General features: G+C 38.0%; 2 protein-coding genes across 12 annotated transcripts; one reads left to right on the top strand and one right to left on the bottom strand.

The window, feature by feature from the left end:
* Window positions 1-12,841: 12,841 nt before the first annotated feature.
* On the bottom strand, window positions 12,842-92,684 carry LOC148408871 (unconventional myosin-XVIIIa-like). Of its 10 annotated transcripts, XM_088440922.1 has the most exons (47): window positions 92,284-92,461; window positions 89,920-90,963; window positions 83,869-83,892; window positions 81,289-82,023; window positions 79,498-79,566; window positions 79,323-79,394; window positions 77,018-77,074; window positions 76,365-76,452; window positions 76,140-76,246; window positions 75,883-76,059; window positions 75,391-75,601; window positions 75,165-75,307; window positions 74,953-75,053; window positions 74,050-74,113; window positions 73,430-73,574; window positions 69,133-69,303; window positions 68,293-68,383; window positions 67,259-67,451; window positions 61,135-61,221; window positions 58,471-58,609; window positions 56,436-56,595; window positions 56,181-56,367; window positions 54,583-54,808; window positions 54,331-54,440; window positions 52,417-52,482; window positions 50,657-50,785; window positions 43,100-43,243; window positions 42,914-43,003; window positions 41,897-42,016; window positions 41,707-41,821; window positions 39,589-39,716; window positions 39,336-39,490; window positions 36,378-36,501; window positions 36,081-36,281; window positions 35,578-35,688; window positions 32,599-32,703; window positions 32,270-32,416; window positions 32,043-32,156; window positions 30,207-30,323; window positions 30,044-30,127; window positions 27,603-27,740; window positions 27,001-27,186; window positions 26,789-26,928; window positions 26,244-26,288; window positions 20,357-20,479; window positions 16,727-18,131; window positions 14,299-14,430 (listed from the first exon to the last, which is right to left on the bottom strand). In XM_088440922.1, exons 2-46 carry the CDS (start codon window positions 90,865-90,867, stop codon window positions 16,742-16,744), a joined length of 8,277 nt encoding a protein of 2,758 aa, XP_088297048.1. In that variant the 5' UTR covers window positions 90,868-90,963; window positions 92,284-92,461; the 3' UTR covers window positions 14,299-14,430; window positions 16,727-16,741. The 10 variants fall into 10 exon arrangements, with proteins under 10 accessions (XP_088297044.1, XP_088297045.1, XP_088297046.1 ...); XM_088440917.1 differs by lacking the exons at window positions 83,869-83,892; window positions 89,920-90,963; window positions 92,284-92,461 and having other exon boundaries at window positions 68,293-68,386; window positions 81,289-81,381; XM_088440913.1 differs by lacking the exons at window positions 79,323-79,394; window positions 79,498-79,566; window positions 81,289-82,023; window positions 83,869-83,892; window positions 92,284-92,461 and adding an exon at window positions 92,625-92,684 and having other exon boundaries at window positions 68,293-68,386.
* A 1,344-nt stretch (window positions 92,685-94,028) lies between these two features.
* LOC148408870 (vascular endothelial zinc finger 1-like) lies at window positions 94,029-109,975 on the top strand. 2 transcript variants are annotated; one of them, XM_088441824.1, is made up of 5 exons: window positions 94,029-94,125; window positions 101,383-102,137; window positions 104,267-104,336; window positions 105,634-105,796; window positions 106,952-109,975. In XM_088441824.1, exons 1-5 carry the CDS (start codon window positions 94,093-94,095, stop codon window positions 107,314-107,316), a joined length of 1,386 nt encoding a protein of 461 aa, XP_088297950.1. In that variant the 5' UTR covers window positions 94,029-94,092; the 3' UTR covers window positions 107,317-109,975. The 2 variants fall into 2 exon arrangements, with proteins under 2 accessions (XP_088297950.1, XP_088297951.1); XM_088441825.1 differs by having other exon boundaries at window positions 94,072-94,125; window positions 101,386-102,137.
* Window positions 109,976-115,047: the final 5,072 nt, after the last annotated feature.

Below are 115,047 nucleotides of genomic sequence, written 5' to 3'. Positions count from 1 at the left end.
ACGTAAGTAACACATTATTCAGATAATTATGCCACCGCAAGATATATTGTATTGTATTCTTCATGATTGAACACAATCAAATGACGAGCGCATTAGATGATCTGCCTCGGTTAAAAATTGTTGACAAAATGGTGAAAATTTGGAATGTTCATCCATCTGAAAACCTTGTAAGTAATGTTTTCCCCTGCGCTCAAAACAAAACTCTTCATCAGAAGCCAATCTGAATCCGATGGTTTCCACACAGTGCAATTACTTGTCAGCACTCATTTCTTACCAAGAGAAGAAGCTGAAGGTCATCCATCAATCAAGCTGAAGTGGATAAATGGAGACCTTTTGTAAAGTGGAATCCAGCGAGAGTGACGCGAGTGAGTGTAAGTGATTGGTGTCTGAACCGAGAAGGAAAGTGCTCCACAACAGTATGATAGGCCTTCATCAGTCATTGCACACGCTCCAGTATGAAACATTATTAGACAAATTAAACAAGTGCGCGGTAAGAGTAAAGACTGGAAACAGAAATCCAGACTTTCATGACAAATGCGGCAATGACTTGCTGATCATATCCACTGTGTAAATCCGTGTGTCATTCTTCAATTTTCAGGTTCACTAGGTTTCCTCTGTCAAGACAAATCAGATTTATATGGTTTCCCTTTCCTCCAGCTTTTGAAGGGGCAGCTTGCATGGACTCGATGTCAACGCAGGTTGAGGTCAAGAAAATGGCACAATCATGTTTATGCATTGAATCACAGAAGAACTTTTTTTTAGTATATCTGTTCAGTGCAAATGGAAATGAACGCAAATTGCCCTAACACGAGAAAATGACAATGAATGGACTAAATAGCAAAGATGATCACGTTTCTCGCTGACTTGTCGTTTATGGGATGAAGCTCATATAAAATATAAGACAACGAGCCCTCAATTAATTAGTAACACCCCACCCCCCCCTCCCCCCACACACACACACCAGATACTCACCTATTCTATTAATGTACTCTGAATAAAAATAATAAAATAAATATGTCAATCGGAGAAACAATTGTTAGGAAACAGGGTGTGAAGGCCAATTTCAAAATAAACCTTGGTTTCCCAAATAAAATATGCACATGAATGCCTTGCTGCACTTAGATTTTGAAGTTGTAAGCGGAAGTTGTAGTCTTTCTAATGCAACTGCTTCTCTTGACTCCCGATTCAAGCAAAATCAAAATCACATTCAATCACCAATTCAGGGAGTAAAGATGACTTGATTATGCTGGCGCCTATTGCCAATATTTACTGTTTTCTCAGGCTCTGTTATAGTTGAATTTAGCATAACTTACCCACTAGCTAGTAGCACTCTGGGGCTTCATGTAAACTGGGCTGAAATTTGTAAATGACTGCACATTTGGATGCTGACATGGTTGCCGTTCCTTCTGATCACTTTTCAACAAACCATAATTATTCAAGTCAACTGTTTCAGACAGCAAAAATTGTCTCACAGACCAAAATATATGCGGAGATGTTTTTAATCTCTATGTTTTGACTTATTGCACTACCTAGTCATAGTATGAACACGCTGGCGTTTAGTTAATTAATTTTCCTGTATTGTTGAAATAATGTATGGATAATAATGGACATAACAGTGGGCAGAAATAAATAGGCGGGGTCCCAGAAGGATATCAACCATATGGCTGTCTATTACATTTTATAAATGCTCACGTCTCGAATGTAAAATTATTGCACATACTGCATACAGTATATCTGTGTATAAGAATAGCAAGCATTTTACCTATTTGATGATGAAGCCATTCTTCTACGTACTCCACTTAGGCTCATTCAGCACTCGAAATTTCAAGTGCAAATCACTTGAGCACCACCTATGCATGAAGAGTTGCAGGAGTTCAATGATGACCTGCTTCAGTCCGCCATTGGCTGCTGGAAAAGATGTAGTGGACATACATGAATAATATGGAAGTGCTGTGAACTAAAGATTATCCTTCAACAACGCCATCTGATCAGGGTAATAAACTTGGGAAAAAAAAGCCCCCCAAAAAAGTAATTCCCAAAAGTATATGAGCTTTCGAATATTGAGTTTAGAGAGGCGCACTAGTGCATTGTTGGCGCAGTGAAAAAGTATATATATTGTTTCAACGCTCCAATTCAGATGCCACCCTGCATGACTTTTTGATTAGTGAATAGTTGTTTTCCCTGTCATCGCTTGAAAAGGTTTAGGAGAATTGCAATGCTCCGCACCGCTACACTTTACTGTAAATGAACTGTTTATTTTGAGCAAAAAATAAATAAATAAATGCAATCACGCTGTCCCAAAAGTTGCAGATTCCCCAAGGGTGGAACTGAATGACCTGCCAAATCTAATTTCTCAGTGTGTCTATTTACCAGAGTAGCTCTCATGGAGAGGGAAATGTATTGTGTCAGCGTCTGGTGGCTGGCTCGGTTATGGAGGTTCAGTGACCCATTGTTTAGTGGAGTGATTTGCACAGCATAGGAGGGGAGAAATAGCAGAAAACATAAAATTACATGACGGGATACTAAGAAATTAGATATTTGACTGCAGGATTGAACCAACTTCCTCTGCAGTTTGTAACCGATAAAAGGTAATGAGGTGTGCTGATGGAACTCCAGAACTCTGAGCTATAAAGTGGACACACAAGCTCGAGTATCTCCTCAAGTCTTATGCAAATGATTCCGAGTTTCTGGTGAGGAGGATTCCAGTCAATCTACGATATATCTCCACCTCGGGTTCTGGTGGCTTGCAAGTATTGCACATGCTTGGAAGCCACCAGAACCTGAGGTATTATTTAAAGACTGGATCAGTTAAGGTTAAAATGACTGAACTAATCATATCAATTTGTTTCCGTGTGAGCAGGATTATTAAAAGGAAAGGTAATTAGATACAGTATTTCTATGCCAAATATACTTTATCATCCTTTCAAGGTACATTGGTAATAATGTAAATACTGTTGTCATTTTTTCCAAAAAATATGTTGGATATGCACTAGTATAAACAAGACATTCTGATATTGTGCTTTTGGAATGTGAATTCAGCAACAAAATTTACTTTATGCATCTGAGGGGCGACCCTTTTCCTACTTGCCGTGGAAATTATAATTGCTCAGCACACAACCAATAATGGCTCAACAATTTTCTAAGTTCGGTCATGTGACATTTGCAAACCAGCTGTGATTTGTCTTTACCTGAACCTTGAGCAACTCTGATGTCATCAACAGTCGACAGCAATTGGCATAATATTTCGCAAACGCAACAATAATTAGAATGTCATGTTTGGACTAAAGAGTTTACATAGAATATATTGTAAATATTTTGTGTTTGACATACGTTGTGTACCAAAAATAAACCATGTTCCGGGAGTGATACTCTCAGTCGGTGAATACTCAAGTGAATCAAATATTTTTGGGATGCTAACAATCCAGCTAGCAATGACTGAATACATCTCAACAATGCATTTGCTTTTCTGCTGGTGCACATCTGAAGGAAAAAATAGGATTGGGTGAATCACATAGTGTACACATAGCCTTGAAGACATGCGTGTCACACATTTTCTTTGTCCTTCCTGCGGTCAGGAAAATAAAGCAATACCCTTTGTCGCTTTGGATATTGTCTCAGCGATCACGTCATCATCTTTATTGCTGTAATGCCCAACCCAAAGTATTCAGAGGATGATCCTTATTCAGTACTAGATTTTTGGGTGTGGTGTCACCCTGTTTGGGTGCCGATGGTCTATGGATTGCCTATAAGAATGAATACAACAATGTCTTGGTTGGTGAATGGCAAAAAAGTCAAAGACTGATTCATATGCTGGACCGTCCTTTAACAACAGCCTATTATCACCACCAACGAACACTCTCTAAGGCAGTGCTCCTCAACCTTTCGTCAGTGATGTAACTCCTGTGAAATATTTTCTCTGCCAAGTACCCCCAAACCAGCACAGAGAAAAATAAAGACTCAAAAATAGTGCAGTGCTATCTGTGTCTGAGTTATGAATATTTCGAACGACATTTGTAGAGGTATCGGTGGTGTATTTTATTCAGCAACTCTAGAGGATCCATAATGAGGATCCTGTTTGGAGTTTACATGTTCTCCCCATGCCTGTGAGTGTGTTTTTTGTTGTTGTTTTTTTTTTTTTTTTTTTACTTGAGGTGAACTGGAGCCTCCGAAAAGCGACGTGTCTCTGATGAAGGTGTGAACTGATTAGTAGTAATGAAAATGATTTGAAAATGTGCGGTTTAAGCTCAGATATAGTATAAAAGAACATTTATAAACCGACATTTGACCAAATATTTTTCGTTTTCTTTGGATTTTCAAAAACATGTTTATGTTTATGAGATGACAAAACTTGTCTTGGTGTATTGTGACTATTTTCTTTGCTGGAAAATGTTAATGTAAAATGGCGTATGCTTGATAAGCTGGCTTCTAATGTATTTGTTCAATTGGCTGTGTTACTCTGAAGCTGATCAAATCATTAAGAAGAATAAAATGAATGATCATGTAATAGTTATTTGATTTCTGGCTTGTCTACTGGAAAAATTGCATCAATAATCTACAAAAGAGAGGCATACATCTCGGAAAGAAGTCAATAAAACAGAAGTTAACAGTAAATTGCTTCATGTTACAATTAATTTAGTCTTAACTTGAAAAGAAAATCTCATCTTCCATTCATGGCATTAGAAAAGCATTCATTTAGATTTTCTGAAGAAACCATGTTAAAATCTCCAGTGGTACCTTGAAAGCATAATAGGGAGAAGACCTGACACCAAAATTTCAGAAATGAAGAAAGCTTTTGGCGTATATTACATTTGTCATTTACTCAACAATATTCCAGAGTATTTGTCATCAATGGTTGGAACAAATTTGTTAGATTTACTCAGCCTTGTTCCAAACCTCAGATTCGACCTCGCTTGTGCAATGGATCATATTTACACTCGGACAGCAGATTAGGACTTGGGGAATGAACAAGAGGCTGAGGTCACTTGACCAAACACAACCTGTAAAGACCTGTGGGAAGAAGCCAGGAGCCATATATCATGTCAGGGGCCATTCATCAGCCGCGTTGCTCAATTTTGTGGCAGCCACTTTGAGCCAGTCCCTTGAGGGACAAGCTCGAGACAGAGCTTCCCTCGGATCCACTTTACTTCTTGTAAGCTGGACACGTGGGTCCTCACATGGACAACAGCAATTTTGATTGTAAAATGTTCCAGATGTAAATTTTAATTGCATATTGGTTTCAATCTAATCAAATTTGCAATGTGGCACTGGCAACAATCCAGTGGATGCTGAGCCCAGTATTTGAAAAAATCATTTTATGGTGCAATCAAAAGGTATCTGGCAGTCTGACATTGTAAAAATGTAGCTATAACGAGGCTATCCCAGGTGACTTTCAGTGAGGGGCAGGGTTCACCCTGAACTGGTTGCCAGCCAATAGCGAGGCACTGTTCAGCAAAACCTAGATTATTTAGAGTTTAAACAGAAACAAGTGAGTGATCAAAGATCAGCGTGGCCACTTCAATGTTTTTACATCTACTTGTTTAACTGTTTTTTTTTTAAACCACAACAATTTTAAGAAACTGTTTTCTTTTTCTGAAGTATAAATCAGCAACACATCATAAATTATAGTCAAAATGCAGTACTTTTCTGTCATATCTTTTGGCTTGAGTGTAATTAGGGGTGTTAATTAGTCTTAGTTAAAGCGTGATTGTTTTAATTGCATTATTAATTTATTTATTTTTTTCATTTCTAACTGCTTTCTGTAGGCAGATTAAGTCCATTTTTATGCTTTTTGAGCTTGGGCTATTGGGGTTGGAAAACAAAGGTCACTCACACTCTAAAGAGGACACTGATTGGCTGTCATATCCTAATAGGCTCCTGTTGTGGGTGGGAAGATAGAAAATAGACATGAAAATGGAAGTGCATGTGAGAGTTGTTGGTCCAAAAAATGATACATGTAAGTTTAAAAACCACCCTGATGGTGCCATGATGTTAGTGATTTGATCTGTAAGGAGTTTTCTTACCAATAGAGCAGCTCAAGGTTAGCCTCCCACATCAATCTAAAGCACGCAGCTGTTACTGCAGCCACAGCTAATGCCAGCAACACAGATGCTTACGGTATGTAGCAAGTAATAGCAAAGCTGTTTGCCAAAGTAAACTTGAGAACACCTGCATTTGAGCATGTCTGTAATGAATAAGTTGGATGGTTGAATTTTAATGTCATTTTTACCACTGACAAAATAAAACAACACCATTCCTCCTGTTGGTTGAAACTAAAGGTTACAGTTACAGCCAGTGCTTTGAACAAGTCTCAAATATGGCAGAAGGTTAATGGTAAAGACTGTATCTGTGAAAGAAAATAATTGACTGAAGCCATAATTCAAAGTACCGTATTTTCCGCACTATAAAGCGCACCGGATTATAAGGCGCACCCTCAATTAATTACATATTTTAAAACTTTTTTCATATATAAGGCACACCGGATTATAAGGCGCACCCTCAATTAATGACATATTTTAAAACCTTTTCAATCACAATATAGTAATACTCAAAGTAATAACAATAATAACTCAAATAATAACTCTAAACTCTCAGTAGCATAATAACTCAAAGTCAATATGACAAACCTTGTTCAACTGTAAACACACAAAAGAAACAGGTAAAGCTTACTTTATCAGTTCATTTCCCATCTACGAATCCCAATCTCAATATTGATCCATATATAAGGTGCACCTGATTATAAGGCACACGATCATTTTTTAAAAAAAATTAAGGCTTTTAGGTGCAGAAATTACAGTAAGTAAACAAAAATAAAACTAAAATTAAAAAGATTAGATCAATTCAATCAATATGTTCAGCACTAATTACAAAAAAGCAAGAGTAGCTTTGTGTAACCTGGTTGCGAGACCAGATGTGTTCTGCCCCAATTTCCGCCCATCTTTCTGTGTTATTATTCTTTCAGTCTAAAATGTGGCACACATTTACAGATTTTTGCTAACTGATGGTTTTAACAGATGGTTACTGCTCATAAGCAGAACAACACTATGATGCCTCCATCTTCATGCCGCGAAGTCCATCATATGTTGTGCACGGACTGACCTGTGAGAGACAAAATGATGCTACTAGGCATCCGCATGGACAAAAAATACAAAGAAAAAAAAACAATATTAAGAGAAGAATAGAAGACTGTTACGGTATTTGGTAAATTAGTACATTCTTCTGATACTGACTGTGGTGAACAACTTTGAAGCCACTCAACACAGCCACCAATAACTATTCCAGAATATATTCTCTGAACATAAAGAGCGGCGTGCTTGTGTGAATAAAAAGAGAGATGATAACGGCAAAATAAAAGACACTTACTCCAATACAAAACTCACCGTGTGATGACTAAGACTTTCCGCCGTGGCTACATTTTGTCACTGCCATGCTTGGTCACACTTCAATGCTAAGAGATTGTAAATGTCACTATCTCGTCACTCAGACTTGCATGCACACTGAGATGGAAACTCCAAAAAGAAACAGTGAATGTCAGCATACTCACCCGTACCTTGTCTGGCTCCTTCAATGTCCAATTGTCAATCTCTTGCCCACTGTACTTTAACACTTCATGCATTTTTGGATTCGCACTCAGCAGTTGATCGGCTCCGTTGGATACCTTGCTGCTGGGCGGTGATTGGACATTTGGTCAGGAATTTTGGATCTCGGATGTAAATTGCGAATTGGGAAATCAGGATGTAGTGTATTATACTAGTGTTTGGAGTATCTCCAAACATGCCATCTGCTCTGTCAGACATGCCTGTAAATTCTGCAGTAAAACGCGTTGTTAACTCCTGCTATCTTTTCATTTACAGCTATGATACTTGCTAGCTTAGGAATTTTGGTGACAAAGACCACGAAGTTGCCAAGAACATGATTGCAACTCAGCAACATACCTCAAATGCCAACACTTTTTGACAATGATGAAATGATTTCACCATGGGCTGAAAAAAATAAAGTAACAGAGTCAATCCGAAAACCCGGCCTTCTTTATGTTTTCTTTATGTTTCAATCTCAGAAACCTATTTATTTTTTCAAGTTTTTGGCTAAAGGAGGGTCGAAATATGACAGGTATGAAATGAATTACTGTAAGTTCTAAAGTAATCAATTCACCTGATTTGATGAAACATTCAAGTAAATGATTAATCTAAGCATTTAAGTTCTAAAGTGATTGATTACTTTAGGTCACTAAGTGCTCTAGTGATTACTTTGAGGACTGAGGCAATCAAGCAGTAATGAAAGTAATAAAGTAATCAATGAATTTTGATGAGTAACTGCTTAATTTTAGTGCTTTAGTACTTAATTACTTTAGGCACTTAAGTAATCCATTATATTTGTACTTCAGTACATATAATAATTACTGTAGTACATGATTGTCTAAAATAATAAATGAGTGTTTAATTATCTAAAGTACCAAGGGTAATCTATTGCATTAGTGTTTAATTGTTTAAGTATGCCATTTTTTGACCTTCATTTAGCCAAACTTGGGAAAAAAAGAATATTAATAAGTGCCTGGGATTTAATGTGGGGATTCTAAAAAACATATGCCATATGTTGACTTTGGGATCGAATGAGTTACCATACCGCTAAAGAAAATGAGGTGTTCAAATTTGACTACAAAAAGCTGTTTGTAAGGGTCATCTTATAGCATCTCTGGGACCATGTGCCGAACATGCAGAATTAAGCACACTGGATGTTTGGCAACAGCTTTCAGCAACAGCATGACTCCAGAATTGGAATTGGGATCTGGAGATTCAAGGATCATTAGAAATACAGCTAGACTGCAGCAGTGGAGTGCAGGAAATAATGAATGTCAGTGAACACAAAGTCAAATGAAACTCAGATTTTAGAACATGGCATCTAACAAATAGATAGTTAAAACTCATACAAGTGTGTTTTTGGTATAATAAAACGTGGATTTCTGCACTATATTTAGTATAATCACTAACTGCCTTCATACAATAGCAAAATGGAACTGAGGTGTGGAGAAGTATGCTACAAAAATTTAATATTTTATATATTACAGAGTACCTGTATTTTCACAGAGTCCAATGTTTTTGGTGAATCATTTCCCGGGTGGTGAAGTGCAGACCATTCTTTTATTACTTTATGAAGCAGATAAAAATCTAATGTTGACCACAGGCGTTGAGCTATTGGAACTAACCACATAGACTTTGGAAATCTCCATGCTGGTTGAGGCAATCATTAGGCTGATAAAACATTAGTGTGGAACTATAGGCTGATTGTTTGGACAGTTTAATTGAATATCCACAAGGAAAACACTTGAGTCAAATATGAAGTTGGCAGTCTTAATGGTAACTGGTATCATCTTGTAACAATTACATCGTATACCTGAATGTTGTTCAAAAACCATTCTCATAAGTTTGGTCTGGTAATAACTTTGAACATCTCCAAAGCCAGTTAGAAAAGGATATTTCAACCAAATCAGAGAACTTGGAGTTTGAAGAGTTTGAGGAAGAGAAGATAGTTGGCATGACGTATGTTGGCGCATACATGTACAAGCCAATTGCTCAGGACACTGGAAAAATATGTTGTGCCCAAACATGGCGTAGAGACGAGACCCATCAAGATAAGAATGTTAAGCTACGGTATATTGAATGCAGTTATTAGCCTAGCATTATTATTTGAAATTCAACGCTGTGGCATGCTGTAAATTAAGAACGATAAGAGGACCTACTGGTACATTTATTCTGCTATCACTAGCAGAATCAGGACATCATAATGCAGTCATGCTCATTGCATGCATGCAGCTCATCGAGCTTGAGTGGCAACTTTGAACTTCTGTATTTTCCACACTATAAGGCGCACTGGATTATAAGGCGCACCATCATTGAATGGTTAATCAAAAACATAAATAAAATGTTTTTCTAAAAATTGTATATAAGGCACACCGGATTATAAGGCACATGGAATCAGTTTCAGTGGTGGCTGCATTTGCATTCTGTTATGTATCCACAAAATGGAGCTGCGCTTAAGGGAATGTCAACTCAATGATCAGAGAAGTCAGCAGTTTATGCAGTAAACTCATGATATGATTGATATATAAGGCGCACTGGATTATAAGACGCACCATCAGCTTTTAATAAAATGTAACGCTTTTAGGTGTGCCTAATAATGCGGAAAATACGGAATATCAAAAGACGGTCAATACCAGTGCTGGGCAAAACCGTTTTTACATCAGCCCAGTGTTGACAGATTCCATAGGCCGTTCTGCACCAACTGAAGCGGTTTTCTTGAAGAAAATTTTACCTGGAAAAAATCCATGATGACACATTTTACCATTTGATGTGTCACATCTTAAATCTTGCCAGACATCCATCATGACATAATTTAAAAATAAAAACTAAAGGGGCATAGAAATTGATGTCATATTTAACATTGTCAAAGTCTAAAGTGTGTTTCTAAAAACCAGCTAAGGTTTTGAAATATTTGAGCATTACTGAGACTACTTTTTGTGAAGTGACTAATCTACAATTCCCCCGATTGTGCACCACTCTATTACATCTAATTCTTTACTTGAAACCAAAACATGAAGCAGTGACAAAAACTCTTTTTGCAGCAGCCAACACGAAGGATAACCTGGAGTGTTTTGCAACCTGGGCTCATTGTGACGCTAAAGCAATGATTTCACCACAGAAATTTTCACCTATTTGTTTGCAAGATTCACACTGCGCTTAGAGTGTGAGTAGGCGCAGAAAACAAAATATATCAAAGATTTGCCACGACTGAAGGTGTGATTTACTTTTATGGGAGCCTCTACATGGAGGGAGGAAAATGATTGTATTGTTCCCCAGGCTCTGCGGAGGCCTATGCGAAATGTAAACAATGTTTGAGGCTAGCTTTTTGAGCCTCGTTACAAGGGCTTGCTACTGTGCAGTGTTCATTAGAGTGGAAATGATATGTGCAAACAAAGAGAGGCGCCCAAGCAGCGCGCTCGGCAGTGGTTTTTTTTCATCTCAGAATTGCAAATGAATACAGCCTCCTCACCTGTTCCCCGCACAGCATCCCGGCGCCGCCGATCTTCGCATTATTGAAGGCAGGTATCCATCAAAACACGACCCGCCCTGATATTAAAGGGCAATGAGTGTTTAAACACATTTCCCGGTTTTACAGTACCCCGCCTCCAACCAAGGTCAGAATATGGAGATGCTTGGCAAATAGAGTTGTTTTGCAACATATGAAATGCTGTTACGCTTGAAAATCGGGACTTGTTTTGGCCGCTCTCCAGCTTCTTTGTAATTCTAAAAGGTGCATATTTGTCCAGAGTGGTGCAGGGTCTTATTGGAGGAGACAAGTCATTTCTATTCATGTCAGGGAAGGACGCAGCAGTATGTAAATAACGTGTGACATGTAAAGCATGTGCGCAAGCCCCACACTCCAATGTTCTACTTCAAAGCAGATGATGTATTATGTAAAATAATGCTTGTGTTCATGCAGTGGAAGAGTGGTCATAGCTCTATCGAAAAGCAGTGGAGATTTTATGATGAGCAGTTTTGTGTATGCAACAAACACCATTTGAAATGTAAAAAATATAGATCAAACTTGGTTTCCATTGACTTCAATTTATGTCAACCATTTTTTTTTTTTTTTTTAAAGCAGCACTGGTTTGGTCATTATGCTGGGAAATATAAAATCAGTCAGAATCCTGAAATTTGAATGGCTGGCCCGTTTTTTTAATGGATGGTATTAAAAGCCTTAACAATGTTCCTTGGTATATTTAATGCCTTGGAAATATTTTTGTATCCTTCTGACTGACACCTTTGAACGAGTTCTCTTCTGATGCTGCAGAAGCCCTCCTGCTAGAACATCTCATTATTTGGAGTCAATCAAAGGTATTTTAAATAGTGCCAGTTGTTTGAATGTGATTTCATAAGTCCGAATACAGCCACATTATATTATACATACACAGTTTCCGCCTTGATTTTACTGAAATTTTGTCAGAGTTTTTTCTCCCTTCTCATTTGCATAGTCAGTTATATGTCACATATTTTTCCATTTTATAAAAAAACGGACATTTGAGCAGAAATGTGTAGACTTGTTAAACTATAAGGGGAAGGGTTTGTTCCATAAACACAGACTTGCTCAGCTTTGCCAAGCTAATGACTTCCTGCTCCAGCGATTTGGGAAAGTGTTAGAGAGCGAAATACGTAAAATCAGAAGCCAAATTTAATCTGCCACTAAATGGAAAGCCTTTAAGCAGCCACCCAGAGGGTGCACACAAGCGAGGTGAAATTGCATCTAAAGCTCTCGGGCAGAGTGAAGGACAGGTTGTGTGTCGGAATGGGGATTATAGATTGGTTGGATAAATAAGTTTTTTTTTTTTTTTTTTTTTTCCCCAGCAAAACATACCGAGCGTGACTATCCAGCAAGGTGGTGATTCTAGAAACCATCAATCTATTTCAGTCTACCCACTGTAAACTGTATATGGATGGAGATTGATGTGGAGGAGGAACTCTTTGCTTTCCTTAATTTGCCTCCAGCTTAGTTTGCACGGTGGAGTTATGCGGTATACATATTAAACATGTTCAGCGATAACGTGAGCAAAAACATCAGTCTGCATTCCCTGCAGCTCAACTTCATTTATTTCCATGAATTGTTTGTTTCCTCTTGTCTCCTGAGAAAAGCCGCTGGGTAGGCTGAGAAGATACTCAGGGGTCGGAGCTAAATTTAATTAAACGCATCCACGACTCGTTTGGTTAAAACTTATTTCTGACCTGCTATTCTTGCATTCTTTCATGACAAGGGTGTATGAAAATAGCATGACACCTGAATGACAGGAAAGCTCTTGTTGATTTTGCAGCAGTTCATTTATTTCCTAGAAAAAGCTTATTTCAAAAACAATGATACATTCCAAAAATGGAACCAAACCAGACGCCTCAAACAGTGTTTGTAATAACAGCAGTAAATGTTTTCATTTAAACATATTTGGGATCACCAACATCAAAGTTGTCTCTATATTAATATTCATGCGCAGGGCAAAGAGAAAAGAGAGAAATGCAAAAATAAGACATGAAATGCAGATTAGGTTTTTCTGGGAAGCTATGTTAATAGCAACTCTTTGTTTTTTTTTTTGTTGTTTTTTGTACACATAAGCACAATCAGCAGGCTACATGCATCGATATATACTACACTTCCTTGGATAGTTTAAATGAATAAAATCACAATCACTGTAAGGCCCAAAATAGAAATATGAACTGTCTAAACAATTATAGTACATGTGTATGTTGTTCTATTAAATCGATTATGAAATCTGAAAATTTGAAGTATATTTAAAGGTAAGATTTATACAATTGTTGTGCTAATAACATACTGCATAATTTACTATAGTTTTACTCCTACAAAATGAGTAAAAAGAATAAACAAATGCTCTCATTTTGAGGGACCCCAAATGGTTGAAATAAATAAAATGTCACATCAAACATACAGAAATACTCTGGACATTTTAACTTCACCAAATGTGAAGGTGGTATGCAGTAATTATAAACTTAAACTGTTCTACAGGTACAAAGTTATCTCTATTTTTTTTAATGTCATGTGGCTTCATAACACACCTGACGTAGACAAGCGACATAGAAGATCACATCTTTATTAAATACTTTCTTTTGGGGTTTTTAAAGTCTTCCTATACCATGGAACAATGTATTGCTGAATAAATACAAAAACAATTTTGAATACAACTGCTTGGTTAGTTCTTAAAATATAAATAGTATTTTGTTTCATCTGTGCAATCACTTGATCATTTGGCTGCAATTATTCAATTGGTTTTGAAATACTCTTGACATGAAAATGTAATTTATGGTAATTAATTTAAAGAGGCCCAAATTCTTCCCATTGAGTGAACCCCCATTAATAGGAAAAGAGATAAGAGGAGTCTTAGAGTTGGTCAGACTTTTCTTGAAGAAGTCCATCCAGAGCAGGCTTATCTAAATCCTCTTGGCAGGGATGAATAGACAGGAAGTGCAGAGGAATGCTTAAATTTGCCTGAAGAGCAGCCCTTTAAAATACAGAAGTGCCAAGACCCACCCCGTCCTCCCCTCCCAAATATTTCATCTTCACTTAACTTTGTCAAGCATCACATAAAAGGTGAGCTGCAATAAGCTTCGGAAGCAAACCGGCTTTCATGAGAAAGAACAAATATGACAGAATCCCCAAATTAAACGACCCAAAATTGTTTTTCTCTATAGGATTGTATCTCTCCTGTGTGTTTGCTTTCACTTGAGAGCACAAGGTGACCTCGGTTTGAATTACGACGCGCTCTCGCCCAGCGTGCGCTCGCCGTAGCGCGGCCTCGGCAGATGCCTGTCTGTGTTTGAGTCCGCCGCGTCCTCTTCGTCAGATTTGCCGAGGGTCAGAAGTCGCCTGGACACAGGAGGGCTGTGAAAGTCAACGCATACACCACAAATGAGATTGTAATATTGTTAATATGCATCCCTTGTCCGCTTTCTTTTGCTTACCCTTAAACAAAGCATTATAATGATTTTCAAGAAGTTGTTTCTACGTAAAGTCATACGAGTCTGATTAAAGGTCAGTGGAGTTCAATGAATCTCAACCCTTTTATACAGCTTATCCACAGTGCAAAGAACGGTCATACAATATTTTAAGGTCTACCGTCTATGAACAGGTCTATTTTTGAAAAAATCCCTTTTCTGGATAGAGCACTATGTCTTATAAGGCACACCAGGTTATATTGTACACCGGATTATAAGGGCACACGGTCTTATAAGACATATCGAGTTAAACAGCAGTTTCAAGTAACGTGAGACTAAATATGGACATTTCCATATGATGTATAGGGCACAGTAGCTTATAAAGCGCATTGGGTTATACAGCACACCGGGTTATAGGGCATTTGAAGTTATAAGGCGCAGTTTCAATGTTTTCATAAAATGTCTGCTGATACCGGCTTATATGGTGCAACGGGTTACTTCAGCTTAAAAAGCACACCAGGTTTTAAGGCATGTTGGGTTATAAGGCACAGTCTCGATGAACAGGTCTATTTTGTGGGGAAATTTCCATATAATGTATAGAAACAAAGGCCTATAAAGCATAACGGGTTAAAAGGTGCATCGAGTTAGACTGCACATTGGGTTATGAGGCACATAAATCTTTAAGACAGGCATGTCCAAAACCGGTTCTCGAGGGGCCGCCCCGATGCATTACCAAAAATGGTCTATTATTTGTTGGTCTATATTTTGTAACTTCCCATATGATGTCTCCAATGTCTTATAAAGCACATCGGATTATATGGCTCATTGGGTTATAAAACGCACCGCATTATAAGGCATATCAGATTATAAGGCACAGTGTTAATGAACAGGTGTATTTTGAGGGGGAACTTCTATATAATAAATAGAGACAATGGCTTATAAGGCACACCTGTTTATAAGGCGTATTGGGTTATAAAACACACCGTGTTATATGGAACACCGGCTTTGAGGCACATCAAGTTATAATGCACACCAGGTTATATGGCACATAAATCTTTAAGACATGTCCAAAACCAGTCCTCCAGGGCCGCCTATCCTACATGTTTTTAATAATTCCGTCGTTGAATGCAGCTGATTCAAATGATCAGGATCGTTATCAGGCTTCTGATGAGCTGATCATTTGAATCAGGTGTGCTGGGGGACAGAAAACTAAAAAAACATGCAGAATAGGTGACCCCCGAGGACTGTGTTTGGACATGCCTGCTTTAAGGAATATTGCGTTAGACACAGTATCAAAGAACAGGTCTATTTGGGGGGGAGATTTCAATGTGATGTATAGGGCACACCGGGTTGTAAAGCACATTGAGTTATTAAGTACTGTGCACCGGGTTACGAGGGGCATCGCTGCACATTAAGGAATCAAACAAGTAAGGCAAATTAATCAAAATTTGCTCAACTTAAATTCTAGAGTTAGTCCAAAAAAAATATTAAGTATTTTTTTGACAAAACGTAAAGTACCGTATTCTTGGGTCTGTAAGGCGAAAGTAAGTAAGGACGACTTTGAATTAAAGACTAACTGAAAGGCCGACTTTCATGCATAAGGCACATCTGATCACAGTACTCTTGATCTTTGAAAAATTCTAAAGGATTTCAAGTGAGCCTTATAGGTTATAAAATGTTAAGTAGTCAAGGCAGTATTCTTCCAAGTGGAAAGGCAATATGCTGTGCTGACACCTTTCAAAAGTGTGACAAGAAATATAATGATTAAATTATATAAATTTGATTTGTGGAAAAAAAATAAGATTCCAAAGTGTTTATTGCTTTTCTGGTTTAACTGTTGCTGCAAAACTAATAAGTGTTACATATTGGCCAACATGTGTGGGTAGCGTGACTTGAGAAAAGTAAGCTCTAAGGTTATTTTCTCCTGTAATTTGGTTCTTTGGTCACACCAGAGCTGAAAATGAGAGTGTCTTTCACATTGAAAGGTAGTCGGGAGGGGGACTTTGATTGCTAACCACCCTATCGTTCGAGCATCCCGGGATTGTGATATTACCTCTCACACTTATTCGTTTTAATAGAAGAAAATCTGTTACATCACAAGTTGAGTTTTAGAAGGAAAATTTCCAATGAGAATACACATCAAATGCAAGAACAAGCAAATGACGGCAGTTAGTACGTTAGTCCGCAAGGAGTGATTCAGGATGAGTTTCAGACCGCAGGATTATTGTCACACCAAATATCACCTTAATTTGTTGCAATCAGTCACTGTCTGGCCTGTAGAGGTACTTCATCATTACGTTATCCATTTTCTTCTGTTTTCTCTTACTATCCTTCTTCCTGGATGTTCCGCCACTTGCGCTTTCGTCATCAGACGGCTGTTTCGGGCTCTTTTTAACACTGTTCGAACTACGGTATGAGACTGTGGAGTCCGACGACGAGGAGGAGGATTCGGACGATTCTGATGACGAAGAGGAATCTTCTGACTCGCTTTCCTTTTTCTTGGATCTCTTCTTGGATTTTTTGCCCTTCTTTCGCCTTGAGCTCTTCCTGCTCTGACGATCATCTGAAGAGGAGTCATCCGACTGGGCAATTTTGCTTTTTTTGTCTTTGCGGCTGTAAGAGCCGGTACTGAGGATGCTAGCTGGTCGGCTTCCGTAGTCCAGAGCGGATCCGGAAGCAGAGCGAAACAAGGTGGATTTACTGCCCCCCAGTCCTTCATGATCATCCATCTTCCTTCCATCCTTGCTTGCTAGTCCCATCTTTTCATCTGCTTCCTCATCACTGGACTCAAGTTTGCTACGCTTGAACTTAATGGGTTTGAAGCTGAGCACCTCATTGATAGCAGCCTCCAAATCGGGGTCCAAATAATTTCGGTGCGTGACAGGCTTGATGTCAGACGTATCTGGCGGGTTGCCGTCGGAAGAGCGAGCTCGGGCTGGGGTGGAAAAACTACGGGTGGTGGAGCGAGGACTGTAAGGGGAAGTCCTCCCTTGACTGAAAGCGACACTTCGGCCATCCTCATTGTCGTCATCATCGATGTTTACACCAAACTCGCTAAGGCCGCAACTGCGAGCGAGGGACAGGCGGGAATTGGCGCGCCTGTCGTCTTTCCAGGAGCTGCTCCGGTGCAGCGATCGTGGGCTAGTGCGACTCACACTGCTGATGGTGGACTTGGCATCATCATCCAGCATCGCCCTCCTGGTGGATATCCTACTTGGAGCTACAGAAGAGACGGTGGAGTCCTTATCAAATTCAGGGCTACTTCGCGAGGTCCAGCGTGACTCCAAACCCTTCCTCGCCCTGCTGGTGGCCTCCGAATAGGCCATGGAAATGATGGAGCCCTCGTCATCAAAGTCTTCCTGTCCTTGGTTCTTCTTCCGGTCTTCCTGGAGATCTCCAGACTTGGCCTTGGCTTTGCGAATTGAGCTGTGATCGGGCGTGTCGGGCTGTTCTTTTAGAGTGCTAAAGAGGGAGCTCTCATCACCTGTCCCCCCGATGGAGTCTTTAAGATTGGAACGTTTCCGATAGCTCAGGGAGCTCATGACGGAAACCGACCTGTTCTGCTCTATGTCTTTGCCATCTTGGCTTCCATCACTCGTCTTCTCCTTACCATCTTTTGCGTCTTTGGCATCCACATTTGATGCATATCTAGAGGGTATCAAAATATATAAATAACCCAGAAAATACGCATTTCAGTTGAGGCAAAGAAATTAATATAATGAGCAGCATATTGTTCCTCGCGTTGTTGTGTGTCCTGATGCTAATCTGTAATGTCGGATGGAACTGATAATTTGTCACGCTCTTTTTGTCCTTTGGAGGTTGATGGCAAGGGAGTGCCCTCTCCCTCTAGCTATTGCTGTTTATGTACACAATGCCATTGTAGGCAGTACAGGAGTCAACAAGTCAGAAGATCTATGGAAGCAGAGGCATCATTTAGCAGACGCGCCAACTGGCCACAGGCCACTTCAATAAATTTGACAGCAGCCACTTCGCCATTCCGCCTGCTGTCATTAGACAGATTACTGGAAAGGAGAGCAATGACACCTAATCGCATAAATTACCCCATCCTTTTTTTGCCTCTGGTAAAGCTGGGCCTTTTAGAGATTGTAGTTAGTTATCTCTCAAGGAATGCCTTTTTGCCGTAATTGGTTTGACAAGATTATCCCACAAGGACGACTGTAAAGAATCTACAATATTAATGGCATGACATTTTCAAATCTTTTGTTTTGACATATTACCAGAGGTGGCCATTTTACAATTTTTTACTGGTCCGTCATTCATCATTTGTCAATGCTACGAGTCCCCTTCAGTCATTGTAGTCTGCCATTTGTTTAAGCAAAACCAAACTGTAATTGTCAGAATGTCGATCCACCGTTTTATTTAACCCATGCTTCCACAATCACTTTGTCACTACCAGAGGTGGGAATTTTACAAATGTTTGCTTGTGCATCATTTGTCAACAACATACTGTAAGTCTATCATTGACGGACTGCCCATCTCTGCAAATTTTTGGACGATAGGCTCACGGGATTAGAAGGTGCAGTCTCAACAAAAAGTTCTAGTTTTGGCAATTTCCATATGTAAAGCAAAATGTATTTTCAGTATCAATGTGATAAGTGGCCACCATTTTAGTGGAATTCTCGACAAAACACGGATCGACCATTTTAAAGAGTTGTAAAACACCCCATAACAAATAAATTCAGTAAAAAAATGATTACCAATCACAGTAGTCAGTGTAATGTGCTTTGAGTAACTCAAGTTGAAAAGCATAAAAGTCCATTTACCATTTACCATAATCTTCCATCTATGCTAATTAAGTCGAGTTTTTGGGGCAAGTGTCGTGGTTTGAAACATGCTAATATTGACCCAATGACATCCTGGCATTTTGGCCCAATGAAAAACTAGTCAAACTTTTAAACTTGTGAGCCATTATGAGAAGATTCCCTGAGTCGACTACTAAAGGGAAGAATTGAAGAGAAGGCTGAGGAATAATGGTGGTACCGGCTTACACTTATTTGACAGTTTTTTTGATCAGATTTTCTAGAGGCAATGTAACATAAAAACATTATGCAGAAGGGTTTGAATGCAAAAGGCTCAATTTCTCCAGCATGCAATAAATAAATAAATAAATCTTTCTGCCTTGTACTTAGATTGAACGGATATTTCCAACACACTTTGAACTTTGCAAAATATGTATATTTTTTTCACCCTACTAGGTAGTAAAAGGTGGACTGGCTTATAAAGCGGACCAGGCACATTAATGCCAATTATGAGAAACATACCGGTAAATGAATAATGTCAAACTTTATTCAACATCAATTCTAGATTTAGCCCTATTAAAGATGCAGACAACCGTATATTTCGGACAGTGACATGAAGGACATTAGGAAGGATTTAAACTAAAGACGACAAGCGGAAAAGTCGACATCCATACATAAGATGCACCTGATTCTATAGGCGAGATCCGAAAAATATGGTAATAAGACCGTAAGTAGTAGGACAGACAGAAAGGAAGATCTCCAGGAAATTTACTGTACACAACATTACAGCCTGTCTGACATCCTCCACTACCCAGGAAGTAGTCTGCTCCCTGCCAAAATGATGGAAAAACAAATGCAATATTTTTTTGTTAACAGTTTGGCCCCGGCAGAGGTTTACGGCATGAGTGAGAATGACGTTCGATATGGCCATTACAGCCCCGTTAAAACATATCGACTGATGGTCAAAGACTCACGCGCAGCACCATATATAGAGTATGACAGGTACTTCACTGAGCACACTGCTCAATATAGCTCTTATCACTGCTCTATCACAGAGATCCATGTGGTTATCTGTGATGAGGCAAGAGGATGAGAGGAGGAGGAGGCACTAACCTGGCACTCTTCAGACTTCCCTCGTCCGACTGGGGCTTGGAGGAGGCTTTGTTCTTGGAGAGCCAAGACTTAACCCCATCCACACGGTCCTCCACTTCAGAATCTGTGTCTGTCTCTTGCCCACTGTGAGTACAAAGACGAGCGCGAGACAATAAAATATCCATTTGTCGTGCACACAAGTCGTGTTCTTAACTGTTACTTGATGAACAAACGACTCAATTTCACAAATCAGTCAACTTGATTTCTCTCTTTGACTTCTTTGTCAAAATGTGAGTAATCTCAGTGGCTTGGAATTATTTTCACAAGTAAAAGAGAAAATGACTTGTCGGATGAATATTTATGCAGTGCAATCCCATAACTTACATAACTGTGTAATGAATGGCCACTTTGTAATAGGAGGTTAGAGTGATGCATTGCAGTGCAGACAGAAGAAGCATAAATCTCATGCCATTACTCAACATACTCCAGTTAAAGCACATGTTTTATCCAAGCAGAATGCAGATCAAGCCCTTGGCGGGATAATCAACTTGTTTGGCTGCTGGCATCTGTGTGGCACGTGAGCCGCTAGTAATGGAGCAAAGCCATGAGCATGCAAAAGCCCCTACTCTTGGCATGACGATCAATATAGAGACCTGTGGAGCCAAGTTCATTAAATGGAGAGCTGAATATTCCATGTGACCCAAAAGGTTTACAACTGCAGTAGTTGGGAGGTTTTCTAGCATAAACGCCTGAAGACTCCAAAACTTTCTGCAATCGTTCAAGTGAGGAGCATCTAATAATAGTGAATAGCAAATACAGTCAATTTTGGACTTTATGCCGCTACTTTTTTCTTATGCTTTGAGCCCTGCGGTTTATAGGCCGGTAAGGCGTATCTGCAAATGTTTTACCAGCCACCAGGGGGCAATCTCACAGTACACATGTTTATTCCGTGTTGAAGGCATGATGTCACTGGAACTAGCCGGTAAGAAAATGCTTTCAATACAACATAAAATTGAAAAACGTCCATCTAACATTTCTGCGTAAATGTCTGATGTTACAGCCTGCATGTCACTGTCAGTCACCCCAGTCTGGTGCCACCTATAAATGACAAAAATTGAGGCGAGAATTGTTGAAAAAGGCTGACATTGAAAACGTGAGACTGCAGAAGTTTTTGAAGAATGAAAAACAATGGAATACAGAGAAATTATATGGTTGAAAAATACAGAAATGTGTAAAAATGTAAACGATTATGCAGGATGGCAAAATGTTGAAAATCGTTGCTAAGGTGAAACAAATAAACAAAGTTTTGCATTTTTAAACCCGATCCCATACACTCACATGACTGAAGAAATTTGTTGTTGAAAAATACCTTTTTTAGGAATGTAGGAATTGCAAAAAAGCTGAAAATTGATCACAAAGAGAATCAATTGATCTTACTAGTTTCATATGGGGACTAATTTTTTTTCATTCCCTTTTGGGAATGTACGGCTTTTTGGGGCGAAAACTATTGAATTGTGGGAAAACTGTGAAAGTAAGTGAGACAAACAGCAGCACGGGAAGTGTGAATATTTGGAACATGTTGAAGCCGGGTTAAATGTGGAAGAAATTGAATTCCCTATTATTTTAGGATAAACAGATAATACTGATAAAAATGTCTCCTAAAAGGACCACATTTTCCACCAAGTATAAGATATTACGTATTTTTAGACCTAATAAATGTGCTGCAGCGGGACCCATTTTCTGAGTGTCTCCATGCAAGGATTTGTGCCAACAGCCTAATCTTAAACAATCTTTTGTTCTAATTAAATGAACTTGGGTCTACTCCATCCTGTGGATTAACGAGGTATTAGTAAAATAAAACATTAATACAGTGTGTTGCTAAGCCATTCAATACTGAAATTGCTAATATTCTAAAATTCCAAATATGTGCATATTCTCCAATCATAAAAATATATTACTGTATAACTTTTTAATGGTTGTGGCAGTAAGGTTTGATTAATAGTTTCACCTTCACGATCTTTCATAACCATAGAAGTTGTGTTTTATCCATGGAAACTGTCTTGTTCTCACTAAATGCTGGGATCCAGGCTACAGATGCCTAACTATCAATAAAAGTGACAAGATGATCCATCTTGATGTATTTGCTGAAAATGAGGAAAGAACATTATTCATGACAGTGCAGGATGATAGCTATGCTGGTAAGCTTTATCAGGTGTCCTCAGACCCATCTAAAAAAAAAAAAAAAAAATTCATCACCCGTGTCACCATGCCCCCTTGTCAAAAATGCAGCTCATTCCCATCGAGAACAATTTGTTCTGTCTCTAGTTTGAGAGAAGGTCTAGCTCGAAAAAACGTTTTTTCTTTTTCTTTTTGCTATACAAGAAAGGTGAAGCTTAATTTGTAGTCCAAATGAATTTGTTTCATGTCTACACTGAATCCCAGAAAGAGCCAACCAAAGGGGAAAAAAAAAATCACAAAACGTTTGTTAAATAATGGCTATTAATCAGGATAAATTTGGTAACCAATATTTACTTTAGTAAAATATTGGAATTTTTGTAAAATACTCAAAAAGCATTTATTTTTGTAGACTGCTGTCATAGCTTTATGTAATCCTTTAATGCGACTCTTAGCCTGTAAAACACAACTGTTGGAGAAAAAATGAGGATGAATCACTTTTTTCAGCAATTTTTTTCTATGAAGTTTTTAACAGATATTTACTTGAGTAAAATCTTGGAATTTACGTAAAATAATCAAGTTAACATTTCATTTCAATTACTTTTGTGAAAGCTTTCACAGATCCTTATATTGGACTTTTTTCCATAAAATACCACTTTAAAAAAAACTATGAAATTTGACTCACTATAACAGCCATTTTTCATAGTCTGCAAAATTTTCCATAATTTATGGCGATCGATCAGATTTTTTCAGAAAATATTTTCAACTGAGTTCACAACAGATATTTACAGATACTGTAAGACTGCTGTGTCTCTTCTTTGATCCTTAAATAAAATTATTTTCCTGTAAAACCCAAAACTATGAAAATTTACTCATTGCAACCATTTTTCATACAGTCTTCACAAAATTTCCTATAATTAATCACGTTTTCCGGCAACTATATTCTACAAAGTTTGCATCAGACAGTTATGAGTAAAATCTTGGAATAAAATCATCATATAAAACATTTCATTTTAAAGACTGTTGTAATAGCTTTCCTTAAATACGTTGTTATTCCTGCAAAATGCAACTGTTGGAACAAAATGACCAAAGCTCAATTTTCACAAAGACGCTGTAAAATGTTCCATAATTTATGGTAATTAATCCACATTTGACTCATTCAGGCATTTTGTCCTTATGGTATTCTCATAAGAAACATTTCCCAGAACTTTTCTCAGGCCCCGTGGGGGTATTATGTCATCGAAAATGCCAAAAATGTAACACTAATACAATGTCAGAACTTGGCTAAGTAAACCAACACGAACGTCCATCTTTGCATTTCTGTGCCAGTCACTCTCCTCCCACAAGTTCAGCCGTTACAAGTAAATCGAACTGAATAAACTGACGTATTGTTTTTCCATCCTTTATCAAACTTTAATTAATCCCCAAAGGTCACTTTTTAACTTTGACAACGCCGATAATCACGCAATCACATTCGGTAACACAATGTCCTTCAAAAATGCGAAAACTCATCCAAAGCAAATTCCTCTCTCACTCCTCGCTATAAAACTCAAACCAATGTGAAATAAAAGGTGGCTTGCAATTGAGTGTTGTGCAAATGGTGTCAGAACCAATTTGTCCTTGGCCCTCCATTCCTTGCTAACCGCTCCTGAGGCCTACAGATACAAACAAGCCCCAAGAATTTGGAAGTGAACGTTAATGGCTTCTGACAATCAGCCTTGGCTGGTTGTAAATCTTTGTCACAAATACTCAAACTCAGCCTCAAATCACATATGCCTCAATGTTACCGCTTCGGTACCATACTTTTAAAGTTAATTACTCGACATATTGACCAGTGCATTCTATTCAAAAAATAAGTCTAGTTTATTCACCTTGCCTGTACTGTGCCTCGCTACCCTACAATATTGATGCATAATTTTGATTGATGTTAACGGCCGGTTTGTTATTGTGACACTTGGCAGCCGTGTATAAAATCACTAAGAGGTGTGTCTAACATTGTTAACCTCATTTAGGTGCATTTGTACCCTAATACAATGGTAAATGCATGTGGATAATCCACTTGAGGATTCAAGAAAAAAAATATTTCACAATGATATGACACCGCAATCAATCAATTTATCTTCGCGTGAAGTAAAAAGGAAAAAAAGGACATCAAAAGGTAAGGTGTCTGTGGAGGCAACAAACAAGTATAAGTTAAAGGAGAATGTTTGAATCTGGACTATGCTCGGTCAGGAAAATTTAGCTGTTTGCAAGCTAATCGTGGGTTCCGGAAAATAAAGAGCATGATTTAAACATTTAATTTTACTAATGAGAAATGTGCAAGCAGCAAAGCACCGTGGAGCTGATGAATGAACAAAAAGCATGCATGTAAACAAGCAAGTGCTTTTGAGGGGAAAGCTTCTGAAAGGCTAGTCCACTCCACACTAGCTGACGCTGCAGGCAATGGGTGCAAAGCAGCACATGCTACTCTGACTTGAGCATCAACTGTGTGTTTAATTGTGCCTCTCCACATCAGCAAACTTCAGCTTGCTCGGTTTATATATGATGCGTTTTCACAAAATTTGTCTCATGTCTCCGAAAACAAAGATTGAGATAATTAAACCCTTTGAAAAATCTATATTATAAATAGAGGTAGCCTTAACATTGATGATATGTGAGATTTTGAGAAAAGCGTGTTTAAAGCTCATTTTCAAATCCTTCATATGCAATTTGAACTTTTGCTGGGAAATGACCTGAAATCAATAATTCAAAACTAATCTCCCCAACATAAGCCTGGTTTTGTGAAAACACATCACATATGTATGGAAAATTACACAATACAACAACATGATGCAAATTAAAGACAATGGAAAACAATGCAGCATCTACAGTTTTCAGTGTAAGGTTTTATTTTTTTTCTACAACTTATGAAATAAAGAATGATGCCAATAACTGAGTTACTGTTCTTTTGAATGTTGTGTAAATATCTAACGTATTTTTAAGATCATAAGGCGCACCGCATTATAAGCCGCGGTCTCAATGAACAGATTTATCTGTGAGAATTTCCATTTAATTTGAGTAATTGTTTAATTTTTTTCAGGCAGTTTTCTTGCGCCAGATACACGCTTATTAATGTACGCATCAGAAAGAAAAAATCAAGTCAATTGGAGCAACAAATGACTTGCATGGCGGTAAACATACAGGCAATGTGGTGAGAAGGTCAATTTCAAAATAAACTTTTTTTTTTAAATCATATATGGACACAAATGCCTTGGTACACTTTTATTTTGAAGTCGTTCCCGGCATCATGTCAGACCAAAATTTATGTAGAATAGTCATTAATAATTAAATGGAAATGTGTTATTTGGTATTTTGGGTATATCATTTATATCATTTTATTATATATTATATATCATTTTTCACAAACCAAAAAATATACATATTTTTATCCAACTACTATTTTATTAGACTTTTTTGTTGGATATTCATAGGAAAAAACGGGTTATAAGGCACGCTGTAGAGAAAATGAAACTTTTTTTTCTGGTGGTGTGCCTCGACAGTATTTAATATCAACATAATTTTTGCTTTCACTTGAAAAATGGCTTAAAAGCTTCACAAAGTATATTGTATGCAATACTTATCGAAATGTTAGTCAGCATCACTAAAAAATACTGCATTGTTCTCTCCCCCCCACAAAAAAAGGTGTCAAAACAACCACCCTGACAAACACGGGATGCTTTTTTCCCACTCTCACGTTTTGTTCTTTCTTTTCTGATACTTTGTCACCATGTCTTGCAAACTGCAGGGAGAGTGTGGACGACACCCAAATGGGAACAAGAAAACAGAGAAAAAGAATAGGTGAGATATGCTCACGGCATTACAATGCCAACGTTGTTCCATAATCAGACAGAATTATTATCAACTGTGCCCTTTCTTCTCAAGCGGCTTATCTTTTTTCTTAATCTTTCTTTCTTTCCTTCTTTCTTTCTTTATTTCTTTCTTTCCTTCTTTCCTTCTTTCCTTCTTTCCTTCTTTCCTTCTTTCTTTCTTTCCAACACACAAAATATCAGCAGCATTCAATGGCATTAAACCAGGTCAGAGAGACGCATGACCCAGAATTACAAACTAAAAGAAGTCTCTGCTGGAGACAAAGAATAACAAGTTCTGATTGACAGACTGCAAAAAAACAATCCTGGCGCACTCATTAGAAATCGTTGCTTTCGACAGAAAAAAAGTTACACGTTGGAAATCCACTCCGACATATTTTTCAATCGAAGCAATGGGAGCGGTATTTTGTACCTGTTGATTAAGTCGTCATTTTCATCACTCTCCATTTCATCCTCGATGGCAGCCTGCAGGTCACCTATCCTCTTAAAGGCCAGTTTGAGATCCACTTGTAAGCTCTGATTTGCTGCCTCTAAGCTTTCAATGTCCATTTCCTGGCGAATGGATAATAAAGAGTCGTTTCCTCTTCGGTTCTGAGTACAATCACATTATCCCGTAGCGCCTACCAGCTCGTGTTTCTTTCGGCTCGCCTCGGACTCCTTCTTGGACACGTCGGCCATTTCTTCTTTCATGTCCCTTATTTGTCTCTGCATCCGTTTATTCTGTTCCTTCTCTCGGTTCTCCGCAGCGATGTATTGGTTTTTTTCCTCTGACATTTTCTCAAGATTCTCCTTTAGACGACCCACCAGGCTCTGATGGGGGGAAAAAGTCGTTATGTAAATTTTGAACCTTGCTTTGAACCCTGTGGCTTGTAGTATAGTGTGGTCTGGTGTTACAAATGTGGTTTATAATCTGGTTAGTCCTGTGCATTAAAAAATTAAATTTCTGTCCACTTTCTGTTGTTGCAGATTTTGTTTTTGTGGTTTATAATCTGGTGTGTCTTATAGTCAGAAAAATACCATCGATAAGAAAAATGATATAAATGTAGCCCTGTTAAACAAAATTGAGCATTATCATCTTTTGTGATCCAGTTCATGTGTTGGATCTCATTCAATTTTTCAGATGCAACTCATGTCATGGCTGCCTCCTGATACATATAAAATGAAAACGTCATGTCGGATTTGTATTTTCTCTAAAGGACGTTAAAAAGACACAAGGATTGTCTGACCTCCAGCCGTTTGATCTGTGTCCTCTCGTACTCCAATTTGGTTTCCAGCTCACGGATCTTGGCCTCTTGACGGCTCACAAGAGACTTTTCCACCATGGATTGTTCCTGAAACTCCAGCTGACTCTGCAGCGAATGAAGCTGTGCGAAGGACACAAAGACGCACACTTTTAGAACTGCGACACACACACTCCTAACTCCTCATAGCGCACTAAGTGCTAATTCTTGAACTCAGCTCTACTGTTTTCAAGGAGGGCTGAAGAATAATCAAAAATTGCATATATATATATATATATATATATATATATATATATATATATATATATATATATATATATATATATATATGGTTTCACCCATACATCATACATTTTGTATTTTGAAATGTTTGTACAACAGGAGTTCAAATCAACTTATTTACTTTTTTTAGATCGACAACATTCAAATAACTTCAAACTATTTGATATGATCGCGATGACTTGAGGGAAAGTCACTTAACCGTCCAATTAAGGTTCATTTCTTTCACTTGAATCATTTTTGGACTGATAAAAGAAGGAACGAGCCGTTGCAATAAAACCCCAAAGGCACAATGGTACTTCATGAGTGGTGAGTGGATTTTTTATTCCTGCTTTGATTTTATTCAAGAAGTCAGATTGCCCTTTTACTGGGGAAGATAACCATTTCAAGGTCAAATGCTTACGATGGCTATCGGTGTGTCTGGCATGCTCTTAACAACGGCTCAGAGCTCCCAGTCAAAACCGTTCTCATGGGTGGGCCTTACGGACAAGAACATGGAAGAAAAAAAAAAACTTTCACACGGGTATGAGGTGATATCACTGGATATTAGTGATTGTCAAAATTGTGGTATATGAAAGAATAACTGCAGGACATTCAATGCAAGGTTTTTTTTTGGGTTTTTTTTTTCCCCAGGTATTTTTTTTAGACCGATACCAGAAATAATCAACTGCCGTAGTAACCTACACTGATACCAAGTACCGATCCAACTAGTACGTTTGAGTCAACCCCCTGCCCCATACATAAAGACAGACATACGTATCGAACTAATATTTCCTGAACTTTGGGATTCCTGGCTCATGATTGTAAAACTGCTTTAACAGAGTTGATGATGCTGATATCGGCTGCCATTGTGAGTCCTGTTACCCTAAAAGAAAGACAGTATCAGCACCGCACTTTATCGTTATCCGCCTATCTCCACTCGTGCTTTTTGACACTCTACCATGCTACTGCATTTAAAGCTGGTGATGATAGAGGTACGTACAGAGCTACAGTATGATTTCTTTAGAAGGTTGAGAACACCTACCGGTTATCTAATTGACAATAATAGCAACTAGTTGAGAATGATAATGATCTTTTATGTGTCTGGTCCGACCTGAATTCAGAGGCAAAATGAGCGTGCACATGTATACCATAGTCAATGCAGCACAAGATTAAATTGCACTATATGCACAAAAAGAGCCACAAAGCACAATTATTATGATTCTACTAAATGTGTATTAAACCTGCTTAACATATCAATGCATGTAAATCCTGAGCCCGGATATTTACATGACAGACTGCAGTGTTATAGAATAAATAATGTGGTTGCTCCAGGTTAACAAGGAGCTGTAAGCATCTGCAAAATAAAACTATTCAAACACACAGTGTAGCCACATTCAGCCCTGAGATGGACTGGAGTGCTTTTTCTGAAGCCATTGCAGAAAAGAAAAGAGAGAAAGCACAATGGATCTGATACAGACACAACAACGACCTAGCGGCTTAATAGCAAGAGATGATGTGCTTTTGTTGCGAATGAGTTTCGGAGTGGAGTATTGGGACTGGGAGCTGATGTCACAGCAGATCAGCTATATGTGGGGCCGACCCTCAAAATGTTCTTATAAAAATATGCCGGCAACATCAAGCTGCTCAAGTGCATATAAATATATAGTGTTTTATCTATAGCGTAGCTATAGATAGAAAGATAGATAGATTACATATCCATCTGTGTGCGTGTGTGTGTGTATATATGTATATGTAAAGTTCACCTATGCACATTTGCATGCATATTTGAAGAGGGTTTGTGAGGAACATTCATTAAATTACTTATTCATGTGTTAAGATCAGTGTTTTGTTTCGCTTGTTTTGTTTTTATATGATTTTGTATACGACTAACCTACTCGTGCATTAACATGCATAAAATAAACATCCCGTAATGTGTTATGTTCAAGTCATCAATCCGTGTGATAATGATGATTTGTGTCATTCATCTGTGTGTGGTCTAAGCTAAGGAGACAAAAGTGGAATGATAGTGATTCAAGTATATGTAAATATTTGCTGACATTCAAAAGTATAACTCACGTGTTATGGATGTTTCATAGGGAAATATATGAATGTTTTATGATATCCACCCTAGAATTTGTCTAATAAGAAGGCGGCCGTGCGTGTACCTTTTCTTGAATCTCCTGCTTCTCCTTTGAGGCCTCCTCCAGCTGCGCCTGCAGGTCACTGATCTGGCTTAAATCTCTGGCCGACTAATGAACACGCATAATTAGAATATGACGGAAATGTATATGTGACATAATAAAAGCAAACTAAATGTATCTTGTTTACCTGGGCAACTGCAGCCTTGTGTTTCTTCATCAGTTCATTCATGTCTTCCTGGTCTTCCTCTGTCCGGGATTGCATGTCGTTCTTGTCTCTCTGAAGGCGGCTCACCTGCTCCTCCAACTGAGCCGCGGCGAAAAAAAAAAAAAAAAAAACAGGAGCAGGAATGGGACGTATTCATGGCCTCCAATAAATGGTCATTAGTGAATGTGGAAGTACTACTGGCAGGACGATGAGACCAATTGAAGATAATCAATGAGCTCATTTAGGCTGGCAAATGTGCAGCCGGAGCAGATTGCTGCCAATGTCCAAGAGTTCGTCCTCTCGGGTGATTGCAGACCTCCAAATGCTTTGTTTAATGTGAGACATTTGGAAGACGTGTCCTTGACATATACACAGCAATTAACAAGCAGCCCCAGAGACAAAAGCCTCTGTCAACAAGTTGCAAATGCAGCCAGCGCCCTTATGTGACAGCTATTAATGAGCATATTGTAATTTGAATTAAAAAAAAGGGCATCTTAGCCATTAGCGCAAATTAGGAATGCGACAAAATGTTTGGCGGAAACCGAAAATGAAAACTCATGGCTGAAAAGAAGAGGAAGAAAAAAAAAAACATCACCGCACGTAATCCAATTCCGAAATTAACTGTAACATCGCACGCATTTATTTTAATTAAGTAAAATATCAAATAACTTTTGCCCTATCATTTTGATATGGCTGCTTTGAATGCCCTGGATAGTGCTAATGCTGGAGACCTGTGTCCAATGACAGAGTTATGGATGTACTGTACTTGAGTTTGAAATGCCTAACTGCGATTGAATGCACCCCAAGCACGGCATACACAGTTAGCACCTAGTGCTAACGCTGCAGACTTGTGCCATACAACGAGAGGGAAATTGATGAGCGTTTTCTTAATCAGGGATTGAATGTGATTACTTTTTAATTGTGGTGTGTTGACGATCATACACAATCACCTCCCGTCAAGGCATTTTTGCACTGGACACTTACCACTGGATCTGGCACAATGTGTTATTTTTAACAATTGCCATCTAGGTCAACCTGTGGGCCCCTCCCAATTACGGTCTCTTCTGAAGGTTTCTTATTTTCCCCAGATGCCGTTTTTGAGGGTTTTTTTTTCCACTTCCGAGCACTTTGTTCCATGGATGCTGTTGTGTATTTTTGGTGTTCTGTATGATTTCTTTTTCACCTGTGAAGCCCTTTAAGACTGTGGTGATCCAAAAAAAATTGATTTAACGTGAGGTAAAGGCAATGAAAATGACTACTTCCTTAAAAGTTATGTAGGCCATCTTCGAAATAAAAGCTGACTTTATTGCATTTTCGTTGTTTTTTTTGGTTCGTTTATTTTGTGTGATGTGATGTTGTCTTCTTTGTGGGTCTTTTTTTTGGATTGACTGCAGTCCGAGGAAAGAAAGGGAACCTCAGCAGTGTTTTTTTTCTAACCCACTGAGATGCTTGACAGTAGTCGCCAACCATGCGATACTTCTTACCTTCTCTTGTGTGTGAAAGTCAGACAGATGTAGGCCAGTTTTTACATCATCACAACATTTGTTTTGGGTTGCATTATTTTGGTTTTCATTGTCTTTAGGCCGGAAAACGAAAATGCTTTTTTTGGGCCTATTAACAATTTTTTGTTGCAACATCAGTGCTAATTTTAGAAATCACGCAAATGCTGATTTACAATGCTGATGGTACAACAAAGCGCTCAAGATCTGTCGTTTACATTTGACTTCAGTGAATTAAAGTCATCTTAGACGAGTAATTGTAATACACTTAATAAACTTGAGTTATTTCAATACACCCTCAAGTTGCATGACTACTCACAGACAGTTTGGCTTTCATCACGTCCTCCATTTGGATATGTAAGTCCTCTATCTCTAGCTCCATACTTTTTCGAGCTTTCACTGCAGCTGCACAAGTGAACTCAGACTCCTCCAGCTATAAGAAGTAGGAAAGAGGAAGAAGGTAAAATAATATCATCTTAGACCTTGCAGTGGATTCAGGATTATTCTGCCAGTATGACCTTCTCAAAAGTATTAAGAGTGGCATACTTGATTTTTCAATTGGATGACCTCCCTCTTGCTTGGGGCGTTGCTTTTCAGGTGGTCCAGCATAATCTGAGCATCGGCCAGCAGGACTTTGGTTCTCTTCAGGTCTTTCCTCAGCCTCTTCTCGCTCTCTACGTCCCTGTGACTCACCTGAATGACAAATCATTCCTGTCCAGCCAGTGTGGATAAACACGCTCTTCTTTTATCACAACTCTCAGCAACTGACGAGATTTAGCAGTAAATTACCCCCTCCCCCCCAACCGAATACACAAACACACTAACACACACAGGTCTAGTGCTGACAGGATGAAGACGAGACAAATGGGGCTAACCTGGTCCTGCGCGCTCAGCAGTTTGGACTCCAGCTCACGTCTCTCGCGCAACACTTTTTGCTTATCGTCGTATTCTTCCTCCAGCTGCACCTCCATCTGTTTCAGCTGGGAGACGCACGGACGGAGCGTCAGGTGCACACAAATGCAATACAGACAAAATTGCCCGTGCAATGTAACCTTGGCCCTCTTTTGTTTGTGGAGTATTTCAAATTTGCAATCAGCTATTCGGTACACCTGCAATGTGTGCCGTTTGGGTCTTTGCATTCCAATATATATATTTTTGCCCCTTATGCAAAAGTAAACAAAGTATTACAGACACATTTCATTACGATGAAGTGCATTTACACAGCACGGAAAAAAAAAAGCCACAGTAGTCGTAACGAAACTACAGGGTGGAGCAAAATTAATCCAGATTATCTATGATACCTATCTGAACAAGAATTATCTCAGCACGGCATCAATAAGCATCGGCGATGATCTCATTTAAATATTTCACTGCCAGATGAGAACTCACTAGACCAGGGATCCCCAAACTCAGTTTTTGAGGGACACTACCCTGTATGTTTTAGGGGTTTCCATCTTCCAGCACACCAGATTCAAATGATCAGCTCTTCCGATCCGCAGAAGCTTGATAAAGATCCTCATCATTTGAATGAGCTTTCTTGGAGGACGGAATTGAGCGAAAATTAATGTGTTTTCGGAAACCGCTCATTTTCTTATGAAGAAAACGGAATTTTCCCATGTTCAATTCTTCAGATGTATATTATTGTGTGGTAAATCTAATTCTACATTAGGGTAGGTAGATACTTGATTCATACTATGTTTGAAAATTGAAACAGGGGTGGTGGCCTATGAGTAAAAAGAGAAATAAAAAAATCGTGTTACAAATTAATGAGATGTGTTTTCACAAAACCAGGCTTATGTCGGCGAGATTAATTTTGAGTGACAGAAAAACAAAGTTCACACAGAGGTGTCCATTTTGGGATTTCTACAAAAAATAAACCCCTTAAGGTATCTGCTTTCATTTTCCAGCAGCCACTATGAAGAGAATGATGCGCCTGAGTAATGAGTGTTTTTCTCAAAACTAGAGATTTCAACTTGGCAACAACTGTCAGTTTTTGAGCGACTCCCATATTATACATCACGTTAAAGGAAATTAAGTGCAGAATTAGAATAAAGCAACATCTCGTTTTTCATTTTCAGAGACTGAGTCTGATTTTGTGAAAATGCACCACAAAGAGATCAATAAGTACAGCTCCTGCATGAGATGTCATTTGATGTCACGTGAAGAAGCCACTGACTGTACTGAAACTGTCATGCAATACAGTATGGAGACATAAAAATGTATACTTGACGATCTCGCCCACAGGTCCCCATCCACCTACTCAGCCGTGAAACATTTGATATTGGGCTGCATAGAGAGACCAAAAAAAAAAAAAAAATATATATATATATATATATATATATATATATATATATATATATATATATATATATATATATATATATATGTTTTATTGATCATAGCCTGAAAGAAATATTTTATTTGAAAATCAGGTGCATTCCCCGGTGCCTCATGTACACGTCAAAGCCCTCGTCTCAGCAGTCAATTCAGCAGGTAGTTAAAAAAAAAAAAAGGAGGCCTAGAAAGGAGCAAAAAATGATTTAAAAAAATGTGTTTGGGGAGATTCTTGGGAAAAGGCCAGATGATGAGGAAAAAACAACTTTGAAGAAAAAAAAAAAGCTTTTAAGCGACAAGAACAGCAATCTTGCGGAAATTACGGTTAACCGCTACAGCATACTCACACACAAATTCTATTTCGTGGGATATTTTGTCGGGCTCGTAAATGTGGCAATGAGGCATTCAAAACGGCCTCCTACCGCCCCAAAAAAGAAAAAAAATATTTTCAACATCCAGTCTTTTTGAAACAAGATTTTCCCGCAATGACAGTGATCAAAATGTAGACCAGACATTACTTTACAATTGTCATTGTATCCCATTGCACCAAGATCATTATCACCTCCTTTCGTCTTTTTCCTTCATGGGTAGACACAACGAATCAATTGCCTCCATGGAAGCCTGTCTCCTGCATCCTCTTCTCTCACACCAACCACCTTCGTGTCTTCTGTCACTACATCAATAAACCTCCTCTTTGGTCTTCCTTTACGCCTCCTGCCTGGCAAATTGAAACCAGCACCTTTCTACCTACATATATTCACGATCTCTCCTCCAGACTTGTCCGAACCATGTCAGTCTGGCCTCTCTGACTTTATCTCCAAAACCTTTAACGTGCTGTCCCTCCGAAATATTCATTCCTGACACTATCCATTCTGGTCACTCCCAAAGCGAAGCTCAGCATCTTCATCTCTGCTACATCCAGCTCAGGCTCCCATCTTTTCCTCGTTGCCGCTGTCTCCAGGCCAAACGGCCGTTGCTCTGGACGTTTGAAATACTTGAAAATCCACAACCTTCTTTAACTATTTTCATTGAATCCTCCTTTTTCCATTTGGGTCCCTCTTATTCATACACATATATACTATCTTGCTGTGGCTGACCTTCATTGCTGTCTTTTCAACCTCCACCACTCTGGCTTCTCCTCCACAGGTTCCCTATTCTCACTAGAAATCACAGTCATCTGCAAACAACATAATCCATAGAGATTCTTGTGTAATCTAAACATTGCCCCAAGATAATCGCACAAAGTACATTCACTGCAACAAGGATTTCTGTTTATACTTAACTGTTTGTTTTTTAGTCAGTTGGTCAAAATATGACATTACGTGAAACTGATCCATTGCGCAAGGCATGATGCGTAACACTGCTTTTGTCTTTTTTTTTGTTTTCAATAAACCTTGACATCAGAAAGAACATTATGCAGTTTGACATATTGCTATGAAGGTATTCTTTTCAGTGTTGCTTCGACCAGCTCCAAGCCTCTTGGGAATATGTATATGACTATAAGAATGAGCGGGAGCTACCTTCTTACTGCAGGACCGCCTGATCTCATCCACTTCCTCATCCTTGCTCTCAATGTCTTTGGAGTGGCTCTGTCTCTGCCTTTCCATCTCCATCTCAAGACGCAGCTTAGCCTAGAGAGGGAACACACTGAATAATACGCAAAGCATAACAAATATATATATATATATATATATATATATATATATATATATATATATATATATATATATATATATATATATATATATATATAATATTTATATATATATATATATATATATATATATATATATAATATTTATATATATATATATATATAATATATATATATATATATATATATATATATATATATATATATATATATATAATATTTATATATATACAGTGTATATATATATATATATATATATATATATATATATATATATATATATATATATATATATATATATATATATATATATATATATATATATGTATCCACACACACACACACAACACACACACACCCTTCACATACCTGCTCCAGCATCTGGATGGTTCCAGCTTGTTCATCCAGTTCCTCCTCTTGGTCTTTCACCTTGGCCTCAAGGTCACGAAGCTGCTTCTTGACCTTGGCCAGTGATGCTTCATCCTTGGACTCCTGTGAAGTGAGATCCTGCAATTCGGCCTCCAGCTGCTGCACCTTCATGTTGGCAGCGCACAAGTCAGCATCTTTTTCCTGCGGTCCAATGACAGAACAGTCAGTGGGTATGCTTGTGCCAGGGTGGCATACTAAGAGAGAAAACAAGCAGGATGTAGAATTTTCCGTATAAACCTGAAGCTGCTGTTGGATGTTGAATATCTCAGCTGCCATTGTGTCTTTCTCACGAGCTAGTTTCTCCCTCAGACTTTTTTCTCTTTGTACTTCAGCCTGGGCCTGGTTCTGCTCAAGATCAAATCTGACATATACACACAACGTAATAAATGTAGTGATTAGAAGACATGTGGTATAAAAATCTAACCTTCTGCATCACATTATTTCCCATACTGCCACAATCTCAAGTAAAAACTTCAAATTTCAGCTTTTTAACATTTTAAATATTGTACCGTATTTTCCGCACTATAAGGTGCACCGGATTATAAGGCGCACCCTCAATTAATTACATTTTTTAAAACTTTTTCAATCACAATATAGTAATACTCAAAGTAATAACAATAATAACTCAAATAATAACTCTAAACTCTCAATAGCATCATAACTCAATGTCAAAATGACCAACCTTGTTACACTGTAAACACACAAAAGAAACAGGTAAAGCTTGCTTTATCAGTTATCAATATCAATATTGATCCATATATAAGGCGCACCTGATTATAAGGCGCACTATCAGCTTTTTTTAAAAAAAAATTAAGGCTTTTAGGTGCGCCTTATAGTGCAGAAAATGCGGTAACTTGACTGAATCCCATTCAATATTCAGGTCTTGAATTTAAAGCGCCTCCCCTTAGCTGTTTTCTACTTCCATTAGCCTGGTGTTTTGGTACTGGGCTGTGATAATATGCACCGTGTTTTCCTCAGTTGTTGAGGCAGGAAACACTTATGGTTAGTGAACGGAAAAGCCAAGTGTTTCATGTTGTCAGCTCGCCTCATTGTAATTTTTCCCTCGGTGAAGCGCAGCTGAAAATAATTTCCCCTACAGAGCATCTTCAATTAGCCACAGGGGATGACTTCTTGAGTGCTTTAAGTCTGAGTCATTTTCGGAGCTAAAGCAATTCTGCAGATTCCAGAGCAATTTAGCCACTATTCAAATGAATGGGAAGGGGAGATGGTTAGTGTTGGTATGGGGTGTGCATGGTCACATGGAATGACAAAAAAAAGTGTAGAATGTAATAAGATGATTAGCATCGCTATCTGGAACCACTCCACCGAAAACAAAATACATCTGGTCCTAAAGAATACAGGTGCAAGCGTAAATGGTTCCCCTATATGTCTGCATGTGTCCACGTGATTGGTTGGTGATCAGTCTTAACTGGAGGGGTAGAGAAGGCACATAATAGCGCTGCTTAAAGCAAGGTATCCAGTTTAGCTCTGATTGCCACAATAGATTTTGGAATCGTTCTTATTTTGGGGTGTGCGCAGAATAGCAATTGCTTCATCAGCAACAGACATTAAAAAACATGACGTTGCACCAGCAGGACACAGTATAACCTGTCAACATTGTAATTCAACCAAGGAAGAATAAAACAAAGGACAACTATAAAGGACGTTGTGTTCTTTTTTTCGTGGCACTTAGAATTTGCTTTCCTATTTTGTGTGGATTGATTAGAATAAAGTGGTGCTTTTCAATTATTTTTTGCAACACCCCCCCAGCATAAAGAAAACGTTTCGCAACCCCCACATTCGCCATGGTGACTATAAATATGATCACTGTCAATAAAGAATGTTTAGGTATAGCTAATATCGTATCCTTTTTAACATTAACATAAGAAAAAAGTATATAATTCAACTTTCAACCAATGTTCACTTTTTAATTGTAATATATTGGCACTCCTGTGTTAATGTTCCAGATTAATCTACATTTATTATTGTTTATTGATTTGAATATTTTTTTTCATCAAAAAGCTCCGCTGGTCAAAAAAGTTTTTTTTCTATTTCAGACTAACCTGTAACCTGCATTAACCCTGTAAAAGTAAACCTTTGTTGAGAGTTGATTTATATTGCTTTTTGTGTTAATGTTAAGAATTTTAGGTATACAACTTTTATGCCATCACAACTTTTAGTCATCATGGCAAGTGTGGGAGTGTGAATTATTTTCTCTTTCCTGGAGGGGCTTAGCAAAAAATTTAAAAACACTGGTCTGGTTTTTACAAATGACTCCATATGAGTATAAAAAACGTCTTAATAGAGATACGTCTAGAATTAAAGCTGAATAAATTTGGACTTTTTTGCTGTGCTGGATTGTTTATTGAGGTTTTAAGGCGTACTGGGTTATTAGACCAGTGCTTCTCAAATTGTGGGGCGGGCCTCCCTAGGGGGGGCACGGATAACCACAGGGGAAAGGGTCTGTTTTTGTCATGTGAAGTGTAATTGCAATAAAGTAAGATTTTTTTATTTTTTTTTGTTTCAGGCACTTTGATGCACTTGTTTATGTTTTTTTTTCAGTTTTAGACTAAGCTGTAATCCAAATGAAAATGTAAAAAAAAAAAAGTTGTTGAAAAATTATTTATATTGCTTTTTTCTTTTGTTAAAGTTAAAAAGAATACAGCTTCAGGTATACTTATACAATTTTAGGGATAATAATCTTATTTTTACAGTAGTTAGGCACTTCCAGTGGTGCAGGGGGTCATGAAAGGTTTTCTCTTTCCTAGAGGGGGTCTTGGCAAAATACTGCTTTAAAAGTACTGCTTTAGACCTAAACATTGAGACTCATAGTACTATATACTAGACATTGTGATTTATAATCTGGTATTTTATGAAAAAAAAAAAATGGTCGAACAACAATCCAGCCAATACAATGGACATTTTTTTTTAATTGTTCAATTCTTATGGTCATACTGAAAAAGAACCAGTACGGCAGAACAAAGGCCTAAATCATGTCCGCAAGCAACAACTGTCAAATTATTAAAATAACTCATCACCCTCAAGGAGAATGGCATATTCAACTAATGGTACAAGGCAGTACTTTTTTTTCGGAGAATGTGACTCAACACACTCATCAGTATAAAAACGGCGGATAAACGCGCATAGCTGCAGTAAAGACAGGAAGAAGGAAGTGTGGCGTGAATGGAAACTGACTTCCTCTGCTTCTTTTCCAAATCGTGGTTGCGGCTCTGGAGGCCCTCCAGATGACGGCGTGTATCCTGCAGCTCAGCCGTCATCTTCTGGCACTTCTTCTTCAGCTGCTGCACAGAGTGCTGCACATCCTCATTGTCTGTCTTCAAGTCGGCCAGCTGCAGCAGGCACGTTATCAACATACAAAGCGGAGGCGATCAAATATTAAATATACTGTAGCCTTTCTAAATGATTGAATATGACAAAAGCGTCTTGCCCTTCTCTCAAGATGTCTTTTGCTCTGCTGCTCCGTTTCCAGCTTGTCATCAAACTCTTGTTGGAGTTTCTTTTTGGTGAATTCCATTTCCCGAATGGCTCTGTTGTATTTTATGCGCCACTCACCCCCTGAAGAAGAATATGTAAGGAAATCATATTTTGACATTTAGGCATCTCCTGCTTTTAATGCAGGCCATGTGGTATACAAAGATGAAGGGGCTCAAAAGCTCAATGATGACTGATGCTGTGGATTATGTCCCACATTGTCCGAGCTGTGCAGTTTATTACATTGAAGGACTGAAATAAAATAATCTCAAATGAAATAAAACCGGTTTTCATCCAATCTTGACCTCACGAGGTCAAAATATTTGACAGGAGGAGGCCTACAAAGCGGCCCTCGAATTTGACTCTAATCTCGGATAAACGTGAGCTCCACAAGCCCGAGCTCGCAACAATGGCAGTCGGAGGAAGACGTGACTAAGTGGCTCTTTGCATGCCTCTTAGCCGACCCTAATTCTGAAGCTGTCGCGGCCTATCAGAACTATGACAGCGTCCGGGCAGCCGCATTCAGTTTTGGGTTCATTTCCGAGTCTTATCATTTTTTTTCGAGGCTGTCCATGTCTCCTTCACACTGCAACACCGGCTCCTCCATCAACGCTGCTCATTAGCATATATATAGCATAATGACAACTTGCAAGGCCACCGGCTCAGATCTCAACGATTATTTTCTCATTCATCTAAGAATTTTGATATGCTCTGTAATGGCTTGTCTCCGGAGGTTGGTTTGAGGGAATGTGTGAGCACAAGGAGCCAAAAAAAAAAGAAGAGGCACGTGGACAATGCTCTCTCAGTGGGAGCTCACTTTCTCAGTCGGTGCCGACCAATCGGCGACCGACATTACTTGTATGCCTGGGAGAGAACATTTTAATCCCCTAGTGTGAAATCCCAAACTTGGGGAATATGCTTAATAGCATTATGCAATATGTCTAACTGTCATGTCGCCTACTGAAACAGGCGACAAAAGCTAGTGACTCCCACAGCGAAAATTAGAATAAGTGAGATTTTTTAAGCTGTCCACACTATGCATTCCCCGGATGCTTAATTAGGTACACTTGAACAATCTTTCTGCCGTTTGTAGGTGAAAATGTTCTACGTTGTACGACTTTGTCACGAATCGGATCTGCAAGTGTACCTAATTTCGTGGCAATTAACTCATTCATTGCCAGCCCGGTTAAATTTCATATTTAACGTATATATCTGTCAATGGGAGTGAATATGAGTTCAGTATCTCAAATGCTGCCGATGATGTATCTAGAACTGTGTCAAAAAAAAAAAAAAAATCAAGATTCTCATTTATTACGATCCAGAAACGACTTAAAACGTCCGAAAATGGACAGTATATAAAAAAAAAAAAACTCGGCTGTCTGTTGGCTTCAGTGTAAGTATGCTGAATGTACACTGCCAGGGAAGAGGCAACAAACATTATATCACATATCAAAGGCGTGCTGTGAAGGTAAACGTAAAGTAAACACAGAAAATAATGCATGGACATCAATGCAATAGCCGCAGCACGCTTTTATATGAAGTTGGCCTTCACAGCGGTGGTGGCTACTCGCTATCTGTCCTCCTCCTAATGGACACAGTTTCTTTTTTCTTTTTTTTTTTTATCTCCACCAACATGAACACACCAGCATTAAAAGAAAAATATCCATTCAATCACTGATTAAGGACGCAAATAAACCACAAGCCAATTACGCTGTCATTGTACGATATGGCACAAGTCTCCAGCGTTACAGCTAGCACGTACCTAAGTGCATTCAAATAGCGTAAAAAAAAAAAATTCAAACTCTCTCAATGGTCCATCTATGCATTCAGTGTTAATATGTCAATCTATGAAAGTTGACTTACATCAAAAAGAACTACGTGGTAAAAATTACGAACAAGGCTACGGTCTTCCATTGTAGCAGTTGCCATGGCAATAAAGCAAAATAATCATTGTCCATCAAATGATTTTGAATGGAAATTAATTTTGGATCAAAAATTGATTCAGAATTGAATCATAGAGCCAAAAACTATGAGTCAAATATTCCCACTCCCAGTTTTAATCACATCAACTAACCAGCATCGTCATCGTTGTCCAACTCCCCGTTGAGTTCTGATGTTTTCATGAGCCGTGCTTCCATCACTTCCATCTCCTGCACTTCCATTTGTTTCTTCATTGCCTCAAATTTTGCCTGAATCACATGTTTAACATTTTATTTGAAAGTATTGATATCACAAAAATCTTTTTAATCACTGTGCTTATTTGCCTGCAGGTCCTTCATGTCCTTCTCAAGACGTAATCTCTCAGCCGTCTCGCTCTCCAGCAACTGGGACGCTGACTCGCTTGTGCTCCTCTCATCAGCAAGTTCTGCCAACAAATCTGCAATCTGTCCACATACAACATCAACAACTTACTCATTACAGTTGTTTGCAATATACAGTGAACCCCGCAGTAATATTACTGATCATCCCATTTGCTACCCGGTGAATACCTTGTTTACACACACACACACAAATATATATATATATTGTATTTTCCGCACTATAAGGCGTACCTAAAAGCCTTTAAAAAAAAAAAAAAGCTGGCGGTGCGCCTTATAATCAAGCGCCTTATATATGGATCAATATTGAGATTGAGATTCGTAGATGGGGAATGAACTGATGAAGTAAGCTTTACCTGTTTCTTTTGTGTGTTTACAGTTGAACAAGGTTGGTCGTATTGACTTTGAGTTATTATGCTACTGAGAGCTTAGAGTTATTTGAGTTATTGTTATTACTTTGAGGATTACTATATTGTGATTGAAAAAGTTTTAAAATATGTCATTAATTGAGGGTGCGCCTTATTTATGGAAAACGTTTTAAAATAAGTCATTAATGGAAGTTGCGCCTTATAATCCGGTGTGCCTTATAGTGGGGAAAATACGGTACACATATACATATATATATATATATATATATATATATATATATATATATATATATATATATATATATATATATATATATATATATATAATGTGTGTGTGTTTATAGATACATATACATATGTTTATTTTGGCAGCTTCACGCTTCCGTACATGTTCATTGAGACGCATATAATATTTTAGAGCGCCTTATAGGTGGAAAAACACAATAATCCAAGCACTTTTTTTAAAATAGTTTCTTTATCTGAGCTTTTCACCTGTCAGGGATGGGTCTAGATAGTATCCCCTGAAATAGATAGGGGTTCACTGTAACTCTTTATTGTAACATCAACCATTTTGAAAACCATCCCCAGAACCCACTCTGCTTTCTAGTCGATCTGTGTTCAGTCTCAGCTCGTTGCGTTCTTTCTCCACCTTCTCCAACTTGGACTTCTGCATCTGGATCTCCTCCTGAAGCACAGGACAAATATTACACAAAGGTGTTGAATTAATTTAATAAATGTGTGTGATTGTGAATGAAGTTGCAATGGATTGAAATGAGCTCACATCTTTACTCCGCATCTGGTCCTCAGTGAGCTGCACCTTAATGAGTGGCTGGACAGTAGTGAAGAGCTTCCACCATGGCCAGTCCTTCACACCACGGTTTTTTTGGATGTTTTTCTGGATGCAACGAATTGCTAGATCCTGAATCTGTTGGCATTACAAGACGTCCATCAAGAAATGTATTGAAGAATCATTGATTACATAATGATAGATAACCCTTTTGTTGTATTGGTCTGGGAAGGATCTTTGTACTTTTGTCTGTTGTGGAAGAATAAGCTTCAAAATGCAGTTAGCATTTTTCATTAGCGAGAGATCGCTTGGCTGGGATAGGCACCAGCAAGCCTGCACCCTAGGATAACCAGCTATGGAAAATGGATAGATTTTTGGAATATCCATTAAAATGGAATAAAATAAGCATATACTCCGCCTATGTAAAAGGTACATATAAGTTTTGCATGAAAATTTTTATTTTTTATTTTATTTTGCTTTCTTTGAGAGAATGCAAAGATCAAACCAGTCATAATGTGACAAGTAGATGAAGAAAGAGGAGCATACACTGATTTCATATTTTCCAGAATCCATCCAGCATGTTGTTATATTCCAGCCTATTTGCAGCATATGTGTCAGCTGTTGTGGACAATAGTTTTTGGTCTATATCTTTTAAGTCATTGGTGTTACCCTTCTAATTCCCCGTGTGCTCAGTCGAGGACTCTTGTGTTCGGGTTAGATGCAATTAACTTTGCTGTCTCAATGAGACACAATGAACACAACAGTGGAAACTAATGAGTAGGCTGTGTCTTTGGAGGCTAAAAGGATATTAGCGATAACCAGCTACAATCTAAAGCAATATGAAATAAAATGGTTGAGAATTACAAAAATAGTAGAACTCTGACTGAGTGGAGCTGTACCAAAAAACAGAAATACAGCCAACGATTTTCATGATTGGAATTGATTGGATTTTTTTTTTTTTTGAGTTGTTTTTTGGTGTTGTGAGATTTCGGGTTTCTGTTTTGTTTATGTTCAAAGTTAATTTTTCTGTTCCCCTCGGGTGTGTCCTCCCTGTAAGTGTTCTTATTAGTGTGATTAGTTTCACCTGTTGTCCGCGTGTACCTGCCCCTGTGTCTCATCCAATCAGCTTCCCCCATGCCTCTTGTTCCTGTTCAGCTGTTGCGTGTTTTCCTAATTAGTTTGCTATGTTATTTAAGCCCCAGTTTTGTTGCAGCTAGTTGTCATGCTGTTGTCTTGATTCTACCTGCGTTTGTTTTTGATGTATGAGTTTATTCCCTCCTTGGCATCGTCCCAAGAGTTGGGTTTTTTGAAGTTTGAGTTTTGTTTGCTGCTTTATTACCCTTTGGATCTAGTTTATCTTGCCTCAGAGCGATATTAAATCTTCACTCTTTGAGCTCATTTACATTCTTCCGGCATCATTTGTGTCCACGCCTTCAACGCATCTTCCACCATGCTAAACTGTGACAACTATGTGGCATGTTTTATGAACAAAGTTGTTGAAGTTGAACATATGTGAAGGACATGCACAAATCACATGCCCATTTGTTGTTTCGACCACCTCCGCCAACCTTAACGCTAATAACCACGACATGGAAAATGTTTCATGAATCTCGGTTGTTTTATTGCTTGCGTACGTGTAAGCAGCGATCCGAGGGCTTGCCAGCCTCCTACTGAGAATTTCAGCCAAGTGTGTTCCAAGGCTGGAAGCTAATTTCTGATTAATTAAATCAAACACGTTGGCAGCTCATTCTAAGTATTACACGATTTCCATGCTGCTTATGTATGAGGCTCTTTCGCAGCAGCAGATTACGGGGCAAACCCAATTAGAGCAACACAATTCTCAGCATCAGGTACATAGCGCCCTGAAGGTTTTCCCTATAACCAATTAAGATTCGTCACACAAAGAACACCGCACGAGGAGGAAAATACAGCCGATTCGTGACACAAGTCTCACTTGTCTGAGCTCGTCTGAAATGATGGCAAAACAAACAAAGAATTGTACTACATGAGTACCGTGTATAAACATTTTAGCATCCATATCACATTAAGACAGCGCGACAACCGTGAAGGCAAATTACAAGACAACTGCATTGGAGCTAAAGATGTGTTGGGGCTTTGTGCACGTTTGTATGTGTATCAAACACCTAAGAGCTGCAACTGCTGACACCTTAATCTCATTAGTGAGATTAGTATATTCATGTTTTAAAGGATTATCGCCACATGCTGATGTTGGACAAGAGGGCTTTTGGTGTACAATCTCTGTTGTGGTTGATTCAACAGTGTTTGATGAGCGTGAGGTCAAGGTTCCCATGTCCTTTAATACCAAACTTGTCCTTGTAAGGTGTTTATGGATCTTGCTTAGTGCAGAGGGGCAAAGTGGTGTTGGAGCAGAAAATGGCCTCCTAAAACAAACCTGGAAGTATAACATTGTCCGGAATGATTTGTTAAGATTGACAATTTAGATTTGGGGGGCAAAGAATTCTAATTGATTGAGATGGGCGTTGTCGACAGTGTGCATCTCAGTGCATCTTGGATGACATTCAAAATCAATACAGACAGAAGGGCTGAAACAAGTCCTTGAGTAATTAGAGTACCGCCGTTGAAAAAAAAAAAAACGCTCGAGGCATTTGTGTCTTGTCCCGAATACCCGATTATTGGTGTACACATTAGAAAAAATATGCCACGGCAATCACAGCAATAGTAGCAAACGTGTTGTATGAAAACACGGCAAAAATGCGGTGAGAAAGCAAATTTCATAAAACCTTGATTTACCAGATAATATATGGACACAAATACTTTGGTACCCTTTTATTTTGAAACTTATTACACTGGCTTGACTTTTGAAGCACACATACAAATATCCAACTTTTGTTCAATTTGCAAAAAAATGTGGACAATTTTCTATGCTATTGAACTTGACTGTTCAATGTAGTATCATTTGTTAGAAAAAAATATTTGGAATATCTGTTAAAATGGAATAAAAAAAGCACATTTGGTACATAGTCTTTCTACTCCTCGGACTCCCGATTCAAACAATGCAATATTGTTCTGAAATCACGTTCGATCGCCATTTCAGGGCGCTAACAACTTACTTATGTTGATGCTGACGTATGACACGTTTTACCACTAGCTCTGAAACTATAATAACTGCATCTTGCAAAAATTAGCTGCTAGCTAGCAACGCTCAAGTGGCTTAATAGTGGCTGGCTTGATAGATGTATGTGACTCCACACGCTTTGATGGTGACAGATTAAGACGGTTGCTGTTCCTACTGATCACTTTTTACCAAGCCACTCAAATGTGCTGTTTCAGAAGGCAAATTCATCTCATGGACCAAAATTTATGGGAAGAAGATTCTTTAAAATTGAATGCTTTACAGAGGAAATGAATACTAGGTTAAAGTACGGGTATTTTTTTTTTTTTAAAAGTCAAGTATTTTTAAGTTGATAATTCTTAATTTAGTGGAAAAATATTTGTTGTTTATAATTGTTTTTCGCCAAGCTTTTATTTTTCTTTTTTTTATCCGATACTTGATATTTGAGCATGGCTTCAACCCTGGACAAAATTAATAAGTCCAGAAATTAAATATGCATTATTTGTATTATATAATGCGATAACATTAAATTCACTGCATTCAGCTTAGCATTCTGGAGTCCAAAATTCAATTAGAGGAATTCTTTTGGCTGAACATATAACAAGCTCTCAAACACAGTTTAAAGGATGAAAAGACTATAATGTACACCGCCAGTGTTCCGCCTATGTAAATGAACAAAAATGTTTTTTTTTTTTCAATCTATTCCTGCTTCAATGCAAAAAAGTGCACATATTTCCTGTCTGTTTAGAGGGCACCTGAAGGACAAAACTCACAAAGCGGGAAATGACAGCCGAAGCGTTCCTGTAAAGCTGTATTTGTCCTTGACAGACAAAGGACAAAAACGAGATGTGAATGCATGTCACGTGGGCATAGCACATCTTTGCATGCCTAACATGCCAAGCAAAATCAATCAACAGACCTTCTGTCACATCAACATCTATCAACAACCCATTCTTCCATAGGGGGACTAACATCTAACCCACATGCCACCTGCATTGTTCAAACACGAGTAAGAAACTCTGGTGCGATCAATTTTCAACAACGGTGCAAGTGGGCACCATTATATGATAATTATTTAAGGATCACTTAACAAGACACACGTTAAATCATCTTCACAAAGAGAAGGAAATCATTCAATAATATTTGGCAGCCATGCTTTTCCTTCGGTGCTATGCTGTCAGGTAATTGAATCGGGATTCATGTATGTGATATGAGTCACATTTGGGTGTTAATGCCATTAAAAAAAAACATAAGTTAAAATGAAGTACTGTATAGGGCTGGGGGAAAAGTTGACCAAGTCGGGTGAATCGACTTCAAAACTAAATGTAAATATACCCGCCTCAATGCTAAGTTGGAACCATATTTGCGCCATCATTCTCTCTTGCAGACAAACAGTGTTGTACTGACAACAGGGGAAAATGTCTTGCCAAAAAATCTGAGTATCACACATTTTTGACAATTTTCATTAAAATATGGTAACAACAATAAAGTAATGTTCAATTATTGTAAAGTGGAAAAAGCAAAACACAGAAAATACCGTAATTCCCCAAATATAAGATGCACCTGTGTATAAGACACACCCTTAATTTTCAGGCCAAATTCTGCTATTTTCTTAGTTATCGTGTACAAGATGCATCACTTTAGCAACAATGTAAAAACTGAACCAAAAACAGAATAAATCTCATCTTCATTAACCGTTCATATTTTCTTGTTTTTCTTGTGTTCATATTCGTAAGTTATATATTCATAAGTGTGTTTCAGACTTCCCACATTGTGAGCAGTTACTGAACGCAGCGGCAGTATAATGATAAATGCACTCCAAGCAGTTAATCTTCTCTTCATCGATCGAGTTTATTTTGCCACAAATAAAAAGTTGTGCAGCATCTGTGTTCCACCAAGTTTTGAGTGTGTGTACAATTTATGCCAAAAGTCATTGCACAGACTACACTATTTTGATATCTGTTTTTAATATCTATACACAATTTGAATGTCTTTACCTGGGGTTTTAAACATATTAGTTAAACAGAGCCCAACCATAGAATGGATGAAGCTTGTAAAGCGGGGGCCCACTGTAGTAGTTAGTGTTTGTTGACCTTAAATGGTAATTGTTAGCATGCTAAAGCTAAGTGTGATTGCTAACCTGTTAGCATAGGCAAATTTTTTTGGTATCTAAAATGTATATGCATAGAAGATAATAAATAGTAAGTAGTTATATCCACTCACTTTAATTCTTGTTCCACATTACTAAATTATAAAAAAAAGTCACGTTCAACTACATTTTTCAAAAGAAAAAAAAAAGGAAAGTTATTGAATTATTCAAGGTAATAGTCAATAGGTTAATCAACGTTAAAAAGAATCTACAGTGACAGCCTATTTAGGTAGAAAAAGAAAATACACTGTAGTTGTACTAATGTTTTCAAATTTCATACAGTACCGGTTGATTCATTGTGTCCACTCTTCGCTTGTATATGACTGTTCCACACAGCAAAATTGTTGTTGATCGGGGTCATCTATCTCCCGCATGCTCAACTCCCACTCACTGTTTCTAACTTTTGATCTGATTAAACTGCATATTTCAGAACTGGGGATGAGTAACGTGACTCTAACGTACATGGTAATATATGAATGAAAATATAATTTTATGCACTGCATCAATTCCTCAACATGAATAAATTCCATGGAAAAACAAGCCTGTCATCTCCATAAAAAAATTGCTTTTTTTTATTGAAAAAAAAAACAAATATGACCATGAATGTAATATGTGTTATCACAAGGACAGATTGCATACTCCATTCTCCTCCACAAGAGAAACGTATACATCAAATTTCTAGAGCATTCAACATATTTATGATTGCATTTTCCGTAATACAGCCTCAATGTGATTTTATAAGAAAACATCATTATCAGATAACTTATATGATGTCTTATCTTCTGGTTATATATACATTTTCAGGAGATTGGAGCCATATGGGGACAGAGGCAAGGAACTAGACACTTTGCAAATTGATTTTATAATTGCACAGTTGCTCAAGCAATTTCACATCACTTCTTGGTGCCGAACCTCAAGAAGATTAAAAAAAAAAAAAAAAAAGCACCGGGCTCTTTGCCCACTTCCAAGTGTGAATAATGGCCTTTAAACACACGAGTGTAAATAGAAGAAAATGCGATTGAGCAAGATATCTGTTCGCGAACAACATGTTATACGAATGGCGGTTAAGAATTTAGAATTCCGTCGCTGCCGGTTCAATAATCACGGAGAAAAGGAGTGTAGGACTGCATACATAATATGGAAGAGGTCCGTGGAGATTGGTCTATCTTTTGTTCACGTGTGCGTGCCTGGGGGGCAGTGAGGATATAATTTATTCTACTGAATGGACGTTACATCTAATTAGAGCTCATAATAAGAATAGCATAGGATGGTCATATTTGTTTTGTCAGAAAGGTACAGGATTTCTTTGGGAAAAAAAAATCTAATTTAAATCAAGTCAAGTCAAATGTATTTGTATAGCCCTAAATTACCGCAGTCAGAATTAAAAATCCTAAAACAGATTTTAGGGGTAATGCTTAAAGGGTAAAAGGACATTGTTGCATTTACATGCAAAAGGCAAATAAACCATATCTGTTGGATTTTGACTTAACTCATTCACTGCCATTGACAGCTAATAATTACCGGTATCTTAAGCTGCTTTAATACAGTGTTTCTCAATTATATCTTGTTAACAGTCACATTCACTGCCATTGACGGCTACTGATGTCAAAGATCCATTTTTTGGCAGTGAAAGTGTTTATAGAATAATTAGGTTATTATGAACCGTTTTTAGTGCTAAAATTTATTTCACCGGCGTATTGCAAGACTTGTTCCATCCCCCGAGAGTCATGCCTTGCCTTGAGGAACTTCACCCGTAGCTTGCAGTCTCATTCTTCCTCTGGAATTCAGTCTTTTTTTTTTATAACCGTTTTGAAAAAAATCTGAATTCATTCAGTGCCTGCCATTTCAATTCCATCATTGTTCACAATAGTTTGTAAAACCACTCGGATGAGTCCGTTTATTTGCAGTGGCCTTGAGTGATTCATAATAAATACCGTCGTCGCTGCATTCTTGTTCTATCCATCCACAGCGGCAGCACAATCAAATACGCCCTTGACAAGCTGACAGGATGTGTCATATTAAAGAGAGGCAGTTCGAGTTAGCAATTTTGTAATTTCCTCCTTGCAAATCTGGTAGGACCTACTCCAAGTGCAAATCAAATAGACACTAAAATGACATCAGAAGAGAAATTCCTGCTCCCCGTAATTCAAATTGTACGCCTGCTTTATAGACGTTTGCACATGTACTACTTTTGATTGCGTCGCTTTGTTATTTAAATGGAAATTTGGATGAAACAAGGCATATGTTTTACATCCTATGTACTTTCACTTCGGATGATACTGATAAGCACGGTGTCCTTTTTGCTTACCTTTCTCTTTTTAAAGGCTTGCCGTGCCAGATAACCTCTGCAAGCAGCTTGGAATAGGATTAAATTTCGCTTGGTTTGCTCGTCCCTCTGTTCCTCCAATTTAGCCAAGATTCCAGCTTTGAAGAATAACTAAAATGGAAAAGGACATCAGCACAAAAGAGCTTGTTTTTCAAATGTAAATAAAAGAGCACATCGGGAAATGATGATGCAGTTGGCGCACAGAGTTTGACACCAAACTACACACAGAAGTAAGTTTATTGTTTAAAACGGTAAACTCAATAAGAAACGGTCTACTCGATTCCACAGTTGGGTTTCATCTTGGGAATAAAGCATGATTACGTTAATATCCCAGGCAATCAATGGACCAAAGGTTAAAAAAAAGAAAAAACGGTTCTTCCCCAGGAGGGATTATGTCGGCCTCCTTGCGGGAAACATTCCAAATAGATGGATGAAACACGTCACTAGTTCCAAAGTTATCGACCAAAGCGCAGTACAAATTAGGCAAGGCTTAAATGATTCAACAATGTTTAATCATGATAATTTAGCTCAGCATTGTTCAAAAAAGGCCAAGCGATTCATATTGTCTCAATCCAGCAATTGTATTTCCTCTGATAAATGTGTCTCAATTAACTTGAAAAAAATAAATAAATAAATCAATGGCTCTCGCCAAATAGATTCAGTTTGCAATATAAAAGTGTGTTTTTTATCAAAATTAAATTGCAATGTAAAATCTCTACTTATGTCTACTTATAGATATGGTTTTGTCAAACAATGTTGAAGTTTGTTTTTTTATTATATTTGTCCACTTGTGATCGAGCTATAAATGTGTTGTTGTTTTTTTTTTTTTTTTAATTTATACTATTCTGTAAAGGTGGTGCTATATGTGGATTATTGAGAAGCTGTTGTTCTCACACTTTTAACCCTGCATCTTATTGGCAGTTTTTTATTTATTTATTTATTTTAAATAACCACAATCCCCAGGTAAAAAAAGGGAGAAAGAAGACGACACTATGAAGAATGAGCTACTATTTTACTTGTCACTAGGGTGCATTCTTCACGGGTAACAAAATTAGGTGTGTTACTGTTGTGTTGGTGCAGGATTCTAACAAGATGTTGCCAAAAAACGAACTACCAGTATTTCTCAATACAAGCAGGCTTTATTCTTCAATAATGATGTCATTTCGAAGTCTCGGCACATTTTGAGTTAGAGAATTGTTTCCCATGTAAGTTGCTAATGTGTTGTTGTTGTTTTTGTTTTTCATTTGGTTGCTTCTAGCCATATTCAAAATGATCGAAAGACAGACAACGGGGATATCTGAGAACACATATTTATCCGCTACAAAGGCTTCTGATTTCCCACTTGACTGATTGACACTTTTCTGCTAGGATTAGACCTTAGAGCTCATAGTGTGGTATTTACTGCTATTCTTTTACAAGTCACACTACAAAACAAAGACAAACATCCGTTTGGACGATTTTGCACTCATGACCCTAGAAGAGGGAATTGCAGGATAAAGAAAGCCAGACAGATCAGACGCACGCCTTTGGGAAGACGAGAGGAAGAGGGCGGAGGCAACTTTCAAACATCAAAAGGTTCTCAAAAAAGGGACAGGTGGAATGAAGGACACGCACCCCAGACACAGAGAAGAAGAAACGTGCGTGATGGTTAACGGGAGCGAAAATGGCATCATCGCACAGTGAAGCTTTATTTATTCATCTTAAAGGTGTTTATTTGTTCTAAATGCTGTGTCAATACTTACCCGGCTCACACCCATGTGGTAGCTGCTCTTCTCCAAATCCAAAGACTCCAGGAGTTCCTCCACAGCCTAAAGTAGTGTACACAAGCATAGTAGTCGCAGAGGATTAATTTATGCATAGGAATGAAGAGCTAATCTTTTGTTTACAGGCCAAAAAGACGACAACTTGATCATACCACAGTGTTTCCAAAAGAACTCAAGGGCTTTTGTTTGGAAGTTTCCACAGAAACTCAGCCCGACTGCACTGGCACAGAGGGAGAAAAGTGCTTGCCTCTCTCTTAACCCTATTCTTTCACTCTTGCTCATTTTTATCCAGAAACAGACTTTTGTGTGCTTTGACTCCCTGCTGCATTGAATTTTCTTGCGCCACAGACGAGTGTATTTTTGAAAAATCTGAATAAAAGCACCCGACATACTTCATTTCAAAGAGTTTCCATGAGCTCTACAAATTGCAGTTTTCAGAGAAATTGTGATGTTTGAAACCGCTGTTGTTAGGGCAAAATTCCAAAGCGTTGATAGCACACGCTGTTCGATAATATCAAAGCCCCGGAGTAGCATAAGAGATGACATTGGAGCAATTTAATCAAATGCTGATTAAGTCCAAGATAATATGCATAGCATCACAGCACGTTATTGCCCGTGTCTTGTGCAAATATCATAAACATGTTGATGATTTTGCGAGGAAATTACCAAAAAACTGAAAGCCCAGTTATTCTGTTAAAAAAAATCATAAACTCAGTCTAAACACATTTCATAAAATAAATAAGAATAATATTAATCTGTACATAAATGTACGGAGCGGAGAGTCTCCCTATCATGTCAATATCTGGCCTGATAGAAAATTGTCATTAATTTCATGAAATTTGAAGGAAAATGCTAAGTCTTTTTTTTTTAAAGGATTAATCATTATGTTGGAAAATGATAGGTATCAAAAATACTAGCGCTATTGGTAGTCGGTATTCCTGTTTATTGCTCATATTATATGCACTAATCGGAGAAGCACTCTAATTTTGTTGTGTATCAGCTATACAATGACCATCTATTCTATTAAAGGGATAGTGTGTAAGATTTAGATCGTTTTCATTACGGCCAGCAGGAGATGCTGCAGGTGCTGCATTTACCATTGTCCGTAGCTATAACAAACATGGCCGCCTCCAGAAAAGTGCCACCCCTCATGTAATATAATTGAATGATAACTAGACCTATGATTATATTTAAAACATACTGTTGGTGATTAAGAACACGTTCATTTGCAAGTTTTTGAAATTTGCAATCATTTAATTTATTCCTTCTTCATGAAAAACGGTCTAAATCTTACACACTGTCCCTTTAAAAATCGGGACTGATAGCAGAAATAAATAACTTAAACAACCACTTACTGTGTTTGTTTTTGTTTGGAGGGGGCATTAAAATTACTCGGGCACAGTGACTCTCAATGCCAATAATCGGGAATGCCTAATCTTAAAGTATTGGTTGTCCTGCTCAACAGAATCAGTCGAAAAGGGCGGCAAAAGGAGACCAGACATTTAATAATCTATCTATTTTTTTTCTTCTTTTTCATTGTGTGAGGCTTGAGCGGGGTCTACAATACACTGGTAATAATTGAGTTACCATTAGATGAACATTTCCAGTTTTTTATTTTTCTTTTCAGTATGAATGTTTGGCTCTTAACATCACCGCACATTCGAATGCAGTGAGGGTCTTTCTCAGCCCCAGTTCCGACCTGCCTCTTTAGCAGGCACAATACAAATGTGGTCAAGTTGATTAGATCATGACAACAGCTCTTGATGGATGAAGGCTTACTTCTCCGTCAGACGGCTGCTGACAAATCAGGGGCAGATGTAATGAAGCTCCCCTCTCACAACATTAATCTTAACTGTTTGGCCAGTGGCAGCGCTCTCTCGCTGATTGACTCACTCTCTGCTCGTCCTTCACAATGTAATTCCGCCCGTGCTTCTTGGTGAGGTGCGGTGCCAGCACATCAAAACGTCGGCGGAACTCGGAGAACACCATGTGGTCGGGGTAACCTGTGAAGGTCAATCAACAATAACAACATTTAATTTGTTAGAAAGATAGTCTGAGTGGTGGCCTGAGGAGAAAAGAAAAAAAAAACTTTTTTTGCAGGGGGATGAGTGTATAGCTCTTAAGGTTACGTAGCAACCGTCTCACCTTGTCTATAGATCCGGAGAGCGGCAAGGAGCTTGCATCCGCGCAGCTGAGCACGGAGCAAAGCTACATCCAGCTGCATTAAACCACAATCTCCACCCTCCCCCTGAGCCTCACTTTCTACAGCTTTGAAGAAAGATCCACTCAGAGCCTTCAGAGCATCCGCCTTAGGCAATATGCAGTGAACAAAGTGAATCCTGGACCTCCGCACCATGTCCAGCAGAGCATCCTGGGACAAAGCAAAGTTACGGGCTTTACTTAGCAAGACTCCTTTTCAGGTTAGCATTATGATGATTGGCTTCGCACGATGGCCTGACGCCGCTTTTTTAATTTCTTCGCTGCTTCAAAAATAAAAGTGATAACTGACATGGAAAAACTGTGTAGAAATGCTGAGAGAAATGTACAAATAAAACTAACTGATTACTGATATTTGTGCTGCAATTTTTCAAAGTCTGACAGAGCAATCCCGGGATTGAAATCAACGGCAGGCAGCATATACTGTAGATGACATCAGAGCAATGTAAAATGGAAGTTTAAGAGAACTTATTAGCATCGTCGACAGTGGCCAACAGGGACATAACTGACAGAATATGCAATAACAAAAACTAAATGGATGCAAATTTGTAACAAAACACATACAAAAACAGATTAAAACTGCTGCAGACAAAAAAATTCATACATTAAAATAGGCAGCGAAAAAAATGCAATCACAAACTAGCAATTGAAAAAGATTCCAAAACAAGTGCAAACAATAATGAGATTAAAAGAAAAACAATAAAAAAGAAGCAAGAAGATGCAACTACTAAAAAGAAATTTACAAATTTAAAACAAATTTACAACAAAACGTATAAAAACAGATATTGAAACAGCAGCAAATAAAAATGCAAACATTAAAAGAGCACAGCAAAAAAGATGCAATTACAAAAATTAAATGGATGCAAATGAATACAACAAAACAAGTGCAAAAACCAGATAAAAAATAGCTATGAAGAAAAAATGCAAACATTAAATTATTGTATTTTGTGATAGCATTATTTTCTTATCATTTCTAAATTTGTTTATATTTGTTGTTTTCAGTTGTTTTATTTTTGTTCATTTGTTTATTTACCTTTTTCACATGTTTGTGTTCTGCTAGTTGTATGTGTAGGTTTTCTTTTACTCAGTAGTGTTACTCCTTATACTAGCTGTACTTTAAGGTCATCTTCATACTATTTTTCTAGCCCCACTCATTCCCTCCTTTGTTAATTTTCTAATATTCCACGTCACATGCTCTCAATGGTCTGAGATTTTTTTTAATGTTATTTGTTTGCAAAACATTTTGGGTAGTTTGAAATGTGTATAAAACAAATATGTAGGCGTGATAAAAAGATTAAAAAAATAAGTTTATTGTGAGTTACAATCAGCAAATGAGATTTGGCAGAAGCCCGTTTTTCAACTTTTGTTATTTTTACCATTTATTACCTTAATAGGAGGCGTGTGTGCCATTTGATTCAACTTCCAAAGTCATCCTTGGTTTCCTCCCATAAAATCTTTTGATCATCTCCCATTGTTTTATAGTGCCAGCAACAATATCTTTTTTCAATTTCGACTCCCACGCTTACCACTTGAAGCTTTATTTGTATGCAGAGCGACTTTTTCTTGATCGCAGCCACTCCTGATGTGAAGGTCTTCCTCAAGCTTGAGGCCCGTCGCAAAGACAGCTGGGAAACACCCTCAAGACCCGCGATGGAACCTGACAGAACGGTAGCCCCACCTGCTCGGCTCATGAACAAAGAGCTGATGATCTTCCTGCGAGACACGTATTGCGTCAGCCCGACGTCTTATTATTATGACAAAAAAAGATGGCTGACGCTTACTTCTGGGAATCCTGCAGGAGGCTTGTCGCATTGATCGATGCGGGATTTTGCTTGGCGTGGTTGAGCCACCCGCGGGCGTCGTACTCTACCCAGTCAGTACCGTGACTGTGACCCAGTAGGAAGTGATAGTCTTTTTCGCTCTTCAGAAGAAAGGTGTGACCTGATATTCAAGTAATAAGCATCGTAAGATTTCATTGTTCTATGCTAGTGCACGTAAGGATAGGTGACAAAAATAAACAGCCTCCCGTGGGACTTGAGGAAAATGTGCCTCCAGGCCGTCTGCAGGATTTGTCAATACAGGCCTAATATGCACATTGGTTTGAATAAATATACCGTATACAGCGTTTATTTCAAAACAAAACTCTCTCATTTTCAAATCTTATTAAGTGGGGGCGCTGTGTCAAAATCCACACCTAACAGCAGAATGTGACTCAAGGTTTGCATGTCAAAGAGCCATAGCTGATGAAGTCTGGAGAAAAGCTTGAAATCTGCCTTCATAAAAAAGGGCATAAATGAGATGCTTTCAGAGGTTGTGTTTGACGAAAAAAAAAAATCGCACTTCACGCCTTCAGTTGCTTTGAGTGCTCCTGGGAGAGCGCTCTGCATGGGCTGTAACCATGGCAACTATGGCAGAACAACAATAACGCAGCAAGGACTTTTGTGGCTGGTCAATCTGTTTGATGGAATTTGGTGTAGTCTATAAATGCTGGGATCACACTGTCGATTACATTTTGTAATGTAGTAAGGCAACAAGCGGATCATTTAGATGTATTTCCACAGAAATTAAATTAAATCTGGGATCTGCATTAAAACTATAACTTTTTTATAGAAATGAATTTATATTTTTTGTGGTTCTTGTAGAACTGCACTGAATTATATGGAGAAATTGATATTTACCAATACGAGTATTTAACTCTTAAGTACCGACACCACTGGTACTTTTAATACATAAATTTTCAACAGCAAAAAAAGGACAATGACTACAATCATTTTAACCCCACTGTTAAGTTGCGGGTCAAATGAAAGTAAATGTTGAATGCTTCAGCACGAGACTTGCCTTTAACTTACGTATAATAAACACATCAAAGAAAAGTGGTTTTGCATTCATTTTAGTGACAATATTTGAATTTTTAAATTAAATAATAAGCAAAACCAGGGTCAAATTGACCCAAGAAAATTATTGCTGTTTCATGATTGGAGGTAATCACAAAATTTGTTGTGGCAGGATTACACACAAAAATGTTTGAAACCTTTTGGATAAATACATGAGACCTCTGAAACTTTGTATAGTTTGACATGAACCTAGAATTGATTTACTCTTCCAGAGAAATATACATAGTACGGGGGTATAAATTAATCATTGTCTTTGATAATTTGTACATGGGTTTCCAATAAAAATAAATAAATACATAAAAAAGACACTTTGGGATGAATACACACACCTGCCTACCTTATTATTTGCTCGATTATGGAATGTAGTCTGCTCAGGGGAGTGAACAGAATAAGACTTTCATTGCGTGGTCTTACTATGCATATGACAATAACATTACTGCTGTTATTGAGAAAATAACATAAATCGCAAAAAGCAGATATATCAGTGTATCTCACGATGGCTTTTTCCTTTGATATAACACAATATTAATGGTAATCTTCAATTATCCTTTAACATATGAACTCTTAATGCTAGCTTTTTTCAAAAAGAGAAGCAATCATCCCATTTTGAGCATTCTGACATGCTATAGTGAGTGTTTGTTTTTTTAAAATTCCCAGTTCAGGGATCAAATCTCAGGATCAATCTAAGGATTTCTCCACCCATTCCCATGGCACATCAGACACATGCGCATTTAGTAATGATACGAAAAATAACGTCAATTTTTATTTTATTTTTTTTATGACTTTCACTCATCTGATTATTATTCATTTGTTAGTTGATGAGCCGGATTTTCGAAAAGCTACAGAAGTCATTTTTATAAAACTTAATTTTGGTGCGCATATGAAGTGGGACGGCAGCCATTTTAATGATTGCTGGGCTCACCTTTGATCTCGCCTTCAGCTGGGCCGTAGTAGCTAAAAAGGCGAGCTAGCAGTGTTTCCTCTGACGCCCCAGGCTGCAGTGCCTCCTCCTCCATCAACCACAGGAGCCCGCGGGCCTCATCTGTTCGGCCGCTACGCACCTGTTCAATTGGACAGCGCAAACAAACAAACTAGTTCCCAACTGCAATGATTCATTTTTTGTCATAGGAAAAAAATCAAACAGCCTTTGTTTTTCATTTACTTTAATGCAAGCTGTTCTCTGAAAAGTGTGATTTTTTTTTCTTTTTTTTATAAGTGTCGCAGACCCAATACTGATGCAGACATTGGAAATTAAAATTTGAAAAGTAATGGTGCTCCTGTGCCCTCACCTGCTGTGTTTATAATAACATAATCAGTTTAGCGGGTTTTTTTTTTTTTGCCTGAAACAGAAAGAAAGACTTTCACAGATTTAAAAGACGAGGGGAAGGATTAAAAAAAAAGGTGTATAGTCTGGCATAGGTGATCATGGGATGACATATATCTCCAAAGGAATAACTGTATGATGGGAGAATTTACTATTTATGTCATTTACTGTACTATATGCTTTATAAAACATGTATTGCTTCAGTGTGGTAAAAATGATGAATGTAATAAATGTAGCCAGCTGCATGTAAAACCAGGTGGACTACTCCTGTTTAGAGAGTGGAAGGTCCCCGACCAATTATGGGAGTTGAGCAAAACTGGCGAAACTCTTCTGGAGAAAACTTTGTTGTTTGACTTGGATTTTGCTCCTTGTCTCCAGTCTCTCTTCTTGATAACAGACATTTTATCCAGTTTTGCAGTAAACTGTTTTGTGTTACAATTAATTTGCTTTTAATTTGAAAAGCAAAAGGTAACGGAAAAAAAAAAAACAGTAAAATATAATGACAGCCCAACGGGCTGACAATTACAATTTGGTTTGGTCTGAAAAATTTAATGGAGAACTAATGATGATGGAAGGGCCGGCCAAAATTTGTAAAATGCCCATCTCTGCTATTTTGTTTTAATGTGGGAGTACAGCAACGTACCGCAAGAGCATACAAACATGAGAAGAACATGCCACACAGGCTAGAGCTAAGATTTAAACTCTAAAGCATAATCAGACGAGCTTTCACGTATCATGATACCAAATGATTCTGAGAAGTTCTGTGTAAACGCTCCCACCAAGGTCAATTACTGGATGTGTCACATGCTACTAAAATGAGATGTTGTTCACCCAGTGTTGTGAAAAAAATAAAAAAATGTCCCTCCCATTTTGTCCACAATCTCATGGGCTGCCGGTGCATATTTCCACAAGATTCCTTCTAAATTGGACCAGCAGGTTTGTTTTTATTTGCTTTTTTTTTTTTTTTTTTTTGCATTCGTTGCCGACAGTCAGAAAGATAAACAAAGCAACAGACGAAGAAGAAAACAATACCGCTGCTTTAGTCACTTTTTTTGTATGGATGAAAATGAGTTGCAGAGATAATGATCTCCCCGCTGCAGTAATGTGTCTGCAGCCCGAACGCTTCCCGGAAGAAACCAAAGTCAGGAAACCAAAATCGGTTTCAGCGCCTATCAGAAAGTGACATCCTTATCAGCCCTGCACGCTACACTGACTGCAACACAAAGTATCAGTCTGGAGGAGACAGGTGACAACTATGTGGCTTTCATTGAACAGTGATAGGTAGAACTGTGAAAAAAAAATAGACACCCTCACCCTGCCTAAAAAAACATCTGATCAAAAAAGCATCACTTGACTTTAAATAGGAATGGAGGAATCAGTGTTTTTCTAAGGTTTTGTTTAACAGTCCATTGCACCTGATAACGATCCTATTCGATCAAGCACGTCCAAATTCTGGCCCGGGGGCCAAATGCAGATCGTGTTCAAATGTCCACATAAAATAGGTGCAGGGCTGTAAAGCCTAGCGATCAGGGACAGACGGGGAATAACACTGTTCCCCTCAGAAATATTTTCCCATGGGTCGGGTGTATGGTTTGATGCCGAACGCCCAAGGCCGAAAACTATTTACGTACTGTGGATGACAAACGCCCAACGCTGTATCCTGTTCGTTGAAACAACTTTACTTAATTTGCCAAGAGACCGTGGCTGTTTTTAAGGAATTCAATCCCGGAGACACTTCCAGGCAAAACGACTGGAAACAAACAGCGTATAAAATTAAAGCAAAAGCAACTAAGTTGGTGGGCCTGACGCTTTTTCACCCCATCAAATATGACCCTCTGCAAAAATGTTTTACACCCCTGCATTAGATTGTGGATGAATTAGAGTAAAGTGTTCAAATCAAAACGCATTGGAATAATACCAAGATGATCTATGACTCTCTAAATTCCCACAATTTCTGTTTCCATGGTGCAGATCAGAAGCTGCAAAGGCCAAACATTGATTCTACTTCTTTTGAAGTCGATGCTCTAACCTTTTTTTCTCTCTGTGCTCCTACCTTCCTTTTCTTTAAACCCTTTGCCAAACAACTCATTTCAGTGGTTGAGAGCTCCATAAAGGAAACAAACTTCTGAAGCCTACTGATATTTATTTCTGAATTAAAGCAGCACCAGTGGAAAAGCAAGAGATGACAGACCTTGAAAGGTGACCAAAGTCCCACTTGTTTATTTGAGAGGTGAGGAAAAGTAGTTTTGGAATTAAACTTACAAGTGCTTGGCTTGAAGCTTGATCCACCACTGCCACAGAAAAAGATGTGTTAGATTCCGTGTCATCGAGGGCAATGTCGATGTTCTCCTGGTGGAAGAGACGCATGCAAAATGTGAAGGCAATTACGTTCTTTGTGCCGAGAGGTTATTAAGTGAGCTGGATCTATGAGAAAGGGGCTTTGGTTGTTTGCTAACTTTATCGGGTTTTAATGTTGTCAATCAGGAGAGGACAGAATACCTCCTTGAACATTTTAAACTGCTTTATACAAACCATTCCTCAAATAGTGGGCTGTACCTAATGCTGCCTATTTAGACTGTGTTTATACTTCATGATATGCTAAGCAGGCTTTGCTTTTGCCGTGTAAAGTGTAGTTACGCATCATTGGCACCAGGTGGTGCAGTGATACTCTCATTGTCAATGTTTGTGCAGTAACTTTTCTTTCTGTCAAAAGACACCATGGAAAAGTATTTAACAGGAATGAAAAGAAAGGCGAATAGCTCGTTTTCAATGAGCTTGTTGTAGCATTAATGTGATTTAGAAAAAAAATCTGCATGTTTAAGACCTTTTTCTTCATCTTAAAATTTTTAAGATAGTGTTGCTCCTGTGATAATGTTCCAGATTAATTCACATTTATTATTAATTAGATATTTGATTATTTATTGTTTTTTTTTCCAATGGTTTAGTGGGACAAAAATGTTTCTAGTTTAAATGAGGATGGCCGTGTTATTTATTTCAAGCACTTTAGGGTATTTACATTAATAAATGTGTCAAATGGGATACCTTTCTGTGTTCTCTAACCATTGCAAATAGCTACATAGCATGCCACTTTAAAGGGACACAATTAAAGGATTATTAATTTCAAAAACTTGCAAATAAATGTGTTCTTAATGACCAATAGTATGTTTTAAATGTAATCGTAGGTCTAGTTATCATTAAATTATATTACATGGGGGGTGGCACTTCTTCAGAGCCTGCCATGTTTGTTATAGCTACGGACAATGGCAAAAGCAGCAACTCCTGATGTCCGTAATGAAAAACTGTCAAATATTACACAGTGTCTCTTTAACTGAACCAACTGGAGACATCATTACATTTATATGGTCATTTCCATTTTAGTTGTATTTCTGTGTGTGAACAAAGATGGACTAGGACATTGGTTCATCCTGCTCACTTCTTTTATTGAAAATAATGCCGTTACAACCTCAGCTAAAACGAGCTGGTGCTAGCTGCAAGAGGCACTGGTTGATCAATCTTCTTTAAGTGATTTCGAAAAATAAATAAATAAATAAATAATAATCTTTAGGTCTTTAAGGATGCACCCATACCTTTTGGCCTTCATTTTTGGGGGAAAAAAGTGTTATATTTGGGGAATTATTGTAGTTATAGCCACTCACATTGAGTTGTGACAGTGACCTTTGCAATGGACAAATATTGACAGATGTATCCATTTTTGTATGTTAGATCACCAAAGGTAGCGCCTTGCCTATTGTGTTTCCGAAGGCGGCTCACAGGATTAATAGGAACGTAATGGGATGATGCTTTTATGCAAGCCAGATATGCAATCACAAGTGACTTGTGTGTCACATTTTCTCACAGCGAACACTGGACAAAAGTATTGTTAGTAGGCATTAGAAGGAGCATAAGGATTATAATTATAAGGACTTCTAGTTGTTAAATCAATTAAAAAGAACTTGTTTGGTCTGTTAATTCAAATTTTAGAGAAGCCTGATGACAATCAAAATGTAATTAAGATATGAAGAGGTAAATTAATCTGGAATGTAACATTCTCCCTTGTATCAATTTTGCTTAATTTAATTGCCTTCTCTGGTACCACAGTTAGGATGGATGAAGATTGTTATTGCTATTGTTATAGCTTTTGTTCCGCGGAAAATCCCTATAAATTATTTGCATTTGCAAGCGACAAACAGATCAAGCCATAGCAAAGGGGAGGAAAAAAACTCATCCAATTCTGCAGGAGCGCTCGGAGACATGGCCTCCATGTGACCCCAGATTCCAAAATGAATGCTGAGTGTCACTTTTTGAGTGGATGCCAACAATAAGAAAGAAGTCTAGTTCAGATACACTTTTCAAACGCTGGCGGTACTAGCAACCAAATTAATTAAAAATCCCTATCCCCTCATATTTTATTATCGAAACCTTGAGAAAATTAAATTGCTCCTTTCAAATGTCTCGAGCTACTACTTGCATAATATCCTAAAAACTCTCTTTAATATTAAATAATTATAGTTAGTCGTATTCAGAGGTGGGCATTTTACATTTAATGCTGGTCTGTCATTTACAGTTGCATCGATGAGTGCCAAATGGAGACGGTGCATGTACACTGATTGTTACATAAAACAAAAAGTCACAATGAAGCTCATTTCATCTGCCACATACACTATAAGTTTAATAATATAATTATATAAATATTGCTTTACCAGATAATGCCTTTTCAGGTGGAATTTTAGAACTTCTATCTTGCATTTCCTGGCTAAGAGCCAATTCGAGTGAGTGTTACTTTGCGACATGTACATTGGTCACTTAAATGCAGTCAACCCCTTGCCTGCAGAAAGACATCACAGAATGTTTCGCTCAACTATGTGCAAGTGATTTATTCATTCAAATCATATTTAAAAAGCAAAACAACTTAATACTTAATTCTAAACATTGCTTTTCACTTTATGCCTGTACAATGAATGTGTGGAGCTTGATTGTGTACATTATGCATTTAAGTTCATGAAACATGACTCTGAAACGCAGCACAAACATTAATTTTGATAATGTTGCTCAGTGCAATACATTAGTGGCACTTTCTCTCTTGATAACTGCTGCAAAGGAATGCTCTAACACTCATTCAGTTATGCCTGGGTGCATTTATGTATGGATGCTTGCTGCCTATTTAGACTGTGTTTCTACTTCCATTTTCCCGAGTAAATGGCAGTTTAAACATTTCCCAGAAATTTGTGAGAATGAACCGGGTGAGGTGATAAATTGTGACCAGCCGTGATAAATGACACAAGTGGCAAATATTACGACAAATTAAAATAATAGATAAAGTTCCTTCGGAAGGAAGGAGAAGAAACCTGATCAAGATTATTTTTGTAGTTTCATTGCATCCCGACTGTGAGTTTGCAAGCAGCAGTCCAGCTCTTTATCCAGATTTTGTATTTTCTAAAACGCCTTCTTGGAAAAACAAAAGAAAAATGTTGAGGATGTAATTTCTGTAACAGATGCTAACATTTCAAGGATCATGTGGAGTCAAGTAATGATAAATTACCATGTCTGGAGCAAACAAAAAACACACACACAAGCAGCTCACAGGCTGTACTGGAAATGTGGGGAAAATGTTTGCAGGGCTAATAGTGCGCACATGACAGATGCCAGTGTTCAAGTTGACTGTGTGTGTGATGTAGCCTAAATGATTTTCTTTTCTACTGTGAAGCTGCAATATGCAGGGGGAAATACAAAGACAATCCAACCAGCTGCGCCTGCACTATACGACAGCTTTTAATTCTATAAGTACAAAGTCCATTGTGTGCTTGCATCACTTTGAAACCTGCTTGTCACTGCAATTATTGATACAGAGTGAGGTTTAAAAGGAGTTTGACCCAGTTCTCTACGACAGTTCCACGGATCCTCATAGTCTGAAATGCACCGACAAAGAAGAATAAGGCTACACACAGATGCAGTTTTTCATTTTGCTCCGCCTATTTATCTCCCAGGCAGGAGATTAGGATGAATTGGATGGAAAATTCCAACTTTCATTTTCACATTTGGTTGTTAATGCAAAAAAGATGTACTGTAATTATCATATATTATTACAAAGACCTAAATAACACTACAAATCAAATCCGATGACTTTAAACTTTTACACGGTATTATCGTTCTTTGATAGCTGCTTGTAAAAATATGTGCTCATGTGCTGGATTTGTTCACATGCTCTTCATTAATGCTAGGTGCTATAGCCCCACCCCCTTCAATAAAGCCTAGCGCCAAAACACTCCGAATACCTTTTGGTATCATCAACACTCTTTTGAAATGAAACATGAATGGAGGAGATCAAATGATTTTGGACTATAACACTAGCAGATATGTCACACACAGCCAAAGGTCAAAGCTAAATTCTCATCAACATGAAAAGGTCATGGACAGTTGATCATGATGGATGTTTCCAATAAAGCTGCCTGAACAGTAGATGAAGGTGCTTCTGAAATAATATGCTTATACTGCTATACCTTTTAAAGAGCTGACTGGATTGATCATTTTGCATTATGAAAATACCCCAAAAATATGAAGTTTGTTGCCACACTTAAAATATATTACCATGACCATAAGGACATTGTTAGGCAATTTTGGAGATTAGATTCTTCTAAATACTTCAACACAATGTCATGTTTTTCTTCAGCAACAATTGCCATCTTTGACTCTACATATGCATCATCCACTTTTCCTTTTCAAAGCACTGTGATTTTGCCCACCAGTCACAGTGTCCACCGACACATTTGCTGTGTTGTTATTGAGTGACATGTGTATGACATTCATGCTAACAGACATTTCTCACAATAGACATGTCATTCCTTCTTTCAGTTCCAACAGACGAAATTTGATTGATTCTTTCTTTTTGCACTGAGGTTCTTTTTGTTCGATGTCCTTTTCTTCTCTTGCGTGTAGAGTCAAAGTGGTGTGTTTGTTTGGTATTGTGCTTTGGTGCAACTATCATGAGAGAAATCAGCAAAACCACATAATTATGTAAAGAAATGCGGCACTGCTCAGTGTGTGTATTTGCAGAGTTGACATGTAAAGGCTAATTTGGAAGTGGATCATTTTTTTGTGGGCATCATCCTTTGATTTGCTGGGCAAGGACCAAATCCAGAAGATGGCGCTGTGGTGGAAAGCAAGCTTAAGTAAGCTAAGTTAAGACGGCAGTTTGAAATTATATGAGGTTTTTTTTTTTTTTGCCCCAATGTGATCTGTATCTGATTTTTTAATGGAAGTTTGAAGGACACAGATTGGATTTTTTTTTTTTTCGAATGAAACCCAGGCCACTTGTGCATGTGTTTCTGAAACTGATCTAGATCCGATTTTGTCATGCGACTTCAGCTTTGAACGGCAAAATCGTTTTCATCCGATAAGCAGGAGCAGATTGGAAAAACCAAAACAGCAATGGCGGACAATCGTTAATCGTTAACCCTCTTATTCGTGAAGTCTCAAACTCCAGTCCACAATGGCCTGTGTCAAGCATATTTTCCAGATCTTTCCAGGTTAAGAACAGGCTTCACCGGACCATAAACTGCAGGTTATAACAGCCAATAGTTAAGCAGACGGATGGTACATGAAAGTTTTTATGTGTATTTAAAACTTTTTTTTTTCGGGTTGCCTTTAACACAGACTGAACATACCTGTGCGTTTAGAAATGAGCAGCACCAATGTATTTTTAACATAAGACTGACAAACTAGGATTGTTAAGACTACTGCACCAACACAACAGTAACACCTCTGATTATGTTTACTAATGGAGAGTGCCCCCTGGAGGCAAGTAACATAGCATTTCAAACTCAAAATCAATACTACAATATTATATGTCTCCCTTTGTTTACTAGGGAGATTGCCCCCTGGTGGCTAGTAAAAAATAAAAATAAATGCAGAGAACATGCCGCAGGGTTCAAAGCGTGAGAATGTCGTCGCGTCTCATAGTCTGAAATTTACGGTGCATAAATGTTACAGGCGATGAAAGTATTTCTCTTTTTAACAACCCACCAAGCGAGACTGTCGAGAAACGAGTATTTTAAATAATGAAAAGCGGGCCAACAATAAAAAGAGCAGTAGCCTAACGCGTAGTGTGTAGTGCTGCCGGTGGGCGTGTCTCCCTAAGGCTTGTGTGCGAGTGTCTACACTTTGATCTGCGCAGAAGAGGTGAAGCCTGGCATCGCTAATGAGGAGGTCCAACACATGAACCACTTTGGCATGTCACATCTAGTGACAGGTGGGACTGATAGAGAATGTGATGTGTGAAAGCATGCCACACTGGGCTTGATGTATAATGTGAGAGAACGAGCAGACAAAGGGGGGAGAGGGAAAAAGCAGGAAGATTAAGGCTGAGTGTAGAGCCTTCGCATTCTCCCACCTCCTTGTATCTCTCCAGCTCCTGAACGAAGGTGCGCTGGTAGAATAGTGTCTGCAGACGTTCCTGTGTGTAGTTGTGGCATAGGTCATCAAAGGTCGCGCCGCGGTCGTGCTTTACCAGCCTGGGGTTTTGAAAGCCCGGCGTGTCCACAATGAGAAGGGAGCAAAAGGGAACCTGGCTGGATTTCAAGGCCCTAAAGCAAGAAGAGAAAACGATACTTCATCTGGCTCTCAAATCGGGGTATCTCAAGGCACTTTGGGGGTACGTGATATTTTAACAGTATTTCTGCGGGTATCCGCAAATCCATTTGAATGGCATGACAGGAACAGTGCAGTTTTTTCGTTTTCAAAGCAAGAGCAAATTAATTGGAACATGAAGGATATTATCGCTAAATGTGTGTTGCAAAATGTTATATTTTGTTAAGTATTAGTATTAAATGTGCAATGACGTAACATCAATCTTCTTGCTGAATAAAGTACTCCAAAAGATACCTCTACAAATGAAGCTCCAAAATTTAAGAAATGACACTCAAATGGCACATCACTTTTTCGGCATTGGCGTTTTCATTTATCATATGCTTTATGGTTGGGATTATAATGTGTGTGTGGACATAAGACATATCATGTGGACACGTACAGCAGTCCCTTGTTTAACGCTGAAGTAACATTCCCAAAAATACCCGCAGTAACCGAAATTCGTGACGTAAAGATCTAGTTTTGAGTTTCTTTCTCTTGCTAAACAAATTAATTCATAAGGTCGATATTTTTTTAGTCTGTTCAGACGTAAATTATCAAGGAAAATAGTGAGGTAAACCTACTGTACAATACATACGGTCATGAATGAAAATCTAAGTAGTAGAGGTTGATTATTTTTTGGGATGAATAAAATTGCTTTTTTTGACTGGTCTGGCTTAGAAGGGAAAACATGCATGAAAAATAGTTAAACAAATCTGCAATAGAACATTTATGGTACATTGAATATGTTTTTTTTTAATTACGATACTGCTCCAAGACAAAAAAAAAAGGACGACTAACCGATTAATTAAACAAATGATGGTGGTGAAGAGTTCAGAGTACAGCCCAGTAGCCATGGCCTCCAAACACTCCATGGCCGACGTCTTGGATCCTGCTGTGAAAAACAGTTGGGTGCGCATCAAAATAATACAAAAAGCAAAAACTGTCAATGAGTTTTTAATGAGTTGAATTATGAGACGTAAAACATTTTCGACAGTAGATGTGAGATACAGCGACCTCATTTACATGAAAATGGTTGTATAATGGCATCATATTTGAGTATATTACACCCAGTGGCATAAAGAATTCAAATTGTTTCAGAAATTATCTCAGTGTTGTTTAGGCCTCGGGTGTTCGGGCGAATCAGCACGCGTTCACGTTGGCGCAAAATAGCAATTTCCAACTGTTAAGTTATTCTAATCGACAGCAATCTCTCACAAAATTGTGACTTTTATGGCGCCCAAGGGCTATTTTCATGTGTGCTAATGCATCCAAGACTGGGAGGTCACGCTTAAGGGGGGGTTGAGACCCAAAGGTGAAACTGAGGTCAGTTCCGACCTGCCCTGTATTCAAGTGTCCTTCCAAGTGTTCCACCGTCATGGTGACATGTGAAAAATCAATGTGTGACAATTATGATTTCAAGGGCAATGAATGAAGAGAGAGTCCAAAATGGCTTGTCCTCAAGTAAGAGTGCGGACTTATCTGTCAATACCCATTGTTAAGCTGCGGTTTTCATTACTAAGATAAGATTTCCTTGCTCCTGAGCACGCAATTTCCCTCAGGTGAAAGAAAGATGCGTGTGCTTGTGTTAGTGGGGGAGAAGAATGTCAGCGACAAAAGCAGGACGCGTTGCGGGGGTACCTGCTTCTGCTGTGGCATTTTCCTCGGACGTTTGGCGGATGCTGCCGGCTCTGGGCAGGGTGCCCTTGGCCTGGTGCTTGAAGATGGAGGAGGAGAGCTCCTCCAGGGTACAACCCAGCAGGTAGGCTGCCTTCTGGGCCCACTCGTGACGTGCAAATTGTTTCCTGCCAGCTGAGAAGCATGCATGAAGACCTTCATTAGCCCTTCTGCCAAGCACGCATTCGCACATGGCTGGCCTTGTATTTGTGGTAATTTTGTCCCTGACACTCTGGATAATGTCCCACAGCTGTGGAGCGCATGCAGTAAACTGTGCTAAAAACATGTATCAGCTATGAATACAAAAATATACAGATTAAATGTTTGGGCCGGGGGAGATTTAAAAAAAAAAAGTTGACCAAGTTGGGTCCGTTGATTTTAAAAGTAGGTCGAGGAAAAATAACCGCACCAAAACTCTGCCAGAAGCATGGTTGCGTTACTGTTTTCCCCACCCCCAAGGCACACAAAAACAGGATATCACAAGTTTGGGGTCAATTTTTAAAAAACTTTTTTATACTAAGCAACTTTTAAAAAGAAAAATCGGTATATATTTTTCCAAAATTGGAATGTACTTCGTCTATAATGCACAACTATGTAAAGGCATAAGAGCTCAATTTCTTGTGTTGTACCACCTCATGGTCGAATGACTGAATCTATTTGTGGGCTTAAAAAGACTTGCTGATTTAGTTGTTAGCATGCTTTTATTAATGCAAGTTTTGTACATGGAGCTTCCCAAAATAAAGGAAATGTCCCAAAAAGTATGTCTTATCCAAGATTACTGAATAACCAGTCACTATAAAAAAAAAAATGGTGGCTTGTTTTTTGTTGTACAAATTAGCCAGTGGAGGGCAATCAAGCAAAAAATGTTCCTAGTCTGTTTGTCTCGCTGGAGAAGAAAAACAGGAAATTATTGACCTCATAGTCGCGAAAGGGTATCTCAGATGTTTACTCATGAAATATTGTTCATTTATCGTTTTTAAGTGACTTTAGGCACTGTACTACATGTGTAACATGTATAACAATATGTATGTGTGAACTAAATGGTCGTTAGCGTTTGATGACCTTAAATGTAATCGCTAGCATACACATTCTAATCACCGTTGCAAACCAGTTAGCTTGAGCAAATTTTGTTGACATCTAGATACTATATGTAGAGATGATGGTATTGAGCAGTTATTAGAAGAAAAGAAGAACAGGAAGTTAAGTTGTTATTTATATTATTATGTTGACCTTAAATGATGATTGCAAGTGCGCTAATGCTAATCGAGATTCCTAACCAGCAAACATAGGCACTTTTTGAAAGAAGAGAAATAATTTTTGGTTAGAGCCATTTACAATAACAAACTAAGAATAAGTACCATATGTCTCCAAATATAAATGTTTTTTTTTTTTATTTGATGCCATTCGAGGAAGATTGATCTGTCAGCCGTATTCTTACTTACAATAATTACCGTAACAGGACGAGCTAAAGGGGCGAACCAGTTGACTGTTAGCAGCTAGTCCCTGTTTCAGCTAACAGCAGCTTGTGTTGTTACGGCATTATTTTCAATAAAAGAAGCAAGCAGGCTGAACCACCATCCGAGTCCATCCTTGGTCACACACAGGAATATTACTAAAATGGAGAGGATCAAGTAAAACTTATGATATCTCCAGCTGATTCAATTAAATGTGGCAAGGTATGGACACCGTGTGCACCGGTTAGAGAACACAGAAAGGTATTCCATCTGACGTGTTTATTAACTGTGGTCTTTTGGCATATACACACAATCATAAACTTGGTGTAACACAGACGCTGCGCAACTTCGGGTATTTATGGTAAAATGAATTCGAGCTACGTCGCGAAGAAAAGGAAAAAGTTACATTCACTCAAACTCGTGTTCAATGTTAGATTATTCAATATATAATTAATTTTAATTTAATTTTTTTTTGGGGGGGAGGGCTGGTTCCTCCATTATCCAATGGAATAAATGATAGGTAAATCCATCAACAGTATTATACTTAAAGCCGTACATAATGGCTGCCTTTGAGTAAGAGTGTCAGCGCACATATAAAAACAAAAATCAACAATGATAACTTTTACTTTAACTTCAAGACTAGCGAGGTGGTGCTTATATTTGTGCAAACATCAGTTTTAATGGGCCGTGAATTTATCTTCTAAGACTTAGGAGAGGCATTGGGAGAATTCACACTGAGAGAGCAGTAGTCGTGGTGTTAGTAGATTTTATCCAGCTGACAGATCCCCCGCGGGCTCGCTAATACGCAGGAGGTCTGCACACACATGAAAAGACATCACGTATCTGTAAATCCTAAATATTCCAGATTTATTCTGATGAGCGCTTTCTACTACAATTATATTAATTCTGGTTAATTATCAAGGTGTGGAAATTTTATTTGGCAGAATAATTAAGTCTTGCTGAAAAAAATTAAGCACCGCCGTAATGATTACACATAATCATGCTTTTTGCGCTCCCTTGGATTAGTTGGAACAGTTTGGAGATCATTGCTGCCCCCTTGTGCTATAACACTAAATTGCAAACAGACTGCAAAGACTCATTATTCATGTTTATCTCTAAAATAGACATTTCCTTTAGGGTGAAGTCCATATGAATAAATTCAGCGCATACAATGGAACAAAAACTCATGTAACAAATCTTTCCCTATCTAGAAATAGTCCAATGTTTCTACACAAAGATCATACATCTGAACAAGTATTAGATCACCCATGAATTGCTTGAAAAAAAAATGAGTTGGGGTTTTTTTTCTAACAAACACAATGCCTAACATAAATACAGAAATATGTCCCTATATATTTTGATGAAACACCCCCGAAAATAACAACAAATTTAGGACAGCTACTGATTTCTAATGAATTTCTGTTTTATTTTATTAAAAGAAAGGGAAAAAAAAACATCAGTCTTGCCTTCGGTTTCATCATAAAATATAGCTTAAAAAATTGAGACCCAACCTCGGGGTGAAATAGACTGCTTCTCCCGAGGTGCATTTGTATTACAAGATGAGACCCAAGTCAAGACTAACATTGTTGTTTTTTTATGCTGTAAGAACGCTGCAACAGTCAATCCTGATTTTTAAGGTTTTAATGACATAGCATGCATTGTTTATTGATACCATTCATTAAGATTCTGTGGAATACATGTTTTGGTCTGGAAAATCAATACGGTCTGAATTTCAGTCTGCAATCCAGAGTACATCTTAGAACGATGCGCAGCACTCAATGAAATATCAGAGCAATTATCTTTATAAAGGATTTTTATTTTTTTTATAAATGTAATTACACTCATATTGAATTCTTACTCAATATGTAAAAGGCTTTTATCTCATCTGGTGCTTATTACAAGTGACTTGTTTCATCAAATGTACAAATGCAGCCTGAAAGAATGTTTAATCCGGCCCGCAAGATAATATTGTGAAGCTTTAAAAGCATGAATAGGACTGAACCAAATAGTGGATTGTGCATAATCAATAGACAAAAATTATTATTTGCAAGCAATGCGCAGATGAGCACTGCAATTTATACTTGCGCTTGCCGGTCGCTGCAGTGACAGAAAGTGGAACACGACTCTCAACGTTCATGTTAGCATGACCATCTAGCTTTGTCATGACGACATCTTCTTTGTGAGTTTTCATCCTCTTCTGTTATGTATATGTCATTACGTAGGTGCCACCCAGTGTCCAAAATGAGATACTACAACACCGTTTTATTCTTTGCACTTCACTGTACTCCTTGAAAATATTTTTTTTTTAAATGCTAACTGCCACCAAATCTGAAAGTCAAGCTGCTTATGGCCCCGGGAGTGTAATTTGGATATCTTAGTTGGAAATATTTCAATTGGGGCATTCTCCTTCCATTGGATAGTTGTTTCATCATATTTATTTATTTATAATTGTTTAATTAAAGTATGTATTTTTCTCGTATGTATTCTAAACAAAATATGTAATTTGTGAACAGTTTTAATTTATTTCATACCAAAAATGATTTTTTTGCTTTATTTTTATTTTTTTATATATAGAAATATTTTGCAACACTATAATACAATTCACTGTGAATTGGTACCAGGCCAACCTACATAGCAAAAATGTACATATGTGACACTAATTGTTTTTAAAATATTTGCCATTATTTTACCTGCCTGGCCCACTTGAGAATACATTTTTTCTCCATGAGGCCCCTGAGCTAAAATGAGTTCGACCCCTCTGCCCTAATGTATAGCTACGAAATAGAATTATTCTTCAGAAAGTATACCTTTAGTAGCCCCTGCAGCTCCCAGGTGGTAGATGGCTCCGAGGACTAGCCAAACAGCTCTTTGTTCATCAGTACTGACCCCGAGAACCTTCATGGCTGCTTGCAGCTTGGAAAACTGTTGAGACACCCTCAGCTTGTCCTCCACCTGGTGTACAATGCATCACAAATTATTGAAAGGAGTCTTTGTTTTGTTTTAGTTGAGAGCTACCAAGTATCACGGTTTAATTTGAAAAGCCACTTAGTTGTTGTCACATTTTGTGAGCATTTTTCATGTCTCTTCTAAGAAAAATAACGAGATAAAAGGAGCAGTTGCAATGTGGTTTGAATGTAAAATAAATATGCCGTGATGTTTCAAAGGGACAGCAGGAGCTCATCTTTGAGTAAAATTGGATTTGGGACCAGAGTAATGACTCAACTACAGATGTGGAAAAAAAATTGCATAGTGGAAGTTGCAGAAATGATACTCTGCTTTGTGACTATGAGCAAAGCACTATTGAGCAAGGCAGAGAGCAAAATTACATTGAAGCAAGATTTATTCAAGAAGCCAACTTCATATAAAATACTAGTCCATTTAAGACCCCTCCCAAAAAAAAAAAAAATCCCTTTCTTAAGTAGTCTACCTTTGATTGAGGCATGATCCCAAAGGCATTATTTTCAGCAAAGTGGTTAAGGTGCAGCTCAGTTCTAATGGGAAAATACAGAATGACAAAGATGTTAGTTTTTCTCAAACCAATGCACAATACACCCACCGGCGGCAGCATTAGATAAAACAGCAGGATCTAAAAAAAAAAAAAAACAAGGTATTAAAGCCCTGTCTTTGTAGCGATTAATACTGTTCAGTTTGCATAACTCATTCAATCCCAAAGGAAAAAAAAAATATTTTACATTTTCTTTTTTTTTTCCCAAATATTTAGATGAATGGAGGTCTAAATAAGGCTATGTAAATTAAGTATGGTACTTAAGTAATTACTTCAGGTAATTAAGTACTCAATAATTTAATACATCAGGTAATGAAGAACTAAGTAATCAATTCCTTGAGGTAATATACTAAAGTATATGATTATTTTTGCAGCTGAAGTAATGTTTAGTTTGTACTGCAAGTAATGAATTACTTAAGTACTTCATTCCCTAAATGAATCGAGTATTTTAGCACTTAATTACCTTAATTATGTAACTACTGAAGTAAATGATTATTTTAGTGCTTAATTCATTTACTACCCTAATTTTTTAGACCTTCTTTCAGGCAAACATTTGACATTTTTCGGAGTACCTGGATTGATTGAATATATGCATTCTTAAAAAAAAAAAAGAATGTTATTGGGATTAAACAATTCAATGAAGTTATCTTAAAATTGACTGTCACCAGCTCTCTTAAAGGGGAGACAGCTCTTGCATTGGAAGTGATTAAAGACAGCAGGCGTACCTAATTTTGTGTCTGGTGAGCATACATTATCATGATTGATAAGATGTGAGAGACTCAAGTGCACTGTTCATTCAGTTGCCCAGTCAGTAGTGATCCATACCTAAGGGAGCTGTCGACTCCGGCCATTAGGTAGTAAAACACGTGAAAAGTGGACTCGCCCTCAGGTCTTCTTGTCACCCTCATCTTCTCCAGCAGCATTGTCTGCAAGGCCACAGCACAAATAACAAGGCACAGGAGGAGTTTGTGTGTATGTGTGTGTGTGAATGGGGGACATTCTGATGCAAAATAAATACATAACGTGAAAAGGCATACCTGGATTGAGGCAGAGGTCACCAGGCCTGACTGGTCAAAATCCAAAGAAACAACATGGGAGAAATGGCTGGCATTCCCATTCATGCAGCTGGACGCATTCCCAAATGCCTCCAAAACTGTGTACACCGCCTGCCACTTTTCCACTGCAGACAATTTACATTTCTGTAAATGACTGGAAATGAATTGTGACGTGCTAAATTTCCAGCCGGGAACCTTGCCAACCTACTGGAGAAGGTTTTGTTGGTGCTGCCCGCAATGGTGACCAGGTACTGAATGATATGTTGACAATTTGTAGTCTTGCCACTCCCGCTCTTGCCCAGTAAGACTATGGACTGATCCTGGCGAGTGGTCAGGAGCTTCCGATAGGCAGACTGAGCCATGCTGTAAATATGGGGGGCGGTGTCCTCCCTTCTACAGCCTTTAAACATTTGCATCACCTGTTAGATGACAGATACATGGGAAAATATTGTGAGATGGAGATTCTTGGAATAAAGACGGAGCAGACATGGATATATTATTGAGACTTTTCAGATCATCACGCCGTACAGGGTTTGGTCACACTTTTTCAGGGAGGAATAGCCTGACCATATTTTGAGACTACAGGACCCTACACTAACTTTTGCTGTGGTTGCGCTGGTTGAAAGCTTGATGCTACTACTCGCTCCGAACAACTTGATGAAGATCAATGGAAAGTCATGTGATGCAAGGTGTAGCTCACCTTCTCCGAGTACATGGAAGGAGCACTAACGGGGTTAATGACCACCATGTTGGGCCCAGCATGGGTGTGCACCAGGTTACCGCCATACCGCTGCCGCAGGGAATGCATCACACTGGACTCATTCAAGTATTGAAGATAGGCCAGGTCCTCCACTCGGTCGAACAAAGGCGGATTTGCCTGACATTTAAAGTCAGGAGAAGTTTCACCTGCCATCTTCTTGACTGATGCGTTTCAGAGGTGATTTAATGATTTATTACCTTCTCGACATCATCTTCATCTACGTCTAATAAAGATCCATCACTGTCCAGCCGTATTTTCACCTTCCCCTCGGGTAGACTCCCAGCTTCTGTCTTCAGGAGAGTCGCTGCATGACCACACAACATCAAATCATCGTTATGAAAAATGTACGCATCCTATACCCGACTGGCCGTTGTGTCCATGAAATTAACTGCAGAGAAAACTGTTGAAAAATGTTTCCTCACCTAAGGAAAATCCGTCCTTGTGGACAAGCCACACTTTTTCTGTGTTGTACCAGGCTCTCTCCGACGCAATGTTTGCTTCATTCTTTGCCTGTTTAAAAAGGTGACAAATCTATACCACAGAGAAGAACTAATACAAGCGCAGAGGACGTAGAATTTACTGCATGATTAGTCACGTGTTTATCATATTTCGTCAAAAATATAAGATAAGAGAACATTTGCGTCTTGCACAGAAAGCAGGTATACATTAGCTCTACAAACGGAAAATATTAACATCCCATGAAACTCTTTTAACCCTTGAGGAGTATTTTAATCATTTTTGGGTTATTTTCTTCCACATCATTCTTGCAGTATTTTAGCCAAGAGATGGCACACTTTCAGTACTGTGACAACTAAGTGGTCGTGCTATGCTGAACTTTGACATGTTGATGCCATCTGGGTGAAATTTCAGCTCTCTCGTGTCCTCTTTCAATGCTTTTCTTTTGATGTGAAATGCCTTTGATGAAAGAGTCAAAAGATTGGACAAAATAGTGCACAAGGGTTAAAATGCACATGAGAGTAAGTACAGTATGTGTTATAAATCTGATACATGACAAAAAATGATTATACTGGATACTGAATTATTAGAAATCAAAAAAAAAAAACAAGGGGTCAACCTTTGCTGCCAGGTGTGATGACTGAAGAAGGGCAACTGGGTCATCAGAAAGCTTTGGCTGGAGGAGGGGAAAAGAATGTATGAAGTTACTCAGAAAAAATTCTGAATGGACTCACACGACCCAATAAAAACGCAACTAGACAGCACACTTAATTATGCATGTAAAGATGAGAGGAAATAAAATGTTTGAAGTGTGGATATATCTATTTCGTTGCAGTTCAATCGTGATTAGTAAGATGAATCCAGTGCACTGATTCGATGAAAAAAATAACACCACAAATATATGTAGGTTAGATTTTAGCAGGATTTCTGCACATCTACTTTTAATGTATTTTAATATTGTTTTTAAAGCATCTTAAAACAGATTTGATGGCCTTATCTTTCACCTACACATTTGGCAGATGTCGGTGACAGGAAGATTAGATTGTTATGAGATTGTTTAAAGATATATATGTGTATATATTAGAATATTTGTAACAATCATCACTCATGCCTTTACAGGAAAAAAAGCATAAAAATAGGATGTTGGACAGCCATGTTGGGATAAAAATGGCAGGTGGGTACAGGCAAAGTTGTGTATCAAAATTGATGCGCAAAACCCCATGAGCTCATGCATAGAGTGTCATAGAGCAGCGAGCTTGTAGGTTGTACCTGAGAGGATTTAGGTCCTCTCGCACGCTATCCATAAAAGCATCAAAGACGACAGCGGGGTGTGGAGATCCAATGACCCACAGAAAAGCAGAGAGCACAAAACAACCAGAAAATGTCATCATCACATGTAATGCCGGTGGGCAAAGTTTATCACCTCTGCTCCATTTGAACTACAACAAAGCCATAAAACAAAAGCAATCAAAGGCAGACAAGAAATGCTTGACTGAATCGGTTCAATTCCGTTCCCAGCAGCGCAGATATGATGGCGTTGTAACATGTACTATTCTTTGAAGTACGTAGACTCAAGCACTATGTTTAATGAGCATTATTAAGCATGCTCCAGCTTTCCTCCACGGTGACATGTAGTTCAAAAACTACACACTCCTTTTGCAACAAATTTCACAAATAGGGCAGACTAACAGCACATAATTTTCAGTGCTTTCAAAAATGAAACATTTATCAATAAAAATTAAAGGGTTTCTTTGTGTCTCAGCAAAGCTAATGCTTGTTAATGTCATGACAAGAAAATGATGGTTGTCTTTTCAAAATAAGAGCAAATTAATTGGAACATTAAGCAGTGTATTTGCCAAATGGTGCAAATGTTTGCCTTTATTGTGTTAGGTCTTATACAAATACCTATTTTCATGAATGATACAATTCTCTAGCAGAAATAAAACTGATGATGTTCACAATGTAACTTCTAGAGTTGTTGAACGATTATTTGCTAAGTCATGCCACTTCCCACGCTGATTAAACCATCGATTACTTCAGATAATCAAGTACTAAAATCGATTACTTTAAGTAATTAACTGCGGTAATGGTAAGGTAAGGTATTGAAGTCCTACCTTATTTGATTGGTTTAAGTAACATATTTTCCGCATGATAGATGCATCGGATTATAAGGTGCACCTTTAATGAATGGCCTATTTTCAAACTGTTTTCATATGTGCACCGAATTATAAGGCACAAAGAATAGAAGCTACAGTAGTGGCTGGGGCTGCATTATGCATCCACTAAATGAAGCTGCGCTAAATGGAATGTCAACAAAAAATTCAGATAAGTGTCAAACCTGTTTAATGGATTAAAAGAGCTGCTGACACTTTGGCCATTTGTAATAAGTAAGCTTAGTAACTCACTCAATACAAAAAAAAAAACTCTTTATTTATTTCAGTCTAAGATTCTAGACAATCAATCTCAACTCTTTATATACATTTTTGTATGTTTTTGGCTAAATGGCTGATACTAAATACATTTAGTGCAAAGTAATCAATAATTGGAACTTTCGGTAAATAAATCAAGGAATCATTTACTTTTGGTAATTAAGAAGTAACTAAGTTACTTTTACCTAAATGAATCAATTACTTTGGTACTGTACTTAAATACCTAAAGTAATCAATTAAATGATTAATTTCATTCTAGTGGTTTTTAGACCCTCTTCTGGGATTCAGTTGGTATCGAAAAAAAAATCAAAAAGAGGGGTAAAATATCTTTAGATTTGAAGGTCAATTTAAAAGCTTTCATTCAGTGAAATGGGTGCGAGTAATTTGAGCTGATATGTCCGTCAAAGTGGGCAAGCGTATAGAGTTCTGCGAGAGGCGGCAAGTCTGGAAAAATGGCAGGCACACAGCAAGCAAACTGAGGAAGTGAGACCTTACATGATTGCTAGTGATGGTGAAGATCCTATTGACACGCATGTAATCCTCCTCAGTAGGAATGACCTCTGGGACCTACAGGTGCAGGGCCAGCAATTCCATGCATTTGAATGCATCCATGAAATGCTTTTGAATGCAGATGATGGAAAAATGAACATGGGCGCAAACACAAACACACCTGTTCACTGGATGTAGAATGAGCCTGGAGGGTTTTGCCACTGGGAGCCACAGGCAGACAAGGGGTCTCCTTTACATGACCGTCGAACGCAACATGCACACAGATGGCAAGAATGGGTAATTGGATGCACAATGAAGTTGTTAAAATTTCAGTTTGGTTTAGGAATGTGGTGGTTAGCATCACTAACTGTCAAACAATACAGGTTGGAATTTCAGCATGGACGGTTCTTGCGATGCTTATGTAGAGATAAATGATATGTTTACTCTGTTGAAGAAGAGGTCAAAGAATTTTTTTTTTATTCTCTAATTCATAATTTTGTATTTATCTGAATCATTTTTCTTTTTTTTCTTTTGGGGTTTCAGGTGAACGCAATCCCCCATTTTTAGTGTAAAATGTATGCTGGTGAGCAGCACATATTATACACCCCCTGTATGTTTTACACTGTAATATCGCCATTCACCAGTAGATGGCAGATGGCCTTACAGTATAGGAATATTGCCATTTAACGGGTGAACGTTAACAACTCAATTCAACATTTTCGCAGTGCAGAGGCAATGCTAACTGTCACTAACATTAAAAAAAGTATATATATATATATATATATATATATATATATATATATATATATATATATATATATATATATATATATATATATATATATATAAAATTAGCTGAGAATACATTGAGCTTATTATGCTGCATGAAAAATATATTTTACAATAGATCATAATCATTTAATTCCGTTATCCTTTGCAATATTCAACTAAAATATATATTGTATACAATTTTCAGTTGAGTTGGAAATTTTTGTGAAAAAAAATAGCAGAGAACGTGTTGCTGCACTTAATGTTGGTTTACTATTCAGCAGTTTTGTGAAATTGACCTTGAATGGTAATTTTTTTCCCTCTGCACAGGGAATACAAACACTGGTGATTATTTGTTGATTGTTTAAGCCAGTGGTTTTGATGAACTTTTCATAAACGCACTGAGAAATGTATTATGAAAATGAAATACTGGTGCATGCACTTTGCATGTTTATAGTGGCATTTTTTTGTTTTTTTCTATCATAGATTTGGTAAGAAAGGTACATTGTTCTATGTGGCCTCACAATAGTAAAGATGAAACATTTTGGCCCTATCATTTTATTCGCACATCCAGATGCATGTTTAAGCTTGTGAGAGCAACTTGCCCCAACCTTCTGCCCATGGAGCTTGAAGAATCCCCAAATTGGAAAATCACAGAAGACACCCAACAAAATCAGTAAAATATTTGTTGGGTGACCTCTGCTAATCACAAATCAGATCCGATATGGGCACAAAATTACATGCTCATATGATAAAAAAAAGAATACAAAATCATGATCCTTACAAGTCCCTGCCTCAGTGACGGCTCTCCTGGCACAGATGCAACGCTCTACTAGCAAAGAGTGACACTAATGAGTCACAGCTCAGTGCCTAATTGCTTACACTTACTGACTGGATTGGGCAACCAGCACACTATTATACCCACTGATGAGGTCTAAACTGATCATAAACAGCCTTGTGCGCTCTGTGAACATTAATTCTAGAAGGCTTCATTATATAAATGCCACAATGAATATGTTTAGAGAAAATGCTTTTGCAAAGCTGAGAAAAGAAGAATGTAGCCGTGAACTTAAAGATGGCTCACCCGGGATCTATTATCAGGTCTCCACAATTTAATTTGTCTTTCATGGGTAAATATTATGGTCTATAATGTCTCTGTTATTGTCACCCAGCATGCTCTACTCATGCAGTTGTCACTGTGTACCTCTGGTTTCTTTACAACCGGACGAGGTTTTGGGATGAACCCTGCAGGCGGAGCCAGTGGATCTGTCTTTGGGACAGGGATGAAACCTGGAGGTCTTGCTAGAGGATTGTGTTTTTGGGGAACGGGACTGGATTTTCTGGTGGGTATAAAACCAACTGGAGGAGTCAAGAAACTTTGCTTTGGGGCGGGGATGAAGCCAGCAGGAGGCGCCAATGGGTCTGGTTTAGGTATGAACCCTGCAGGTGGAGTGGGGGGGGTTGAGCTTGGTGGTCCAGGATGAGGTGATGTGGAATCCTCTGTTATCTCTACTCCCTCCTCCTCTCCTTCTCCCTTTCCTTTATCCTCCTCCTGCTTGATTTCCTTTGCCATGTCTTCTTTGCGCTCTCTGGTGCGAGTGCGAGGCCGATGTTCCTTGGTTCTTCCCCTGCCCATAAGGCTGGTCAAGCCAATGGAGATGTCATCTTTGTCCTCCTCTGAAGATTTGGTAGTTTTAAGTGCAGCGGTTGCTTTAGCAGCTTCGGACACAGCCAGCTGATTCTGCTCATCCGTGGCCGCAGGAGCAACACGCCGAACAACTCTTCTCACCACCTTTTTCACGCCGGGCTTATGCTCCTCTCCTGGAGCATCTGGACCACCCATGGCAGCGTTACAATTGGTGTCTTCTGCTGACGATGCGCTTCCTGTGTTTCGTCCAGGGTTACCAACAGCCTGTGGCTGACTAGCATCTACATCAGACTGGATGCAAATACATCAAAATGGCAATGATTGATGACACCACAAACAGGAAAAAAAATCTCCTCAATAAAGTGGACAATATAAACGTGCATATGAAGAAGTACAGGTTGGTTCAGTTTGTTCCATCGTGACCAGTCGTAACCCAGACTTAACTGCAATGCTTGGTAGAAAGGTACCCTTAAAGGCCTCATTAAAAAAATGGGTATGCAATAAATCCATTACATTCAGCAGTTTCACTTAATTGCTTTTTTCCTGGCAAACTGCTGGCTTTGGGCATCACTTAATTAAATGATTCAGGGGACAATGAAAGTGCATTTAGCCGCAACACAAACATTTATGGCATTAGCTCATCTTCATTGAGTTGGCTCAAAAGACAATCGCTTAACCAGTTTTACCAAATATTGGACTTTGTTAAAATGTTTTAAAGTTATGATACCAAATAATGATTTTGTTCTTTAAAATGAAAGTCAATATAAAATTAATTCATGAAAATTTGTTTCATGCATCCCCAGCAGTCTAAATGCAGGTTTCTGATTAATATTGTGTTTGTAGAATATGAATTAAGCACCAAAATCGACCTGTTTTTCTACATCTCCGTAGGTGGCCATTACTTGCCATACTAAGGGTGTGACATTAATTTTGATCAATTAAATACAGTAGTCATAGTTAAAGCTTTACGTTTTTTAATTGTGTTAATCTCAGTTGTAAGCTCCAAACCATAAACAATCACATCCTGAAGTGGACACTGATTAGAATAACCTGATAGGCTGCTTTTGTTGGTGAGAGTGCAAAAGGAAGCTGTGAAAACGGAAGAGTCTGACAGTTTTTGGTCCGATGAATGCTAAATTTGCCTTAAAAACAACCCCCAAAGACACCTATAATAAATCTAGCGTAATATGCAATTCTTACCACAGAAGCTGCTAAAGTTTAGTCTGCCACATAAATGCAAAGCACCCAGCCCTTGAAGGCAACAAACACACTAATGTAGTGAGCCAAAGCAAAGCTCTTTGCAAAACTGAACCCAAGAAGCCCTGCATTTGAGCTGGACGGATGATGTTTTATTTTATGGTATTTTCTGAGCAATTCTGTAATGAGCAGGACGGATGATGTTTTATGTTAATGGGATTTTCTAAGTATTTGTTAACTGACCAAAGAAAATGATACAATTCCTTCTGATGGTTGAAACTAAAAGTTGCATCCAGCACTTGGGACTAGACTCAAATACAGCTGAAGCTAAATGGTTACAATTTAATCTGTTCAAAGTTTGTTAAGGAAAACAAATGACTGAAGTCACTTTATTGTTGTTGTACATCAATGTTTTGATCTGCCACAAAAATACAATGTATCTAAATTTTAAATAAATGGGTAAAGGTTTTTCTCAGAAATGTTTAGGTGAGATTAATTTGCTCACTTATCTATAGAGACTAATTAATGTTTTTTGTTGTTTTTTTTTTTCATCAACTTGACTATTCATCACCTGGGCTCTGAGCCTCTGTGATCTCATTTTCAATAAGCATCAAATGGCAAAATGGCTGTCCCCTGAAATGGATAAAAAGCTGTGGGTATTGCTGCTTTATTCATACTCTACAAATGCAGTATTAATCAGAATGTCTTCCCCTTCGAATAAAACGCCCTATAAAAATGATAAATTACCCAAAACTGTACTCAAGTTATCCTATCCCAAAGTCATCCTTAAACTGCTAAGTTATCATCGTCCAAAGTCAACACATTGGCTAACTTCCCAGAACAGTATAAGTAGCCTCATTTGCTTCAGTTTCAGAAAATGTTTGTAAATTTGTATAAATTGAGTTCATATGTCAAAAAATACATTTAAAAGGCACTTACATCTGGCTTGTTCTCAACTTTAACCTACACAAGAAAAAGCAACACAACAGATCAAACCACAGATTCATACCAAAGGCTTTCTCAAGTAAAATATCACAAAAGGGTCAAGGAGCAAAAATGAAAAAAAAAAAATCACGCAGATGAGCGAAACTTCCCTTTTGTTCCCAAAATGAAAAGCGTGATTTGTACGCCATGGTGATGGGCCTGACGTCATGAAACAAACTGGTAGTGAGGAGAATAAATGTTGGTAGGCAATGTTGACAAAGACAAAACGAGAGGAGGATATGAGCTGCGCAGTGGTGACAGGAGCTGTTGGGGATATTATGAAGCACAATTCTGCACACAACGGCCCATTTACCAACAGGGCAGTGGGACCATGCAGCACTGAGGACAGAAGGTGAGAAAACATGATGAGTTGATAGCTTAGTTTCGACCCACTTAGCATAACCCACAACTTGCATACATAAGACATCTCTCAATATCAACTTTACAAATGTATCCAAATCATTGGCTATTAGCTCAGTTGACTCAATACACTAGAACAGGCTTGTCAAACTCATTTTAGCTCCGGGGCCACATGGGGGAAAATCCGACTTGTAAAATAATGGTAACTTAACAATTAGTGTCACTTCTAGGTAGATTCTTGCTATGCACACAGACCTGGTCCCAATTCCCACTAAATAGCGGCGGTCAACCGCAAATATATTGTTGTGAAATATACATATGAAAAAGTAAAATAAAAAAGTAAAAAAATTCCCATTATACATCCCATTCGGACATTTTTCCTTAAAGGAATAGTGTGTAACATTTAGACCGTTTTTCATTATGGACAGCAGGGGGTGCTGTGGTTGTACAATTTCTTTTCCAGGAGTAGAGTGAAGCGCAAAGAAAATGAAACAGAACAAAATGGCACAGTAGTGTTTCATGTTGGACACTGGGCGGCACCCTCATAAAGACATACATGACAGAAGTTGAAAAATTACGCAGCAAGTCACGCAGCATCAAATATCTAATCGCTGTGCGCAAACCGCTGAGCAAGTAAATAAATTAAATTTAAAAAGAAATACAAGACCGATCGTTTCTCATGCAAATGCTAATGCTAACGTGAATGCTAGTGTAGTGTTCCGCTTTCTGTCACTGAAGCGATTTCGCAATAGTATTGCAACTGTTTACTTCTGTTTGTAAACTGCAGAGCTCATCTGGACATTGCCTGTAAATGTAAGAATTTTTGTCCATTGATTACGAACTGATGGGTTTGGTCCTATTCATTTTTTTAATACTTCATGGGCGTATGTTTGACACCACTGCACTAGAATCACATCGAGTGCTGATTAACTGATTATACCAACTCATTCACTGCCATTGGCGGCTACAGATGTCAGGGAACACTTTTAATTGTTAACTGATCTAGCAGTCAAGTTCGTCTTTAAGAATTTCCAATGTTTCAAATCTACACCATCGCACCATGCAATATTTTAATAATGATATTTCTTTTAAATATCATTAGTTTCACAGCTACAGGTTTCACTCAGCTTTTATCAGGCTGCAACTATAAATAGTTTCAGCTGCAATGAGCGGCCATTCTGAGACGCCATCAGAGCCCAGAGCACATGCAAACCACACACAATCCGCAGGAGGCCCAAGTTCATTACCTTCTTTCTAGGCCTGTTTAACCTTCCAATCTGGTAACCTCCAATCACTGAAGCAAGGGCCGGAGTAGCACAAGAGCCGTGTCTACAAAGATTTTACACAGGAACCTCGTGAGTGAGGGGCGCGGACATCATGGAGGGCGGTGTCAAAGTGGGACAAGCTGTAGTCAAAAGAGCGGGGGGGACAGGGGGAGTAATGTGAGGAGTTGGGCTGCGAGAGGACAGCTGCTGTAACACCGAAAGGCTATGAATAGAATTTGCGTAATCACACTAATACACTCTTGGCACCCTCTTCCCTAGTGACCGAAGAACAACGATGGGGTCTCAGTCTTTTAGTCTGCACGGCACATAATTTAGCCGTTGTGGCCACAAGAGGGAGCTAAAACAAAAATGTACAAATACATAAAAAATAATGCATAACATCCATCCATTCTCTGTACAATAAATAGTAAATGAGAAAGTTTAATATTTACATTTGTTTTAGAAAATAGCCCAAATGCATCTGGCTAATCAATAGTATAATGACCACGATCGTTTAAATTTACTTCAAATTGAATTCCAATCAAATTAACTTGAGTGTGCAATATGGAAGGAAGTTGAAGGAGAAACATATATGGGTTCATTGCTGATTGTAACTATTCACCAAAAATGGAAGCATGGGTTTGACTGAGGAAGAATTAATCCCATCTCGGAATAGTCTCTTCCTAATCAAACTCATTAAGACTGTGACAGTCATTTCATGGATGTGTCACGAAAAACTGAAATTGAGGAAGACTAATATCTGTGACATTAAAAACTCTGTCATACATGTTTTGGGTCAGTCCCCGTTGATTTGTTTCCCATTTGAATTTGCCCCAAAAGGATATTCTTGCTATAAGCCCTACAATTTTCAAATACAATATTATGACTGTGCCAAAACATGTCCGAGTTGGTCCGCTAATCTTCAGGGTCAGATACTGGGACACAACACTATGTAAGCTGTTGGTTGACACATGCTTAGCGTAAAGCAAAGATTAAAAACTCATAAATCATACAAACTGTTTCTGACCCAATTCAATCTAACTGTAGGATGGAAAATATTCATGTTGTTCGGTATTAACTGGATATAGATGCCAATATTTTCATGATTGCACTTAGCATGAATGCAATGTCCATGTTAAATTGAGGAAAGATAGGAAATAAATAGTAAAATTTCTGTTTTCTAGATATCTTGCTCAATAATGATATCTTGCTTTTAAATGATTTAGAACGACTAAGTAAAGCCACCAAAAAAAAAAAATAGTCACAGTCAAATAACGTTAAGAGCGGAGGACAGGGAAGAATGACTTTTTAAGCCTTGATCATGGGCTGAAAACATTATCCTTGGAAAGCCCCTCCTCTTTCTAATCCATGCCTGGTCTAATAATCTAGTCTAGCTGGAGATGGGAATAAATGGCATCTTGGGGAGAAGATTATACAGATTGCTTTTTTTTAATGGTAAAACTTGGTCTTCTCAATAAGAGATGAAGGCTAAAGCTATGAAATCTGCAAAATACGATTGAGATAGGCGATACTATAAACACATATGAGGACCAGAGGTGTCCAATCTATGGCACAGGGGCCATGTTCAGCCTGCCATCCACATTTTCATGGCCAACAGCATATGCTTAAAATACTGTTTATTTTGAGATGGTCCACGATGCTATTTTAAAAAGTAATAAAAAGCTTTGATGGTAGGCACCATTAGAAGAAGTGATGTGTTAATGAAGCCTCATGAGCCACTTGTAATATAGATTTTACCCCTCTAGATGGTGCTCTTAATTTCAAAACAAAGGCTAGTGCAATATAAATGTATTAAATTTACACAGCATCTTTAAACCAAAAGTGCCATTAGAGGAACAAAAATAAATCAGAAGTGGTTCATGAGGCTTTATTTACCCATCACTGGTAAGTAGTGTGAAAAAACTCCTAATTTACCTATTCATTTTTAAAAGAAAGCCTTAACATAGCAGTTTTTTTAAAACTACGCTATATTGACTGTGTAATTACTTGCTTTGTGCTTTTTACCATGCTCAATAAATTAAAGTAGAAAGGAACATTGTGCCTTACATTTTTCTAATTTTGAGGTGGCCTTCAAATGAAAAAAAATGGATAAGCTGCCTTAGAAACATAGTTCAGTTTATAAGTCTTCTAACTACCAATAGTAATGATCATCATCATCATAATAGTAGTAACAATAACAGTAGTAATCATTTAAATTTTTACACAAGCTTCAAGTTTGTTACAATATGGATTTTCTTTAAGTGCCACAATGAGGCTGCAAGTCAGTGTTTCAAGTTTAAATCTTTATTTTGTATTAATTGTTTACATTATTAATTGCAATCATTTGAAGGATTAGTCATGTTATCAGTGTTTTGTTTCAGTCTTGATGTCGTTCAATATAATATTTTTACACAAAGCACAATAACATTTAGTTTCATTGCTATCCAAGAAATATTCATTTCTAAGTACATGACCATGATATTTACACTGATGTGGGGTCACTAGGTGATTAACCCAACATACACTTATTTGATATGTGTGATCACAAATTAGACACCAATACATGATCAAACAGGACAGTTCCATAATTTGAGATGACAGTGCTGACCATACCTTCCAAATTATAGCGGGAAGTGTATCAAAAATAAATAAATACATAAAAATAAGGATGAGAAGAGATTTGTATGCTTTGGAAGCTTGTTTTAGTCAGTTCTAGTGTGGGCAATGGCTGCCATCTAATGGACACAAATGTGCTCAGCTGGGAACGTTTGGGGGAGGAGAAAAAGCACCCATTCATCCATCCATCCTCACTTGGATAAAATCTTGGGTCAGAATCAATAGCAGTAATTTTAAATGTTTGTTGGGAAGAGTGTTGGGAAGGTACTGGGCGGCAGAAAAACGTAATAAAAGGCTGTGTTTAGTTGTTAAAATAAACAAAAAAAATATATAACACATAAAATTAATGGGTGCATTACAAACGTTTGAACCACCCCTCACAAAACAAAACAAAAACCATTAAAAATGCCCATGGTGACACCTATATTTTTTTTTTTCCATGATAAATAAGAGACTTGTTCGTGTCAATTATGGGGACTTAATTAAACATCCATCTATCCATGGCAATAGTCCGTAAGGTAAAGAAGGTATGCGATACTAATCAGCACAGTTCCTTTTTGGTATACAACCACAATACAATTCTTCCTCTTTCAGAGATGCAATTAGAAAGTAAGTCATTGCTGGTTGCCTGGCAGCCATCATGTCATATCACAAGGTCAGTTTATGAGCTCCAACCAGTTTATTGCATGACTAAACCCTTGTGAGATCACATTAAAGGTAATATCCATACATTACTATAAGTACGCGTCCCAAAATACGCAACTTGATCGCTACCGCTGTGAAATTCCAATCTGTTTCTTTTGCAGCAAACAAAACAAAAACACATAATATATAATCTCGTATCTTTGCAAATAGAGCCATATTCATGCAGCACATGTGGTATGTATCTGCTCTAGATCCAGAGTCAAGATCTTATAATAACCACCTTATAAATAGTGCAGCTGGTTCTAGGTCACACTCGCAAGTACATTTTTGTAGTTTCCTCAAATTGCCTGTCTACAGATGATCAAGATCAGCTAAACGTAGAACAGAGTGAGGAGCATATGAGGAGCTTAATGACGCGGATCAATTTAAATGATGAAATATAAACACCAGCTGGGATAGTGATTGGAAGGTGTCTTTTTCACAATAACGGTCTGGGTTTAAATACATTATGCGGCAGCACGGTAATCTCATTGTTGACACGCCTCACAGTCTAAGATTCTGGGTTTGAATCTCATCTCTGTTGCATTTTATGTATGAATTGAGCTTTATAGATAGAGCTTGAACTAAGAACATCAAAATATATGGCCAAACTGCATCTTCCAAGAAGTAGTCGAATCAGGAGTCAAAGAAAAACATGTAGAAGTCTTGAGAGGTTTTGTTTTCTACAGACAAGTAGCCCTTGTAAAAGGACTTATATTCAGGTGTATTGGCAAAAAATTATGTTTGGCACGCCCCTTCCTGTTACATTTGATGATCCACAGGGGGAAAAAAAAGTGAATAGGCTGCTATATGGATTATATATATATATATATATATATATATATATATATATATATATATATATATATATATATATATATATATATATATATATATATATATATATTTTTTTTTTTTTTTTTTTTTTTTTTTTTTTTACATTACATCCTATATTATTGTCAGTAATCAGGCAGACCCTAATGATGATAAGCTGTATGCAGTTTCTGAGACTGGCAAAGTGAATAAAAGTGAATTGAGTAAAAGAATATCATTTGTACTTGATGAAAGTAATGTAACTTACACTGAAATCTTCCTTGTATGGGCCTTGTGGTGTCCTCAGCCAGCTCCGGTTCAACTCGCTCAGCTCCAAAATGGGCTGCACCTTTAGTAACACCGAGTCCCCTGATTGACGAATCATCTCCACGATCTCATCCCTGCTCTTGTTCTCAACTTTGATCCCATTGATCTCGACCAGGCGGTCTCCCGGCACCAGGCCCAGGGCTCGATCCTTGGTTGTAGCCCCGGGCTCTGCAAAGTGCACCACTCTACGGTAGACATCTCCATCGGGCTGCCTGTCCAGAATGGTAGTCCTCCTCAAAGAGAAGCCAAAATCACCTGTGTTGCGTCGCTTTAACTTCAGTTCTCTGGGATCGGGTATTGGGGGAGCCACAAGTACCGGCAACTGCAAATCGACACCTGGGAATGTTTTTTCTACTAGCTCGGGTATGTGTACCCTATATACGTTTTGAGGTTTGCTTCCTTGTCGAAAATATTGTGGCTTGGGTTTCTGAAAAGAAACTCTTGCGGTATCAAAAGCATTGCTCCTCTGTGAAGAAGCCGGGTACCTCGAACCTATGCTGGAATTCAACCTGGCTAATTCTCCAAATTTAGCCGCTCTCTCCTTCACAGAGCTACATATTTGGTCCTGGTCGATTCCCTTGGTATCCTCACAGGATGCTACATCCTGCATTAAGGTGTTACAGCTGTTGAGGCGCTCTGCGTCTAAGTCTGCCAGACTGAGATCCAGGTTGCTTGCCACCTTGATAGGAATAGGGCAAGAAATCTCTAACTTGCACCTTGATTCTTTCTTGGAGCTCCCCCGATTAAGGTGGAAGAAGCCTCGACGTATGCTCATCTCTTCCAGACTCTTCAACTCAGCCTGGGACATACGCTCTTTTTTTTTGTCTTTCTTCTCCTTCTTGCCAAAGTCCTTTTCCTTTTCTTTCTCTTTCTTAATTAGGTTGAACATAGTGGACCTTTTCTGCAGCCTGAATCGAAGTGTTTACAATCAAATAAAGTGGATTTCCATCAAGCGCCTGAGAGCATCATCTGTGCAATATAATATCTGGAAGGCAAATAGGGGGCGTTAATGTGACCACACAACAAATACTTGAGTTTAGAATTTAACATTTATAGTATCCATTAAAAGTAATCTGCAAAAAGCAGTGTGTATGTGTGTAATAACGGAAATGACCATTGATCATTATTGACCCTGTTATCATCGTCACGGCCCAATGGCACATACTTGTGTGCATTGATCAGTGCTTCTCAATTATTTTTTGCAAAGCTCCCCAAGGAATGAGAAAACATTTTGCCCACCCCCCAACACACACTATAAAAAAGATCATTAGACGTAAAAATTGTATACTGTATATATACCTAAAATGGTATCCTTCTTTCATTCACAAAAGAAAAAATATATATAAATAAACTCTCAATGAATGTTTACTTTCGTTATGGGGAATATTCGGGTAAAAACAGAAAAAAAAAAAACTAAAATACAAATAAACAGTGCCAGACCAATATTGCCTAAAATATGTTTATTTCAGAAGCACTGGTGTAGGTAAGCTATTTTTTTTTTTAAATGCATGCCCATAGTAACGGAAATGATTATTGACCATTATTGAACCTGTTATCATCGTCACGGTCCAATCGCACACACTCATGTGCATAGATTCAAAATGACGTATGCCCACAAAATCTAATGTGAACCAATGCAAGACCTATAGTGTGGATTCAGTTCCTACTCAGCCAGAGTGTGAATGTGAGCCGGAATGGTTGTTTGTCCACAGTAGTATTTCCCAACTGTTATTACCCCACAACACATTATTTTACATTGGAAAAAAAAAAAAAACTCACCATAATCACGAAACGAAAAGGTCTCAAGTAGTATAGATATTAAATGATGATTCACAAATGTACTCAGTCAGTTTGTAATTTGTTTTGTATAGCGCATAGGCATTAATTTGTTTTCAAGTGGCAACAAGTGAATGCACAGGTTAACTGGACCCTCTACCTATTGCTTCAGCTACTGAACATGGTCAGCAATAAGTATAAATGTAGTATTACACAGCCATTTGTAACTTTAACAAGCTTTATGGTTCAAGGAATAATTCTTTCAGAATCATTGACTCAAATCTACGTTTCTTTGTAATGGCAAAATATTGGACACAGTTCTTATATTGGCTTCTATATTCTATTTTGTTGCAATTCCAGGTGTCCTACATAAAACTTCAATTCAATGTAATATTCTACAATTACATGTTGATCTTTGCCTCTCGTGCAGACGACCCACACTAATATCAGTTTCACCATGATACAAAATGAATGAATAACAACAGAATAATCCTAAACGAGTGAGACAAAAATCATGAACTATACTTGCCTTGCAAATGCATCTCGTCATTTTGGCGTTAAAAGCCAAATTAATGTCGTCACCACGTCTCCCAGAGCAATAGAAAGCAATTTAAAAAAAAGAACAAAGTGCTATTTTTTTTGTTTGCCTTAACGTTATTTTAACTTTTTGGGGCGGGTACTAGCAAATTGACTACATGCTGCAGAACTGTGTCTCTGTTGTCTAACGACATGTCCAGCCAGTGCTTGGATATAATTCTAAGCTGCTTTGCCCTCATTAAAAACCTGATGGCCTCGGGGAAGGATGTCAATGGAGGGTGTACAAATATAGCACAGTATGGTCTACATTACAAGTGACAAATAACATCCTACCTGTATCTGTCGACGCGTGAAGGTTGAAACTTTAATTTTTCCGCGTTTGCTTACTTAAAAATTGCCTTAGATGAGATAAAGTACAGTTGTGATGCTTTCACAGTCCGCTATAAGGTAGGAATTTCTGTTGTCAACTTAGACAAGAAAACAAACGGTACTCATTGTGTCTAAAATGAAAACGAAGGTCCAAAACACCATGATATAAGTTATTAAGTTATCTGTTTTGTTTAATTTATTGAAAATATCAAATTGGAATGACTGAGGTTCAAATTTAAACGTTTACACGGTGTTGGAAAGTAACTTCACTGTGAAATTCTGAGTGTACTTTAATGTTACATGAGGAATTTGCGCAGCAGTGAACTCTACTGGTCAATGTGAAGAACAGCACTGCTTTGTGGTACAGACGCAATTTAACATTTAATGTATTTTTTTTTTTATCTTCTTGCTGCAGCTCAAATTAGTTAAAACAAATAGATTTTTTATATAGCAATACAGCCTCCTTGCATACACCCAAAATATGCATGTTGGTTTCAGTGGAGACTAATTGTCTCTTGCTATGAATGTGACTGTATAGTAAATCGCTAATTGTTTGTATAGACACTCAAGTTAGCTGGGTCTGACTCAGGAATATGTAGATCATGCACGATCCTGTGGACATCAAAAATGTATTTGCGGATCGACAAAACACGGCTGAATTTGAGGGAGTGACAAATACTCTTGAGGAAAATGCTCTTCATATTTGTTTTAATAATAGCAAAGAGATACATTAATTAAACATGAAGAGTTTGTATTCGATTATTGGATGATATGCCTCCATGTGCATGTAAAAAATATCATCTCACAAATCATCTGCTAAGTAATAAGTATCTCAGGAAAGACTATATACAACATGACATAAGCGACGGCAATGTATAGCGCACGATCTAGTTTCCATTCATGCACCATTCTATGAATGAAAATGAACGGCTATCCACAAGATTGCCAGAGATAGTTTGCTCACGGAAATACAGGTCATCGATAAACTGTTTAAAAAAATCATTGACATCAAAGGCCAAAGCCATTTTAAGATTTTTCTAATGGGACAAACAATTAGGAAAACATGTTCATTAATAAGAGACGTGCAACATCGAGATACTCAAAATATGCCCCTCTTAGAGTCGGCAGAAAAAAAATAGTGGGGGTGTTTAGAAAACAATCATCTTTGCATGAGCGGTGTAGTGGAGAAATAATGACTACAAAAATCGTTTGGATAATTATTTAAAAAGTCGAATGTATTAAAAACAAATATTTTGTTTGGGATTTGAAGATACGTCGTTCTTAAAAAAAAAGAGAGAGGCAAAAAATTCCCCCCATGTTATTGGTAAAATGGTACAACCCTAAAGGTTACCGGAAGTTGTATCAGCTGCCATGTTTGGTTGCTTTGTTGTAGGCTTCTACTAGGTTTCCTACAGAATTACTAAGTGTGGAAATGGAGGCAAGCTGGAGTACGTTTCTTTTCCAAGTAAGTTCACTGTTTCGGGGTTTACTGCTATTGCACGTGTGAGGAAATCTGGAACTATAGCCATTGAATGTTTTGGCGGCAAAAACAGTTTTTAAACGACTAGTGTGAAGTAACCAAGCAAAACAATGGTAAATGAATCCTGGCTTCCAGCTGTGAGGCTCGAGGTTGACGCTTGAACAAAAACAACCTCAACTTGTGAACGAAAACGACAAATTGTTGGCGATCGGTCGTGTTTTTCGAGAAGGTGAATATTGTGAATAGAATTTTGAAGTTTGTTTTCCAAGTGGACCGCAGCAAAACATGCGGGATCTTTTCAAGTGAGGCACTGCACCGTTACAATCGACCCACACACACACACACACACACACACACACACACACACACACACACACGCACGCACACGCAGCAGCCCATTAGAAACGCGTTCCCCGGACGCTTAGTGATCTTGAAATCTCAAATAGGATTTTGCAACAAATAACATGAACAAAAAACGTTTATTCCAAGGGGAACGACCGCTGAGTAATTGAGTGCGCTTGGAAAAATCTCAGCAGCTGATAACGGCGGTTCGCGGCCAACTTTCCTCCCGCAGCGACTGTAGCGTTCACTAGCCAACTTAGCTAACGGAATTTAGGAAATCTCCATCACATTCGGTAAAAACCGAATCCAATTAATTCCTCATCACGGGGTCTACGCGGCTCGCCGATCACCGACCAACTTGTTGTGCAACTAAAGGCCGCGGCTTTATCCATTTATTTGTCTGTTTATTCTGCTGAGCGTCGCGGAATGGAATTCAAAATATGCACCCAATATTGGCTAACGCTAGCGTCAATTATGCTAATTTAGGTCTAGTTCTTCTTTTTTCAATGGCAAAATTTGAGTGCTGAACATCTCTGGATTTTAAACTCATGTGAAACATCGTGTTCCCCTAATCGTGTGTTATTTATGAGCATGATACATTCAGATGACTTTGCCATAGCAGGTGAAATGTGTGTTTTCTGCTGTTTTGTTGTTTATTTTAATATATAAATGCATGCTTTGGATTTTAGAGCGCGCTGAGTGTAACTAAAGTGAAGGCTGTACTGCTGCATATCATAGCAACCTCCTGATGCATGTCAATTTGCTTGGAGCAACCAAGTATTGGTATTTGACCAATACCCGCCTATTTTTTTTTAAATATCGAGTACTCGTGAAGGCTGAAGATACCAGCCACTCATATCCAGAGCTTAGAAAGCCTGAATTTGAGTAAGTCCTCCTTGGCGCTATACTAGAGCAGTTTCCCACATTGACTAAACTGTGTCAAAAGGAACGTTTTATACAGTGTTCCCTTGCCACTTCATGCTTAACTTTTTGCAGCCCCCCAATAGACTGTCCCTTTACAGCTGCACCTACCGGAGGTACTGCAATAACACTCCCAGGATTAGTCCAAATGTGTAGTCTGCAGTCTAACAACCTGTTACGACTTGGTCTTGCTCAGCTGTAAATGAAGTCACTTTTGCTTAAAACTAAACCTATATTTGTCATTTTACATCAATGGAGTATATGAGGGTTTTGGAAACGACTCTTATAGGCGCTGCACTTGTGGCTGTGAGTGAAAGAGCTGTGCGGAAACATATGTGGGTGAGGTGTGAGCAGATGCATGAGGGCATGACAACAGACTGGGCCTGGCCTTTTAAGAAAACTTGCATTGTGGGGAATGAACGGGGTGGGGGTCGTGCTTGGGGCTACGGGGAGAGTAAGTGGCCGTTCAGTGTGCTCTGATGTGTTGTTTGAAGATATAAAGTTTTTGCCCCAAAAGAGGCACGTGCTTGTTCGCCCTCTGTCGGTGGGTTTCACTTATTGCAGGGGGGTTTCTGTCCCCATTAAACACAAAAATGAGAGAACACTATACTATTTGTGTATATGTTAAACCACTTTTTTGGGGAAGGGGGGTCAGAAGAGTATTGCCGCAAGAGATACTTGCTACTATGTTCATGTAATCTGTGGCAAAGTTCTTATTGAGGGTTTTTTTGTTTTTTTTTTGTTCTTGTGTGCGTCTAGAGTCATTCACTGTTTAGGCAAGAAGACAGATGGACAGTGCAGTTTGTTTTAAAATATCTGGCATGGTGCCAGACGCCAGCAGCCACACTTGCATTATGTACCTCACACTGTTGCTTTGTCTTTTCGTCTTTTGTAAACGTTAATGGTGCGCTTGGTGGAAGCGGCGAAACACTTCACTCACGTCAGATGCTTCAGAACGTATTTTGTTATTTGATTCATAGGAATGATGACTTGTATCCCCTCTGTAAAAATTTGGGGAATGTCTATTTTTATTTAAAAAAAAAACATATATGAGCCTTAAACTGCAATCTTCGTTGCACTTCAAACTGAAACCTTTCATTCGAGGTAACAAACATTACATGAATGGTGTCTTCTCTAAATACTTTGCAAAGTGAAAAGGTGAAATGAAAAGAAGAAAGGAAGGACAGGTTACAAAAAATAGAAAGTACATTTGACTTTCAGTGGCCAAAAACGACAGAGAAACTACAAGTACAAATTCAGTATATTGTAAAGTTGGTATATATAACTTAACTATTTTCTTTTTATAAATAATCATGTTTGCTGTGTCAAAGTCACAAGTCTAAAACTACACTCCAAAAGTTTCTATTTCCAGGGGTGTGAAAGGACCTTAAGTCTATTGCTCCCATTTGACTGAAAGGAAAGCATACAGGCTCTTTTGTCGATCTTTTTTTTTTTTTTTTTGGTGCAACACACAGGAATTAGACTGTTTATACAGAATATTAATGAGACTACTACTCTGACACCTGTAATAAACCTTGAAATTTAGTGTCATTCTAGAAAAGAGGATTCCCAAGGCTCAGCACAAGAAGAAATACTTGTGTGAATAATGAGTTCAGATTCTTGTCTGGTGGTTTTTGAAAAGATGTTTTGAGCAAAGGTCGTAGAGAACTTTTTTTTTTTTTGGGTGGGGGGGTCAGGACAGCTGAGTAATTGTTTTGATTTTGGCACAAGCTTATTATTTTTATCCAAGTTGAATTCCTTAGTACACACACAAAATCAACATGTTTACACAGTATTTTAAAATGAGTTAGTCCTAGGATATCAAAATAAGGTTTGGGAAGTGCAAAGAAGTTTTTCAGGTGCTTCACAGGTGGTTTGCAAATGCAGCATTAAGGTTTTAATACGTATACATGTATTTGTGAACTAATATAGTGTAACTCAAGGCCTGAATGTCACACTGTTTATGGGTGTTATTGCGCCTGTATAAAGTTGACATGCTGTATTTTTCCAGTAGAGAATTTGATTCATATTGGCACAAGGCTTTTATTGTGAGAATGCTTTTAAACATATAATAATATTGACAAACATGACAAACTGTGTTCTCAGACACAGGATCACTTGTTTGTAGGGCTGCAACTAGGGCTATCACTATGGAATCTTTTAAAAACATATTATCCTATTGATTGTTCTTTCAAATAAGTAAGTGACCAGCAAAAAAAAAAAAAAAAAAAAACAACAAAAAATATATAAAATAAGATTGTTTGCAATGACAGGTTATATTTTCGGATAACACAGCCCAAGTATTTTTTTGTGACGTTCGCAACTTTCTTTTAGGAAGCTCCATGTGTTAGTATTGTTTTAAATGAAAGCCCACCAACTACGAAATCAATCTGTTTTTAAACATGTTTGATGTCCAGTGTTGAGGTCAGTCTCTTTGGCTACCATTGCAACACTGCGTGTGTCTGCAAGAAAGGCCTGTGCAGAAAACCGTGTGGTTATGGCGAATAGTTTTGACCGGGTTTGGTCAACTTTTTCCACCCAGCCCTACCTGCTTAATTAAAGTGCTGAGTTAAATAATAAATTAATATCTCATATTTTTGTCCATGCTTTGTACTTTGGAATTTGTTCCATCTTTTTATGTCAGAAAATCCAACATCTTTTCATATTGACATAGCAGAAAACACATTTTTCATTATTTGTTTGCTGGTTTGGTACGAAATGTCAAAAAGTCTTCTTTTCCTCTCAAAATTAAAGCAGATGTTTGCAAATGTCTTACTTTGATTCCACACAATGATAGCATGCTTTCATACAGGAAGAAAGAAATCTCAGAATATTTCCAGTCATCATTTGAACAAGGTCTCTGAACGACTGATTGAATGTCGCAAACAATTGCTTATCAATCAATTGTTGCACTTCTAATTGTCTTGTAAAAAATGTCCTTCATAAACATGTTTATGAAGATACATAAAAGTTTTTTTTTTTGGACTAGCCATATTGACATTTCAATTTATGTAAAAAAAAAAATAAATAATATACAAGTAAATTATAAATAATGGCTTTACTTTGTCTTTTTTTTAATTTACATATATAAATGTATGAATAAGGCAGGTGCTTATTTCACTTTGATTTGAAAAGGATCTTTGACTATATTGTGATTACATTATTCTTAATTATACTTTGCAATAATTTGTCACCTTCGACGTTCAGATACAACTTCAATAATTTTAACAGTCAGAACTAAGTGAAGACCGAACCAAAGCAGTTTTCAGCAGCTAAAGCGAATCATATTTTATCCGAAATAGTGTCCTCTGCAGCTTGATCCCCCGCTTTCTCCCCCTTTTCTACCATTTTTTTAACATGGTCTTTGTTTCGGTCCAAAATAGGATTATGGCAAGCAGCTGTATAGTGAGACACAAAAGATGGAGGAAAGACGCCGCATAATCGGACTCAGGCTGCGAGTGGCGGCCGAGTCTACAGTGGCCCGCGGAGCCGTCGGGACAACTCCCTCCATTTTGATGTTATTTATGAGCGGGCAGCCTCAGTTGTCAGAGCGCATTTGTGTCAAAATGCTCAACGCTGCATAAAGGCACAGCAGCTTTTACGGGGCCCTGCACCTCTGCATCCCAAGCTTCGCAGGTATCGCCCCGCCACCCAAACGGAACCATCACGGCCAGTAGGCGGCATGGCATCGGGTTGGGGTGCCTAATCCTAGAAGGTGGCGAGGGTGAGCAGGTGCTCCGCGGCAAGCTACACGAGTCCCCGGCTTCCTTTACACGTCGGCAAACTGACTGCTGGCTTGGCCGAGTGGTGTGTGGATAAACAATGTCCCGGCCTCATGAATAGATGAGGCAAATCAATGAAGATGAGCATACAAAGCACCCCCGCTGCGGCCCTAGTGCATCACTGCTCAGATTTGTGTCTTCCACAATAGGCTGGATGACATAAGGAGGACATTGTGCCGTTCTTTTTTTTTTTTTTTTCCAAGCCACGGCCCTTCACTCTAGCAACTTCTTTCTTGGCCTTCTTCGATGGATGATTGAACCTCAAAGGGAAAGGTCAAGCATTTCACCTTGGCCCTTCTTGCTGCTGGTTGAGAACACTTTATTTTATTTTTTTAACTAACAGCATTAAGTGTTGCACAATTTTTACATTTTCCCACACTGAGTCAACTGAAGCAATGAATTTAATTAATTTGATTGTCTCACTTTGAAAAATGGATCATTTGACAATTAGCAAAACTTTGAAATTGAGTTTTTGCGCAAGTGGTAAAATGTTGTATATGCTGTTTACAGGACACGTTTGCGATTATTACTAATAGAGGTGTTCGATATCCCCTTATTCCCGACAGATACTTGTATGAGTACCTAAGGCTACAAATCGAATTCACAATTGAAGGTTTTAAAATTTGCTAAAGCATATTTTGTTAAAAATGGCAAGCTGCAGGGTCATTAAAATAGAGTCAAAATCAGTATGCGTTGGCTGAAAATTTCCCTAAAATTTTTGTTTTAAATAAATCAAACTTTATTAACAAATACTTGTTGGGTATGTTCAGTTCGAGTACCAATACCTTCAAATTGGACCAGGTACCAGCTGGGCAAATACCGATACCAATATTTGGTTATATTTGCCCATTCATTATTACTAACTACTTCATTGTGGGACTTAAGCAATAGTTTTTAAGTTTACGCTAAAATTAATTGGCCAAAAATCCGCTTTTTTGATGGTTGTTGTTGATATTGAATTTATTATCCTAGGATGATTAAGAAAAGTGGCCTTAAATTTGTATTATGTGATTATAATACGGGCAAAAAATATCAAATGAGGTGTGTCAGGATGCCTCTCTTTATTATAAAGTGTGATGTGTTTGTATTGCTGTGCTGGTTTCCCATATCGCTTTGTAACCTAGATACTCTATTTGCTGTTCGAGCCTTTGCTGACCTGTAAATTTGTTGCTGTTCGATGGCAGAAAAAAATAAATAAAAAATACCGGTCTGCTCTTTCGAGGCTTTTTGGCAACACACTGTACTCTGTTATGCCTCCAGTGTGAAATGCTTGTTTCACAGCCATGAGATGAATCAGCAGGGTCATTACTGGATCTTTGTTTTTTGTTTTGTTTTTAACCCAGCATTTGGATTCTTCTGTAGCGGTCATGTGGTGTCAGATTTTGAATTATTCATTCTGAAATAGAAAAACTAAAGCCTATGGGGCTCTTAGACTTGTCAATTGGGACAACTGTTAGCCTTGAAAAGCCTTGAAATTACCTCATATAATTCAACTAATTTTATTTAAGGATTTAATTCATCTGAGTTTAATTAAATGTGATGAAATAATGATGTTAATTTGTCCCAAGGTAGTATATTATTTGCCCTTTACTTGAATTTGTCTCAGACAAAGAGCAATTTGCATCCTGCCCAAACATGAGACATTATTTCAAAAGCCAGTATGTCCTCTAGTGAGGACACTAGGACATAGTAGGGTTGCTCAAATTAGTAAAAAAAAATGTAGACGTAAAAACAAGTATCCACTGCAGTGGAATCAAATGAATAAACTGCATATCAGGTTGCTATTATCACCATCATTGATAAATTTATTGCGTTTCCATGGAAACGGGGGGACTTCTGTATAAAAGTACTGGTGGCATTGTAACATAGTATCGGTGACTACTCAAAATATATTAAGAACAGATAACTACATATATATACAGTATAAATATATGTAGTTATTTATTATAATTATTTTCTGTTCTTAATATATTGCTGAAGTATGGGCAGCTCCTAAAAATGAGATGACCGGAAAACAAATGTAGTCAGGACATCTGTATTCAAAACATGTTCTAGTCACGTCATCATTTGCATCATGTCATTGTTCTGAGAAAAAAAAAAAAATCTTCTCACACACAAACACACCTGTCTTTGTCTGTTTTTCATTTCCTCGTCTCCTCCTCCTGATGATTTTTTTTTCTTTTTCCAATTCCACCAGCAGGCCAATGAAGCCCTCCACCATCAGCACCAGGTGGCCCAGAACAGCCTGCTGCCCCTTCTTAACGCCGGAAATGAACCGATCGACCAAAAGCCTGTGCTGCCCATCCAAATGGACCAGAAGAACCCATCGATTGCTCTGGATCTCCTTAAAGACAATGTGTCCAGCGGAGGAGGCGGACGACCGCCGGTTCCCGTCATCAAGAAGGAGCACAAAGGCAAAACGCCGTTTGTTTGCGGCTACTGCAACAAAGCCTTCCGCGACAGCTACCACCTGCGACGCCACGAGTCCAGCCACACGGGCATCAAAATGGTGTCGCGGCCAAAGAAGACAGCACAGACGGCACCGACCATGGTGCCGATGATCTCCGCGATGCAGCGGGAGAACAACGGCAATGTTTCTTACATCGCCACGGCGGCGGGCATCCTTTCCACGGCGACCACTTCGGTCTCTTCGGGCGCCGGCATCATGACTTCAGCCATGGGCAACATCTCGCACCACCAGCAGACCGTCCCGAAGAAACCCGCCAAACCTGTCAAGAAAAACCACGGGTGCGACATGTGCGGGAAGGCCTTCCGTGATGTTTATCATTTGAATCGCCACAAGCTGTCCCATTCGGACGAGAAGCCCTTCGAGTGCCCCATTTGCCACCAGCGGTTTAAAAGGAAGGACCGCATGACCTATCATGTTCGCTCTCATGACGGCGGGGTCCATAAGCCCTATGTGTGCTCCGTCTGTGGAAAGGGTTTTTCCAGGTAAGCCTTAACATTTAAAACAATTTTAAATGTTTTGGGAGTTTTGGGTCCTATCTCACAATCACAACCGATTTGGAGACAAACTTTTTTGTTGTTGTTTTCGTCAATGGTATTCAAAGTAGGGCATGATGAATAGATTGGCCGATTTTAGCCCTTCAAACATCTCCCAAAAATAGTCAGACGCATGGCCAATATTTGCCAATTATTTTTGCTTTTTACCTTTATGTAATCTGGCCGTTTACACAATTAACACTTGTGTGATTGTTTACTACACATTAATCCATACCTTACATTGTAACCCTAAATATGCATCATGAAATTTATTCAAGGCCATTTTGCGGTCTTGATATTCAAAATAAAGTAAATTTTCATTTTTACAAACATTGCTTTGGTTAGCAACGGCAGGAAGTTGTGCAAACAATTGATCCAGGTGTCACTATTTTACACGCAAATTAATCACAGTTTATACAATACTAAGATCAAGTGTGACACCTAATCAACTATTAGGTTTTTATTTATTACTTTAGTTTACAATTTTCGTTTTCCCTAAATAAATTTCAACGGGGATCATTTACACGCTCAATTTTTCTACGTGTGGGCCTGACCAGTTCAAATCCCTTTTAAAAAGTGGTGAACGGTAATATTAATAATATTTATTTCTACTAATTGGATTTAAGAAGGTGCAAAATTCTAAAATGACATTTAAAATGTATTTATGTATCTCATATTTCAATATATAAAACTGTGTTTTTTTAAATGCTAAAAAGTGAAATAAAATGTTGCAAAATTTAATCAGTTCCATTCATTTTAGGAAAACAAGTTGCTGTCTTTTCATATTTGATGATGTTTTTCATTTTAATTATCCTAACGAGCAGCAGAAAATATTAATAACGCCGTGGCGGTGTTCCATTAGCCTGTTCTACTCTTATATGTGAGCCACTTTCAGGCATGGCTCCAGTACAGTGACGTGGGTAAGGCATTTGTCTACATGCCGGAAAGCGAGAATGGGCACCGAAGAAAAGGGCACTGAGTCACTGCCACTTAGTTTGATCTGTTGGCATCCACTGCGCTCAACGTTAACTTCTCCTTTTGGATCGGGATCAAAAAAGCAACAACAACAAAATATGGTCTATAGAACTAAAAGGCTTCAACATGACTTATTTGTATGAATGGGCTTTTTTTTTTTTTGTTAAATCCAGTAGAATGAAACAAGCAACTGCCAGGCGTCCTTACTCACCCCACTAACCTGATTCAGCTCTCAACGTCACCAGAACAATCCAGCTGTCTGTGCTGGAACCACGCCAAACTGAGATTATGAATGCAAGAGACTCACATTAAAGGTCCACAAGCAAGGGTTTCGTTTCAAATGGAAAAACAGTTGAATTAAGACAGTAACTCTTGTCAGCAATGTATTTTTTAACCCGCTTTATTTTTGAAGAACTGCCACGACAGCAAAAAGTTTATAAACAACCCAATTTTAGATTTGGACAAAACAGAACTTTTGATGCACATAATTTGGACCCATTTCCATAAATGTATAATTCAGACTTTTGCACTATTTATTAGAGACTAAAACACGTTCAGGAATAAATATGCTTTGTTTTTGTCAGATATACAACTTTTGGGTGAACTTTAACCTTTATAAAGTTGACCTAACTTTGTGACCTACATTTTCTCTTAGTGCTGACGGAGACGCAATGTCAAATTAGGGCTGGACATTCGCGACAAATGCTCACAATTTGCTCCAGGGGGCTCCATTCTAATTACTCGCATGACATTAGTATTCACTTTGTATTTATGCAAGATAAAACATGAATCTGAGAGCTGCGTCAACGGCCACTTTACCGCGAGTAAACAAGTGTACAATATAATGATGTAGCATCTCAGTGTGGGGTGCTTCCTGAAACTAGGCCAAACTAAATCACGCATGATTGATCGTGGAGAATCAACTGCCACTGGCGCAACTTTTAAGGGTTCACACAAGCCCCTCATTAGCAAAGCAAGCACACAGCATCCGGATGTGCGCAATGGAACAAATAAAAGTCGTAGCAAATTCAATATTAATTGGAAAAGTAATAACATAGATTATCTGTGACACTTTCTTGACCATTAACATGTTTTTGTTTCAGGCCCGACCACTTGAGTTGTCACGTGAAGCATGTTCATTCTTCGGAACGACCGTTTAAATGTCAAGTGACGGTATGTATTTTCTATGTGTATATCAGATGATTGAGAGTTACTATCAAGTAGGGCTGGGTGGGGGTAAAACTCGGGTAAGTTGACTTTAAAAAGGGGTCAAAGAAGTCGGGTGTGTCGACCAAAAATCCACCTCATAAATCCGCGACCATGAGTGCTCCATCGTTTTTTACTTGGATCTTTCTTGCAGCCGCACACAGTGTTGCAATGGCGGCAAGGGAGAAAGATCATGGCATATCAAAACAAATTGACAAAAATTATTTGCCAAGTGGAAAAGGCAAACCACAGAGAAGTACCTCAAGGAAAAAAATACTAACAGTTACTGTATGTAAAGACAGTTTTGAGATACGGCACCATTACTTTTCTTGGTGCACCACCTAGTGGATGAATGAGCGATGCTATTTGTATGCTTAAAAAGACTTACTGATTTAATAGTTAAAGAGTTTAGATTAAAGCAGGGCTACGCAATTAATCGAATCTTAATCACGATCATGATATTGGCTGTCACGATTAATTAAACTGATCCTTGGTGATTTTAACATTTAAAAAGACTGCTACCTACATGTTAAATCAAGCACTTTGTCATCTTACCACCTGGGGGCATCGTTTCCCACATGTTTGCATGACCAAAGCTTCTGCTTTTTTCACCCTAATATATTATTTTCCAGTGTGAAATGGTGTTGGGTTTCTCTCCTGATTCCTAATCTATAATGTGCTAGCTGTCCATTGAGACCCATTTTGAAAAATCCGATTAGCAAAAAATTGGAAAATTTGGTTCGAAATGACTGAAAATGACATTTTGACCGCTAAAATTTGCTTAAAAGAAAATAGTGTGCTTGGTTCAAAGTAGGCTTCTTTTTTTTTCCATTTGTTTTCACTCAGCAAGTAAGTTAGCTGTGTTTATTAGTAGTTTATTATTGATTATTATATGGTTTATTATTTGGCAGTATCAAGCCTTGAAGCCTTGTTTATTGACTGCTTGTTCAAAAAAGGGCAATAAATAGACATGTTTGATCCAACATGATGAATAATCGTGATTAATACTAAAAGTGTGCCCTGTCTGCTCAAGGTAATGAATAATGAGTGGTTTTATACGTTCAGTTAAACAAAAACTCAGGGTTAACTCTAGTATATTCTTTTAAAAAACTGTTTGGAGGGGTAGGTAATTATTATTTGATGGATTAATCAATTTTAAAGCGTCAGTAATGACAGCCATGCTACCAATATTATGTTTATCATTGTTACTGTTAAGTTTTTGACACCCCTGACCTTTAACCTCGATGTGCTCTGGGAATTACAGGCGTGTACCTCTGCTTTTGCCACCAAAGACCGACTGCGTTCTCACATGATCAGACACGAGGGAAAAGTGACCTGCACCATCTGTGGGAAGATGTTGAGTGCAGCTTACATCACCAGCCACCTGAAGACTCACGGGCAAAACAACTTCAACTCTTGCAACAAAGGTATTTTGCACCCGCTGAAAAAGTGTTGATTGCAGTGGGAATTTGTTTTTCTGTCCTATTTTTTTGTTTCTACCAATGTTTCTATCAGGATTGATGATTTCTTATGGAAAATGTTGCTTTTTTTCTTTATTTTTATTTTTTTGTTGTTTGTTTGTTTTTACACATAAGTTTAAGGGTTTTTTTCCACTGTACTGTAAATAATATGCTTAATTTTCTTGGTATGATTGTTCATTTTAGATTTTTTATGTTCATTATTATACTGTAGTCTTGAAGACTTGCTTTTTCATCTTTTCACAATATATCTAAAACAAAATAACATTGTCAAATCCAATACTTATTAAGACACTGGTCAAAAAGAACCTGCGTAAGGACTCACCGTTCATTGTCCAGCAGAGAAAAGGTTCAAGTTGAATTTGCAGTGTGTGACAATAAGGGATTAGTAGATGATGTACACCATTGAAAGATGAATGTGCCAAAATTTTAAATGTTTTAAAAAATAAGGATTTCGACTTGGCGACATTGAAATTGCTGTAACTTTGGCAATTTTGTAGCTACCGTCATGTATTATATATCACGTTAAAGGAAATGAACAGTAGAATTTGAATATGTCTTTCAATTTTCATTTTCGGAGACATAAGCCTGATTTTGTGAAAATGCATCTCATTATAGATTTATCTACACACACATACATACACGCACCAGCAAGCCTGCGACCCTAGTGAGGGTAAGTGACTATAGAAAATGGATGTCCATATATTCCTATACTTACACACACACACACACACACATGTTTGTATGGCTCTACTTGTGAGGACATACATTGCCGTAATGCATTTCCTAGCCCCTAACCTTAACCATCAGAAATGATTGCCTAACCCTCTTACCTGAACCCAATTCAGTCCTATACTCTAAAAGCAAGTCTTGACCCTCAAAAAGAGGTCTGAACAAATGAGAACCTGCCTAAATGTCTTCATTTCACAGAATTGTCCTCACTATGTCAATAGCTGGACAGGAACACACACACACACACCCGGGATTGAATGTCTGAACTCTCTGTGATGTTTAACCATTTCAATATTTTTAAGTGTTCTTTGCATAGTCTGCTTTTGGGGAAGCTAGCAAAGCATTTGACAAGTGTTCCTTGCCCCTCTCCAGACGAGGTGTGCAACTCCGCCTCAGCTACCCCCGTGACGGTTTCAGCTCCTATCACCACGGCGATGAATCGAACCAACGCCAACAATAACAACAACGCCGTCACCATAGCGGCGCCAATGAACATTAGTACCAACACGGTCAACATCACGTCGCCCGTCAGCCTTCAGCACCCGCTCACCATCACCGGGCCCGTCAACATCGCCTCCGTCAACATCCCTGCCACCGCGTCCATGAATATCGCCCACCCTGTGGCAATAACCACCCCCATGCCAATGAATATCGCCGGCCCACTCAACATCGCCATGAGGCCTGTGGATAGCATGCCTTTCTTGTCCCAAGTTTTGCCGTCCTCCCCACCCTGGTAAAAAAATAAATAAATAAATAAAAGGAGAACAGAAAGAAAGAAAGGCCACAAAGAAAGAGGAAAAAGTCGAGAAATCGAATCTCTCAATTAGCTCCTCAGGCCTAGCTCTTTTTTTGCGTTTTTTTTTTAATCATCCAAATTTTCTTTTCTATCACGCATCCAAACGGGTGCCGTCAATAAAAGAGCTCGCCAAGTCTCAGCTGCATCACGACAAGAAGAGCAAAAGATGCACAACTTGACTTGAATCCAAGTAGGACCGTCCTGCGAATAGGGACGAGTTTAGGACTTAGCTTAGTTCGAGAGACGAAACTGTGATCCGTATCATGACAGGATTCCTCCCACGTGATGCTGAACTGTGTCGGAGTTGAGGTGTGGTTACCATTGGAAAAGGAGAGATGGACTTACCTCGCTTCCATCGATACGTTACCTATAGCCTGGTGATCCATATTTAATGTAGTAAATAAGCATAGTCAAAAAAGGGATAGCATCTTCCAGAATATTTTTTTTTCACCGCGCTACAGCGTTTCCGTCTTCATTTCGGATAAAAATCCCTACGCTCTCGAGGTACAGAGATTTTGACTGTCTTTTCAAGAGGATACCTCAAAAAGGGTCCCCTTGATGATGAAATGTTGGTATTTTTATATTTGTATGGAATCATGAAGACTCGTGTTTGTATGTTCTAACATATTTTTTACCCCCCCCCCCCCCCCATGTAGTCGGAGCGGATTGAGTCTTGCACTGAACGAGTGTCCTACACAGTTAAAAGAGTAGCAGTATTCGTATTCAAAGGTCAAGCTAACGTGCCAGTCTATGCCCGTTAGCCTCATTGGGGTGCAACTGGAAAAGCACAGGTGCGTCTTGAAGCATTTCATGCTATTTCTGTCAAAAAACAAAAAAAAGTGATTTGATGTGATTTCGCTGTGATTTCGCTACAATTCTGTTTATCTCCTGCTGCCCCAAAAAGACTGACTCAGGAAATACACCTTTGAAAGAACATGGATTTGTTCTGAGATTCTATGTTTGTTTTGTTATCCTTTAACTGTATTGGATTTTGGAAAATGTTATGGTACCGAGGAGATTTTTCTCCGAACAAAAATGGCATTGGTGTAGCAATCACCAGTATTGCTTCCATAAGGAGCTTCCCCATTGCCTTCCAGGACAAATCTGTTTTTTATTTTATTTTAGTTACTAGAAGCACGGCTGTGAATGGCTTTTGCAGGATTTTTTTTTATTATTATTAATATTTTTATTTTGTTTATTGTTTGCACTGGAATAACTTACCAATGGAAATAGTTAATCATTCAAAGGGTCATTTTCTGTGTTTGCCAAGTAAATATTACAGTACGTATTTACCATACTCCTAAAAAAAAAATCGCTCTCAAGTGAGTGTGATGATTTGAATGTTTGTTTGTTTGTTTTTTAAACTCCCTTTGCCCTAAGAGTTGGAGTGATTGGCTGATGTTGCATAAAGGAGCGTTTCAAGTCTTGGGTTGCTTTCAGACCTCCCCACTAACAAATACCGCATTTACTCAATTAAAATGAGGTAACAAATTGCAAGCAATAATATTAATTCCATATTAATTAATTGAGGCCCTTAATAATTATTCAATGAATATGAGTAGCTTTGAATACAAAACAAAAGGGGAATAACTCCTCAAGATGTTTGAAATATATGAAAGATATAAACATTATATACAGTATGTACATAATAGTACATAAAAAATCCAAGTTAATTTCCTTTTCCTTTCTACTCAAAGCTACACATAAATATTACATCATTATTAAGGATCTCATTTAATTTGTATTTCCGCTATACCAGACATTTTAATTGAAAAAATGTGATGTTTTCTTCTTAAAGCGAGGGGTAAAAAATACTATTTTTTTAAAAGCATAACCGTTCACCAACTTGCTGTATGGCATATCTACTGTACATTTTATATTTTTAAACAAACATCTGTCTCAGGCGGTGAATTTCTCCTAATGGGGACAGACGGACAAGTTTTTTTTTTTTTTTTCCCATGTATTCTAATGAAAAAAATTGGAACAAGTGACATTGCATGACCCTGAACACTATAACTGTTGAACTTTAAATTTTTTATTGAATGCATTGTTGTCAGACAGTGTTGCAACTCCTTTCAGTTGACACAGGAAAAAAAATGCAATATGCATGATTGTCATTGTTCAGTTGTTGTTTTTTTTTTAAACAAAATAATAGGTTTATTTTCCTAATGTATGTATTGCGTAGATACACTATAATAGGCTGTTTGCCAAATTTGATACAGCAATGTGACAAACTGAACATTTTGTTGTTGTTTTTTTGTTGTTGAATTGAACATCTCTGTATTTTTTAAGACAATTATGAATTGGAAATTCCATGAGCCTCGTGAACGCAGTTGAATGTATATCTTTGTACACAACTATTTTAGGTCTGCGAATACGATAGTAAAGATAGATGTGAAAGATGAAATAATCCTTTTTTTAAATAAAACTTTTGTATTAGACGATTAACAATGGTAATTTTGTATATACAAGAAAGTAGGCTTTCCAATTAGATCAAACATTCCTTTTTTTTTAAATGTATTGTTTGTCAAATTATTACATGAACATGCGCAATGTTATGTGCCTTTTATTTGGGTTGTCTAAATAAAAGAAAATATTAAGTATTTTGTATTTATCAAATGATGTTCGCCATCAGTCATTTTAAAATTCAAGTTTTTAATGATTTTTATGGCCCCTCAAACGAATTTCAGGCGGTATACCAATCACACGAGCTATGACTCAATGTAATAACTTGAAATCATGAATTCTTACAGTTGTCCGGCAGATGGCGCCAATCATATTCAAATGTTTATGCCGGCTGCGTGGACTTGAAGTCCGCGGTTTTTTCAGCTCAGTGTGATTCCATCACTCAAAGTTTGACGAAGTAAACATAACATGCAAGTAAGTCGAAAAAATAAAAGTTGAAATTATTCATTTATTCGCTGGACAATGCTGAACATCTGTGGCAGAAAAAATAAATAAAAAACGAATCTTTTCAAACAAAAACAAGTATGAACCGTTAATTTTGTTGTCATGTTTTTGTTTCATTGAGTTTGAACTTTTTTTTGACATACTTTTTTTTCCCCTGTGTTCTTTTACAATTCCTTTTCCGATAACTGTTAACAGAACAATACTAAAATTATATACAATCAGACATTCTAGATAATTGTAACACCCACATCATATTCAAGTAACATTGTAACAAATATTCAAATTGCAGACTTGCCTACCTTATTATTTGCTCGATTGTGGAATGTAGTCTGCTCAGGTAAGTGAACAGAATAAGAATTTCATTGTGTTGTATTACTATGCATATAAATTTCACTGTGGTTTAGTGTTATAAATGTGACGATAATTTCTACTTTCTAATTGAGTGATTTTTTTTTTCTTAATGGTTTTGGCAGAATAGTTTAACTTAAGCCCGTTAACGTCGACTGTGACGTCACGTGGACTAATTAAACGCAGGAATGTGCACCCGTCATGCACTTGAAAGTTGCTCCAAGACTCCAAGCTCGCATGGTTAAATCCCCTGCGCTAAAGATGGCGGCTGACGGTCTCCAATCTAATTTGGTGCGAAGTTAGCTCCATGCTAAGTGGCGCCACCTGGCAGCCCTTTAAACAGCTTAAGATCCCTGTTGGACTGCCTGGGCTATGAGGCTATAATACCGCAGCTGAATAACACACAAGCTGCCCATCCTAGCGTTTTTTTATGCTCCCGACACCTTCACAAGATGCATGCACCTCCAAAGAATAATCAAGTGCGATTTCATGAACAACATGTTTTTGGATGGGAAAACTCAGCAAAGAGTTGGAGGAGAAAGCAAAGCAAGCAATGGTGAGGACTTTTTTTTTTTAAATTCACCCATAATCATCCTCCAAATTGAGTCCTTGAAGTTGTATAGTCAAGATAAGGATTGTTTAGCTGTCAAATGTGTTTTTGCAGACTGATGTGTGTCAGTTGTCCAAGTGGTGGCAAGACAGACATCGTGTGATAGATAAGACAAATACTGTACTCTTTCCTTCCTGTGTGAAGCAACATGAGTTGTTTAGCAATATTTATGGCTAAATATTTCTACGCAGTGATCTTCCTCATCTCTGTGCTTCTCTCCTGTATCGCACTACCCCTTTAAAAATCGAATCATTCTTGTTTCTTGTCGAATCATTCATTTTTGTTGTGTAACGTGTAAAACGTTTTAAGACTGTGCTCTTATATATTGCAAAAAGATGCAGTGCAATGTTAGTGAATGTTTTTGTAAACTCATAATCTGAATCTGATTGGAATTTAAGTGTAGCTAATGTTCTTGCCCAGAGTAGAAACCTACTGTATTGTGAAATAGAAAAATTTTAGACAGGGTAGTCAAAAACTTTTCCTCTGAGGGCACACATAACATAAGGTATAAGGGCCACTTTATTTATTTTTTATTTTTACCTGAAATTATTAAATATGGTAAAAATGAATTTCGGGGGGTACTCGATTTTAAATAAACAAACATGCAAAAATCCTTCAAAAATAATTTGAATAATATTGAATTGTTTCAGGAAAATCTAAGTTCATAATATAAGTTTTATGTTCAGTAGGTTGTTCAATTTGTTTATTGTAAAATGCCATATTCTACCCCATACTAGAATGCTAGGACCCAACTTCTCACGTGTCACCTGTCAAATTAATGATTAATTTGATCTATACTATAATCCCAAAAGAGGGCACTTTAAGTTGGAGATTTTTCTGTGGACAAATATTTATTTATAATTATTTGTTTTTTAGAACAGGTCTGCCACTTTATTTTGATTATTTTTTTGGGGACAAATATTTATTAATGATTAAGTCAGTGATTTATTTTTGTGAACAGATCTCTACTGTAATGTAACGTTTTATGTTTAATATATTGCTTTAAATTATTTATATATATTATAAAAATATTTATTAACAATTAAATGTATTTCTTTTTGATAACAGATTTCGTATATGATCCAAAAGAGGACACTTTAGGTTGATTATGTGGACCAATACAAATTAAGTTTGAAAGGGTCTAGAATTAATAAGACACTGATGACATGTTTTAAGTCTTTTTTTTTTTTTTTTTTAACCCAAAATTGCTTTGCACTGGTTAAGGGGTACTTAGCTGTAAATATATTTTACAGGGGTACATCACTGAAAAAAGTTAGAGAACCACTGCTCTAAACTGTTAAGGCATTCTATTAAAGGTGATAAGGCATTTTTTTTAATTCTTATAACACTGCCTATAATCAGACTTTATTTCTTTTTTAAGTAGCAATCAAAAAGTTATTTTGCAGTGTACGCCGCAGGCCGCCAAAATGTGAATTTGCAGTCTGCAAATTGCCCTCAGGCCGTAGTTTGGACACCATTTACTTCTATGATAAATATTATCTATCTTCATGTGCACTACTTTAGCTAATAACTTCTCATTTGGAGGCAAAGTTAAAAGTGGCACACACTGCGCTGCTGGCTGGACACCATCAAGTCTGTGCTATTAGTACAGTACGCCCTCATTCAAACGAAGTTGCATAATAACAAAACCGCACCAAAAAAAAAAAAAATCCTACTCATTGCTAAATTTTAAGCGGGGTACAGTACACACATGGCATACTGATACGGTAGGTGGATTGATTTTAATTTCCGTTTAAAGTTAGGTTCAGGTTCGCTGGTGGAATATTGTCGACATCGTCTGTAAGTGACTTTAAAGACACGTTTACATGTGTAATGTAGCGATACCATGATAGGGGTGAAATAGGAATAAATTGTTGGTGTTTGATTACCTTAAATGGTAATCAGTACGCTCATGCTAATCTCGACTGCTAACCTTCTAGAAATTGCTAATTTGTTGGTGTCTAATATTTAATTCGTGTAGAAGACAATGAGTATCTGTATTCGATGTCAATTACAATTATTGAATAGAAAAATTGATAGAATAATCGATTTTAAAAAGATTCCATTGCCGTTTCATTTGTTTAAAGCCCTTTTTGAAATGTTTATTTAAAAAATTACCTTGACATAGTTTCCATACAAAATGCAAATATGTGGTTTTGTAAATGGTGACTGTCTTCACTTTAGGAGCAGTAATGTTTCTCAGCTTATTGTATGACTTGTGAACTATGTGATCCATCCATGACTCCCTGTTATTAAAAAAAGCTGAAGCCCATTGCAATAAGAAAAGTATAGTCAGATGAAGAATGGGAACACAAGGTTCCTTGAGGAGTGAGTCACGTTCTATTGTATAATAAGGCGATATTAAAGGAAAGAACATCACACCCTCATGGCGTCAATCGTGTGTGCCACTGATAGTTCTTTACAAAATTGCACCCTCTTTCTCAACACGAGGACAGACCACTTCACTTGAAGCAATAAAATGGGAATCTGTCACATTTGTAAACATTCAATTGCTCCTTTTTTCTGTGGAAATAAGAGAGTGGGAGGAAGGAGTGATCATGTTGCGCACCACCTGTTGACTTCTGCAAAATCCTATTTTGTTCAAAAATGACTTAGCTCATTCCTTTCCACAATTTAAGAGTGCATTTGTAATATGCAGTTTTTTTAGAGTTTGTTTTTTTTTGCAACCCCGCACATAGTCACCACGGAAACGTTTGTGACCAACTCAACGGTTTGATGCTGAAACATATATTAAATCAATAAATAATAATATATGTAAATTGGGCGGCCTGGTGGAGCAGTGGTTAGCATGTCCAGCTCAATTCCAGCTGCCCCTGGCCTTCCTGTGAGGAGTTTGCATGTTCTCCCCAAGCCTGCGTGGGTTCACTGCAGCTTCCTCCCACACTCCAAAAACATGCACGGCCGGTGTATTGGACTTAATAAATTGTCCTTAGGTTTGATTGTGTGTGTGAATGGTTGTTGGTCTCTGTGTGCCCTGCAATTGGCTGGCAACCAATTCAGACACCCCCCCGCGATAGGCATCGGCAAGCCTGCAACCCTTGTTAAAATAAGCGGCTGTAGAAAATGCATTGGATATGTAATTGACCTGGAACATTAACACAGGAGCACCAACATCTTGAACAATTTAACCTGAAGAAAAAAGTACAAAAGATCGAGCTTTTTGTTTTCGAAATTACAATCATTCATGTGATTTAGAAAAAAATGGTGACAGTAATTAAAAATGGTTAAATTCCCACTCAGACTTTGCCAATGAGCGCCACTGCACCACCTAGTGAAGTGGATGTGCAATTACATCTAAGACAGCAAACTCAAAGCCCGTTCCGCGGAGTCATACGTGCCCACCGGGGGCCCGCCCCACAAATTTAGAAGGACTGCACTAGATCGACTACTCCTGACGTTATGTGGCTCTCTTACATTCTTGTTGGAATAATGACATTCACTCGGGACAGCTGTGACAGAATGGCTAAAAATAAAATCTGTGATTGAGGGACTCTAGGCTCGATTGCCTTATTCGGCACAGGCCATCACAGCTGAGGTGCCCTCGAGCCAGACATGCAAGTGAAAATTGAGCCTGTATCTAAAGTAACTCTCCTGTTTGTTTACATTCACATGCAAAAATTTTAATTTGAAAATGAAAGCATAGAAAACATTTGAAATAGTTTGCCAAAATCTCACCTTTCTCTCTTGGACTCAATCTCGTTAGACATCTTGTCTTGTGGTTTTGTGTTTCGTCCCTAATACTGTAATAGATTACATTAATAAATTAATAGGTTAATTAATTAT

This window comes from Hippichthys cyanospilos, chromosome 18 (genome assembly GCF_059441005.1).
Source record: "Hippichthys cyanospilos isolate Australia breed blue-spotted pipefish chromosome 18, RoL_Hcya_1.0, whole genome shotgun sequence".
NCBI lineage: Eukaryota > Metazoa > Chordata > Actinopteri > Syngnathiformes > Syngnathidae > Hippichthys > Hippichthys cyanospilos.
This window is presented reverse-complemented; position numbering and strand designations above follow the sequence as displayed.

Coding starts and splice junctions, on each gene's coding strand:
- LOC148408871 (XM_088440922.1), bottom strand. CDS start 90,867: ATGTTCAACCTAATTAAGAAAGAGAAAGAAAAGGAAAAGGACTTTGGC. Junction 83,893..89,919: donor CATACAAGGAAGATTTCAGT/GTAAGTTACATT, acceptor TTTCTTGTGTAG/GTTAAAGTTGAGAACAAGCC. Junction 77,075..79,322: donor TCACCATCACTAGCAATCAT/GTAAGGTCTCAC, acceptor CCCCTCCTCCAG/CCAAAGCTTTCTGATGACCC.
- LOC148408870 (XM_088441824.1), top strand. CDS start 94,093: ATGGAGGCAAGCTGGAGTACGTTTCTTTTCCAA. Junction 94,126..101,382: donor GGAGTACGTTTCTTTTCCAA/GTAAGTTCACTG, acceptor CAATTCCACCAG/CAGGCCAATGAAGCCCTCCA. Junction 102,138..104,266: donor TGTGGAAAGGGTTTTTCCAG/GTAAGCCTTAAC, acceptor TTTTTGTTTCAG/GCCCGACCACTTGAGTTGTC.